This window comes from Sabethes cyaneus, chromosome 1 (genome assembly GCF_943734655.1).
Source record: "Sabethes cyaneus chromosome 1, idSabCyanKW18_F2, whole genome shotgun sequence".
Taxonomy (NCBI): Eukaryota; Metazoa; Arthropoda; class Insecta; order Diptera; family Culicidae; genus Sabethes; species Sabethes cyaneus.
In genome coordinates this window covers 66,967,435-67,111,613 of record NC_071353.1, presented here as the reverse complement: position 1 = coordinate 67,111,613, position 144,179 = coordinate 66,967,435, and the positions used below count along the sequence as shown (strand labels likewise).

General features: G+C 40.3%; 1 protein-coding gene across 3 annotated transcripts; it reads left to right on the top strand.

The window, feature by feature from the left end:
- Positions 1-29,330: 29,330 nt before the first annotated feature.
- Positions 29,331-125,365, top strand: LOC128745412 ((E3-independent) E2 ubiquitin-conjugating enzyme UBE2O). 3 transcript variants are annotated; one of them, XR_008412535.1, is made up of 9 exons: positions 29,331-29,716; positions 43,835-43,948; positions 44,101-44,240; positions 56,763-58,143; positions 58,839-59,831; positions 87,759-88,458; positions 88,517-88,732; positions 117,871-118,120; positions 124,660-125,365. XR_008412535.1 is itself a non-coding variant. In XM_053842500.1 (8 exons), exons 1-8 carry the CDS (start codon positions 29,444-29,446, stop codon positions 118,047-118,049), a joined length of 3,720 nt encoding a protein of 1,239 aa, XP_053698475.1. In that variant the 5' UTR covers positions 29,331-29,443; the 3' UTR covers positions 118,050-118,497. The 3 variants fall into 3 exon arrangements, 2 of the variants coding, with proteins under 2 accessions (XP_053698475.1, XP_053698464.1); XM_053842500.1 differs by lacking the exon at positions 124,660-125,365 and having other exon boundaries at positions 88,035-88,458; positions 117,871-118,497; XM_053842489.1 differs by lacking the exon at positions 124,660-125,365 and having other exon boundaries at positions 117,871-118,497.
- Positions 125,366-144,179: the final 18,814 nt, after the last annotated feature.

Below are 144,179 nucleotides of genomic sequence, written 5' to 3'. Positions count from 1 at the left end.
GTCCAATGGGAGCCGTGTTAGTAGCGCAGATCAAGGCAGAGCTCCTCCGGAAGAAGGCCGAAACCCGCAACGGGCAGAGTTACCGGTCTGCAAGAGGATCAACACTGCAATTGAAGAAACCGTAATTGATTAGTATGAATTCCTAAATTGGTCGTCATTGGCAAACTTACCATTTGGTATTGAAAGCACCGAGCGACTGTATGGACATGTTTGAAATCCGATAGTCTGTACTGATTATACGAAGAGAATGGAACAGAGTCCAATGGGAGCCGTGTTAGTAGCGCAGATCAAGGCAGAGCTCCTCCGGAAGAAGGCCGAAACCCGCAACGGGCAGAGTTACCGGTCTGCAAGAGGATCAACACTGCAATTGAAGAAACCGTAATTGATTAGTATGAATTCCTAAATTGGTCGTCATTGGCAAACTTACCATTTGGTATTGAAAGCACCGAGCGACTGTATGGACATGTTTGAAATCCGATAGTCTGTACTGATTATACGAAGAGAATGGAACAGAGTCCAATGGGAGCCGTGTTAGTAGCGCAGATCAAGGCAGAGCTCCACCGGAAGAAGGCCGAAACCCGCAACGGGCAGAGTTACCGGTCTGCAAGAGGATCAACACTGCAATTGAAGAAACCGTAATTGATTAGTATGAATTCCTAAATTGGTCGTCATTGGCAAACTTACCATTTGGTATTGAAAGCACCGAGCGACTGTATGGACATGTTTGAAATCCGATAGTCTGTACTGATTATACGAAGAGAATGGAACAGAGTCCAATGGGAGCCGTGTTAGTAGCGCAGATCAAGGCAGAGCTCCACCGGAAGAAGGCCGAAACCCGCAACGGGCAGAGTTACCGGTCTGCAAGAGGATCAACACTGCAATTGAAGAAACCGTAATTGATTAGTATGAATTCCTAAATTGGTCGTCATTGGCAAACTTACCATTTGGTACTGAAAGCACCGAGCGACTGCATGGACATGTTTGAAATCCGATAGTCTGTACTGATTATACGAAGAGAATGGAACAGAGTCCAATGGGAGCCGTGTTAGTAGCGCAGATCAAGGCAGAGCTCCACCGGAAGAAGGCCGAAACCCGCAACGGGCAGAGTTACCGGTCTGCAAGAGGATCAACACTGCAATTGAAGAAACCGTAATTGATTAGTATGAATTCCTAAATTGGTCGTCATTGGCAAACTTACCATTTGGTATTGAAAGCACCGAGCGACTGTATGGACATGTTTGAAATCCGATAGTCTGTACTGATTATACGAAGAGAATGGAACAGAGTCCAATGGGAGCCGTGTTAGTAGCGCAGATCAAGACAGAGCTCCACCGGAAGAAGGCCGAAACCCGCAACGGGCAGAGTTACCGGTCTGCAAGAGGATCAACACTGCAATTGAAGAAACCGTAATTGATTAGTATGAATTCCTAAATTGGTCGTCATTGGCAAACTTACCATTTGGTACTGAAAGCACCGAGCGACTGCATGGACATGTTTGAAATCCGATAGTCTGTACTGATTATACGAAGAGAATGGAACAGAGTCCAATGGGAGCCGTGTTAGTAGCGCAGATCAAGGCAGAGCTCCACCGGAAGAAGGCCGAAACCCGCAACGGGCAGAGTTATCGGTCTGCAAGAGGATCAACACTGCAATTGAAGAAACCGTAATTGATTAGTATGAATTCCTAAATTGGTCGTCATTGGCAAACTTACCATTTGGTATTGAAAGCACCGAGCGACTGTATGGACATGTTTGAAATCCGATAGTCTGTACTGATTATACGAAGAGAATGGAACAGAGTCCAATGGGAGCCGTGTTAGTAGCGCAGATCAAGGCAGAGCTCCACCGGAAGAAGGCCGAAACCCGCAACGGGCAGAGTTACCGGTCTGCAAGAGGATCAACACTGCAATTGAAGAAACCGTAATTGATTAGTATGAATTCCTAAATTGGTCGTCATTGGCAAACTTACCATTTGGTATTGAAAGCACCGAGCGACTGTATGGACATGTTTGAAATCCGATAGTCTGTACTGATTATACGAAGAGAATGGAACAGAGTCCAATGGGAGCCGTGTTAGTAGCGCAGATCAAGGCAGAGCTCCACCGGAAGAAGGCCGAAACCCGCAACGGGCAGAGTTACCGGTCTGCAAGAGGATCAACACTGCAATTGAAGAAACCGTAATTGATTAGTATGAATTCCTAAATTGGTCGTCATTGGCAAACTTACCATTTGGTATTGAAAGCACCGAGCGACTGTATGGACATGTTTGAAATCCGATAGTCTGTACTGATTATACGAAGAGAATGGAACAGAGTCCAATGGGAGCCGTGTTAGTAGCGCAGATCAAGGCAGAGCTCCACCGGAAGAAGGCCGAAACCCGCAACGGGCAGAGTTACCGGTCTGCAAGAGGATCAACACTGCAATTGAAGAAACCGTAATTGATTAGTATGAATTCCTAAATTGGTCGTCATTGGCAAACTTACCATTTGGTACTGAAAGCACCGAGCGACTGCATGGACATGTTTGAAATCCGATAGTCTGTACTGATTATACGAAGAGAATGGAACAGAGTCCAATGGGAGCCGTGTTAGTAGCGCAGATCAAGGCAGAGCTCCACCGGAAGAAGGCCGAAACCCGCAACGGGCAGAGTTACCGGTCTGCAAGAGGATCAACACTGCAATTGAAGAAACCGTAATTGATTAGTATGAATTCCTAAATTGGTCGTCATTGGCAAACTTACCATTTGGTATTGAAAGCACCGAGCGACTGTATGGACATGTTTGAAATCCGATAGTCTGTACTGATTATACGAAGAGAATGGAACAGAGTCCAATGGGAGCCGTGTTAGTAGCGCAGATCAAGACAGAGCTCCACCGGAAGAAGGCCGAAACCCGCAACGGGCAGAGTTACCGGTCTGCAAGAGGATCAACACTGCAATTGAAGAAACCGTAATTGATTAGTATGAATTCCTAAATTGGTCGTCATTGGCAAACTTACCATTTGGTACTGAAAGCACCGAGCGACTGCATGGACATGTTTGAAATCCGATAGTCTGTACTGATTATACGAAGAGAATGGAACAGAGTCCAATGGGAGCCGTGTTAGTAGCGCAGATCAAGGCAGAGCTCCACCGGAAGAAGGCCGAAACCCGCAACGGGCAGAGTTATCGGTCTGCAAGAGGATCAACACTGCAATTGAAGAAACCGTAATTGATTAGTATGAATTCCTAAATTGGTCGTCATTGGCAAACTTACCATTTGGTATTGAAAGCACCGAGCGACTGTATGGACATGTTTGAAATCCGATAGTCTGTACTGATTATACGAAGAGAATGGAACAGAGTCCAATGGGAGCCGTGTTAGTAGCGCAGATCAAGGCAGAGCTCCTCCGGAAGAAGGCCGAAACCCGCAACGGGCAGAGTTACCGGTCTGCAAGAGGATCAACACTGCAATTGAAGAAACCGTAATTGATTAGTATGAATTCCTAAATTGGTCGTCATTGGCAAACTTACCATTTGGTATTGAAAGCACCGAGCGACTGTATGGACATGTTTGAAATCCGATAGTCTGTACTGATTATACGAAGAGAATGGAACAGAGTCCAATGGGAGCCGTGTTAGTAGCGCAGATCAAGGCAGAGCTCCTCCGGAAGAAGGCCGAAACCCGCAACGGGCAGAGTTACCGGTCTGCAAGAGGATCAACACTGCAATTGAAGAAACCGTAATTGATTAGTATGAATTCCTAAATTGGTCGTCATTGGCAAACTTACCATTTGGTATTGAAAGCACCGAGCGACTGTATGGACATGTTTGAAATCCGATAGTCTGTACTGATTATACGAAGAGAATGGAACAGAGTCCAATGGGAGCCGTGTTAGTAGCGCAGATCAAGGCAGAGCTCCTCCGGAAGAAGGCCGAAACCCGCAACGGGCAGAGTTACCGGTCTGCAAGAGGATCAACACTGCAATTGAAGAAACCGTAATTGATTAGTATGAATTCCTAAATTGGTCGTCATTGGCAAACTTACCATTTGGTATTGAAAGCACCGAGCGACTGTATGGACATGTTTGAAATCCGATAGTCTGTACTGATTATACGAAGAGAATGGAACAGAGTCCAATGGGAGCCGTGTTAGTAGCGCAGATCAAGGCAGAGCTCCACCGGAAGAAGGCCGAAACCCGCAACGGGCAGAGTTACCGGTCTGCAAGAGGATCAACACTGCAATTGAAGAAACCGTAATTGATTAGTATGAATTCCTAAATTGGTCGTCATTGGCAAACTTACCATTTGGTACTGAAAGCACCGAGCGACTGCATGGACATGTTTGAAATCCGATAGTCTGTACTGATTATACGAAGAGAATGGAACAGAGTCCAATGGGAGCCGTGTTAGTAGCGCAGATCAAGGCAGAGCTCCACCGGAAGAAGGCCGAAACCCGCAACGGGCAGAGTTATCGGTCTGCAAGAGGATCAACACTGCAATTGAAGAAACCGTAATTGATTAGTATGAATTCCTAAATTGGTCGTCATTGGCAAACTTACCATTTGGTACTGAAAGCACCGAGTGACTGCATGGACATGTTTGAAATCCGATAGTCTGTACTGATTATACGAAGAGAATGGAACAGGATCAGTTACAGAACTCCAATGGGAGCTGTGTTAGTCAGGCTTGTTATTTCCTCACTCATTGTGCAAAAAGTGCAACTTTTTTTGTTCAACACAATGAGCAGAACTGCTTTCAGAAATGAGAAGTAAATCCACACAATGAGAAACAGACTAAACACAATGAGAAAAACTGACGTGCAGAAAAATTTCTTAATGCGCTCTTTAAATGAGCAACTTTCGGTTTTGCTCCCGGTCCTCTCGGTAGCTACAGCAGTAAACGTGGAAACAAAACAACCGGTGCGCGTACAGCAACTATAGACTCAGAGGCGTCAAGACAATCAAAAGTCGTTATATTTTGAATCTTAGCGGAGAATTGCCTTTGTTTATAATGGGACTTTCCTGTTGGTACGCGTCAAGAAGCAAATGTATGGGAATTCAAATGTTGCCATATCTAAATAACATTTTTCGCACTGTTGCCGTTGTGACATGCCTAACCATATGATGCAGTTGCGTTCACGGGTAGCCAAACTCAATTGAATATACTAATGGATTAATATTTTTCTGATGGCAATGACCGCTACTGACAATCGTCGTTTTGACGTAGGACTACGTCTTACGGCAAGTTTTGAGATAGGGTGTCATTCCAAAAAATTGAAAAATGCGAGCGTCACGAAAAATGAAAGGTTTTGAGCGCTAATAGCTCAGCGGTTTTCCGATCGATTTTCAATATTCTTACACCAATCGATCGAAAAATCTTCTAAGAATTGACCCAAAAGAAGAAAAGTATGGATTCTTGATGTTGAACTATTGAAAAATTGAAAATAATGAACCTATGTTTTACCAGAATTCTCGCTTCATGATTGGTTGGAAGATTCTTTACGATCATCTAAACCTATACCAATTTGATATCTGTGCTTGGGAAGTAAGCCAAAACAAGTGACAGTTTCCTCATTTCAACAAGATTTCTTAACACGGCGGTTCAACCTAGACCATTTTGATGTCCTTGCTTGGGAAGTGCGCCAGAGAGAGTAACAAAGCCCCCTCGTACCAACAGATTTCTTACGAACGCGATTAAACCTAGTCCAATTTGATGTCTATGTTAGGGAAGTGTGGCAGAAAAAATGACAGAAGTTCGTTATCCCAACAGATCGCAAATTCTTTACTGCGAGACGATTAAACCTCGGCGAACTTGATATCTGTGTTGGAAAAATGTGCTACAGCTGTAGTGTTCGGTTATAATACGACTCTGTATGAATACGCATACTTGCCGTTTCATTAGAAGTGTAGTGCAAAGATGTTCTATTGATAAAATAGGATTGAATTGGTAAAATCCCTTCAACGTGGGAAACCATGGATAAAAACAATCTTTAATTTCAGTAAGGTAGCAGGAAAGCAATAGTTTGTGTTCTTGATTTTGTTAAATTATTTTCAAATGCACAATCTTTTGAGAATTGAACGTATGCATCGTTACTACTTTGATAAACGTTACATACAACACATGTAGCATGTATACATGTTTCATATAGCATGTATACATGAAGAATCGAATGATTACAAGCATGAATGCATGCCACTATCACTACAAAGAGACTTACGTAGTCCTGCGTCACCTATATATGCGGTCGTGTCTTGTACACAACCCCTCTGATTTTTTCTCAACTACCCATGTTAAAACTACCCGTAGTTGTCATACGTCAGCGCATCGCATCAACGTATTCAAAGTGTATTAACAGTCTCCTCAATGAGTAGCACAGTGTGCGGTTGCTCATACAACTGCGTTCAGCAAGAAAGAGCACAGTTAAAATGAAACGGAGCAGAATAAATCGCGTTGAAGACTGAGCACAGTTTGAATTTTTCTCTTCTCTTTTTTTCTTCTGAGGAGGTGCCATCCCTGTTAGTAGTAGAGCTCGTTGTTGGCAGATCGTGGCAGAGCTCCACCGAAGGAAGGCCGAAGCCCGCAACGGGCAAAGATGCCACGACTGCAGGACAAAGAAATGTGTTGATTTGTAGGCAGTATTGGTGTAAAAATTTTCTTAGACGGAGGATTGTGCGGATGGCTCCGAATCTGAATAAAGTGGTAAAATGCACAATTAGTGATGATACATATAATTAATATTTTATTAGAAAACTCACCGCAAGCTACCGTAAGTACCGATAGAATCGGACGATGGTATGAGAAATAGCAGCAGTACCTTCTACATTCCGCACGAATATTTCGTGTGAATGTAAGGTCAAGGCAGGTTCCACCGAGAGTGGTAGATTGAGTAGGATCCGTAGCCAAATCAAGTCGGAGAAACCGGTTCATAAAATAAATGAGTTCGGTATTCTCCTCCTTCCCAACATCGACATTGAAATCACCGGTGACGACAATGGGTGTTTCAAGGTCCCTGTACGACATCAGGTTCCGCAACAAGAAGAATTCCTTCTGCTTGATCGTTGTGTCTGTAGAAAATTACAATGCATTGAGATATCAAAGGAAAATTTAGAAAAATTTAGAAAATTATTATCAATTACCTGGGGATATGTATACCGAAAGCAAGAGCGTGATAGTCCCCATTATCTGGACCGTGACAGCACAAATATCACCATACGCGTCTGCCAATCCAAGTTCCGGATCATGGCTTGCACTGATCCTTTCGATGGAACACGGAACGGCTACAGTAGGCGAATCATTACGTTGATAAATTGCCACACCTGCAGCTCTCCTACGGGCCCGTTTCGACTGGGAAATGCAGATATATCCCGCAATTTCGACCGAAGTCCCGTCATCCTGCCAGGTCTCGCTTAGCGCCAAGAAATCACCGGTCGTCAACACATGATCGGTAGCTATATCCAGTGCGTGAGCACCCAGACTTTGGACATTCACTGACACCAACACAATGCCAGCATTTTTTCCCGCTGCGAATTCCAGCAATTCGTCAGCAATTGTGCTCAAACGGTAATTAGATAGACGGTTCATTTCTGTTCGAAGTTCCTTCATCTTCGGGGAATCGCTTCCCTTGGCGTGATGAAACTTGAACTCGTTCTTGGCGTTGGTTAGGTAGAGGCCATCGATTGACGATACCCTGGTAAGCCCAACGTATACCAGCTGCTGCTCTTGCCCTTTATCGTAGTGGTATACGATTTGCGGAAAAGTTCCGCCTTGGGATTTATGCACTGTTAGTGCGCATGCACTGACTACCGGGAATTAAACCCGTTTACATTTCATATTCCCTAGAGTAATGTTCGCTGACCGCCTTGTGATCGGTGTCCAAGTTTGCTGCAAAATGCCTGGCTTGGAATAGACCAATGGTCTGGATTTTACTCTTAACATCGCTCCGATCGCATCGTTCTCGAACTTGAACCAGAGGCGATTTATTTGCTGGTGTGGATCGTCCTCGTTCCTTTCTACGTACATCAGATCACCGATGGCGCCGTTCACAATGCCATCATCTACCTCGACATTCGTGGTAATCATATAGGGCATTCCAACAGTCAGACGCAACAGATAGGGCAGGCCACCTGCTTCAACAACGCTCAGTTTATGAAGCTTAGTTATAGCACTTGTCAGCTGCTCGTCATTCCGATACCCACTGAACACGTCTTCAGCTATACAGTCTATTCCTTCGGTTTCCCTCAGTACTTCGCTGTTGTACTGGTCTACGTCAAGGTTGCGGTGGAATAGTCGGATAGCATTGGGTACATTTTCATTGCACCATTGTGCCGTGCGAAATCGACTTTCGATCAGCTTCGTTTCATCATCTGAAATTTAAGTTATCTATATTAATTCAATTTTAAGGATACAATATAAGTATTACCTGACAATCGATCGCCGTTGCCAATTTTTGTCAGTACAGTGGAAAACTGTTCGTCACTCTGCCTCATGACTCTGACAAGGGGATAAAACTGCAGTGATTGCCAGAGAACAGCGCCATGCATAGAATTTGCAGGTGGTTTCCAAACATGTCTTGCATTCACTGGCGGAAGCTGACGAAAATCTCCGACCAGGATCATGTCTATTCCACCGAAAGCATCGTCATATTCTCCTCTGATGTCTTGCAACCGTGCGTGGATTGAGTCCAGCACATTAGCACCGATCATGCTCACCTCGTCGACGATAATTGCCTGGACGTGCGCGAATGCATTCCGATACAGTTGGAGAGTTTCAAAGCTCAGCTTCGAGTTGTTCCTGCGTGACAAAGTTAGGCGGAAAGCAGAATGCACCGTTGTCCCTCCAATCGCTACAGCTGCCTTTCCAGTCGACGCACAAGCAACGTAAGCGTTGTTTTGAGCATTGTGTGCTTGACTGAAACGGTTGTAGGTTTCCATCAAGATGCGCAACGTAAAAGTTTTACCACTACCAGCCGGACCAGTAAAGAAGATCTGCAACTGTTTTCGGGTGTCATTGAAGCTGTGCATCTCGTGAATGACGTGGAGAATCAACGCTCGTTGCTCGGGATTGGTGGCTCGTACCATTTCGCAATAGGCTTGCTTACTCATTACGTTGGATCTCTGTTTAACCACCGCAGTCAACGTATGAATCGGCAAGTTTTGGATATCGTCGTCGTTGGGCTCCATGGTGATTGCTCGGACACATTCGTCGCGCTTGTCGTTAGCGGCATCTTGTTCTTGATCCACATTGGTACCGCACATACGAAGGTATTCATCGACCGTATGCTCGAGATTGAGCTCGCAGTCGTATTCTTTCCGCTTTCGCAACAAGATGCTTTCATGCTCGTCGTACAATTGAATGAATTTGTTGCAGTCGAGCACATCACACATCTCACTCCGAAATGGAAGAAATAGCAGTACCATCTCACGCTTGTAGTCAGGCAACTCAGTCATGGCGTGCAGTGGTTCGACGGTTGTACGTGTTAGCCGTGTGCGGAACCTTTGTATAGTAAGCTGCAAAATCAGCCAGGCAGACATTCTCTAGCCCTTCACGTGCTTCGTACTTCTGGATGACATTGGTTGTCCAGATATCACTGGAATCATCCGAAATGCCTTCCTCGTCCATTTGCTTTGTACGTTTTCGAGTTTTGGTTCGCTCGTGTGGCCACATGGTAGGAATGAAGTCCACTTTTCTGCTGGCTTCGGACATCGGCTGACGAAGAAGGTACCAGGCTGCCTCCTGTGCAGACATTTCGACGGAGTTAAGCATCTTGATGCTAATCTTCTTCAGCAATGACCTGTAGTCTTGATCCGGGAACTCCTCTTGCAGCTTTACTAAATCTCGGTGCAGACTGCTGATGCCACGATTCGCCTTGTTGACATACTCGACGACGTACGCGGCACAGGAAAACTCCTCAAGGATGAACTGGAGATCCATGTTTGAGCGCAGGATGTTGGCAATCCATGGGTTGAAGGGATTCGTCCATAACTCCGTCATAGACCGTTTGAGCAGAACGGTGGGTCGGTTTATCGACGCGCGAATGACCTGGAGGTAATACTCGAGCGTACATTCGCATTCATCGAGAAATTGCTCAAACGAGTCAAACGTTCTCGTCTCTAGCACACTGTGAATCTCGACGGATCGTTTCTTGAGCTGTCCGCGGCGTCCATCATCAGCCGGGAGTGGGAGCAAAACTCTAGTTTGATCCATGGGCCAATAAGGGATATTGAATCTGCAGCTTTTCTCACCCCGTTTGTAGCACGTGAAGGTGTGTTTGTGCACCTGGTTTCCGTAGCTGTCTGGCAAGTTGGCTGCTTCAACTGAACAAAGGCTGTCGATCAGACGAACAGTTACGGGCATGTCCTCCGAAACCGCCTCACAGGGATCGTTTGCCAGCCATAACAGTATATGCGCGTGGGGACTGCCGCGATGTTGAAATTCGATGCGCTTGAAATATTCCACCACGCGGTATTGTCCGAACGGGCTGAATCGCGATGACTCTAGAAGCCGCATAATAACGTCAACAAGTTTGTTAAAATAAATGCAGCAAGTAACCGGATCCTCGTTCACCAGTGTCGCTCGCTGTAGGGCAGATAATTGCTGCATTATATCGTCAGTAACATCTCCACCTGCGAAGTGGTGCAATATTTGCAGAAGGTGCGGCCATTTGGTTTCACTGGCGCTCAACGTTAGGAATAACGTTGGTTTTCCAAGCTGCCGGATCATCGCAAATAGATCATGCTTCCGTTGCTGCCAATATTGCACAGAATTTGGGATCGACTTTAGAAACGACAAATTTCGATCAACGCACTGTTCCAGAAACTCCCTGTCGCTTAGCATGGCCCGAGTGATGTTTGCTGTTGCCATGCACCGAAATGTGCATTGGAGTCCCTCGGAAACACGCAGACGGAGAATTTTCATTGCTACGTACAGTAAATGTTTTGGCGTGGCTGCACGTCGATCACGGCGCCGCAATTCACTTGTTGCCATCATGAACGGCGTCACTCGCACTTCTGGGTTGAACGTTCTCGGGTGTCCCAAATAAATGTCCGGGAACGAGAGCTCCTCGGCGTGCTCATCGTAAATGATGGACAGAGGCACTCTGTTCTGTCCCGGGGCTATTTCCAAACATTTATCCTCGTTCCAAAGAAGCGTCTGCTGCTGCCCTATCAGCAGTTCGACGTCGTTTCCGCTCTCGATCGCCTCAATGGCCTCATCTGTATAAGATGTTCCAGGCAGAGAATCACGATCGATGGCACGTAAATGTTCATCATTGTACGTTATACCATATCGACGGTACAGAGGGGTCGTCTCCAAATATTGCAGCCAAGCCTTCACAGTTTCCTTCTTTACATATCCAGACAGGTAACTGGATTTGTGGATGATATGTTTCTTAATGGAAACATTCAAAGCCCTGTCGTCATCCAAATCACGAGGAAGCTCTTTCACCATCGAGTCCACATCTACAGGCACATCTATCACCTGACCGATGATACCGTAGCTGCCTGAAATTGTACATTCGGTTTTCGGAATATGCCACATTACAAAATACAAAGATTCATATCTTACCTGCTGCGAAACGCAGCCGCCGGATTTGCATAAATGGTAAACGCGGCGAAATTAAGCGCTCTGTAATCGGATCAAGTGGTGGAAGAGGTGGATTTGACGGATACGCTGGGTAGCTAAAACCGTTAGATACGGCTAGCGTTGGCACTTTGCCATTTTTCAAACTTTTTCGGCACGTAGCACAAGCCGATAACCCAGTAGCGCTACCCAGTACCTCGGTTTCATAAGCAGACAGCGGCTTAATATCATTGATGAACCACAACCTGTCGCAAACGCCACAAGGGACACCAAAACGGTTATTAACAAACCGCTTGGTGAACTCCCTTGAAGCTCCGTCCAGGTTGGATTCAAATGATTCTATAAAATTTATATTGATTACTAATTTGAAAAATCCACCTGAAATGTACTACCTACCTGGGCTGGAACGCTCAGAAAACGGTGAGCCATCACGGTCACTACCGACAAGCTGCACCGCCATGACCTGATCTGGAATCGACTGTTGGGTGAAGGGCGAATAGTCGATGTTACGCATCCGATCGAACGCATCCAGCACCGGAACAACGTCTGGAACAACGTCACGCACTGGACGAAATTCTATAACACGCAATGTATGACAGATAGGTATGTAGTTTTGACAGATAACCTTTATTTTAAGTGCTAAGCGGTCGCATTATATTTAATTGTTCACATCAATGCGAAGAATCTCGATTTAAAGTCATTATAATTAACGATACACCTAAGATTGGCATCTCAAATGATAGCGATTCATTTAATTTTATTTTAAAACCACATACATATATAGTTTCTTATGTGACAAATAAACATTTATGCTAAACCAGACAAGTCAACATTAGCATTCTATGAAGACGCTACCAACAATTACAAAATTAGTGAGAATGCACTACACTTGCGCGAGCACTTATTATTTGACGTTTTCGTTATTTCACGATGGTAATGTACAAAATTTCGATAAAGGCATGAATAATTTCTTTAAACAGTATGATATACTATCACAGTATTAACACTGACGAACTGACGTGACACTTAGAAGAAAATCCTTTAAAAACCATCGTCCTGCACATTTTGCTTGCACACTAGCACCCTCTGTTATGCATGTTGCGGAGTAGCTTGCATTTGCAGGGTTTTATGCTGCAGGGTTTTGTACATTTGAATGGTTTTATACTGAAAACTCAAAGCAACACTTGCACGCCGCGGTGTGGCCATGTTGCGAAACATGCTTTTTTGAAAAATGAGTGGTTTTTGGTTGGACGATGGAATTATCGCGAGTGTCTCGTCTGTTTATCTGTGGTATTAATATCGGATTTGAATTTCAGTCGTGTCGGCCTCATTCATTGTGTCGACCATATTACCTATGATGAGTTTGTACGGATTTGGGCTATCGTTGACATAAGTATGAAATGCATGAAAAATCAAATCAACAACAGCTACTTCATAAAGTAAACCATAACGCACACTCGACAAAAATTTGACATAAGCAGGGGGCAGCGCCGACCCTGTTTGCAACCGGAATGATATTAATAATATCAAACTCCAAACACACGCATATCACCCTCCGGCACATCGCCATTTTTCTGTGACTCAAATCTAACCGTCAAAAGCACTGGGCGGAAAAGCGCTTCATAGAAATTCGATAAAGCTGCCCAGGTATGGTTCGATCACTTAGACTCAATTTTGATTCATTTGACACTACCGTCTCAGCCGAGCAAAATTTGACAAAGTTATGTATGAGACATTTGTAGAACTCGTTATTATTTACAATTTTGCAGAATAAAGTGTTGCTAAAATTTTTGTAGTTACGGCGCTACAATGCTAGTACCTCTTTAGTAACTAAATGAACGTTCATTTAGTTACTAGTGAGATACTAGCATTGTAGCACCGTAACTACAAAAGATAGTGCAAAATTGTAGATCTAGTTATTATCTACAAATGTCCCATACATCAATTTGTCAAATTTTGCTCGGTGAGGACGCTACTGTCAAATGAATATAAATTGAGTCAAAGTGATCGAACCAACCCATAAGCGGCCATTGTTGTTTGGGGCCTATCAGAATGGGGGTACTGTCAAATCATATCTGAGAGTGTATTAGTGACGTCTCAGCTCAACACAAACCGCTTCAGCTCTGGCTCCAGCAAATGTCAGCTTAAATTGCTGTCGTCACCACGGATTTTTCGATTGACGGTAATTTGCCGGTGTACGGGCTGTACGTGAACAAGCACGATTAATATATCTCCATAGCGGCGACTTAATTTTCAATGCATCAACAACTGCTTTAAAATTATCAGGGAGATTTGTTTTGTTGCATGCTGATTTGATTGCCGGAGAAAGGTTATCGGAGAAAGCATGCTGATTATTCATACCGATCTCAAGAGCCATGCCAATTATAATTGTTATCAATGAACTGTTATTAACACTATCTAAAGATTCCATATACTTCTACATTACATTGATGCATACATATTTAAGTTTCATTAGTTTTGTCGTGTCACTTTCACTTCCGTATGTATGCTGCTTATGAACAACAAAGCGATTCTAGCACCACCATATTCAAAATCTGAGCCGAGGTAAGGGTAAATTGCAAGCAATTAAGACGTAAGTAGCGCGACATTTTCAAGAAGTATAATAGAATTAACATAATAAGTATAATAGAATAGATATTAGTTTCTACTCTAAGGTAGCATTAATTCATTACAATACAATAATAAACAAAGCTAAAATAACATGTTAGGCTTCAATAGATTCAATGGAAATTTTATCATAATAAACTTTTAGGTATTAACCCGTGTTGGACATCGACAAATATTTGCAGTTAATAACCATCGAACGGTCAATACCGTGGACCCCCGTTCGTTTGACCATTTTTAATCTGAACACTTTTTAATTTGAACCCTGTTGGTTTGCACGACGTGCAAATTAAAAATGGTTCAAATGTCATTCTCAACATGACATCATTTGTTCGATTCGATTGTACTGACCTAGCGTGTTTAATCGGTTTCACATTTCGTTTTCCTAACGATTAAGAGAGAAATCCGATCGGAAAATGCAATATTCACACTTGCAACTGCCAACTAAAACAAACCACCAAAACAATAACAAAGATCAGGGCGGCCAGTTCACACAGGTTTCAGCATATTTCGGGTTACCAGTTGTTCAAATTAAAAAGTAACCCCGTTAGTTTGCATGAGGAATCGTTCAAACGAACGGGGGTCCACTGTATGCAATATCCAAAATTTGGTCCTATCAATCAAACGATGGCAGGTTAAAATAAAAATTGCTGTGCTATAAACTACAATATCCACGGTAAAATTAAAACAATACTTTTGCGCAACGCTGGCTAGTATGGATGTTAACCTTTATTACAATAGCTTTAATACACCAGCGCATAAAGTAAATTTGCTAAGTTTGATTGAAGACAATAAATTAGAGAAAAATGAATATTGCTGTACAATTGTAGGTTTACAGCATACAAACGCTACCAAATTTCATTTTTAATTAATATAATTTGCGTACCTCGTGTTGAAGGCCCTTCTCCAGCGTCCCAAGCAGCCGCTGGCGCCGCGTTACGCTCCTCTTTTTTCTTGGCCCGATAACACCGAGCACGCTCGGCATCGGTCCTCGGTTGTTTTGCCGAATTTTCGGATTCCTTTGCGCGCTTTCGGAAATCGCGCACATATTTCACCGCCATATACTGAGACATAATTTTTAGTATTTTACACTCTAATAATAGTAGTCACTAATATATGTATGAACGGGAATTTGGAGAAAGTTTAATCTCAATTCCTTTTGGACTATGATATCTGTGTCAGGGAATGAATCGAGGACCAAGGGTACACCGTATCAGATTTCAAAATGTAATGTAATTCAATACATTTTATTCTCTATTCTATGGTCAAAGTCAACCGATTTTGGAGCTATATCCATGAATTGATTGAAACTATTTTATTAAAACGAAAACAAGTCAGTAACTAAATCAAACAGTAAATAAATTTGTATGATCTGTTTCTACGTTGAATAGTGCTTTTCCTCTAGTAATCGGTAGACGGTACGCGCGAGTTTTCAAAGCTGAAAATTTTGCGCAACTTTTCTGCGGCTTACAAAAGAACACTCTTAATAAAGTATTTACAACCTGCAGACGTTTTGGAAGTCGCACATAGCGATGTCCGTTAATCGTTCAATTAATTCATCTAATGGAATAACACAAGGAATATTCGAATAATTTTTAATCGAAAACTGTCAGCATAAATAGTTGAATTAATCGATTAGTGCAGACAACGCTCACCAATTAATCGGTAATCGAATAATTGAAAATTTCAGACATCACTAGTCGCAGAAAATGTTGCCTGTGACCAGAAAACTTATTACCGTCATTGGTTGGTCGTCCGCAATGGCGAAAAATTCAACTTTTCCCTCGTCGACTGTGTTAATTATGGTATTAACTGGGCAAGAAAATATAATAAACTCTTCAATCGTTGTGTGGCCCTTAAAAGAACCGATTGTTTGATTATCATAACTCCTGCTTGCAATAAACTTGCACTAACGCATTTAACGTAATTCTCTGTTCGGTAAATTGGAGTACCGATAACCGCTAACCAGGCACGGCTTGTTGCAACGGACCAACCGGAAAGCCTCAGCAGCTATGAGATCAACGAAACCGTTCGTGTATGGTCCTGAATCACGAGAAATACCACTCCAAGTGACCAGCTGCAAGTGACGTGGGATGCTTCTGGTCGTTTTGTTGTCGCGAGCAGCATATTTCCTGCCAATTCCAGGACTTCAGCAGCCAACTATGCCATCACGGCAACGAAATGAACCACCAGCAACAAGCGAACAGCAGCGCGAGGCGATCGGTTAAAATTATTGCAAAGAAGCGAATAATCAGATCAATCTAAGTTAAATAGAATTTAAATCTGTGAGAGAAAATTCCTTAAATCTTCATGAACAAATATTTCGTTCTTAAAAGAACGGTTTTTCAACGTGATATGCCGGAAATTTAAGCCTTCTTTTCCCGTCTTCTTGGGCAGCAACAAAACAGTTTGAATGTTTGAAAAGACACTTCTCATAGCAGCGGTGACACGGGACAGCAATTTGTCCAACTCTTCGTTGTTGCGGAGGGCCAGCTGCAAGTGACGATAATTCTGATCGTTTCGTTGTCGCGAACAGCATATGTCCTCCCAATTCCAGAACTCCTGTCGCCAGATAGTCCATCACAGCAGCGAAATGAGTGCTTCAGCTCCAACACACGGTCAGCCGCCAATAAACACGTGCACGAGTCGTACGTGACTTCCGTTTGCCTGGCAAACGATGTTAGCACTAGCTTAGCTAGCGTTTGAATAATGCTGTTCGCCGGCTTACCACGTATTATGTACCAGAGCAAGCGACAAGCAACGCCCATTTTTCTTGGTTCTTTATTCTATCATCTACGTGTAATAAAAAATCGAGCATTTCAATTTCAGTCTGAAGGGCGAAGGTGATCGGTTAAAATTATTGCAAAGAAGCGAATAATCAGATCAATCTAAGTTAAATAGAATTTAAATCTATGAGAGAAAATTCCTCAAATCTTCATGAACAAATATTTCGTTCTTAAAAGAACGGTTTTTCAACGTGATATGCCGGAAATTTAAGCCTTCTTTTCCCGTCTTCTTGGGCAGCAACAAAACAATTTGAATGTTTGAAAAGACACTTCTCATAGCAGCGGTGACACGGGACAGCAATTTGTTCAACTCTTCGTTGTTGCGGATGGCCAGCTGCAAGTGACGATAATTCTGATCGTTTCGTTGTCGCGAGCAGCATTTGTCCTCCCAATTCCAGAACTCCTGTTGCCAGATATTCCATCACGGCAGCGATCATTGAGTGCTCCAGCTCCAACACCTCGCTTGGTGAATTTGCATGCCTTGGTTGCCTTATCCGTGGAAAGCAGCAACAGCTGAAGCTCAACAATTTTCGATCGGATTCTATAGGGCGTAAATTAAATACAATCATAAGGAAGCTTAACCCATAGCTTATCTATACCTATAAAGAAGGATTCCTGTCTGTCTGTCTGTCTGTCTGTCTGTCTGTCCTGTGTTCCTTATAGAATCAAAAACTACTGAACCAATCGGCGTGAAAATTTGCATGTAGAGGTTTTTGGGGCCAGGAAAGGTTTTAGTGATGGTTAGAGACCCCTCCCCCCACTAAGAGGGGGGGCTCCCATACAAATGAAACACAAATTTCTGCATAACTCGAGAACTAATCAAGCAAATAGAACCAAATTTGGCATGTGGGTGTTTTCGGTGACAAGAATTTATTCTAGGGTAATTTGAGACCCCTCCCCTCTTTATAAGGGGAATTATAACTCCTCTCCCCTTTAAGAGGGGGGGTTTCCATACAAATTTCCTCATAACTCGAGAACTAATCAAGCAAATGGAACCAAATTTGGCATGTGAAAGTTTTCGAGGGCAAGAAAATTTTCTATGTTGAATTAGGACCCCTCCTCACTTTAAGAGGGGGGGCTCCTGTACAAATGAAATACCAATTTCCTCATAACTCGAGAACTAATCAAGCAAATGGAACCAAATTTGGCATGTGGGTGTTTTTGGAGAAAAATTTTTTTTCTATGATGAATTGGGACCCCTCCCCACTTTAAGTGGGGGGGGCTCCTATACAAACGAAATACAAATTTCCTTATAACTCGAGAGCTAATCCAGCAAATGGAACCAAATTTGGCATGTAGGTGTTTTTGGAGGCAAGAATTTTTTCTATGATGAATAAGAACCTCTCCCCACTTTAGGAGGGGGGGCTCCTATACAAATGAAATACAAATTTCCTCATAACTCGAGAACTAATCAAGCAAATAGAACCAAATTTGGCATGTGGGTGTTTTCGGTGACAAGAATTTATTCTATGGTAAATTGAGACCCCTCCCTCTTTATAAGGGGAATTGTAACTCCTCTCCCCTTTAAGAGGGGGGGCTTCCATACAAATTTCCTCATAACTCGAGAACTAATCAAGCAAATGGAACCAAATTTGGCATGTGAAGGTTTTCGAGGGCAGGAAAATTTTCTACGGTGAATTAGGACCCCTCCCCACTCTAAGAGGGGGGGCTCCTGTACAAATGAAATACAAATTTCCTCATAACTCGAGAACTAATCAAGCAAATAGAACCAAATTTGGCATGTGGGTGTTTTCGGTGACAAGACCCCTCCCTCTTTATAAGGGGAATTGTAACTCCTCTCCCCTTTAAGAGGGGGGGCTTCCATACAAATTTCCTCATAACTCGAGAACTAATCAAGCAAATGGAACCAAATTTGGCATGTGAAGGTTTTCGAGGGCAGGAAAATTTTCTACGGTGAATTAGGACCCCTCCCCACTCTAAGAGGGGGGGCTCCTGTACAAATGAAATACAAATTTCCTCCTAACTCGAGAACTAATCAAGCAAATAGAACAACATTTGGCATGTGGGTGTTTTTTTGGTGACAAGAATTTATTCTATGGTGAATTGAGACCCCTCCCCTCTTTATAAGAGGAATTATAACTCCTCTCCCCTTTAAGAGGGGGGGCTTCCATACAAATTTCCTCATAACTCGAGAACTAATCAAGCAAATGCAACCAAATTTGGCATGTGAAGGTTTTCGAGAGCAAGAAAATTTTCTATGGTGAATTAGGACCCCTTCCCACTTTAAGAGGAGGGGCTCCTGTACAAATGAAATACAAATTTCCTCATAACTCGAGAACTAATCAAGCGAATTGAACCAAATTTGGCATATGTGTGTTTTGGAGACAATTTTTTTTTCAATGATGCATTGGGACCCCTCCCCACTTTAGGAGGGGGGGTCCTATACAAACGAAATACAAATTTTCTCATAACTCGAGAACTAATCCAGCAAATGGAACCAAATTTGGCGTGTAGGTGTTTTTGGAGGCAAGAATTTTTTCTGTGATGAATTAGGACCTCTTCCCACATTAGGAAGGGGGGCTCCAATACAAATGAAATACAAATTTCCCCATAACTCGAGAACTAATCAAGCAAATAGGACCAAATTCGGCATGTGGAGGTTTTTGGAGGCAAAAATATTTTCTACGGTGAATTAGGATCCTTCCACACTTCAAGAGGGGGGGCTTCTACACAAATGAAATACAAATTTCCTCATAATTCGAGAACTAATCAAGCAAATGGAACCATATTTGGCATGTGGGTGTTTTTGGAGGCAACCATTTTTCCCATTATGAATTAGGACTTCTTACCTTTTTAGGAGGGGAGGGGGCTCCCATTCAAATGAAATACAAATTTGCTCATAACTTTAGAACTAATCAAGCAAATGGAACCAAATTTGGCATGTGAGAGTTTTAGATGGCAGAATTTTTTTTCTGTGGTGTATTACGACCCCTTTCCCTTTTAAGAGGGTGGGCTCCCATACAAATGAAATACAAATTTCCTTATAATTTGAGTACTAATCAAGTAAATGGAACCAAATTTAGCATGTAGGAGATTTTTGAGTCTTGAATTTATTTTATGATAGTTAGAGACCTCTCACCCCTGTGGTAGGGGGATATGGACTCTCATACAAATAAAACAGAAATTTTTGCGAAACTCAAAAACTAATCCAACTCGAGAAATTCGAGACTCTTCCATAAAACATTAATCAATAACAAGACCACAAAAACTATCTATAGTAACACTAGATCATTCAGGACGAGCCGGTCGCGAGTGTTGCCGGTGACCCGCCGTCGGAAGCGCCGCCCACTGGGGGGCTTGCAAAACTCGAGATAGTGACAAAGATCATCCGAGATTCATGATTTATGTACAACACAGGTTAATTTGTGGCAATACGAAGTTTGTCGGGTCAGCTAGTATCGTATATATTTCTGTCATCCGTGCTAGGGAAGCACTGACGAGGGAAGGCAAAAATATGAAAATAATTCAAATTTTCAAAAACAACAATTTTTCAAATTCATTTTCAAAAACAAAATCAATAGTTTTCTATATTTTCAATCGATTTCCCGATCAATTGGTGTAAATATCTTGAAAATCTATTGAAAATTGACTGAATTATAAGCCGAAGCGTGAAAACGCGTTTGTACTTTGATGACGTCATTTCCAACAACCAATCACGAAGCGAGAATTCTGGTGAAACATAGGTTCATTATTTTCAATTTTTTAATAGTTCAACATCAAGAATCCACACTTTTCTTTATTTGGGTCAATTCTTAGAAGATTTTCCAATCAATTGGTGTAAGAATATTGGAAATCGATTCCCGCATAATCAAAAACTATTGGCAAAACGGCAGGTATTATAAATGTACTATATGACTAATAGTGATTGTTCGTCATATAGTTTCATATCATTTGCTACCATTCGAAGTCATGGTTGTTTAACCATTGAGGTACGATATTGTATATAGTTAGTACTAAATAAATAGTAAGAACGAAATACCGACTATGTTTCCTATTGTTACCATTTGTTGTATAGTATGCTGAATGCAAAAACAGCCATTTTGTTTTACAATTTTCAAGTGAGATGTTGTGCGTCGTCAACTCCTCCGATAAACAATATTAAAAATGTAGGTAAAACATACTAAATATGATTTTATTTAATTCATATCATATAGTATTTCTTCTTATTATAGATAATTTCTAAAAGACCCAGAGTACACATCGATACACAAAAATGTGTACACAAGAAGGGTTACTCTGGCCACGTATTCTTCTTCATGGGCTACAGCCGTCGGGGTCAGCCGTATCAGAAACTCGTCTCCACTTCATTCAGTCCTGAGCTACTCGTCGCCGACACTCATTACGGGTCGCTTCAATATTGTCGTCGAAACATCTTTCACGTTGGGACATTATTCGTGGTTGGCGAAGTGAACATATATTGCCGCAGTGTTGTTCGGCATCCTCACAAATTTTTTGTACAATTTATGAGAAAATAAATGAATCCTATTTTATTACAAAACAATTTTTATACCATTAAATAGAATAAGCCAACGATTTCCGGTACAATCATTTAACTATGCCAGAACCATTAGTGCAATGTTACATGCACCATTAGAGACCATATAATTATCATTGTCCCTGTCATTCAATGTGAATCTTTTTTTTCCGAAATACCATAATAATACTATATATGTAGCAGTTTTAGTACAATTTCTTCGACTGTATGTCCACCATACCAAGTATAGTATCGCGAAAAAATTGTTCGCGAAAATCAGCATTTTTGTATGGTAACCAAACCTAACGACTAGTTCGTACAATGGTTATTTCTCAGTTTACCATTTGGCACATAGTCAAAACCATTGCTGGGTATAGTCTGCATATGGTTATATGATTATACAGCAAATGGTTAGAAAACTATACGGAAAATCATTGGCGTATGGTCACAAACTATACAGACACCACGCGTAGAACAAAAAGCATCAAATTTCAGGGACCAGCTTCATTTGCAGTGAGTGAATCTCGTCCCTTGCATATCTCACGGATCTCACGTATCCATGTGGTTCTCAAACACTATCTGTTTCTTTTACTCTGCCAGAAATATAGAAATTCACTCGCGCATAAAACTCAGCAACCCGATTACCTATATTTTTTAGTCAATTCATTTGTGCAAAGTCAACATTCAATATAGTTATTTACGAATTGACTACGTAAGTAATTAACAATAAATTTTGTATAGTCCTTTAATGTGGTTTTTTGTTCCCTATTTTTTAGCCACTGTGCATAAAATAATGCTGCGTAACGCATCGCAGCAGCGAATCTCAGTTTTCATTTGATATTCTTTCCCTTGCCGATTTTCATGACTTGAAATTGCATGAAAAGCGACGCATTTCAAAATCTTTAGAAGCCACAACAAACCCAAGAAGCCTCTTTCGAACCACGTGAAGGTCTGGAACGTTAACGATCACGACAGCAGTCCATATTTGAAGCTCGATATTAATTGCATTGGTGGAAAGTGGAAACATAATCGCCGTACCCAGCTAGTTGCTACTCCGGACGCTGTGCCTCGACCTGCAGCTTCTGTTACGACGGTGATCCTAGCAACAGCTGTATTGACTGCAATTCCCGAAACAGAACCTCTATCAAGCTCTATCAACAATTTGCTAACAAACGTGATAAAAATGAGCGAGCTTAGACAGGTGATTCAGTCCGAAAAAGTCCTCGGTCGGCCGATGCTGTGTATGTTTCCCGGAATGAAGTAAAGCATTAAAAAGCTCGGACTGAAGAGATGGATATCATGGATATATGTACTACTTAGTTTTAAATATATTACCTATCACTAATTATATTAAATTATATTTAGAACTAGCTGACCCGACAAACTTCGTATTGCCACAAATTAAACTGCATTGTACATAAATCGTGAATCTCGAATGGTCTCTGTCACAATCTCGAGTTTTGCGAGTTTCTGGGGAGTTCATGGGTGTTTTTTATAAACGAATCTTCCTCACAGTAAAGTAGAAAACAACTCCCCCCATTGCTTAGCCTGATAAAATAAAGCGGATAGCATTTAAATTCGCCTTCATTACAAACCATTTCGCCAAATACCATTTTGCGGAACACCAATTCTCGGTTGACCATAACACGGAATATAGACTTTCGCAGAATACCATTTCGCGAAAAACCTGACGCGGGTTATACCATTTCACAGAAAATCTTTTCGTAGAAAGTACCATTTCGCAGGGGTGAGCCAACTGAAGGAAAGTAATAGAGGTCAGTAGATCTAGGAAAATAAATAAACCTAGGTAGAGGTGACTCGCGGCTGTGGCCGTCTCGCGCTAAATCATCTAATGTTACTATTGATAGTTCTTGGCGGTCTTGATATTGACTAATGTTTTATGAGAGTCTAAAATTTCTCGAGTTCGATTAGGTTACGCAAAAATTTCTGTTTAATTTGTATGGGAGTGCTTATCCCCCTACCACAGGGGTGATGGGTCTCAAACCATCATAAGAAAAATTCCTGCCTCTAAAACCCCCCACATGCCAAATTTGGTTCCATTTGCTTGATTAGTTCTCGAGTTATGAGGATATTTGTATTTCATTTGTATGGGAGCCCCCCCCCCACTATTGAAGGGGGGTCTCAATTCACCATAGAAAAAAAATCTATATCTATAAAACTACAAGGTATACCGCTCTAAGGGTTGTACGAAAGGGTGACGTAGGACTGTGTCATATAATACTCATTACATTGATAACATTGATTTTAACCTTCCTAATGCATTAGAAAAAAGTTACATATTATGCATTTGGGTCGAAAACGACCCAAGTTTTGGAATTGCTCTCTTTCATCCATTTTCAATCCGAATTTCGTTTTCTTTACCTCGTTTGAAAGCTATGGCCAAAAACTGGCACCCAGGATATGTTAGGGGTATTTGTTGACTAATGGCCACTTCTGCGTCGATTCCGGAACACCCACTACCAGGTCCCGGGTGACATTTTTATATTTTGAGATAATTCATTGTGCGGCACATCAAATCGCATTGGCCTGATAAAATAAGATTAATGGAAGTCAGTGGGGACATTTTGGGTCCAAACGGCCATTTCCCTATTGATTCCGGAACATCCGGTACCCGGTTTTTGACGACAATTTTGAATTTTATGATGATTTATCTTGCGACACGTCAAATTACATCAGCTTGATAACATAAGACTATTGAAAGTATAATAAAGACATTTTGAAGGCAAATGGCCACATCAGCTTTGGTCCCGGAACATTCGGTACCCGATTTTTGTGGCCATTTTTGTATTTTAGGATAACTCATCTTGCGACACATCAAATCACATCGGCTTAATTAAATAAGACTAATGGAAGTAAAATAAGGGCATTTAGAAGCCAAATGGCCACTTTACCATCGGTTCCGGAACATTCGGTACCTGGTTTCGCGGGACATTTTTGGATTTTGGAATAATTCATCTTGCGGCAGATCAAATCTCTACGCTTTGATCAAATAAGACAGTTATAAGAGGTTTGAGGACAATTTGAAGACAAATGGCCATTTCATTAACGGTTCCGGAACATCGGGTGCACGGTTTATGAGGACATTTGTGGATAGGATAATTCGTCATGCGGCACATCAAATCACATTGGCTTGACAAAATACAATGGAAATATAAAGTACAATAGAAAAATTTTGGGGCCAAAATTACCATTTCACCATCGGTTCTCGACTATCCGGTACCCGGTTTTTGGGGACCTTTTTGTTTACAAGTTTACAATCACATTACTTGGCAGCCATATTAGAAATTTCAAACTGGTTGTCAAAGTTTGACAATGAGATTCCCCTTTTGATGAATCTCAGGCACACACACATATGCATATATAATATAAATACATTATCTGAATATGTATGATGTTTACCACGCGTACTGCAGCGACACTGGCATTCTATATATATTGATTATACTGTTTGAATGTTTGAAAGTTTGAAACTTGCAAAGCCGGTGGCCGGTCAATCCGGCAAAAAGACCGGTTTTCCGACATATGAAGCCGGATTTGTTAGATTTTCTGATAAATTTATTAGCAATCCTGAGCAATGGATCATTGAAGACAGTTTTGCAGTGACAATACCTTGCTTCTGGCGGTGGTAATATACATTAAATTGTCCACTAGTGTCAGAAGCAAGTAGTTGTCACTCTAAAACTAGCTATTTACCATAATCCATTCAACGTATGTTGTGGTTGCGACTGTGGTGTCCTGCCGTTTGCTATCTCCACAACTGATTGCTCATCCCATATCCTATTTACGCGAGAAACTGTCATTCGACTCCCACTGTCTCTCTATGCCGGTAACATGCAATCGGCGACTGTCATTGACGCACATTACAAATTCCAGGCAAATCCTCTAATAAGCTGCCACAACCCACCCCCCGCCACCACGCATTTTTTGAAGGCTGGACCGACCGGCCGGTTTTTGTAATTTTCAGACTTGGCAATCCTAATATGGACAGACAGACAGAAATCCATTTTTATAGGTATAGATAACAATCCAGTCCCAGTGCCATTTCATTGATTTAAATTAAAATTGTTTTATTATTTATATTTTTTATCTTGATTGATTCTGCGAAAGAACGATAAACATCGCCTTTATTTTATTAACTTTTTATAAATGAATGCAAATAGTTTTTATTTTAATTTTTTGTGCAACATGAAAACGCATCATCTAAGTTTTGGGTGCTTGAAGAAAAGAAACTTTGCGACAAATTACGCCATTGGGGAATTCTTTTTGGATAAATTTTTAGTATACTTGCTGGTGATAACATGTCGGGTAGTAGTAATCGGTGTGCCACTGCGTATACCTAGCCCTCCAGCACGTGCAAGTGTATTGAATATATCTCTTTGCTCGACATCATTAGCATTAGTGGTAGTGATCATCTGCAAATCCTTATATAAACTACTAGCTGACCCGACAAACTTCGTATTGCCACAAATTAACCTGTGTTCTACATAAATCATGAATCTCGGATGATCTTTGTCACTATCTCGAGTTTTGCAAGCCCCCCAGTGGGCGGCGCTTCCGACGGCGGGTCACCGGCAACACTCGCGACCGGCTCGTCCTGAATGATCTAGTGTTACTATAGATAGTTTTTGTAGTCTTGTTATTGATTAATGTTTTATGGAAGAGTCTCGAATTTCTCGAGTTGGATTAGTTTTTGAGTTTCGCAAAAATTTCTGTTTTATTTGTATGAGAGTCCATATCCCCCTACCACAGGGGTGAGAGGTCTCTAACTATCATAAAATAAATTCAAGACTCAAAAATCTCCTACATGCTAAATTTGGTTCCATTTGCTTGATTAGTACTCAAATTATAAGGAAATTTGTATTTCATTTGTATGGGAGCCCACCCTCTTAAAAGGGAAAGGGGCAAGGGGTCGGTCACTCGGCACAGCCGTTTTTATGTTAGGCGACTTGAAACGAACCGAACTGTGCCGGTGCTGTACCGAAAGTGCCGAACTGGAAGATTTGTTAAATTCGTTAAAATCTGATAGATCTGGCAACCGTGCGAGATGATTTTGACAACTGGCAGTGCTCCCATTTCATATGTAAAATTAACCCGGAGGTGTGTAAAGCCCTATAAATGTTATTTTTATAAGGCTTTAGAGGTGTGCCGTTTGCTATCTCTGCAGTGCCGGGGCACTATGTGCTGAGTGTCCGACCCCTTGGAAAGGGGTCATAATACACCACAGAAAAAAAACAGAAAATTCTGCCATCTAAAACTCTCACATGCCAAATTTGGTTCCATTTGCTTGATTAGTTCTAAAGTTATGAGCAAATTTGTATTTCGTTTGAATGGGAGCCCCCCCCCCCCTCCTAAAAAGGTAAGAAGTCCTAATTCATAATGGGAAAAATGGTTGCCTCCAAAAACACCCACATGCCAAATATGGTTCCATTTGCTTGATTAGTTCTCGAATTATGAGGAAATTTGTATTTCATTTGTGTAGAAGTCCCCCCTCTTGAAGTGTGGAAGGATCCTAATTCACCGTAGAAAATATTTTTGCCTCCAAAAACCTCCACATGCCGAATTTGGTTCTATTTGCTTGATTAGTTCTCGAGTTATGGGGAAATTTGTATTTCATTTGTATTGGAGCCCCCCCTCCTAATGTGGGAAGAGGTCCTAATTCATCACAGAAAAAATTCTTGCCTCCAAAAACACCTACACGCAAATTTGGTTCCATTTGCTGGATTAGTTCTCGAGTTATGAGGAAATTTGTATTTCGTTTGTATAGGACCCCCCCTCCTAAAGTGGGGAGGGGTCCCAATTCATCATTGAAAAAAAAATGTCTCCAAAAACACACATATGCCAAATTTGGTTCAATTCGCTTGATTAGTTCTCGAGTTATGAGGAAATTTGTATTTCATTTGTACAGGAGCCCCTCCTCTTAAAGTGGGGAGGGGTCCTAATTCAACATAGAAAATTTTCTTGCCCTCGAAAACTTTCACATGCCAAATTTGGTTCCATTTGCTTGATTAGTTCTCGAGTTATGAGGAAATTTGTATGGAAACCCCCCCTCTGAAAGGGGAGAGGAGTTATAATTCCCCTTATAAAGAGGGGAGGGGTCTCAAATTACCCTAGAATAAATTCTTGTCACCGAAAACACCCACATGCCAAATTTGGTTCTATTTGCTTGATTAGTTCTCGAGTTATGCAGAAATTTGTGTTTCATTTGTATGGGAGCCCCCCCTCTTAGTGGGGGGAGGGGTCTCTAACCATCACTAAAACCTTTCCTGGCCCCAAAAACCTCTACATGCAAATTTTCACGCCGATTGGTTCAGTAGTTTTTGATTCTATAAGGAACACAGGACAGACAGACAGACAGACAGAAATCCTTCTTTATAGGTATAGACTAATGGTTATCCACCCATGAATTCAATTGATCTTGCATATGACCTCACACGCACTATCGATTGGAAACGCTATGCGGCCGTAATCTCACAAAACATCGAATCACGCGAAGAACTTCTTCCGGAGGTTGAATACAATTTTATCACTGGCTTGATCCTCGACGCCGCGACACAAGCTCAGAAGAAACCGATACCTGGGAAAACACTCAATCGACTGTAATCTACCTGGCAGTCTGGTGGCACAAAGAGTGCTCAAAACTGTACGCATCCTTGTCATAAGAAGACTTTCGAAAATACGGTTCGATAGATCTGCTCTGGAAGTACGAGGTAGGTACTTGAGAAACAGATGAAGAGCTTGATGAAACTGAAAAAACGATGATATTGGCGCCGGCTTGCGAACGGATTATCGAGAGACTGCGGTGAGCACCCGTTGGAACACCGCTAGTCGCATTCGAAATCGTAACAATACGAACGAAGGTGCGAAGTATTCTGAGCGATGGATTGTTGATTTTGTCAAGAATCCGGTCCTACCGATTTAATGGCTTCCGTTTTATGTAAACTGCTCTGCACCTACCATTGGACATGTCTTTACTAAAGCTCGTTGCCGTAGTTTGGGATCCGCCGCCAATAATTTTTTGAAGATCTCCAACGAAGATTGGTACCAAATCCATTGTATCGCCAAGTTCTGTCACAAAAATAACAGTAATTTCCGTTGCTATTGCCCATAGCTTTGTGTTGGCAAGGGAATGTTGTTGTTTCACATGGTTACCAAAATGTTTGTTTCGCGTTGCTATAATGACCTGTTGATGAACTAAATAGTGAGATTAATGAGTACTAGTGAAGGGACCATGAGTGACTTTCTCACGTCCCTTCTGGTACCTGGAAAAATCGTTCGCGTGTTGTCTGTATAGTTTGTGGTATGGTATTTGACTATGCGGGTTGGAAAACCGCTGAGCTATTAGCGCTCAAAACCTTTAATTTTTCGTGACGCTCGCATTTTTCGATTTTTTGGAATGACACCCTATCTCAAAACTTGCCGTAAGACGTAGTCCTACGTCAAAATAGAACTGAAACGCTCTGTTGGGGCTGCCGATATTTTAAATTTGTTTCATTTTAAAACTTCCATATATAGTAAAACAGTGTTGTACATGCCCTTACATGACAGTCGTCCAAACTTTGATTTTATATTCGCTATGTAAGCACAAATCGATCTCTTGTACTCTCATGGAACTGCCATATGGAAAGTTTGTGAAATTTGGTGCAAAGTTTTGTCTATCCTTTTCACTCTTTAACAAACCTGTGCACAGACTTCACAAATAGAACAAACTTGGGAAGGTGGCAGCACCGTTTCGCGCACATAGCGAATGGACTTTACATATCTGGCATCTCTGCTGTGCTGTGACTGTGTCTGTGGTGTGGTGCTGGTGACTGGTGAGTGATTCGGTGAGGTGATTCTGTTTTGCAACCTGATAGTTTAGTTTTACATCGTCAAATCGTTACATACAGAGTGTGTTTATTCGGTATTTCGGATTTTTATAGAGATAATTTTTTGCTTTTTGTGTACGATGTATATAAACCAATGATGGCATCAAACAATTTCGCGAAATTAAACAAAAGCTTACGAAACGTTTCTGCGATTCAAAATCAGGATGATAATGCATATGAAAATCAATACTTTTATGAAGACGAAATTTTTTGCGTTGATAACCGGGGCCGTGTTAAATTCGGCCTAGTGCTGGAAAATTTCGAGGTTAGCGAAGAGGAAGGATTTGAGGAAGATACGTTGAAACGAGGCGAAATACGTGCTTGTTGGCATCCTGATGGTCTCGAAGAGATTATTGAACAAAATAAGGTAAAACTATTGCAACAACAAATTACAAGTAGCTACTTGTCAAGAATCGAAAAATGTAATTAGAAAAAATAAGCAAAACTTATAATGAGTGAAATTATATACTGTTAGTTTGGAATGTATCAAATTCATACAAAAATTACAATAAACACATAAATAGGTATGAAAATCGTGAAGACTCGTAAAAAATATGTTATAAAATTTTGTAAGATTATATTTTCTTAAGTATTTTAATTTGACCAAGTTTCTCTTGTAGCGCTTTTTTATAACCGAGATTAAGTTTAGCTTCCTGTGACTTCAAATATCTATATGTGGAATAGAATAAGAATAGAAGCATACTGATAAAAAATACCAAAATTTTATATTGACTATTTATGATTCTTCGGTTTTTAACTGCACGGCTTTCGATACTGACCATTTCATTTCTGTTCACGCGAAATATTTTTGCTTGCGTTTCAAAAACCGTTTAAAGATAGCAATGCATTGTCAGTGTACAAATTTCTATTCTAAGAATTGTATACAATTAGGTATGTACATTTTGAAAAATTAATTGCTATCAAGAGATCATTACAACTATCATTTGAGACATGAGTATGTTATTTATTTATTTGTATGTACAGTCGATATTTGTATAACGCGGGTAATTGGGACCGCGTTATAAGAAGCGCGTTATACAAGTACACGTAGCATATGGAAATTGAGTTAATTGGGGCTATACCTGAATTTTACGAAATTTTGAATCAACACGACCATGGTTCCTTTGGGAAAGATGTCAAGTATATATTTTTCCATCTTACAGATGCTTGGTGAGACAGAAAAAATCGCCCCTTGGTCTTCCAGAGCTTCCGGAACATCCGGTAAATTTTCATTTCTGTGAAGTCTTCTCATAGCTTCCAAATTCTTTTTAAAGTCCCTATGGCTTATACGATTCTCCGACAAATACGGAACATCCGTAAAAGTGGTCAACGAGCGAAAATTGTTCTCTGAGTTCGGAATTATGTTCATTCAACCTCGAATTGAACAATGTGAAATAGGAATATAAATTCAGCGGTTTATGACTCAACCTGGCCATTATGAAATGCATCAAAAGATCCGATATTAAATGATTAAATTTGATGATCAAGGGCATCGAACTGCTTATCGCGTTGACGAAGCAACAAAGTTTTCGTAGCCTGTTCGCTCTTACAAGAAGCCCCATTCTGAATTGTCCAGGACAAAAGCAATAACACTTCTCTCTCACTTTTTCTCAGGCAAAAACCATAAAAATATTAGATACCGTCAACGCGGATTTCGGAATGGCCATGGCTAACTACGATGGTTAGATTTCTATTAAAATTCTCCCAGAAGAGCACAATACCTAGTGAAGAGCTTATACAAAGGTTAATATATTTGCCATTAGATTTATAAGTATAGTAAATGTTACCTGTATGTCAGTAATGTATGTCAGTTTACTATACCACATCTATCAAATTACACTAGCAAAATTGGTAATTTCAACAAACTTGCGATATAACCTCGTTTATTTGCCAGCGAACATTTGCAGTATTCGCATCATTTCTGTTTCTAAATCCGAAATGGTTTATATCAAACCTTTTTCAAATTGTAACGCGGACTTCAACATGAATTTTCACTTATTGTCCACTTTGACGGCAAAGCCTAATTTTCCAGGGAACGTTTTGGCGGCCACGTCGAGTCGTGAGCGGCCTATTTAGTTGAGGATTGCTGATATTCCATTTCATTTTGATCTGTTACAAATTAAAAACCTTTTTCATTTCCAGTTACCAATTTCAGGTAAGCTTTGGATTTTCTCCCGGTAAACCATCCAATGGTCAAATTGAATCACAAATAGTCGAAATATACTTCTAGTGTAGTCAAATTACACTCAAAATATTGACGATATGTTCTGAATTTTCCGGAGGACCTTATGGCTTTCTAAGGTCGTTTATTTATTACTTTTTTTTTTAATTCGTATCAATTACCCGACTTTAGTTACTTCAAAAATATTTCACCAATTTTAACCAACTTTACCAATACGAGAATTTCAACGGATATTCCGGACCCACCAGCAGGCCAACCCGTAACTTTGTGGTTTCCGTATATCACTTAGAGAGTCAACTGTTATGTGCCCTACAACTTCTTAAAAGACACCACGGTCGTATCTGTTCAAAATCGCTCAAAATTCGAGTTTAGCCCCAATTAACTGAATATCCATATGCTACGTGTATTTGTTATACGCGGAAAACCGCGTTATAGAAATATCATGGAACCCGCGCTATAGAAATCCGCATTCTACAAATTAGCATTGGGCGATACTGCGAGAAGTATCGATATTCGAATATCGATACAAATTTTCAAAAAGTATCGATCCGACTGAAATATCGGGCGGCAAGCATCGATACCAGTGGTATCGATATTGGTATCGATACACTGGCAGGGTACACGCAACCCCAAAGAAAACCATAGTTTTGTTTAAGTTTATTAAGCTAAATAAGCTTAATTTTTAGAAAATTATATGCGTGTGCTTTTGCTGCTGTTGATTCTCTTTCCTACTCATACGAAATCTCGTTAGGAACGAAATAATAGCTGATGTCGCACTGGTCAGGCCTGCGGTTTTAAACTCTTTTGACCGGAAACTGCAACGAATTGCTCAGGATTGCTAATACATTTATTAGAAAATCTAGCGGAATGATGGAAATAAAAAATAAATTTTAAAAATCGAACAAAAAATACAAATCCGTTTTCTTAAGTCGGTAAACCGATTTTTTGCCAAATTGACCGGTCACCGGCTTTGCAAGTGAAAAACCGGCCGGGCCGGCCAGAAATCGACCACTCAGCAACCTTACAGACAAAAATGCTAGAAATGGAACTTATGAATATTAAACGAGGTAACCATATCGGTCGAACTAAAAAATCAGAACATTTTCTGCCCAAACATGCGAATTAAGATTTATATTCGACAAACCAACTAATTTAACCCCCTTCCACTTCTGTTTACGCTACAGAAGGTACAAGCCATACAAAACTGGACAAATATGATGACCGTGAGAATGTACCTCTACAACCATACAGATAACCAAATTAAATACTTTTCTCTACAAGTGTTTTGGAGACTTCAGATCAGCGATGACCAAACTGCCCCTTTTAGAAATGATTCGTGCGACTTGCGGATTGTATTGAGGTGGAGGAGAATTGTAAATTATTTTTTTAATGGCTGAGGGTATATCTAATTTAACCGAGGTGCCTCGTGCTCGTACGCGCTGTGGAGCCAAATGCTTTCTAGTATGAACGCTATGGCGAAGTTAGCTAATCTTAACTATCATGGAAATTGCACCGAAAACATCGAAACATTAAAATAAATGTAGAACGTAACACTTGCTGAGACAGATGAAAGTTAAACATTGCTGAAATTTGTTTGCTATATCAAGAACTCGCAAGTCAGTTTCAACCTGGTGTCGATGGTGCATTCGTACAACATGCCAGCCGGCAGGTGTACGATGGGAATCTTTCAAAGTAGTGCCTGCAGCTCGTGGTTTATACGTCTGGACCGCTCTCTGCTCCCAGTTACCAACACCTTGCGTTCAAATACGGCAAATGCACTTATATTTTGCGTACGGTTTATGCTCCTTGATCGAAATCACTTACGAAGGGAAAAGTAGACCAGATATAGCTAGAATGCGTCGTTGAATCTGCTTACTCGTATTATTAATGGCGGTTGCCAGAGATCCCTAATTTATGAATTCATCAACCCCTTCCAGTTCATCTCCGTCAAAAGTCACTCCATGCACTCAGGGTTTCTTCACTTTACAACGCGGTTGACGGCCTAGCGTATCCAACGACATCCATCTTCGAGTGCCAAGACAGCTAGCTCCATTGAGGAAAGCAAAGCTTCACTCAGCAAGTGCGAGTAGTTCTCAGCAACTTGCGAGTTGTCTAATTGATCGCATTTGAAATTAATTTTAAAATCGGAGCAGGAATTGCACTTGAAATTTTACTTAAAGTTGAACTTGAAATTAAATTTGATATTGAACTTGAAATGGGAACTGAAATTTAACTTAGAATTAAGCATGGCATTATGCTTAAAATAGAACTTCAAATTGATATTGTGCTTTGCAGCTGTACCTGGATTAATCCAGATTATTTTCTCTAATGCCAATGTATATGACAAAACAAAACAGCAACATTGCAGTTGTTACTCTTTCTCACTCACAACATTCGCATTGTCGCAGTTTTTGTGCCAGTCGCACTTTTAGACTGCGGTGTTCAGTAAGGTGCAAAATGCGGGATATTGATGATCAAATGATATTGGACTTCAGTTTGCATCAATTTCAACTTAAATTTGAACTGGAATTAAGACTTTAAATTGAACTTAAAATTAAACTAAAAGTGGAACTTGAATTTGGATTTCAAATTACACTTAAAATTGAACGTTAAACTTAAGTTTGGGCCAATTCAGACTACAATATATAAATTGGACTTGAAATTACACATGAAATAGAACTTATAATGAGACATGAAATTGAACTTGAAATAGGACACAATAGAGAACTTAAAATTTTACTTGTAACTAACCTTGAATTGGATGTAAAATTTGACTAGAAATTATGCTTACAACTTTGCCAGAAATTGGAGTTAAATCGGACTTAAAATGGAACTTCGAATTGAACTTGAAATAGGATTTGAAATTGAATTTGATTTTTTACATCGCCCAAGAAATCCGACTTGAAATTGGATTTCAAATTGAAAATGAAGTTTTACTTAAAATTTGATTTAAGACTGGAACTAGGAATGTATCTATTTTTGCAGAGTTAGTTTATTTATCGAAAAAAATTAGCCGCCGTACTTTTAATTAGGTACACCTCTTATTTTAATTTCTATAAGTTCGAGGAGGTGAACGAGTTTGTATACTTCGGGTCGTTGATGACGTCGGATAACAACTGCAGCAGAGAAATGCACCTCACCATTCTTGTCGGAAGTCGTACTTACTACGGATTCTACAAGACCATAAAATCTGGCAAGCTTCATCCTTGTACCAAATGTACCATGTACAAAGCGCAAATAAGACCGATAGTCTAAGGGCACGAAACGTGGTCAATGCTCGACGGAGACTTGAACGCACTGCAGCGGCCATGGCCACTTTTGGACGTTGTGTGCTTAGGATCATCTTTGGTGGTGTATGGGAGTACGGTGTATGGAGGAAAAACATGAATCACAAGCTGGCGCAGCTTTTCGGCGAACCCAGTATTCAGAAAGTTGCTGAGACTGGAAGGGTACAATGGGCGGGACATGTTGTGAGAATGCCGGAAAACAATTCCGTAAAAATGATGTTTGCCTCGAATTCGGTTGGTACAAGGTGCAAAGGTACGCAGCGTGCTCGACGGTTAGACCAAATGGACTCCATTTAATGGAGCAAGTCCTGGAAAGTGTGGGACATTCGAGAAATTGGAGGCGAACAGCCATAGACCGAGTTTGTTATGCAGGTGAAATCCTAACGGACATCGCATTAGTATAAGTAAGGTTATTAATTAGGATAAGTATTTTAGTTTCTCTAGCTTTTACTATAAAGGTATCGATACAAATATCGGCGTTTTAGCATCGATACTGACCGGTATCGGGACACTCAGTATCGATCCAAAATATCGATGTATCGGCCCAAAAGTATCGATTTTTTCGATACAGATACAGTATCGCCCAATGCTACTACAAATCCGCGTTATACAAATCTCTACTGTATAATTATTGACTTAAGAAGTCGCTCTTTTAATTGTCTACTTATTGTACTATCAAAGCATAAAAATTATTCACATTTTCATAAAAAAAATAAATTTTAGCGAATTAGTTTTCAGAATATTTCTACTTCATTTCACTATTAAAAGTATTAAAAGCGTTTAGGTATTAAATGAGTTCAAGATGTCTGATATTTATTTGTTAACTCAACATTGAGTAGGATAAGATTTCAGTCTTTTCAATTAATTATTAAACTTATTTTAATACACAGCAGTTTATTTCAAACAACATGATTGTTGTTCTAGACCTTAACCCCTCAAATGTCTTCATCATTTTAGCTTCCGAAAATTTGCTAAAATGTGTGTAACTTTTTTATCTTTCAAAATTTTTTCACAAAATTTAAGAATTTTCCGGTACCTAAATCTCTTATACTTTCATAATATCTACATGGTTCCGGAAGTATTCGGGGATTCCTTGGGGGACCGCGATATGGCGTTTTTAGAAATGTTATTAAACATGTTGATTTTTTTTTAACAAATCATTGACTGTGCTCATATCTGTTACTTTATTGCAGTTACAAGTCATGAGTGGTTTTGGGGGGTCACTGGGAATTCGGAACCGGTTCCCATAGAGGAACATATCAGCATCAATAAATGTTAACATAGCAACAATCGACTAATAGGTTGGCGATGGAACAGTAACTACTCTGCTAGGTTACGTGTTACGGAAGCTTTAATAAACGTTCACTATGAAAAGCCAGAGCATATGAAATCCGAGCAGAAGGGCAGTTTTTTTCGGCAGATCTAAATCGGGTAAAAAACGTGACAAAACCGAGAAATAACAAAAATTCGGGGGTACTCTACTTAGACAAAATCGGAATAAATCGGAGAGTGACAAAATCGAGTTGCCACTGTATATTTAGCATCCTATTAGCTTTTTTTTCCTTATCTGTTGCGAACGCAACAAAAAGACAGTTTTCCGGTTCTTTAATAACGTAACTTTATTTATTAACAGCCACTGATGACGCTATTAAAAAATCCCTATCGTATAACATAAGAAATAATTAGTTGTTATAAAGGTGCAATAATTTTAAGTTTTGGTACGTTTGAATTCATTATAATAGAACAATGAAATAATGACTTTTCATAGAACTTACGTTTAGTGTCTTTTTCCAGCTTCCTTATTCGTAATTAGCTCAATTCTGCTTTATTAGCTAAATCTATCCTGACCGTACTTATTCATTCACAGACCGTACTGTAGGCTTATTTTCTCTATGCAACAACGATTGTTTCAATCAACGTATCGTTTGCACCACAAACCATTTATACTAGTTTTAGAGGCAAGGCAAATATAAATTGAAACACTTTTAAAGCAAGTTTTAGTTTTAGATTCGATTTTTAGATAGATCACAAAAATGCTATCAGTTGTTTACTTTATCCGAGTGACGTTTGTCCATTCAGTTTTCTCCCACCGGTTCACTGGCGCTAGCAACGGATTACGGTACCAAAGTAATCTTGACGAAGGTGCACCGCAACAGAATGTTGCGACACTCCCTCCAGTACTTCGAGGTCATTGATCCGACGTACTTACACCTGCACCGACGTCCAACACTATGAGTTTAACCGCAGGCCTCTCAGAAACTTCGACAGCGCGTCGAACTTGTCTTTGGAGTGAATCGCAAGACTTACTCCTCCTTTTAACCAGCTATTCCCCGGCAGCTTCTCGTCCACTATGGCAACTCCTTCGATAGTTGGTTTATCCAAGGCGAACCACTTTGTCCTCTGAGTCAGCATTGGCAAGTATTCTCCTCTCCAGCGCTTCCAAAACCTGTTTCCATAGACCTGCACCATTTTCCAAGTCCACTTCAATGCATATTTACTATCGCCAAACGCGATCGGGGGTTTAGAGCCGTTTGAAGATCCGAGAAGGCAATAATTCGGAGTGTGCGACGAGAACAACTCATCAACTAGGGGCGATTTAGTCAATAGTCGTGCGTTTGTAGTTAGTTTAATCTCGGCTAACTTATTCCTTAGTAGTTTATCGGTCGGGGAACGTGTGAGTTCTGCTCGCTCATCATCTTTTGAAAGAAGCGGTTTGGCCGAACGCACTATTCCAACACTGTTAGTGTGTAACGTGTTAGTTTTCATTGTGTTATGCAGCTCTATGCCGCATTGCTCATTGCTGTGGTGGGCTGTGAAGTTTGGTATTGGCAGCAGAGATTGTGAGCAAGGCCCGAAAATTGTCCATCCTAGGCGAGTTCTAGAAGCAATTGGCTCATGTATTGCACCTTCTCTGCTATACAACGGATGCCCTAAGTGGCAATTATCTATCCCTATAAGCAATCTGGGCCGAACATCGCGGTACGAACTCACTGACAAGTTTTTCAAATGATTATACCGGCTTACTAATTTATCCATCACAAGAGACTGTCGTGGTAAAGCGAGACTTTCAACAGTATGAACCTTTGGAATCCAGTAAGATTTCGTGTCGTGTATTCCAGAAATCTCCAACGGAAGTCTTACTGATTCTACTTCCTGTCGCTGATGGTCAGCTGTCCATCCTAAGCATAGAGGATATGATTCTCCACTAAGATCTAACTCTTTCAAAAGACCATGTTCCATCAGTGTGACTGAAGAGCCCTCATCCAAAAAGGCGTAGGTACGAACAGAGCTCTTGCGCCCGTGAATCAGCACCGGAATGTATCTGAACAATGCTCCACCAACGTTACTTACATGAGCATTGCAGCTTCCATAAGGGGATTCAGTGTCTGCCTGTGACGTTGAAGGTTGAGAATTTAGGTATCGTGGGTATCTTGAATCATCGTGCAACAACTTGTGATGCATATAAGTGCAGCCATTTCTTCCACAAGCTTCCCTCACCACACATGCTCCGAAATGCTTTGAGAGACATTTTCGACACAACTTATTAGTCTTAACCGCTGTCCACCGGGCCCCGATATCCATGTTTCGAAATCTTGTGCATGAACTGGGATTACGACATTCTTCGTCGCATATTAAGCACTTTTTCCTCGATGTTGCACCAGAAGCCATTGACGAGCACGAGGCCGAACTGGATTCACGGTGTACGTACGCTTCCCCTTCCCTACTTCGCCTATCTGATCTACCATTATTATTATTATAATCTCCGAATGATGAAGGAACCGTTACCACACATGCGGCTTCAACCAGCGTTCCAAGCCAGCTACTAAAGTCCGAAAGAGTAACCGTGTTTAGCGTTTGCCGATGCCTTGCCCAGTCGAGCTTGATAGTCGGCGGCAATCTTTCCACAAGCTCTTGGAGGAGCGCGACGTTACATAGATGTTCATTTAATCCGCAAGCAACAATAGTCGCACACATATTCTGCACTGCAACACCGAAATCGATCAAAGTTTCAAGTTTCTCCGTCTTCGGTGCTAACATTTCTCGTATCTTCGATACTAATGAATGGATGATCACTTCTGGTCGGCCAAATAATGTGCGCAGTGTTTTAATAACACCTTCGAGACCGGATGGGAATAGCAATCGACTTCGTACCGCTTCAAGAGCTTTTCCTTTCAAGCTGTGCTGAAGCCGAAGTGAATTCTCTTCGTCACTGAAGCCACACATTCTAGTGGAACTCTCGTAAGTGGCAATAAATAGCGGCCACTCATCCGGATTACCAGAGAAAATCGGAAGTTCTTGTGCTACTGCTTGCCTCGCAGCAAGTTGACTTTTGCTGAGCTCATGAAGAGAGCTCACAAACTGTTCACCCGACCGTTGGTTTTCGGAGAAAGGGATTGCACGGAAGTTTAAGCCGTCACTAAGAGAAGATTTGCTCATGCCAATTTCCATCACCTGCAATCGCTCTTCCAACCGCTTTATTTCTAGATGCTGCTTTTTCGCCATATCCTGCAGCTGCTTTTCCACCCGTGTAATTGCCGAACAAACACCATCTGCGACACGAGTTTCAGTTCTTAACGATGTTGAATTAGCATTAGGAAGTACAATGGCGGGAACATTCAACTCCTCCCGTATCTGCTGCTCTTTTATCTCCAGATTTAAAAGATACTGACGGTGTAAATCACTTATTGCATTTTCCATTTCAAGGTCCTTCTTACGCAGCAACTCTTCATACGTATGCTTTTGTTGTTCGAACCTAGCTTGCATTTGGTCCATCAACCTTTGAAACTGTCGAAGTTGTTCGTTTTGCTGTTCCTGATCAGCAACCGACTTTTTTCCTGCTCCACCCTGTACAGATGCCACACGGGATGATGCGCCCTGAGATGCACGCTTCGTTTCACACGACGAGCAACTCCAGTCTACATCTTGGATTCCTTCGTCGACACCCACACACTTAAAATGGAACCACCGACTGCATTCATCACAACTCACCATTGAACTATTATCCGGGTCTTTGCACAGACCACAACTCACACCCGGTTGGGGTCCTTTTGCACTATCCTTCGGCATCTTAAAGTTTCCCCGATTGCGATTAAACGGATTTTTTAAAATGTTGCGAACGCAACAAAAAGACAGTTTTCCGGTTCTTTAATAACGTAACTTTATTTATTAACAGCCACTGATGACGCTATTAAAAAATCCCTATCGTATAACATAAGAAATAATTAGTTGTTATAAAGGTGCAATAATTTTAAGTTTTGGTACGTTTGAATTCATTATAATAGAACAATGAAATAATGACTTTTCATAGAACTTACGTTTAGTGTCTTTTTCCAGCTTCCTTATTCGTAATTAGCTCAATTCTGCTTTATTAGCTAAATCTATCCTGACCGTACTTATTCATTCACAGACCGTACTGTAGGCTTATTTTCTCTATGCAACAACGATTGTTTCAATCAACGTATCGTTTGCACCACAAACCATTTATACTAGTTTTAGAGGCAAGGCAAATATAAATTGAAACACTTTTAAAGCAAGTTTTAGTTTTAGATTCGATTTTTAGATAGATCACAAAAATGCTATCAGTTGTTTACTTTATCCGAGTGACGTTTGTCCATTCAGTTTTCTCCCACCGGTTCACTGGCGCTAGCAACGGATTACGGTACCAAAGTAATCTTGACGAAGGTGCACCGCAACAGAATGTTGCGACAAGTATTGCGACAAGTATTTCCAATATGGCGACCAAATCGAAGATGACCGCAAATTTTTTTTTCTTCATTTAAAAGGATTGTATAACAATTCCCCGAAACCCGTCTCCCCGAAAGATATTTCCCCGAATGTATCAATTCCCCGAAAACTCTTCCCGATAGATATTTCCCCGAATGTAATAATTTCCCGAAATATATTTCCCCGAATGTACTAATTTCCCGAAAGATATTTCCCCGAATGTACTAATTCCCCGAAAAATATTTCCCCGAATGTACCAATTCTCCGAAAAACATTTTCCCGAAGGTATCATTTCCCCGAAAACCTGATTTCCACGAGTAAAATTCATGTTACATTGCATTGCAAGCCTGTTGTCAAGTGTATGTCTGGTCTTACCCAATTTTTTTCCAGTATCTTCAAAGTAGAAATATATGTAAGATTATACAACATACGGGGATATATTTTCCCCGAATGAAGTTTTTCTGAAAAATGCTTTTTCGAATACAGGTACTAGATTCCCAAAATACAATTTATAAAAACCAATTTCTCGAATGCCGCTTCCCCGGAAAGCATGTTTTTAAAAATAAGTCATTACTTCTCCTGCGCAGCATTATAGAATATGTGATGCAGTTTTATGCTGCAAATTTGATAAGTTTAAAATTTGAAAACTGGGGTTGAGTACCACAGAAGGTTGTAAATCAAAAAGTAGAAAAACACATAAAGCTGAAACAATTGAAACGTCAATGAATTTTGACGGAACATGTAACATACTATTTAACATCTCAAAACAACACCAGTTTTCACATATTCTTGCTCATAAAATAACTGCTGCTCGTGCGGAATCAACTGAAAATTACTACGACTGGGTATGCGGAAATTCACAAATTTGTGCGTGCGAAAGTCTGCTACATCCAACGGTGGATTGGCTATCATTTTTCTTGGTGAATAGATGGATCATTCTTCGTGAACAGACGCAGAACCTTGACCTTCTTAGGTCCCTTGGTATGATTTCCAACGTAAAAATCGTTTTCGGATCATGTAGGTAAGGTCAGTGCCGTAGCGTGCGGTTGTCAGACTAGCCACCGCTAAGGGCGCTAGGTCTTAAGGGTGCAAAAAGCAAGGCTCCAATAATAATTACAACCCTTTTTTACCATACTTTCACCATACTCGAAACACTATGTAAAGGTCAATTAAAGGTACCCAGGTAACCAATAAGCATTTCCAATGCAATTTAAATGCAAGCCAATAAGCATTTAAGTTGCCTTAAATGCTACTTAAATGCTATTTTGGCAAAATATGCGGCTACTTTACTGCTAGCCTTCTTATAGTGCTGACAATTTCTGATTTTTCTAGATATTGGTTCTTTCTTGCCAATAGCTTTCTGGTAAATAGTACTTACTGAGAAGCAGTTCTCTGGAATTTGATACTTGGAATTCGTTTTCTGGAATTTAGTACTTCCTGAGCATTGGTTTACTGGAGAATGATTCTTTCTGGAGAATATTCTTCGGTATTTTATTTTCTGGTGTTTAGTTTTCTAGAGAAAGTCGGACAACCATTCGTTGAGTCCGTGAGGTGCCGCAATTACGTGCGACGCCTAATTTCATACGCTTGGTCTAAAGGTGGCGGTTTCTTAGCGGAACATACAGAACATTTCCGACGAAAATGTTTGAACGTATACTCTCAAGCATTCAAACATTGTTGAAGGAAATGTGCATGTTTTGTTCAGAGATATTGTTGACTTTAATACCATTTGCACGGAACTAGGAGTCAAAATTAGCCGAACGGAATTTGCGCGCCTCGCATCAGTAATGCCTAATATTCTGATCTCTGATGTGCTTAGCTTCAACGCCTATATAATTTGTGAACTCGAAATATAAAACGTTACTTTTCGGGGAAATGGTACATTCGGGCAAACGGTTTTCGGGGAAGTAGTATTCTCGGGGAAATGGTTTTCGGGGAAGTATTATATTCGGGGAAATGGTATTCGGAGAAGTAGTACATTCGGGGAAATGGTTTTCGGGAAAGTGGTACATTCGGGAAAACAGTTCATTCGGGGAAATAGCCTTCGGGAAAATATCCTTCGGGGAACTGGATTTCGGGGAAACGGTTTTCGGGAAAATGTTGTACAACCCAACGTAGGCCCTAAGTTATTACGAATATACATGTACCACAAGACTGACAGGCAGAGAAGCGGATAAACAAAAGGAAGGAGAAGATCAAGATAAGTACATTCATTGCTATTGCTTATACAATTGTAGCGGATCTGCATAGAGTCAAGTTCTGTCATCTCTTCTTCCTACTCATTAATCACGCTACTCATCATCAACGCATTATAGCGCTAGCGTTGTCCGCATGGACTCTTTTATCATTATCACAACCACCTTCTCTCAGCCTTGGACAGACTTGACTCTAACTGCCCCACCTCGTGCTGCAAACAGAAACAGAAATTTAGGGAATATTTGAAGACCTCGCGTTAGTAGTAACCCCGCTTCAGCGAGAATTACCCCCCTGTGTTTTGCTCTAAAATATTAGCAATTAGGTAGATAACTTATTTTTATTTTATAATCGAAAAACGAGATTTTCGACCAATTGAATCAGAAAAATAGCGGGAAAAGGTCGGGATTTCTTAAAATTGAGTGGCTATCCTGCATTTTCCTAGTTATAAGTAACGAAAAATGTCACACGTTTCACCTGTTTGACACCCTACTGTGTTTACCTATACTATCTGAAAATTAATCTTTTGCGAACACCGTACGTAAGTTTTCCCGCCTGCTGTCGAAAATATTTAAATTGATCCGTTGAATTTAAAATATGAAAACCAAGTACCGTTAGATGTCGGAAAGCAAGGTTAAATCCGACGGTGCAACATTTATTGAGTGACACGACGATAAATAATTTCGACATAGGCTGAGATTTACTCAGAGCTGTTTATAGTGAAATCAATACTATTAATATCAAATTCTAAATCTGTGTCTGCACACTTAAATTTTTTTTACCGAACTCTAAGCAGCCGAACGTTCGCTAAAATTCGATGGCGCCAATCGACGTTTACGGATCATTAGTAATGTTTGGCATCATAAAAATTTTTTACCGAACGTTCTGCTGCTCAGAGTTCGGTAAAATTTACGATAATTTACCGAACTCGGTACTTTTTTTAAGTGTGTGTATCTGGATCCGCTTCTTAACTCTTTGATCCACTCAAACCTAAACAAAACGTTTTTGCGCAATCTGTAACTAATGCCATATTTGTTACTAACGTAATCTTTGTTAACTAAATAATAAGTATTTATTAACCATATTTTTTTGCTTTCAGGTTGGATTGGCCGACCGAACTCTCATGCCAGGAGATGTTGTGCGAAAGATAATTCCAGGAAAAGATACTCAACGTGGCTACTGTCATGAAATATTTGTTAGAGCTGATGTTAAGGTAATTAGCATTGAAGCTCTATTGAATTTTTACATTCGGATTTATACACAAGTTGAATTTATGATCAATGCGCAAATCATCATAGAGTTAGTTTATTAAAGACTCACTTTCTTGATTTTAATAAAAAGATTTTTTCTTTTATTATATTTCAGATTGTTGGAACAAAATATGTAGTTAAAAATGTTTCTTCCGATAGATTGCGTCCGTTAATGTCAATGCCAAAGGACAATGCTGTTTGTCTTGATTCTTGGGTCGGAAGCACGAAAAATATCAATGAAAAATTAGTACTAAAGTAAGTTACGAAACGTTATGATGCTTTCAAACTTCGATGAAATTTAGGGGTAGTTTGTTAAGTAAATATTATTACTATATTAGTGTTAATTTTTGGGATATCACGCGAAGGAAATAATTAAAACAGTATGTTTGATTTTAAAAACACTTTAATCAACGTCTTATCTCTCGAACATTCTGATGAGTAATGAAATATAAAATACGAAAATATGAGTATATTCTTTTAAGGGAAACATGAGTATATCGAAGAGAGAGGGAGAGCATGAGTATATACGAATATGATACACGGTAACCGACAAGTGTTGCCAATTTCAATACTCCTCCTCAATGCTTGGCTGTTTCAGGTTTCACGTTGACATCCATTTTGGACAGACCCATGATAGCTGCAAGTTTCGTAGTCTTAACTGTACCAAGCGGTTTGGTGAGCAGGTCTGCCGCCATATTTTCTGTAGAACAATATGCTAAACGTAACACTCCTTGATCACACAACTCTTTAATGTAACACTGTTTTGTTTTAATGTGTTTTGAGCGGCGCGTTTTACGTTCTGAACCGACAAATTGTATACAACTTTGATTGTCTTCAAAAACACATGTTGCTTCTTTTTGAACTTCTCCAAAATCTTCTAACACTTTACGTAGCCAAACTGCTTCTTGGCTGGCTTCTCCCAGAGCGACGTATTTTGACTCCATGGATGACAGAGTCACACAATGTTGTAGACGACTTCCCCCGGATACTGCTCCTCCGGCATAGATAAACACAGATCCGGTAGTAGATCGACGTGTTTCAGGATCACCAGCGCAGTCAGCATCTGAGTATCCGAATAGCTCTCCTTTGTCGCTATCGTATTCGAGTTTTACACCCTTTCTCGCGTTTAAATATCGAAGCACTCTCTTGGCAGCTACCCAATCATTTTCAGTTGGTGAACAAACTTTCCTACCAAGAATTGAAACACTAACGGAAATATCGGAACGGGCGCACACGGCAATATACAAGAGGGCACCGACCAAACTTCTATAAGTCGTGCTATTGGGAAACGAATTACTTGAGTCATTCATAGATACGAATCCAGTGCCCATTGGACTCTTCGCAGGTTTAGCATCCTGTTGTCCAAAACGTGTCACTATCTTCTCAATGTATCTCGTGAGCGAAATGCTATACTTTTCATTTTCCCGAACGATTTCCATGCCGAGGAAATAAGATGGTTCTCCAAGATCTGTGATGTCGAATTTTGATTTCAAACCATTGCAGATTCGATCTAACTGTGACACATTGCTACAACCAACCAATCAGAATGTCATCCACGTAGATCAGTAAATATATTCGAACGGTTCCTACGAACTGCGTGTACAGACACTGATCTGCTGCACTTTGGGTGAAACACAATTCTAGTAATACACTGTAAAGAAGCTGGTTCCAGCACCTGGTCGATTGCTTCAGGCCATAAATGCTGCGACGTAGTCTACACACCAAATTTTCTTTTCTTTTTTCAGCAAATCCTGGAGGTTGTTTCATGTAAATTTACTCCTTCAAATGGCCATATAAGTATGCTGTCTTCACGTCCAAGTGTCGTAGCTTCACACGCTGCCGAAATGCTACAGCCAAGAAAATTCTTAAAGCTGTTTGTTTAGTCACGGGGGCAAATACCTCATCATAGTCGTCACCATACTGTTGATTAAAACCTTGAGCGACCAGACGCGCTTTATATTTTGCAATCTCTCCCGTCATGTTTCGTTTAACTTTGTAAATCCATTTACAACCCACCGGCTTTCTGTTCACTGGAAGCTCTACCAGTTCCCACGTACCGTTTTGCGCGTGTCACTTTAGTTCTTCGTTCATAGCATTACACCACTCTTCGTTTTCACTTCCGGAAAATGTTTCCTTCAAACTTCTGGGTTCGTTCACAGTAATATAAGCGATATAATTTCTTCCAATAGTCTTCTAGGCGCGATTCCTTTCGTTACACGATTCGAACGACGATGTATCTCTTCATCAGGATATCCTTCAAAATCGTTTTCTGAAGCACTGTTGAACTCGTTACTATCTTCAGTATCTTCGGTGTCTGACTCATCAACATCCACTTGTTTAGTGTCTTCAGTAACATCGATTTCATCCAAACGTACTATAGGCACAAATGCGTTAGGTACCCTCGCTAATATTTCGCTGCTCGATACGATTTTGTTCTTCGTCTCACACAGAAGTTCAATGAATTTAGCGTCTCTGCTGATAGTGATTCTGTTTGTAGTAGTATCCAAGAAACGCCATGCCTTTCTTCCTTCAGCATAACCCATAAAAATCAGTTTTCTAGCTTTCACGTCAAGCTTACACCGTTTTTCATCTGGGATGTACATACGCTTCTGTTCCGAAAACACGAACAAAAGAATAGTCAGGTTTCCTATTCCACCAGTGCTGAAAAAGCGTTTCATTTACTACGGATGACGGTGTGATATTCTGTATATAGTTTGCAGTGGCGACAGCTGCCCCAGTATCGCTTGTCCAAATGAGATTCTGAAAGAAGGCAACGCATCATTTCTCCAAGTGTTCGATTCTTACGTTCGGATCTTCCATTCTGCTGTGGTCTGTACGGAGCGCTTTGCTGTAAAATTATCTCATTATCTTTCAATAACTTCAGGAGAGTTTTACTGGAATATTCTCCTCTATCAGAACGTATCACTTTTGGAGCTCGTTCAAATTGATTCTTGAACATCATCATATATTCCATGATCATTTCTGCACATTGGGATTTCTCTTTCAACAAATAAACTACGCGGTACCGACTGTAGTCATCCAACATAGTCATAAAGTAACGACTACCTCTAGGTGTCGCCACTTCCATAGGACCACATAGATCCGTATGTATAAGATCGCCCACTTCGTGTGATTTTGATTCAAATAATGGAAACGGTGCCCGAGACATTTTTCCTTCACAGCATACACCGCAAACGGATGTGACTCCGCAATTTTGTAACTTCAAACCAGTACCAAGTTCGTCTCTAACAATCTTACTTACAGCGGCCTCATCCCGATGGCCCAAGCGTCGATACCAAGTATGTATGCAATTTTCATTATGGCCTCCCACAGTTAGCAACGTTTTCTGTGTAGACGGCTTCAAATGGTACAAGTTAACACTCCGTTTCCCAATCAGCGCAATCTTACCATTTTTATCAATGGTGCATCCATTTTGATCAGAGGTAACAATGCATCCCTCATCGGGCTTACTTACCGATAGTAGGTTTCCTGCCAACGATGTAACATAATATACCTGCTTTAACTTAACAGACACGACCTTGCCATCCCCATTGGATGAAGAAAATTTAGTCGATCCGACACCTGCAGCCGTAATGTTGCTCCCATCAGCCAAACCGATACTCATCTCAGTTGCGTCGACATGATCCAGAAGTGTTTCATCGCTGGTCATGTGCGACGTGGCACCTGAATCCAGATACCACAGTGCATCTCTTCGACCAACAAACACAGCATCAGCAGCCAGACAAACTTCCTCATCACTTTCAACAACAATATTCGCTTTCTGATTTGGCTTCACTTTTTCTTGTTTCATTTCTTCTTCTTTATATTTTGTTTTTCTGGCTTGCACAAGCTTCCGACAATCTCTGCGATAGTGCCCCTCTTTCCCGCAGTAATGACACTTTTTCGCTTTTTTGTCACTTTTGGCTCTATCGTTTGTTTTAAAAACCTTTTCACTACCGATATCAGGGCCGGTTTTCGCTACACGTTTACACCACTCATCGACCAACTTGCCTTGTATAAACTCTAAGGTCAAGTCCTCTTCCGGGCGACTTTCCAACGCCGTTATGAACCCATCGTACGAATCACTCAAACTCGAAAGTATTATGGCCACCAACCAACACTCTTTCAATGGATCACCCATATTATTGAGACGATTAGCCAACCGAGTAATTTCAGCCAGGTGTTCAGCCATATTTCCTTCTTCTGAAAGCTGCATCCTCATTAATTTTCGTAGTACATGCACTTTCGTTGCTAGAGTCGACCGTGTATGGTGCTTCTTTAGAGCCACCCACATTTCACTTGCGGTTGTCGCTTTAATAACACGGCACAACTGACTGTCCTTGATGGACAAACCAATAATTGCACGAGCTTTGCCATCCTTACTAATCCAAGCGGCAACCTGAAGTACCAGGTTTTGGCACGTCGATCACATCACTCAAACTTTCACGAATTAGCAACAGGTCGATACGAAATTTTCACACCTCGTAATTGAAGTCGTTCAATTTTTCCACAGCGAGATTCATGTTCGCCATTTGCCGTACACTGCACTACCGAGTTACACAAAAGCCATGCGCTTTTGATCGTCTCACTTTTCCATGGAAAAACACTTCGTTCAGGTTTTAAATTTCACTACCCGCAGTTACTACGCACTCGCGATACTGCACCGATAACCTTTTGGGATATCACGCGAAGCAAATAATTAAAACAGTATGTTTTGATTTTAAAAACACTTTAATCAACGTCTTATCTCTCGAACATGCTGATGAGTAATGAAATATAAAATACGAAACTATGAGTATATCCTTTTAAGGGAAACATGAGTATATTGAAGAGAGAGGGAGAGCACCCCAGTAACAATTTGGGTTTTATTATACTCTTATGATGGTATTTAAGACCAAAATTGGTCTTGAACACTGTAATAAGAGTACAATAAAACTCACATTGTTGCTTGGGCATGAGTATATACGAATATGATACACGGTAACCGAGAAGTGTTGCCAATTTCAATATTGGTAAGCCTCGAGGACTCGGGACCACTGTTACGAGCTTATGTTTTTACGTTCGTAATGTAAACCGGTGGAAAATGCGAAGTTAAATGAAAAATAAAAACATGATTAAATTCCACTATTTCTTGCGCAACATGTGGAAAGGGCCATGTGCAAATGAGAGTTTCGCTTCGTGTCTCCTCTCTTGTGGTTATCACAGCGACATAAATGTATTTCAATGCATTTTTCTTAACCAATACAGTAGGATTTCGAATTTGGCAACAAATGCGTGTCGCCTATATGGCCAAAATCGTGGCCCTTTTCCGATATGAAAAAAACTAATTAATATGCTTTAGAAATTGACTAAATAGATTAAATATCATTAATCAACGAATGCAACTATTTTATATTTAAAATTAAATTAAAAATATTAACATGCGTATTTCTTTTAACATGCATCATGTAACTTTTAAAATGCGAGTCCGCCAAAAGCTATCTGTCCGCAAATAAGTGCAAATAAGTCTTTGACACCCTGCGGTAAGACGTAGTCCTACGGCAAAAAAATATTGTTCGAAACCACATAACTATTTTTCATGAACATACTGAGGGCATAATTTTTTCGTCATTTAGGCTGTGAACCATTTCGCGAAATTTTTAACTTTTTGGTTAAAATTTGACAGTACGATGGTTTTTCGAAAATAACCCTGCTCGGGAGCATGGTTAGTTTTTACCACGGGAATGACACTTCCAATACCAACCTGTACAAAAAAACGTAGCCAACATAGAGCGGGCCCAAGTTGACAGCTTCATAGATGGGCTCAAGCTGACAACCAAGTCAGATGTGTAAATTTTTGAATTTTGTTAGTTTTAGTTTGATTTTAGCCAAGGTTTTAGCATCACATAGCCAACGCCAGGCAGACAATTGATGCGAAATACATGAAACTGTGAAATTGGTTAGTTAAATTCGTTTTTTGAAATCGCTTTGCGTTTGCCGCCTTTTTCATGTGAGTAACGAAAATGTGACGTCATATCAGCCCCCTGGTTTTAACCAAGTTCTGAGAGCCAATGAAATATGCTACAGGTGAGGAAAGAACTTCGATGTGTTTCACTGATTTTTCCTTGATTTTTTTTACCATTTTTTTATGGATGTTGAACATATAACAAATTTCTTTATTCAACCCGAAATTAAATGAGATAAATTTTATCTATCAAATAGGAGCAAATGAATCCAATTCCAACCTGGACTGAATAAATAAATTCGCTGTTATAGAAACATATCTTCATCCTCACCTTATACATATATGCTCTCATTGAGTAAAACAACTATCAATCTGTCAAATATGAAATGGTTCGCATTCTCAACTGATTTAACCTTACTTACTTACTTATGTGTCCATGTCCGCCGGTCCGGCAGAACAAAGGGATGAAATTAGAGATCTCCACTGCTGACGGTTACCCGCCATGGCTTTTACCTGTCGCCAGGACAGGTTCTCGTCTACAGCCCGGATGTCGTTGGCTAAGCTCCGTCTCCATGAGCCTCTGGGTCTGCCTCTTCTACGCTGTCCTTGTGGATTCCAGTCGAGTGCTGCTCTGCAAACCTCGTTCGCTCCTTTCCTCAAGGTGTGTCCGATCCACTTCCACCTACGCTCACGAATTTCTGTGGCTATCGGCCGTTGATGACACCGACGATGGAGTTCCTCATTGGAAATCCAATTATCAGGCCACCAGGCACGAATAATATATCGCAGGCACCGATTAATGAATACCTGCAGTTTTTGCGTTGTCTCCGCTGAGACGCACCACGTTTCGCAGGCATACAGCAGTACGGATTTAACGTTTGAATTAAAGATTCGGGTTTTCGTACGTAGAGTGATCTGGTTTGAGCGCCAAATGTTTCGCAGACCTGCAAAGGCACCTCTGGCCTTCCTGATCCGTGTGGCTATATCAGTCTTGGTACCACCATCGGGCGTTGTTTGGCTACCAAGATATTGAAAGACGGCTACCTGCTCAACTTGTTGTCCCGCTACTGTAAAGTTGGTGGAATTGTCAGTGTTCACTACCATAGACTTAGTTTTCGCTACATTGACTGTGAGACCTGCTGCCTGGGAGCTCTCGGAGAGGTCGTCTAACTTGCTCTGCATATCGTTTCGGCGTTGTGCGAGCAAGACAATGTCGTCGGCTAGGTCGAGGTCATTTAGCTGCTCCATCGTTAGAGGATTCCAAGGCAATCCTCGATTTGGTCTACTGTCAATTGCTCCAACTAATATCTCATCCATAACGATGAGAAACAGAAGCGGTGATAAAATGCAGCCCTGTCTCACGCCAGCAGTAACCCTTATGGGGTCGGACAAGACGCCGTCGTGCAAAACCTTGCACGAGAACGCCTCGTACTGAGCCTCGACGAGATGGACTAGCTTATCTGGAACTCCTCTACGCCTAAGTGCGCCCCAGATGTTTTCGTGATTGAGTCGGTCGAACGCCTTTTCGAAGTCAACGAACACCAGCAGAAGAGAGTCCTGGAATTCGTTGATCTGCTCCAATATAATGCGGAGCGTTGTGATATGGTCTACACATGATCGGCCAGCACGGAATCCAGCTTGCTGCCGCCGGAGAGTAGTGTCGATCTTCTGGATCCGGTTGAGGATTACCTTACAGAGTACTTTGAGAGTAATACAGAGCAACGTGATGCCACGCCAGTTATCGCATTCCGTTAGGTCTCCTTTCTTAGGGACTTTGACCAATATGCCCTGCATCCAGTCCACCGGAAAAGTTGCGGTTTCCCAAATATTGCTGAAAAGCTGATGCATCATCTGGGCTGACAAAGATGGGTCAACTTTGAGCATTTCGGCTGAAATACGATCTATCCCTGGCGCTCTATTGGATTTCATACTCTTGATGGCTGCTACAATTTCATCCAGCGATGGCGCCTCCGAGTTCACGCGATTTATTCGACGAACTGTAGGCGTCGTACGCTGCTGGTTTTGTTGGTCTCTGACATTTGAAACTCGGAAGAGTTGTTCAAAATGTTCAGTCCATCGCTTAAGCTGTTCTGTACGGTCAGTCAATAGCTGACCAGCTCTGTCCTTTAGCGGCATCTTTGTATTCATCCTGGCACCACTAAGGCGGCGAGAAATATCGTACAACAAACGGATATCACCATTGGCGGCGGCGGTTTCTCCTTGTTCGGCTAGGGAGTTAGTCCAGGCTCTCTTGTCCCGCCTACAAGCACGTTTAACAGCCCTCTCCAGTTTGGCGTATCGTTGACGGGCAGCTGTCTTAGCCGATCTGGTCCGCGCTCGCTCAATGCCAGCTTTCGCCTCTCTCCGCTCGTCGATCTTCCTCCAAGTTTCATTCGAAATCCACTCCCTCCGCCATCTGCGCGCTTTGCCGAGGGTTTCATCACTGGTCGTGATGAAGGCGTTCTTGATGCCGGTCCATTGCTCTTCGACGGTTCCACCAGATGGCAACTCCGAGGCTCGAGATTCAAGTTGTTCAACAAAGGCCCTTTTCACCTCAGGATTCTCCAATCGGCGGACGTCGTAGCGGCGCCCAACTTTCTCCTCCCGTCGTTGGACACGTGCGACGCGCAGACGTATCTCAGCGATAACAAGATGATGGTCGGATGCAATGTCAGCGCTGCGTTTGTTGCGTACATCAAGAAGGCTCCTTCTCCATTTCCGGCTGATGCAGATGTGGTCGATTTGGTTTTCTGTTCGGCCGTCGCGGGAAACCCACGTGACTTTATGTACTGGTCTATGGGGGAAGAGCGATCCACCAATGACCATGTCGTTATTACCACAGAATTCTGTAAACAGCTCCCCGTTTTCGCTCATCTCTCCTAGGCCATGGCGTCCCATGACGCGTTCAAGGTCCGCGTTGTTTGAGCCAATCTTCGCGTTGAAGTCGCCCATGTGAATTTGGATGTCCCCCTTCGGGATTTTCTCAACCACGCTGTTCAGCTGGCTGTAAAAGCTCTCTTTCTCCTGCAGGTCGGCAGCATCTGTTGGCGCATAGCACTGGATTGCCGTAAGGTTCCTAACCCGTGTTCTAAATCTGGCAACGATTATTCGCTCATTTATTGGTTCCCACTTCATCAGGGCCGCACGTGCCCCTGGGCTCAGTAGGAATCCAACCCCTCTTTCTCGAGTAGCATTTTCACCTCGTATGCCAGAGTAGAGCAAGACTTGCCAGGATGATGTCCTGTGTTCGCCAGTACCCGGCCAGCGGACCTCGCTCAGCCCCAGGATTTCAAGCTTCAGGCGGCTAGCTTCCCTTGCAAGTTGAGCCAGCTTGCCCTGCTGGGCAAGGGTCAGTATATTCCATGTTCCGATTCGTGTCCGTGTTTTCATGCTAAAGGTCGTTGCCAATAATCCGGAGAGATTTCTTCTTTCATTTTCATTAACTTTTTGTGTGTTCTGGTACAGTAGGCTGTTAACCTAAGGTCCTTATCCCGCTGATGGGGCTGCCATCTTAATGTGGGCGGGAGCCACTGTGCCCCCTTTCCTGTTAGCATACGACAACCGAAGTTGCGTACCCCAGCCGGCACCTCGTGGAGGTAGGAATAGGAGTTAATGAACAGAGGTTATGGAATGCACATGTTCACCCTTTGCCAGCCACTGATACTTAACCTTGATTTTAACCACTCGAGGAAAAACAACCATCGAACTGTCAAATTTTAACTAAAAAGTTAAAAATTTCGCGAAATGGTTCACAGCCTTATGGGGACATAAACCACTAAAATTTTTGAAAAACTCATTATTTTTTATTTCAGATTTTAATTTTACAGTATTTCCCGCTTATTTTGATACTAATTTTGTAATTATCCGACCACGGGAAGTGGCCGAAAAACGATCGTACACATAAGCATTCCAGTGCGGCGTGGAATAACCTTGACGGAATAAAAGCCGCTCCTCAAAAACCACGATTTTCAAACTTTATGTACCTTTTTCTCAGAAACTACATAACGTATTGGAACAAACTTTGTTTTGTTTTGTTGATAGGAGCTTGGCGAAGACTTTTATAACTTTTGAGTTTTGTAAACGAAATACAGCTTGAGAAAAACGAAAAAGTAGAAGAAAAGATGGCTAAAAAAATAAAATTTTGTCTTCTTTTTCTTTTTTCTCAAGTTATATTTCTTTTACAAAACTCAAAAGTTATAAAAGTCTTTGTCGAGCTCTCACCAACAAAACAAAAAAAAGTTTGTACCAATAAGTTGTGTAGTTTCTGAGAAAATGGTACATAAAGCTTGAAAATCGTGGTTTTTGAGGAGCGGCGTTTTATTCCGTCGAGATTGTTCCACTCCGCACTGGAATGCTTATGTGTATGATCGTTTTTCGGCCACTTCCCGTGGTCGGATCATTACAAAATTAGTATCAAAATAAGCGGAAAAGACTGCAGAATCAAAATCTGAAATAAAAAAACAATAGAATTTTCAAAAGTTTTGGTGGTTTATCTCCCCTTAATTGTGGCTGTGATGGAATTAATAAGAATAAGAATAATAATAATAATAAGAATAAAAAAAATCCTGCCTTCAAAACTCCCCACATGCCAAATTTGGTTCCATTTGCTTGATTAGTTCTCTAGTTATGAGGAAATTTGTATTTCATTTGTATGAGAGCCCCCCCCCCTCTAATAGGGGTAAGGGTCATAATTCCCCTCCTAAAACGGTAAGGGGTCTCAATTCACCATAGAAAAAAAAATCCCTTTAAAAACACCCACATACCAAATTTGGTTCTATTTGCTTGATTAGTTCTAGAGTTATGAAGAAATTTGTATTTCATTTGTATGGAAGCCCCCCCTCCCAAAAAGGAAAGGGGTCTTAATTCATCATAGTAAAAATTATTGCCTCCAAAAACCTTCACATGCCAAATTGGGTTCCATTTGCTTAATTAGTTCTCGAGTTATGAGGAAATTTGTATTTCATTTGTATTGGAACCCCCCCCCCCCTCTCCTAAAAAGGGGAGGGGTCTTAATTCATTATAGAAAAAATTCTTGCCTCCAAAAACCCCCACATGCCAAATTTGGTTCCATTCGATTGATTAGTTCTCGAATTATGAGGAAATTTGTATTTCATTTGTGAAACCCTCTTAGTGGGGGGAGAGGTCTCTTACCATCATAAAGAGCTTCTCCGGTCTCAAAAACTCATACATGAACATTTTCATGCCGATCGGTTTGGTAGTTTTCGATTCTATAAGGAACATACGGACAGACAGAAATCCATTTTTATAGGTATAGATGTGTATGGGAGCCTCCCTTCTTAGTGGGGGTAGGGGTCTCTAACTATCGTAAGAATCTTCCTTGGTCCCAAAAACCTCTACATGCAAATTTTCACGCCGATCAGTTCTGTAGTTTTTAATTCTATAAGGAATATACGGACAGACAGACAGACAGAAATCCATTTTTATAGGTATAGACTAGCTGGCCCGACAAACTTCGTATTGCCACAAATTGAACTATGTTGTACATAAATCGTGAATTTCGGATGATCTTTGTCACAATCTCGAAAGTTTTTGAGGAGTTCAACCTTAGATGATTCATTTTGGCAGTTACGTAACTATGAAAGCATCCCAGGTAATTAATAAGCATCACCAATGCTATTCAAATGCAAGCCAATAAGTATTTAACTCGCCTTAAATGCTACTTAAATGCTATTTTGGCATAATATACAGCTATTTTACTGCTAACCTTTTTATAGTGCTGACAATGCTAATTTACAGCCAATTATCGACACGAAGTGTGCTGAAGTGACCCCCAGTGGCCGGCGCTTCCGACGGTGGGTCGCCGACAACACTCGCGGCCGTCTCGCCCTGAATGATCTAGTGTTACTATAGATAGTTTTTGTGGTCTTATTGTTGACTAATATTTTATAGAAGAGTCTCGAATTTCTCGAGTTTGATTAGTTTTTGAGTTACGTAAAAAATTCAATTTTATTTGTATGAGAGTCCTTATCCCCCTACCACAGGGGTGAGAGGTCTCTAACCATCATGAAATAAATTCAAGACTCCAAAATCCCTCACATGCCAAATTTGGTTCCATTTGCTTGATTAGTTCTCGAAATAAGAGGAAATTTGTATTTCATTTGCATGGAAGCCCCGCCTCTTAAAGGGGAGAGGGGTCATGATTCCCTTCCTAAAGAGCTCAATTCACCATAGAAAAATTTCTTGCAACCACATGCCAAATTTTGTTTCAATTGCTTGATTAGTTCTCTAGTTATGCAGAAATTTGTATTTCATTGGTATGGGAGCCCCCCCTCTTAGGGTAGAGGGGTCTCTAACTATCATAAAAACCTTCCCCAGCTCCAAAAATGCCTACATGCAAATTCGCCGATCGGTTTAGTAGTTTTCGGTTCTATAAGGAACATACCGACAGACAGACAGTCAGACAGACAGAAATCCATTTTTATAGGTATAGATTATAACGTTAGACCGCATTAGACATCAAAATATCGAAAATGACTAATGTAACATGGGGCAATAATGCTTCCACCGCCAGTACACTGAGCATTTGTACATAGGTAGAGACTGAATATATACATTAAAACTGGCGTTTGCGTGGCCTGAGCTGAAGAGGCTTGTGTAGGGCTGCAAGAGAAGCGAAGAGCATTGGACGTGAGTGCTTGGCGTTTGGTATTATGCAGTATTGACGGTTTTATCGCAGTGGGCGGTCTTGTCCCGTCTACCCTTACATACATTACTCAACTTTAGGATAATAATGCTTGTATTTATATAGAACGTAGAACTGGTGGTCTAAATTTAAATAAGCATACTTTGTATTTGTTTTGTATGTTTTTTAGATCACAGTGCGGGTCACTCGTGGAAATTCGTCCAGATATCGAATATTGTACACTTAAAGACAGTGATACTCGGTCCCGAAGTGGTTATTTTGCCGGTACTATGTTTTATCCAGGGCAAACCCTAATTGGTCCAATTAACGATTTGGAAAATGCGAAATGGATTAACACTTCTGCAGAAATGAAATTGAGTAGAAAGCACAAAATGATGGATCGAAAATTCACTGTTCAATCGGTGGAAATCGAAGGTATTTGGGTTCATTGGCAATGCAAGGCATCATGTGATGATGTTGAAACTGAAATGAAAGAAGGCGGTATACAGCAGCCGCCAGACTATGTGACTGGGGAAAATTTGAAAAAAATAAAAAAATTAAACTTGTTCGAATCGTGTATGCTACAAATTAACGATAAAAACTATTTAAAAATCCAGTCAGGTGATTCTTTTTGTAAGAAAAGCCAATGGAGAAAGGAAGTTAATTCAAAATTTCTTAAAATCATCAATAAAGATGGAATAATACGGGGATCTGGGCTAGACAACGTTTTCTGTGATATTGAAAATCATGAAACTACCGGTAATAGTACGGTTGAGAGTATCTCACGAGATAAGCTAGAGTCAAATAATGCAAAGTTGTGCCTCACTGCCCATAAGGAAATATCTCTGTCCAGTAAATCGCGACGTAATATGATAAGGTGTGGTAATGGAAAATCAACATCAGCTTCTGCTACTTGTAAACTAGCTGAAAGTGATGAATGGCAAACGGATTTAGAAGATGAAGAAGACGATGACGTCGATGATGGTGAGCCAACTGTTTCCGATGGTGGAGGTAGTACTATATCCTCATCTTGTTCAAGTACAACCACGTCGAAAAGTAGCCCTAAAAAGTCACCACTTCTAGCGAAAAAAATACGAAAATTAAAAAAAAGATCCTCATTTGCTAATACAAGTGCGGATAAACCACCTTCGGTTGGCGATGAGCTGATAACAGAAACCTTAGTCGTGTATAGTACTGCAACGGTTGTGTGGCAAGATGGCACAATTGAATTCGACATTCCGTCCACAGATCTATGTCCAATCCACCATCTCGATGATCATGAATTTTTCCCCGGAGATTTCGTGCTCTCTGGAAACACGGATATATCACATAACCCTTTATTCCGAGATTACGGTGTCATCCAGAATGTGGATCATCATGGTCGCACGGCGAAAGTAAAGTGGTTCAGTACATACACATGCCTTAATGAACCACAACCAATATATAATGGTGAATCGGAGGTTAGCGTATATGACTTGAAAGATCATCCAGACTTTCAGTACCGACCAGGTACTATTGTCATCCGAGTGGCGAACTTTATAGGTGATGATTCTAAATGCAGTGCCGGACAGGTAAGTTTTAATCCACATTTCCCTAAATAGGAGTTTTTAATTATTCAAGGATTTTCAAAATATCAAATACCGTCATGCGGAACTTCTTTTGACAATTTATTAGATTTAGTTTTGACTAAGAGATAACATCTATAATAATAACTAGGAAGATTTCCGTTATTTTTATTTTTTTTTAAATGGACGTATGTGTAACATTTAGGTAAATTACTAGTTGAGAAATTCTGTGCCTAGAGCAATCATAATTTTACTAGCTCGATGATGCTACTTTTGATATGGGGATATTGGTAGCTAGGCTTGACAAGTAGTCATTTTGACTTCTACCTTTTGTCCAATGCTGGAAGGTGCATGAGTCGAACCAAGCTATAATCTGAGATTATAACCGGATTCGAACCCACAACACCCGCCAGGGACCCGTGGGTAATATTGCTAAAAGTATACTTTGTCTATGACCTCGCATCCTCGCATGACGGTACATTTTCGAAACATCGGAAATCTTTAATTTTTTATGCTATTGATATAAACGTAAATATAAAACATAATTTTGAATGTTTTAATTGTTTAATATTAAATCAGTAGGTTTGGTAATTAATTAAGTAAAAAAATCTTTGCAATTACGAATTTTAGCGGATAATCCAATTCAATAGCTATATCCAATTTGTTCCTATTGAGACCTTGTATAACTAAAATATTTTCAGGTTATTGATAACTACCCAAACGGAATGGTGAAAGTTTGGTGGGTTGATGGTCACGTCAGCATGTGTTGGCCGCAGGACATCTTTGAAGTTGGACAGTATGATTCAGATAACAACTTTTGGGGAAACGAATCCGACAACAACTCATGGGAAACTGAAGATGAAATATCAGAGCTTGGAGGTTTGTCTCCCCAGCGAGTGTCAAAACCAAAACTCGCAGCTAACTTGGAACGAGCGCGAGTAGCTATGGCTCGTTTAGAAGAGCTTTTTATAATTAATCCTCATCTTCAAAACCAAGAAATAATGAAAAAACTTCTGATGGTATATAAAAAGTGTCGTTATTTAGACAGACTGATGGATACTTCATTTTTCCATGAAGATCATTTCATGGGTTTGGTAGAACGAGTTCGCAAATCAAATAATCAAACAACGGCGGAACGAGCATTGGATCAGAAAATCAGACTGTTTAATCAGACTGGATCAAAAACAGTAACTCCTACAGCGGATAGTCCAGATACGGATCAACGACTCCCATCGAATAGTAATCAGAGTCTCTCATCCAGTGGCGGAACTAGTATCGGAACATCCTCAAAAAAATGTATTACACCATTTGATCAATCATATATGAGTATTTCGCCATCTTTCAAGTTCTCTATAGGAAACAATATTTCGACATCTTCAGATATTTCTAGTATAGAAGAAAATGCTACAGTGATGACAATTTCAAAACCATCTATAACAGGCAACGGCGTTGCAGACTCTGGAAATTTTTCAATTAAAAATGTTAAAAAATATTGCCAGCAGAACAATACTGTTGAGAATGATAATAATTTGTTACTAAACGCAGAGCTTGATAAAGTGAACGATCTTTACATGAACATTTGTGAAGATATGAATAATACTAACTCAGTTTTCAGTTTTCCGACACAAACAGATAATGTTTCTGCGAAACTCTGTTCACTTATTAAAGCACAACTAGTGAAAGCATTACAAGAGGTACGTACAGTGTTTTTGTATTTATAGAAGCACTTTCGTTTTATTAGTTAACTTTGAAGTAGGTACTTGAATGAGAAACAAACTATGAATTAATGCAAAAAATTGCTTATCCAACATTGATTGATAAGGTATTCAGTTATCGTTTTTCGCAGTCATTTGATTGGATTTTTCTCACTGTAGTAATATTGCATTTATGTCATATGATGTATGATACGGGGGCTCTCATGAGACTGCCACAAGTAACCAAAAGTTTGCATAATGGTGTCTAAATAGGGTTATTTTGCCCTATGAATATAATAGATCTATAGCTTGCCAAGCACCTTCACTTTTAAGTAATTAACCGAATTTTGACGTTGCCTTGAGTTCGCTGCTTAGAATTCTAAGCAGTTTCAAAAGAAACTTGAAAAACTTAAAAAAGTTAGGTTTTATTTTTATCTTTCTACCTTCCCTCACCTGCCACCACTTCTACTCCCACCTACCTTCTACTAACTGAGCTTCTATAATTCGTTTCATCCGATTAAACATAATACCATACAAAAAGTTAAAGCCTTGCCTGATCCATTGCATCCATTCTGACGTATGCAAGTGGGTTGAATTTTGCTGTTCCTAAGTTGTTTTTGAGTGTAAGTTGGTTTTAGAACTTGCAGCAGCTTTATGCGGCGCGGGTCAACTAATGAAAACTCAGGTTACGTTACGTGGTAGTGAGTTACCTCATGTTATTGATATGCTATACACAACACAAATGCACATAGTTTGCAAATAAAAATCTGCATTGCATTTTTATTGTTATTCGTAACTAAAACTAAACGAAGATTTGATTTATTTGAGTGATGTTTTAAGTTCTGCTAGTCTGAAGTTGAGAAATTTGAACAAGAGAAATGAATACATAATCATTTCGCGGCTTAAAGCTTACATGTCGAACCAGTTAGCAACTGTAGCTCTGTAGTCCTTATAGCTTTTGAAGTATCCATGATGCAAAGCCATAGCGTAACATTGAGGCGCCCTAGGCGGAAACCCAATTTGGCGCCCCTCGTTTCCTAAATCAGTGTTTTCTCCAGATTTATCATTTTTCGTATTCGCCTCTCATCCAATACTTCGCTACACTTAACGTATATATTGGCTTTCTTCATACGAAATGACGTCCATCTGAGCCAAATATCTTCCAGTAAGATATTATTTTTGTAGATGAATCCAAATTTAACATCTTTGGCTCGGATGGTCATTGTTTTGTATGGAGAAAGCCAAACGAAGAATTAAATGTAAAACATCTGAAAGCAACTGTTGAACACGGCGGGGTGGAGTGATGGCAAGGGGGTGGATCTATGCTAAAGGTGTTGGCAGTTTAGTCTTCATCGATGGCATAATGGATCAAAATGTCTATTTGGACATTTTAAAGCAAAATTTGAAGCCAAGTGCCAGCAAAATGGGATTTAGTCAGCGGTTCAAGTTTTATCAAAACAATAACCCTGTTAGGTGGATTTCGAAAGCTAAATTTTGTAGCGGTTGTCTTTGACTCGCTCAAACTAGAAATGATTGTATATATCTAGAAGTGTTAATTTATAAATCTTTTATCACTCACGGATTTAGTTTCCTTAATAACGTATTTCACGTATTACTCGTCTGCGAATATGCTCGCCTTAATTTCTCTCCGTACTATAAACATGATAATATAATATTTCATTTGATTATTTTTCCCTGACTGTACTTACTGTACTTTATCGATGAAAGCCTATTGGTAGTTAATATATAAACTTCGATATCAGAAATGTTAAATAACAATTTATCTTTAATAGAAAGGCACGTTTTTCACTCTTTAACAATCGTCAATGTACCAATTATTCAATCAATCTGCCTACTACAAAATGGTTTCCCTTCTGCTGATCTGTCAATACGATCAAGATGACCAATGTTGCGGTACGACAGGTTGAATCGACGAGCAGTGTTCTCAACACTCCCCGGCCCGTAAACCTTGTCCAGGAACTTCGTTTCGGTCAGGTTTACCAGATGACGCAGTTTCAATAACAGCTAGCTTTGCTGTGGGTCGCCTATACAGCCCACCTGCTGTTTTCACCACGGCCTGTCGGATTCTCCCGTCTGTGCCTGTAATCATCTGCTGGATTCGGCCGCGTACCCAGCCATTCGGGTTCTGGTCGTCAGTAATGAATACTAAACCGCCCTGTTGAAGGGGCTTGCTATCCTCCAACCACTTGGTTTTCATGTTTAACGAAGGTAAATATTCGCTGAGCTAGCGCTTCCAAAGCTCATCAGCTATGTATTGCGACCGTTTGTATGTATTCCTGAGCGCTTCGGCAGAACATGTTGGAGGACTACTGACAACTTCCTCTTCGGCTGCTCCAATCTGCAGGAAGTGACTCGGCGTCAAGGCCTCCCCGTTCGACGATTCTTGTGGTACATAGGCCAAAGGCCTGCGGTTTACGATTTCCTCAGCTTCAACGATAACAGTCAGCAGTATCTTGTCGTTCATTCGGTGCTTTACGCTCAGCGTTGCCATTGCCACCTTGACCGCTCGTACCATGCGCTCCCAAATGCCCCCCATGTGAGGGGCAGAAGGAGGATTAAACGACCAACAGGTTCGAGCATTTGTAAATACGTTTGCGCATGTCGTATCGATTTGCCGAATTTGTTTCTGGAGTTCTTTGCTGGCGGCTTTCAAATTAGTGCCGTTATCCGAAAATATGGTAATCGGAGCTCCTCTTCGTAAAACAAATCTGCGTATCGCCATGATACAGGAGTCGGTGTCGAGCCTGTGCGCCACCTCCAAGTGTATAGCCCGAACAGACAGGCACGTAAATAAAACGATCCACCTTTTCTCGATACGACGGTTAACCGGTACTTCCACCGGTCCAAAATAATCAACGCCAACATGGCTGAATGTTTTCAAGAACGGTGTCAACCGCTTTACGGGAAGCGGAGCCATTTCTGGAATCTGCGGTCTGCAATTGCGTATTTTACACAGTTGGCAATCCTTCACTGTTGACGCTAAATAGGCTCGTAATTTGGGAATGTAGAATCGACGTCGGATTTCGTTAAAAACGGTTTCTCTATTTGCGTGACCATATTTGCAATGGTAGTGAAACAACAGCTGTCTTGTAATTTCACAGTTTCTCGGGAGTATGATGGGAAATCTGGTATCGTAGGGAATAAACTCAGCCATTTTCGTCCTTCCATCCATCCGTAGAACATATTGTTTGTCTAGAAATGGAGACGCTCGGTAAATGACACTATTCTTCTCGATCGGTTTCCGCATTTCCATAGGCAAATTAAGGTTTTTCGTTAGTATCGCCAGCTCACAAGAAAAGTGTTCACGTTGCACAATTTTCCATAGAATGGTCTCAGCGAGCTCATATTCCTCCTGTTTAAGTGGAACGATGACGGATTTTGACGAACGGATAACCAAACTCAATATTCTGCCCGGTAATTGCGGAACAACTTCAATAGGCAAGCCAGCAACCTTGCGCCGGCAGTTTGATACAAGATCATAGCAGATAGTCCGTAGCAGTATTGTCCATTTTGATATGCGTGTGACGTCAATCAGCGGCTGATGGTCCATCGCCGTGTGAAACATGTAACAACCTCGCACCTCTTCATTCGTATTCGGCGGTGGCAAGGTTTGCTTCGGCCAGAGCTCCTCAGGAAGTTGAAGAAATTGAGGTCCATTTAGCCATGGTCCAGCCAAATTAAACGATTCCTTGTCCCATTTAGTGAGAATATCCGCTATGTTTGCTTTAGTTGGAACCCAGCGCCATTCGTCGATTTTTGTTTCTACCAGAATTTCGCCGATTCGGAATGCAACAAAGGGTTTGTATCGCCGTTGCTCGGAACGGATCCAACACAGGACATTTCGAGAATCTGTCCAGAGTCCCCGCTTTTTGACCTTCAGTCCATGATTAGCTTCAACAGTGTTAATCAGTCTCGCGCCTATAACTGCCGCCTGCAGTTCCATGCGCGGAATCGATAGCTGCTTCAATGGTGCTACTTTGGTTTTTGCCATTATTAATGCGCAGTGGGGTCCGTTTGAGGTATCGATGCGAAAATACGACACAGCTCCGTATGCCTGCTCACTGGCGTCGACAAACACATAATGTTGGAGGGTGTCATAAGCGGTTGCATCAGCACCTTTCAGGTAACAACGAGGAATTTTCACGTTCTCGAGATATGGAAACGTTGCTCTCCACTCGGACCAGTTTGCAAAACAGCTGTCGTTCATTAGTTGATCCCACTCGCATCCTGTACACCACAAATCTCGTAACAGAATTTTCCCCTGGATGGTGAAAGGTGCCAATAGTCCAACTGGATCAAAGAGGCTCATTATGCAGCGGAGAGCCATCCTCTTGGTGGGACGCTTATCACCCGTAAGGTACGGTTGAAGGTCCACATGTACACTCGTTGAGAAAGTGAAATAATCCTGATGGGGATTCCATATAATTCCCAGAACTCGTTCGGTCGCTTTTTCGTTCATCTGCAGCGGGATTTGATTTTTAACAGCATTTTCTCCCAGGGCATGCAAGAATGTTGTTGAGTTTGATATCCAATTACGGATGTCGAATCCGGCCTGGGCATGCACAAATCGCACCTGTTGAGCTCGTTCCACCGCCTCTTCCACCGTATCAGTGCTGTCGAAATAATCATCGACGTAATGCCGACATATTATAGCTTTAGCAGCGTCTGGGAACTCTTCTGCATGTTGGGAAGCGTTTAAGTTCTTAATATATTGAACCGATGCAGGAGAACAGGCGGCACCAAATGTTGCGACGTTCATGAGAAAAATGTCCGGTTCTGCTGAAGGGTCAGTCCGGAAAAGGAATCGCTGCGCATGTTTGTCAGCTTGCCTAATGCGCAGCTGATGAAACATTTCCCTGATGTCCGCTCCAAAGGCTATCGCTCGCACCCGAAATTGCTGAATTATAGCTGGTAACGAAGTTAGCATGTCCGGGCCGGTGAGCAGCATGGAATTTAGCGATACGCCATTTACCTGAGCAGCGGCGTCCCATACCAGCCGCACTTTGTTAGGCTTTTTGGGATGAAGAACTATACTGAGCGGTAAATAACACACCTTTTGTGGGTCTGCTGATGCTAATTCCTGAACCGTAGCCTTATGCGCGTAGTTTTTCGCCTGATATTCATCTATTAATTTACGTACAGTCTGCTCAAGCGTAGGATTTTTTCTAAGACGGCGTTCCAGGCTGCATAACCGTCTATACGCCATCGCGTAGCTATCCGGAAATTGGAAGGTGTCTGACTTCCATAATAGTCCTGTCTCAAAGTGTCCATTGATTCGCACTGTTGTGCCCTCCAGCAGCTCTTTCGCTCGTCGTTCGTTTTTAGACTCTGGAAGTTGGTTAACGGTAATTCCTGCTTCTTCTACTGCAAAGTATTCACGCATTTGATCATGGAGCTCCTCATTAGTGACAACCTAGAAACCCATTAGTAGACGATATTCCTCTTGGCCCGTAAATAGTCCATCCAAGCTGTGACCTGACCGCTATTGGTTCATTGGTGATTCTAGAGGCTCCAGCAGCGGACGTTATTTAGTCCTATGAGAATTTTTGGCTCGTTTCCAATTTGATTTTCTGCATAAAGTCCATTTAAGTGTTCATAACGATTAACGATATCCGCAAAATCGATTCGTTGTTTTGGCAAGTAGAGTTTTTTCACCGTTCGAGCCTCACTCAGTCATTTTCTCTGCCTCGTTGCTTCCCGAGATTTGCAATGAGACACATTCTGACCCCAGCTCTTGCCCGGGTGATGTTCCCTGTCCACTGCAACGTTAATGGTTGTGGTTTACCCGTCATTCCGAGCTCGGTAATAATCTGTTCCTCCACAAGGGTCATAGACGATCCCTCATCCAAGTATGCGAGAGTAGCCACTGTCTTTCGCTTATGGTACAGTGTGACCGAAACTATTCTGAATATTACCCAGTAAACCATTTGGTTTGTATATCTCGATTGCAACTGAGGTATACGAAATCATATCTGAACGAAAAAGTTATATTTCACGCCATATAAGAGCATATATGTACCAAAGTGGAGGCGATATACGTGCGAAAATTTTGACAACTATTTGTAATTCTATTTTGTGCAGTTTTTATAACACGCAACTAAATACTACTGAATATATGATATAGATATAATCAAATATTGCAGTTGTCTATCCTGCTTTATAATTCACAGTCATGAATTGTATATGAAGACACGCACGACTGCAAAACAACTTATTGTTCACTTCGATTTGACATACTCTAATCATTATACAACTCCAATATGAAATTGACATGAAAACGATTTAATGTGAACTTTCTATTACGATTTTGTGTTATCTGGGTATTGAACGTAGTTCAGTACCGTGAGCATGATGATGTGCTGCTGGCAACGTAACATGGTTTGGAATATTCGGCTGAAACGCCATACGATGAACCAGTGAATGATGACTTTCGCGACACCTACCAACGTTGCAGGTAATTTTGAATTTGCACCAACCTTCGTGCTCATTTAGACACCGTTCACATAATTTATATTGTTCCTTCAGCTTTATACGCTCCGCCAGGTTCATACGACGAAAAGCATCACAATTACGAACTCGATGTCCATTTTTCAAGCAGATGCAGCACTGGGGTCCCCTTCTTCGTTTTCTTGATGTGCATGGACAAATCCCTTGTCTTTAGGCCTATCAGGTTTTCGCAGTCCTCGTGCTTTCGTGTCAACAACAAGAAGAACCTCGCTTGGCTCTGACATTATTTTTGTGGTAAAATCTGCAAAGGCCCTGAGAGTAACGCGGCTTTCACAGCTTTTAAACTGCACCCGTTCACGCTTGGTATTATATGGTAATCTGTCTATTAATTCTTGTATTAGAATTGGACTGGTAAGGTAATCCCGAAGATTTGTAGCGTCTAGGTGATCACATAATTCTTGTACCGCTAGCCCAAACGGTATAAACGTTTCTAAATGGTCTTGCTCAGGTGCCTTCGTTGTCCTGACGTTATTTAGCAGCGAATGAATTAGCTGCTCGGGCCTGCCGTAAAGCATTTGCAAAATATGTATCACTTGTGACACGGAGCTTGGTAGTAACAAACGACTGCGCACAGAATCTAACGCAGGTCCTTTGAGGCATTCCTGAAGACGAACAAGATTTTCTATATTAGTGAATCCACATGCCGCTGTAGAGTTCACGTAGCTGCTATAAAATAGTGGCCACTCTTCGACTCGTCCGCTGAACGTTGGTAACTTTTTAGACAATACCTGTCGCGCTGCTCGTTGTGCACGTGTAGGTCCCGCGGAATCAACGGTCGAAACGGATGCACCATCTTCATCGCATGTGTCGTAGCCAGTGGGAGGAGCGGAGTGGAGGAGTAACTGCCTAGGAGGGTAGCCTTCCTTGTCGGGACAAGTTCTTCTTTTCACGGATAACACGAATCGACTTTTGTATACTTTAATCTCACATATTTAAAACACCGCGACTATATACAACTATGTACAATTTAATACAAAGCGACGTGCACGAATTGGCATCTACATGCCTGCTGACTATACGGCATCTGAATGCCTACTGACTTTCAACTTACTTTGCTGCTGCTGTTCAGAGTGGTTTTATAACTTTTAGTCACAATGTCAGTATTGTTGGCAGAGGAAATAAAGGCTTAATTGTCGACAGCAATTGCGCGCGAACTGATGCGCTTGGGTTAGCAGTAACTCACCGTTGGCTTACAGCGAGTCGACGCTTAGTACTGGTTGGAGTATTCCAACATACTGCCCCCCTTGGAAGCCGTAGGGTTTCAAAGTTATCCCCTTCTGCAGTATGGACCAAGGGCGTCGAGGACGGGAGCACGAATTCGACTCCGTCAACTGCTATGCAGCCGGCGTCGATAAAACATGTCCGCGAACGACTCCGCTCGTCTCGCGATCCAGGAGTATCTTCCGTCTAGAGTGCCACCGGACATCGTAGAGCTGGTCTTGCAGAGGCAGTTCAACATTTGCTTAAGCTGAGTCCCCTGAGGTCGATGAAAGTGATGTCCCGGTTAGAATACTCGTTTCACGAAGCGACGTGATCGAAGTTTTGCTGAGATGTGCAGCGATGCGAGATGAAATTCGATTCTGGATACAAGTTCGAAGCGATGACCTAGTCAGGTGGTGTCTGCAGGCTGCGGTGCAAGTCGGAAACGATGACGTACGGAGATAGAATGTTCAAGCCGAGCAGAACAAAACGATGAAAAGCTGTTGTGTAGAGCTGTAACGTAAGCTGAGTTAACATCTTACCGCGTTGCATACAAGAAACTACTTAGCTTTAGTGGGAGGTGGGGCAGCAGTTCGGTCGCCACGGTTGAACGGAACGAGCTGCCCCTCATGCTTTGTTGCTGGGTCCTGCTTGTCACGTATGGCGTGTGACTTACTGGAGAGGAATTGGCACAAGAGACGCTTTGGCGCTTCGCATTGTGAAGTTGATTGTGATTGTATGTTCGATGCGCAGCTTGAGATGGCGGAAGCATGTTCCGCGAAGGCTGGTTGCTGGTCCTCGTAGACAGAACGATGAGCTACTGATTGATCGATGCGCAGGTTGAGATGGCGGAAGCTGGTTCCGCGAAGGCTGGCTGCTGGTTCTCGTAGACAGAACGTTGAGCTACTGATTGGTCGATGCGCAGGTTGAGGAGGCGGAAGCAGGTTCCGCGAAGGTTTACTATTGTTTTTCGTAGGTTGAACGAAGTGCTGCTGGTGAGATGTTGAATAGCTGTGCAGAATCGACTGCTTGAAGCAGGACTGAAATGGCTACCGCGTAAACTGGTTGCATTGGAAATTACATAGATGGCTACTTATCTCGAGTTGGTGGTGGGATGGCGGTTCAGTCGCCACAGTTGACCAAACGTGCCATCCCTGTTTGCTTGGGTTGCAGGAACCGCCTGGCCACGTTTGGCTTGTGGCTCGATGAAACTGGAGATGACTGAAGCAGCAAGAAACATCGTCGAGATTTGTTGTTTGAAACACTGTGCTGATTGTAACAAGGCACCGGAATACTTGATTGCTGGATGCGTTGAGTTGCTTCATTTAACCACACGTTTGAAGACACTACAGTTGCTAATGCCTTAATTTCTTCACGTACGGAAAGTAGCGTTGGACTGATAGGCGAATCGATCCCGTGAACTCTTCTCCATCTGTAACCTTTCTCCTATATAGCGGTTGAGCATGATGAAGCGTGCAACTTAAACACTTGTCTCTGCTGAAGCACATTGGATTGTCAAGTGTGAAGTCGCGGTTAGTAAAGTGGGCGGAGCAGAATTCGTGGTCAGCTTCTATTTCGACGTGCGTTTGTTCTCAGGACGAATTGGAATGACTTCGCCGAGCGAAGTAAATGGGTTTGAATGTATTGTTCACTGTATTGTAACGGAGATGGTCAAGCAGTGAATAGTAAGAATAACGAGCTTTCACCAAGTCGTAACGAAGGACGTACAACGCAAATCTTCTCATTTCACGTAGAGCAACGATCGGACTGATGGTAAGCTTAGTACATCTTACTCAGTCACTTAATTGGTGGAGATTCAATCATCCACTGGTAAGCTTAGTACATCTTACGCGGATGAGCTTGCTACTGAGTGTGTAGATGCGGCACACACCCAGAAAACGATATAGAATTGAGATCAACACTAGCACGTACGGTAGTCGCTTAATTTACACTAAACGTGACTAGTTTAGCTTTACAGATTGTGAGTCGTTTATCCACCGAGGGTAAGCTTAGTACATCTTACGTATCGGTGAACAAGCTATTTTGCGGGTAGCTGCGGAGTACACACAGCTCGCTTACAATACAATCGTTGAGAATGGTGGATGAGTGCATCCACTTGCGCCATTTTTAGTCACTAATTTTACGATTTCAGTGTGCGATTCGTCCAGCAAATGTTCATTTACTTGCGTAATTGCGTGACGTCCGACCAGTCTCGAACTAACTTTAGAGTCGTTCACCCACCGGTGATAAAGCTTAGTACATCTTATCATATGGGTGAACTTGCTGTTGCGCGCGTAGTTGCTGCGCACACACAGGTCGTAGAATGGCAGCTGGTAACGCTGCTCGTCTAATTGCGGTGGTCGTCGAACGTGGCAGGCAAACTGGTCGATGACAATGCGATGATGAGCACAATGGATGAGTGCATCCAAAGTCGACAATGGTGGATGAGTGCATCCACATGCGAGAATGGTGGAAGAGTGCATCCACATGCGAGAATGGTGGAAGAGTGCATCCACATGCGAGAATGGTGGAAGAGTGCATCCACTGATGAGAATGGTGGATGAGTACATCCACTGTCGAGTAGGTTGATGATTTACCCGTTAATACAGCGCTTCGCACGCATCGTCACTTTCACGGCTCAAACCAGAATTTATTCCAACAGATTTACACGCAGATTGTTCGCCGGCACTTAAAGCCGTTGGGATTGAAGTCCCGGTTAGTAAACGACTTCTGCGCTTCGTCAGTTCCACGACATCGGTGGTGGAATTTGTTCCGTCAGATTTTAACATAGTTTGTTCCAAGCCGCTTTGGGTCGTTGGGATTGAAGTCCCGGTTAGAATGACGACACACACAGAACGTCTTTATCTCGCTGTGAGTGTTACCCGCTTCGGACGCGTTGATTTACCTCAGTAGCGGCGGTTACTCCAAACAAATGCAGCCGGTCCCCGGAGTTCGACGGTTTCCGGCTGCGCTGGCACGATGCTGTTGGTCCGCGGAGTTCGACGCGGATCCGGTTCGAAGGACCATTATGTCGTAGCCAGTGGAAGGAGCGGAGTGGAGGAGTAACTGCCTAGGAGGGTAGCCTTCCTTGTCGGGGCAAGTTCTTCTATTCACGGATAACACGACTTAACGTTGTCTACTTTATAAAATTCTTTAAATATGTCGAAGAAGTCGACTCGTTCTGGCAATGCATTCGACGTGCCTGCACCAGGAATGGTAGAGGAAATAGGAGATAATCCCGTTACCGGAGCCGTGAAGAGCACTGCAGGTGGTACGCCGTCCGTCGTCGTTGTTTCCCCTCCTAACTCTGTAAAGCAGGTAAATGCTGACGTTGCCAATAGTAATAAAAATCCTCTACAAACTAAGACGACTACGAAAGGCACTGTCAATTATGGCAAAAACGCCGCCGGTACCGCGATCGAAGTCAGGCGCAATCCAGTCCGTGACGTTCGTAGAAATCGGGATTGCCAGTGTCAGTTGTGTGAAGAGCGTGATAACGAAGAAATGGTGCAGTGTGATGGTTGCGACCGATGGTATCACTTTGTCTGTGTGCACGTTTCGGAAGACATCGCAAATGTCAGCTGGGTCTGTCCGAACTGTAAGGAGGCAAGCGTCCCTCCCACTGATACTATCAATGCGTCGAACGAGCAGCTGAGACCAAATCCACCCCCAAAGAAGACGTTATCAGTACACTCGAAGAGCAAGGCTAGCTCTAGGAACAGTGAAGCTAAAAGGATTAAGGCACTCGAACTAAAGAAGCTTGAGGAGGAGCTCGAGTTGGAGAAGCGGTTTCTCCAAAAGAAATACCAGTTATTGAAGGCTCATGGCAGTGAGACTTCTACGGAAGCTGGCGACGTCGAAGACAACGTATCCAAGGTCGAGCAGTGGTTAACAGACACCGAACGTCACGGTGAAGATTCCGGATTAGTAGAAGATGAGACAAATGGGCAAATACCAAATGCAACGGGAAAACCCGAGGAGCACCACGCTTCGGATGTCATCCATCAACAGCAAAATCCATCGATCCTTCGTAATAACCAACTCGCTAACCATCAACGGAGTGGTTTGTTTTCACAGCCTGTGCTACGGGCCGGGCAACCGAACGTTCAACCGTTTAATCAAGGTAGTCAGTACAATCGTACCCTGCACGGTTCCCATTCCCTGAGTGTTGTGCAAACGCGATTTACTGAAGCCGGTCCGCAGATACAGCAGACGGAAATTCAACAGTCGGAGAGTTACACTCCACGTGCCAACGATGTGGCAACGGTCAGACCAGCGATGATACTGAATGGTTGCAATCAGCAATGTTATCAAAATGTTCGAGAAACAAGATCCGGAGCGAGGGTTTCGCATGCACCTGCAATTAATACAGCCTCATCGAATAGCCACGCCAGGACGTCTTTCGTCCCTTCGATGAATCTAGGCACGTTGGAGGAAGGAAACCATTTCATTCCAGGTCAGCGTTCGACTCCGCTTCGATCGGGACGTCCGGAATCGGACCTTCAAACTACAACCCACCAGGAAACAGTTTGTATTCTAAACCGGAGTCAAATTGCAGCTCGTCAGGCGGTGTCCAAGGATCTCCCCGAGTTCAATGGAACATTAGAAGAGTGGCCTTTAATCTATTCCATGTTTAACTCATCTACGCAGATGTGCGGATTCACGGACGTGGAAAATATGCTAAGGCTGCGCAAATGCCTAAAGGGGAAAGCGTTGGAAGCGGTAAGGTGCGAGCTACTCCATCCGTCGAACGTAGTAGACGTATTGTGTACACTGAAAATGCTCTACGGTCGTCCGGAGGCCATCGTACAGTCAATCGTTAAGAAGATCAGAAGTATGGCTCCACCGAACATGGAGAAGCTTGAGACGGTGGTAAGCTTTGCACTAGCAGTGAAGAATATGGTTGCTACAATCAAAGCATGTGGAATCGACGACTTTATCTACAATTCGTCTCTTCGATGCGAGCTAGTGGAGCGGTTGCCGTCATCACTAAGATTAGACTGGGCGAGGTATACGCGAAACGCAACGAACCAAAATCTCGCTACTTTTAGCAGCTGGTTGTATACAGTAGCGGAAGATGCAAGCGCAGTCGTGGGGGATATCGGAAGGGATCAACGAACTCGGAGTTTCAAGAAAGATGGGTTTCTGAACTTCCATTCTGAGTCAACATCGAAAACTTCAAAACCAATCGAGGCACCCGGAAAGCATGGACTGTCTCTCTCAAAGCATTCGGTCAAGGAACAGTGCATAGTGTGCAAGGGAGATTGTCCGATGGTAGCAAAATGCAGCACTTTCGCAGGATTAAGTTACGACTCAAAATGGGCGACAGTGAAGGAATGCAAGCTTTGTCGAAAGTGCCTTCGAAAGCACAACGGTTCCTGCAAGCGACAGAAGAAGTGCGGTACGGATGAATGCACTTTCTTACATCATCCACTACTCCACAATCCGGAGAAGAATCAGAATCCGAGATCATCGACATCGTATCCTTCAACGACAACGCCCTCTCAAATGAGTGCATCAGATCCGAGCTGCAATGTTCACCAGGGTCAGTCCGCTGTTTTATTCCGCATTGTACCAGTCATCCTTTATGGACCAAAAAATACTGTACAGACTTACGCGTTCATCGATGATGGATCCGAGCTAACGTTAATGGATCAAGAGCCAGTGTCGTAGCCAGTGGAAGGAGCGGAGTGGAGGAGTAACTGCCTAGGAGGGTAGCCTTCCTTTTCACGGATAACACGACTTGACCTTTGTATTCTTTATTCTCACATATTTAAAATACCGCGACTATATACAACTATGTACACTTTAATATAGAGTGACGTGCACGATTGGGCATCTACATGCCTGCTGACTATACGGCATCTGAATGCCTACTGACTCTCAACTTACTTTGCTGCTGCTGTTCAGAGTGGTTTTATAACCTTTAGTCACAATGTCAGTATTGTTGGCAGAGGAAATAAAGGCTTAATTGTCGACAGCAATTGCGCGCGAACTGATGCGCTTGGGTTAGCAGTAACTCACCGTTGGCTTACAGCGAGTCGACGCTTAGTACTGGTTGGAGTATTCCAACAGCATGTATCTTTTATAGGATTTCTATGCTCCATATTTTGCGGACGTGGCGGTATTGCGGTTTTTCGTGCTGCTGTAATCGGTATTCCTGGATTCCTTTTTGGCGTACCCGGCTCAATGGGTAATATTTGCAGATTCTCACGGTCTTTATGGTTTTCCTGAATTCTGTTATCGGCAAGCCATTCGTGCACTCTATCGAGGTTACCCTGTCCGTGCCTCTCTCCACCAACTGCTCCCTCTTATGCATCCAGCTCGTTTGCCAGTATATCAAACCGTTCCTTTTGATATTTCTCCCGCAGCGCTCTTTGTTGATGCTGGAAAGCAACCTCCTCCGCTAAACGTTGTCGCAGCAGCTCTTCCTCTTGGGGCTTGGGCAAGCATTTGCTTTTGCAGTTTTTTCTCCTGCTGCAGTCTTTTCTGTGCTATCGTTCTCTCCATTTCGAGTTGTTTTTCACGGATTAGTCGGTCTTCTTCCAGCTGCCGTTCTTTCATACGCAATTCTTCCTCCAAGCGGCGAATCTCCAATTGTAATCTAGAAGCGGATCGTTTACTGGTACTCGACATAACAGATTTAGCATCATCTCCGGCTACGGATGGCGCAATCTTCTCGGCTTTATTATGGCGATCTGTTGTAGTAGATTCATCCTTGCAAGCATCCCCAGAGATCAGTGGATTGGTGGAATTCGGTGTTAAAGGTAGTCCAGAGTTCGGTAAAGCCGGAACGATATTCTTACCGGACTTTTTCCCTTTCTTTCCCTTTTTAACCGCACATTTCTCGCACCTGAACTCGCGGTTCGCCACTCCGGGGGACTCACCTACACAGCCGTAGTGCCACCACGACTCACATTCATCACAACAGACCATTTCGTCGTTGTCCGGATGGTCACATTTTCCGCATGCTCCCATTTCGAAAGTGAGGTTAAATCCTTTGAGAATGTTAGGTGAATTTCGGAAGCTAAATTTTGTAGCGGTTGATTTTGTATATATTTAGAAATGTTAATTTATAAAGCTTTTATCACTCACGGATTTAGTTTCCTTAATAACGTATTTCACCTATTAGGGTAGTCGATCCAATAGTTGTGGTAGTACCAATAGTTGCGCTACTATTCATTATTAATGCATATTTTCGTCACCGTAGCATTTTAGATAAAACAATTACATTCATTATATAAAACAGGTTTTTATAAGTATTGGTAGTTAGACTACACCATTTAAAATTAAAGCATTATTTGCTAAAATGCCAATTTTCCAAAATCTAACGCGCAGTTGGAGCGCACAACTATAGGCGCTCATCTATAGTTTTGCTATGATGTTTTTTCACTTAGCAACCTAGCAATGTATATGAAATAACACAATTAAAGGAACATCAAACTTAATTAAGGAAACATTAGCGCAACTGTTGGTACAATATAATTGAATCGAAAAATTCATTTTTTCTTTATAAAGCTTCTCGTACAAAGAAAGCAATTGTCTTGCCTTGTGACAAATACCTTGTATTTGATAAATTTATATCCCACAAGCATTAATTGAAGCATATAGCTCAATAAACAAGCAAAATGAAGTTATATTGTGCTTAGTGGCGCAACTAATGGATCATCTACCCTACTCGTCTGCGAATATGCTCGCCTTAATTTCTCTCCGTACTATAAACATGATAATATAATATTTCATTTGATTAGTTTTCCCTGACTTACTGTACTTTATCGATGAAAGCCTATTGGTAGTTAATATATAAACTTCGATATCAGAAATGTTAAATAACAATTTATCTTTAATAGAAAGGCACGTTTTTCACTCTACAACAATCGTCAATGTACCAATCTGCCTGTATTCAATCTGCCTACTACAAAATGGTTTCCCTTCTGCTGATCTGTCAATACGATCAAGATGGCCAATGTTGCGGTACGACAGGTTGAATCGACGAGCAGTGTTCTCAACAGACCCAAAAGCACAAAGCACTTAAGGTACGCACATGGCTACTTTACAACTGCTCAAAAGTTATCGATATACCCCACCACAATCTCTAGACATCACTCCCAATGGAAACCATTGGGAATATTTCGACAAAAGAGTTAGAAACCATCAGATTTCTAACAAAAACGATCTTGGAAAGCACTTGATGGATGAATGAGACAAAATTCCCACCGAATACACGAAAAAACTAATAGACAGCATTCCAAGCCGACTAAAGCCAGTTACAATGGGCAAGGGATACCATACTAAATACTAATCCTTGAAATTAGGCCACATCTGCGAAATCAACACTATTAACGCGAGTCCTGTACCAATATGAATTTGAGTGGATTTTTGCATGCGCTAGTTTTTTTTCTTATAAAAACCATTTTTCCTTAACCAGATATCATAAAAGCAAAGTCATGGGATTAAACGTCCTTTCTAAGACTTGACCCTTCTTTATCGACAGACTTTGCAGCCGGCTACTAGAGTACAGGACAGTTACGGTGATAGTGCAAAAATCGTACTAACTATCAAGTACTACAGCAGCATCGCCTAGCCGAGATTCAAACATACGACGACTGGCTTGTTAGACCAGCATCCAGATATCATACTTTAATATTAACATACCGGAAAGACCGCAATCGTCACCGTGCCCGGTTCTCTGTCTCTGATTGACAATGAACTTGAGCATCTGTGGGTTAACATTCACTGCATCAAGTGGGTAGTATGCTTTGGTGTAGCTTATATTCCTCCTGATATGTCGAAAAGTCATTCCGTCGTCGAGAAGCTTAGTAGTTCTATCTCCTCTGTATCTTTATTACTAAATGTGCATGACATACATCTGACTTTTGGTGACTTCAATCTTACGGACCTCCGCTGGCGTGCTACTACTTCCGGTTTTGCCGATCTAGAGCCCATAGATTCAACATCTGTTAGTCATACTCTTATCGACAATATGTCGGTGAACATGAAACAGTTGAACCTTAAAAGGAATAGCATGAATTGAATACTTGATTTGTGCTTTGTAGACGAAGATGTGGTAACATTGTGTAAGCCTGAAGAACCTCCTGAAGCGCTTATTTCGGTTGATCCTTTGCATTCACCGCTTTTAATGCTTCTACTCATGGCTCTTTCATGTCACCAGTGCACTGTGCGGTAAATGTTGATGATGCTTTGTGATTTTTGCCTTTCTACTATATAAATATATAGTATAAAGGTATAGAAATCACTCGGAAAACCGGAAATGGAAAGAAGGTCCTGCGGGCCGAATGTCATATACCATTCGACTCAGTTTCGAAAACTGAGCATTTTCTGTGTGTGTGTATGTATGTGTGTGTGTGTGTATGTGTGTGTGTGTGTGTGTATGTGACGCTTTTCAATCTCACTCACTTTTCTCGGAGATGGCTGTACCGATTTTTATGATCTTAGTGTCAAATGAAAGGTCTAGGTGTGCCATTGGTCGCTATTGAATTTCATATTGATCGGACTTTTAGTTCAAAAGTTATGTATAAAAATATGAAAAATATGGGGCTTTATTATCTCATAGGTCCTTCAACCGATTTGAACCAAATTGATTGCATATGAAAGAGAAGCCCTGCAAACCCTTAACTTCCGAATTTCATGACAATTGGGCTTATAGTTTGAAAGTTACATAAAGAAATGTGAAAAAATTGTATTTAAAACATATTTTTGTAACATATAAGCATTAATTCAATGTAAAGCATCACACGATTTATTATCATTTGAAAATTACTGTTGAGATCTATCAAACGAGACCGAGTTATTGAAAATCGGACAGTCCATTCAAAAGTTATCCAAACTTTAACACTTAAGCACCGTATATTAAACCGTTAAAACGTGTAAAATCAAAACATTTCAATCAAATGTTGATTGTATTCAATGTGTGTGATGTATGTGTGTATGTATGTATGTGTGTATGTATGTATGTGTGTGTGGATGCATGTATGTATGTATGTATGTATGTATGTGTGTATGTACGTATGTATGTATGTATGTATGTATGTATGTATGTATGTATGTATGCATTTGTGTATGTATTTATGTATGTATGTATGTATGTATGCATTTGTGTATGTATGTGTATATGTATCTATGTGTGTATATGTATGTATGTGCGTATATGTAAGTGTGTATGTATGATGTATGTATGTACAATTTGCAGTTTTGTAATTTGCATTGATATACAGGAAAAGTGATGAAGAGCACTTCCAGCTCAACTAACAAAACGGTTTGATTCGACTATTTTTGATTGAAATGAAATTTTGCTGATATGTTGGATACTAAAATTAAAACTCATATTCTACAAATTATTTTTTTGCCCCTCGATTTTTCAAGCCAATTTCCAAGGGGGGGGGGGGTAACAAAAACATTTGAAATTATTTGCAATGGCCTTATTGAAAATACACTTAATTTTCGACAGTTTTTTCTTTGATGTCATTTTGAACAAATAAGTAGGTTTTGAGATATGAATTTTTAAAAACATAATAACCTCATTTCTAAATACGCCCTTTTGAACAGTTACGCTTGATGAACAAAAACTAAGTTTCATAGAAAATGAATCCTTACGTGGCATCCAACACCTCAGCTAAATTTCTTTTCAATTAAAAATAGTCGAAACAAAAATGGCTCTTTTTACAGCGCTTTTAGGCAGGAATTGCTCTAATACATTTGAATCGTAATTTTCTTCTCTCACTGTTAGGGTGTTTTTCTAATTCCCGTCGTAATAAGTAAACCCATTCTAATTTTCATCATTTGTTGGATGGATTTAATTAATACTCCAAAAGTTCTTGTGCTGATTTGACTAAAAAACACTTAACTTCCTATCAGTGAACTTTGAAATCACTGAAAAGCGACTATTAAAGCATATTATTGAAATTACGCAAATGACTTTATTGCTAAAATTCGTCGTACCGTTTTAAAATCCGTCCATCAAAATTTTTCATCGTCCAAACTAAAAATCACAACAATGTTTACGAAGCTAACGCGCAAGTATTTGTGTAGGACGGCATGACAAATGTTATTCTACAAAATTTCTGCAGGTCAGGCAAGTTTTCCTGGCTGTAGAATAACGACAATGCCTTGCGTGAGTTACTTTCATTTATGAATGACGGAAATTAAAACGATTAGTCGACATTGTCTTCTTCGTCGCATGAAAAAACGTAGGAAATTTGGCTGGTAGGACTTCTTTAATGGTAAAAAGCATTTAGATAGATCTCAGCTCACTTTGATTGATCGCGTATGATAGACAACTAATTAAAATATTATGGAATAACTAGTTTTGCGTTGTGTGTCATAAAAATGCTGATATTTTTAATAATTTGTGTTGGATAGGACGGGAATAGGCAATTAAGACGATGTAGCAACATACCCTACCTGCAATCGGAAATGTTTGTGGCACTTTGGTTTTTGAATTATTGATTTACTACATATATTCATTCTGGAGTCTAATAAGGAAAATACGATAGTTGCTCGCAGTAAATTGAAGTTTAAAATATGGCTAACTGAATTATAAATATATATTCAGAAATTACTAAATAAAAAATGATCTAGTAGAAAGGCCAGGTCACGCCGCTAGGTGGATTAATTCGGGTTTTTAATGATACCCTCACACAACTCTTCTCGAGATTTGTTCCGAACCGTCGACCACGAGTGTCACCAACTTGGTCTAATAGTCGTCTTCAATATTTGAAGCAAAACCGTGACAGAGCCCTAAGGCAATATTCCAATAATCGCAACTCGTTCACCAAACAAAGATTCAAAAACGCAAGCTTCAGTTATAAATCTTATCTTCGAACGCTCTACGGTCGGTATATACTGCGAACAGAAAGTGCGTTAAAAAACCACCCCAAACGTTTTTGGTCGTTTGTCAATGAGAAACGGAAAGAACGTAGTCTGCCGTTACCCATGTTTTTGGACACTGACTCTTCGAGTTCTACCCAAAAAATCTGCAACCTGTTTACCAAACGCTTCAGCAGTGTGTTTGACGATGTGATGCCTAGCAAACAACAAATTGAAGACGCGCTAAGAGATGTCTCCACTGGAACCATGCCTATGAGAAGCTGTGTATTTCATGATGCAGATATAGTATTATTGCTGGTTTTAGAAAAACGAAGCCTTCAACCTCGCCTGGACCTGACGGAATTCCTGCAATTATTTTAATAAAGTGCGCCGATGTTCTCTGCGCGCTTTTAAGAACAGTATTCAATCTGTCCTATACACAAGCAGTTTTCCCAGAATGCTGGAAGAAATCAGTGTTGTTCCCGGTACTGAAAACGGGTGATAAATGCAATATTCCTAACTACCATGGAGTAACCTCTTTATGTCCCGCATCTAAACTTTTTTAAGCAATTTAGCACCATTGTTGTGTATCATATTTTTTAACGACGTTTGCCAAGTGTTACCGAGAGATTGCAAACTTTTATATGCTGACAATCTTAAAATCTTCTGGACAATCAGTGCTCTCACAGACTGTCAGTTGTTGCAAAAAAGTTGTCAACCCTTTTTTACGACTGGTGCCAACGCAATTTTATGACTATCAGTGTGGCGAAATGTTCTGCAATCACGTTAACGAAGAAAAAGAACCCAATTCTATGTAGTAATAGAATAGGAAACGAAGAAATACAAAGATCAAATGTTGTACGTGACCTCGGGTTTTTAATGACTCAGAACTAAGCTTCCGGAAGCATTTTAGTCATATCGTTGCTAAATCTCGACGGAACCTCGGGTTCATCTTCCGTATCTCTGTTGAATTCCGCGACCCATACTGCCTGCGCGCCTTGTATTTCAGCTTAGTTCGATCGGTGTTGGAAAGAGCAGCTATCGTTTGGAGTCCATTTCGTAGCATTTGGATCCACAGAATTGAAAAAGTTCAATCGAGATTCATCAGATACGCTTTAAGATTTCTTCCTTGGCGAAATCCAAATGAGCTACCGCTGTACGAAGCAAGATGCAGACTTCTGGGAATGGATACCCTCCAAAAGCGAAGAAATGTCTTTGTCGGCAAACTGTTGCTGGGGGAAATCGACGTGCCGTGGATTCTCTCCAGAACCAGAATAAACATAAATGCAGTTCCACGACGCCGGGATTTCACGAGACTTCAGCAGTAGAGAACGTATTATGCATAAAATGAATTCGATCGAAGTGTTTTTTATTCAACCAGTGTTACCATTTATTTGAGTGCTAGCGTTTTTCGTGACCGTGTAACAAATTATTACGTGATATCCTAGTTTATAAGTGTTCATGTAGACTGTCTGTCCGATGAATGTATACAAAATAAATAACAATAACAACATTTGACAGTATGATTTTACCTAAATAACATGTCCCTAAAACTTCTGTTAAACTTTCAAATGTAGAAAGACGAATTTTGAATATTGGTGATACAAATACGAGTTTGTATCACTATAAGTTCGCATATGTACGATGTTATTTTCTCTTCTGCCATCTCCAGAAATATTGAAAATTGTATAAAATTCCACTGTCCTTCAAAAGCCATTTCGATGCTCGTCTAAACGATGCATTTTTATCGGATCTCTTTACAAAAGCTAGAGTTGAAGTTAGGAAGCAAAAGTGCTTCTAGTATCCTTTGTATTTGTGTAAAAGAGGACACCACAATAGATCAGAATAATGGTCGCGGCGGTATGTCCCCAACACGGAAAAAATCCTTTATATTTATCAAATTTATATCTATAAGAAACGCAAAATCACGCAAAAGTGCTGCAAGTGACCCTCCCCTGTTTTCGATTCTAAACGGTATACAGTTCGAAAGTTACACCAAGTCAAAGTACAAAAGTGTTACAAGTTTGTCCGGATGGTGATACAGGTATACCTCGATAGTACGTATATCTTTGCTTCGTTTAGCGTACCTATTACCGAAATGTACGTACTATCGAATCACAATTTTATGCTTTGAAGCATTGTTGTATTATGCTTAATATTGCATGAAATTTGCATACACAAATGTTATTTACAAGCATTTACAAATTTCGTTTTGCTCATCGATTGACATTGCGGGCAAACAACTATTTACACTATTATTTAATTGGACATCGGCATCGTCCTGATTAGTAATTTGTAATTTATTATCACTAATTCGACGAAAACCTGTCAGCTACATCGCTTTTACTCAAGTCAAGGAAAGTACACTATTGAATAAATATATATTTTAGTGATATTGATTTAATATAACAGTTAATTTTTAATTTTTTAAATCATAGATTATCAAAGATTAAATCAAAGATTTGTGAAGCTTGGAATGAAACAAATAAAATGTTGCTGGCAAATGTACGTACCATGGTGTATCTAGACATGGTGAAACGGTATGCTAAAAAGCAAAAGCAGTCATTTAAAAAAAGCTTCAAAAACCTGTGACGTAGGCATCTCGTTTGTAAAAGCTTACAGTCTAAAACACGTGCATCGAAGATAGCTTTGCAATTTGGACGAAGTAAATCAGTTATCACCTTTGATAGAAGTAAACAATACATTTTCGAACAGGCTAGTATTAAAAAGTGAAACGCATGGAATATATATTTATATTATATTATAATTATCAATTTATTATTAACCGGTTCTCTTCGAATGATTAACGGACATCACTAGCTGAGCTCCTCTGTTCCTGGTTACAGTGGGGTTGGTGAAGAAAACTGTTTTCGTTGGCCGGCCGTAATCTACCGACTTTCGCCAGATGTACCATAGATGCCAGATGGAAATCTCTTCAAGCAGGGCCGTAACTCTTGATTCAAATCCTCCGCTACTCTCCGTGACTGGTGTAAAAAAATTTATGTAACTGGCAGCTTTCTGTCAAATTATGAATAAATTACAAATTACTCTCCGCTTCCAGTTTGTACTCCGCCAAATATCATCCGCAGCAACGTCCGCTCGAGCACGAAAAGGGCGCGTGTATCCTCCGTGGGCATCGTCACAGCTTCGAGTTCAGCTTAAAGAACTACCGGTTTGATGAGAGTTTTGTACACTGTCACCTTCGTATGGCGGGGTGTGCTTCTTGATCGTAGCGTTTTGCGAAGTGCAAACTAGTCCCAATTTCCCGCTTGGGTCTCCATACTAGTGTTGTTGTTCGCGATCACCACTTCTACGGTACGGTAACTTCCTTAAACAAAAATAGAATTAGCTCAGAAGCCTTCAAGGTTACTCTCCCACAACTTACCGACAATACTCGTTGTGCGAACATAATTCTAATGCTAATCGTTGCTGAATATCAAATAACAGGTAAAACAATTTCCAGTAGGCACACTTACAGTTTCCGATAACTTCCTTAAACAAAAACAGAGTTAGTTCAGAAGCGTTCGAAGTTACTCTCCTGCAACTTACCGACAATACCCATAGTGCGAACATAATGCTAATGCCAATGATAATGCTAATGAATCGTTGCTGAATATAAAAAACAGGTAAAACAGATTCCAATAGGTACACGTACAGTTTCCGGTAATTTCCCTAAATAAGAAACTAATTAATTTGTGGGCCTTTAAATTCATTTTCCCACTACTCACCGGTAAGATAGAATACTTATCAAATAAATATCGATTCATTTTTAATATTATAATATTATAGTTGTTTAAGGAGGCAGAGTACCTGAAAAATGAAGATTAACTGACTTTATTGCCAAAAATATCTCCTTTACTCACATGATTACTGAGAACTTAATTTTTTGTATTTCCTAGCCGTGCAACTTTTACTGAGAATTCGTTTTCGCTGAATCTTTTTGGAAGGTCCTTCATCGTTTGCTTTCTCTTCTGGTTTCAATAAGCCCTGTTTTATGAGATTTCCGTATCGCATTCGCACAATGGTGCGTATTTTGACGAATTTTTGTATAATGGTTTTATCGAAGTTAGGGTGTTGTTCCGCAATTCGACGTTCAACAGTGGCTAATACTTCTGTTTTGAATTTGAATCCGGATGTCCCTTGGCAAAGAATGAAAATTTTTTCCATTGCTTTGCCAATGGATTCAAACTCAGGAGACGGAACGGTGAGGCCACCATACGAAAGCCGTGCTAAGAACGATGGTATATTTCCCTTATTCAACATACTAATGTTTGCCGTTTTATCACCAAGTTCCGGGTGTGAACTACGGAGCTTGTAAGCTATCCACCCCAAGATATAGATAAAACCGTCTTGTTCCTGGCCTGACATTAGCGATTCTGGTAGCTGATCGTCATTGCTATCGTTCGGTACAATCACTGCATTTGGAACCAACGAGGAATCAACTAATGCAAACTCATCAACGTAGTTCTTAGTTCTTCAGGAACACTAGGAACTACGTTGGCTTTTATAAACAGTTGCGCCGTTATAAATTCATCCCGCTCTTCACATTTCTGATCCTGATCTATAGTGTTCGAGTTCCGGTGAGTAATTCCTGGATTTTTACCCAGAATAATCAGACGTAATCGGTATAAAACTTGTAGCGGAGCAGGCCTATCATCCAACCCTCCTCTGGTTCTAATCTGCGATATTAGATTCTCGAGCAAGTCTTGATTTAGCTTAGAAAACAACATTTATTTACATTTAAATTGCAAACATGCATAACTATCACATTATCATCTGTAAGATAATGATGTGCAGAACGGAAATATTTACCTTATATGTTGAAACAAACTTTATTGCATATTTCTTTTCCATGTCAGTAAACAGGCCTTTGAGCGATACAATGGACATTAAAATAGACTTTTGAAACACTGCCAGCGATTTGCATATCACTCCGCCTTTTCTGATTCCTCGAGATTCGAACATTAATTCCCACATGTTATCGAGAGTTTCCAATTGTTGTCCAGTTGCTTTATATGATTGTTTTAACTCTATTTTGTCAAAAGCCTTACGGAGAAATGAGGCATCAATGATTTTATGATTTTTAGGAGCAGTTTTTTAATTGAAATAAAATTTCTGTTTACGAAAATATATTCTTTGCTCTGTGCACAGAGCGGCAAGATAAATGCAGTAAATGCATATCAAAAAACAGAACTTTCATTTTGCGCCAAAAAACTGTTTTTGAAGTTTGAAAACTTAATGAAAACGCATCTCACCTTAAATGAATTGAAAACGTCGAGCCTCTATCATGTCTTCCGTGTCCTGGAATCGCTCTCTCAAAGCAGCTGCTGTAGTATGCGAAAGTAGTTTTGCTGCCTTCGATACGTTCTGCTTCTCAGCTGGAGACAGCTCCAGATGCCCATTATTGAGAGCAAAGATTGGCGTTAGTTCGCAGTTTGCTCGTTCATCAATAAGGGTACGTAAAAGCCTAGTATTTAACGTACGATTTTTCCAAACAATTCCTTCGCCCACAAACCAATTTCTAACTAACTTGAGATTATGTGGAGCGTCTCCGAAAACGTAGATTTTTTCTTGAGTTACTGGGTGGTCGAAGTGCGTATGTTCAATCGTAATTCCCATTCTATTGCGCAGGGAAATATTGTCCGGCCCGTTATCCGATGTAATACCAACAACATTGTAGCGAATGTTATGTAGTTCTTTTATAATATTGTTCAAAATATCTTCCGTTATCGGTTGGTCAAAGGCTACAAAAATCACTTGCTTCCATTTACTGAATAAGCCACGCACCATTACGATCTGAGCATGAGTGTAAGGGCCAACGATTTCGTCTGCCTGTTGATCGTATTCCATAATTTTTCGTAAGCTCATCTCATCGAATGTAATAATGCAAGCTAACTCCTGAGGTTGTAGTCCTTGACCAACTATATCCATAGCTCGTAATACATCTCGCAATAAACCGTTCTTCAAATCTATCCGTCTTGCATAGTCCTGAAGCGTAGAAATACCCGGTAAAGGATACTTTAATTCGTTTCTCAAGTGCACATAACAACGTTTACTTAAAACGCGAATAGCAAATGCTTTCGATATTTCCTCAGAAGTCCAGTGAACACGTTGCTTCCTTCCAAGGATAACATCCACTTGATTCTCCGATAGTACTTCTCTTAAGGACAGTTTCATTTGTTTAACAAATTGTGTATGATCCATATGTTGCAGTTCACAAATTCGTATCTGCTTCTCCATATTATAGAGTTGTTTTCTAAAGGCTTTTCCTTCAGAAACATGTTGGCTAGCCAGATTGGAGTTCGCAAGTTTCAAATCTGTGATGAATTGTTGTTGTTGCTGAATTTGAAGTTTTGCCAAACTAAGCTCATTTGTCAACTTCTCTTCAGTGCTTCGTTTTTTATCCAACTGCAATTTCAAACTTTGGTTTACTTCTTTAAGTTCGATTATTTGCTGTGCCTGATTCCTGATAGTGCGATATGCTAATTCGAGCTCAGATTCCGCGGAATTTGACTGCAATGCTCGTATTACCAGCGGACTATTTTCGGGCTTATTAGCTTCATTGATTGCTGCGCAATCCACGTCTTCAAAACATTTTAGGCTTGATTCTATAAATGTTGGAAAAGATAATATGACAACAGCGGTATATGCATTTGAATAAATAATATTTTTATTGTTTCTACATATTAATCGACATATACATTATAAGTATACGGCCGGTGAAAAAACGAAAACTTATCATCATATAAGTCGCGTCATTTGCATCATATGTCCATGCATTTCACAAGCGCTTGTTAATAATACATAATATATAAATTATTGTTAATTTTACTTGTATCAATACAAACATTTATTACCAATTATCTCTACTTTACTGTCTACCTCTAACATATTTTAACGTAATCTATTGGAAATTAGTAGGACAGCTTAAAAGTTCGATCCTCCCAGCGGACGAAGCCACTACACAGTTCAGTTCTAGTGCATATTACAGTAGCCAAACTACGAAAGCCGCATAGATCGCGAAAAAATTGTAAAATGTCAAAGAGCAGTGGCTCTTCTTTTCACTGCTTGTCTGACATACTTGAATTAAAAATGAACTTGGATTACATTTGCAATACCAATTCGAATAATGGTTGGGCTTAATAGGCTTATCCAGCATATGCAAGCGAACATGCATATGCAGATGAACGGACAGCGGTCTAACAGGTAGGAACGAGTAATTATAAAACATAGAGTCCTATAAAAGTGCTAACTCGTAAAGGCTGCGGACGTATGCACTTTTTGTATGTAAAACGTTTACAAACCGTGGGACGTATCCTCAGCCATCTCAATGTCTCCTAAAAGTGTTTCTTGTACTTGATCTACTGTTGTATCTTGAATACTGATATTACCCGGTATTGCTGGAAAGGGTGTTAATTAAAGTTTACTCCTCTTAAAATAGTTTTTATACTACCATTTGCATTCAATGTTCGGCGCATTTTAGCACCAATTAGTTCGTGTCGCAGTTTATAGCTAATATCATAACTGTTCTCGTTGAAATGACACGAACAAATTCCCTGATTCTTCTGCGGGATCCAACGATCTTCACGACCGCAAAATCTTATCCAGTACCTCAGCCGTTCTGTGTTTCGTGGAAAATGATGATACGTGACGTCTGGGTTACGGGACAGTTTGTTGCCGCATCCCACTACCGCGCAGAAACAAGGCATCTAAAAAGTATGCATTAGACTCGCTTGGGAATATTAGTACAATATTACGTACTTACCTTGGTTTTAATTTTTCCAAAACGAAAAAAAATGCTTCAACATGCGGCAAGCGATATCTGTTTACAGTTGTCAATATAGCTGCAAAGCTGCTCGTTGCTTTGGTTATTGTTTATTCTCAAAGCAACGAAAAAAAGCTGCAAACTTCCTACGTCACAGAGCAACGTTTCGTCTCCTGCCCTGCACAACAAAAGCATATGCTCCACTTCGCCTACTATTTCACATTAGCGTTTCACCATATCTAGATACACCCAAGGTTAGTCAAGAGAGGTTTTCTGATGTTCAAATTTGTTTTTCACCCCCGCTGGGTTGCCCTTGACGATCACCGAAATTTTCAAAGCGGAAACTGTTGAATGTATAAACAACGTCGATGGTTGCTAACCAGTCTTTCCGCGAACTCCTGTTCTACAAACTGTGAAAACTAGATCACCTATTTTAACTCACCTTGGATACACCATGGTACGTACTATCGAGGTAAAATGTACGTATTATGGAGGGTACGTATGTACTATCGAGGGTACGTACTATCGAGGTATACCTATACTGCAGTAGCGTAGCTTACTTAAAGGTTAGCTTTATGATTATATTTTGTTCATTGTGTATATTTCAGATAAATCAGCGATTTGGTCAGGTGGATTTGTTCAAAGAAATCGTTATTGAAGAAATGCTCCTAACAACTACACCATTTGGATCATGTCCGCTCTCTTCTACTCCTTCCCAACCGGAAACAAACGTTGATAACCTGAGTCCAAGTCGAAACGAACACGACACAATAGACGGGTCTAATACTACACCAGACTACAACTACGAATTTAATTTTGTTGAAAATTTTCATGTTCTGGAAACAGCGCCCAGTACTCACAAGTACCATCTTACCGTATTTCAGACTAGTAATGCTCAAAGCTTCTACAAAGCTGTCCAGCGGGAACATAAGTTGTTGAGAACTGCCCTACCATCTGGTGTATGGGTGCGAACGTTTGAGGATCGTTTGGATTTGCTTAGTGTAATGATTGAAGGTCCAAAGAAAACTCCTTACGAAGGTGGTCTGTTCTTATTTGATATTCAACTTGGACAGGATTATCCTAGCGCGCCTCCGTTGTGTCATTACATAAGCTATTGTTCGGACCGATTAAATCCAAACCTGTATGAAGATGGTAAAGTGTGTGTGTCGCTGTTGGGAACCTGGTCCGGTAGGGGAACTGAAATGTGGGGACCAAACAGCACGCTTCTACAAGTAATCGTTTCTATACAAGGTTTAATTTTGGTGGACGAACCATATTTCAACGAAGCTGGATATGATAAGCAGAAAGGTATAAGAAAACTAAAAAATGATTTTTAGAGTCAATTATGACAATTCTTGCTTTTCAGGATCCCAACAGGGAAAAGAAAACTCGCGCATGTATAACGAAATGGTGATATTGAAGTTGGTTCAATCGATGTCAAAAATGATTGCGAATCCACCAGAGATTTTTAGCGCGCAAATAATAGCACATTTTCGCGAACATGGTTTAGCTATGCACAATAGAATCAAAAGTTGGATGGACGTGTCGATCGAAGCTAACCGAAATGTGAACGTTAATAGCGGTAAGTACAACTTGAAGGTCGCAGATACAAGAAGCATTTACATCAACCAGTTAAAAATAAGTCCTTTCCTTAATACTCAACGTCTTCAGCATTTCGAGGGGAAATGTAATGTGTAAATGGTTCTTTCTGGCAGGATGGCGCCAGACTCAATTCACATTCATTTGACAGTATCGTCTCAGCCAAGCAGAATTTGAAAAAGTTATATTTGGGACGGTTTGAAGAACTAGTTATTATCTACAATTTTTCTGAATAAAGCTGAGTTGTATCTTATGTATTTACGCTGCTACAATGCTAGTAGCTCATAAGTAGCCAAGTGAACGTTCATTTAGCTACTAATGAGCTTCTTTTCCATGTGTGGACTCATCACTGCGACCAGTATAGTTAATCTATTGTGATATCGCCCGGGTGTTTGCTGTATGACCTGCATTGCATTTCTTTTTGCTATAATCGCTATTGAGTGAGCGATATGCTAATTAAATTTTATGCGTGCTTGTGTGTATTGGGGTTTACCCTTCCTTCAAAGCTTGATCTACTTTACCCACTTATTCCTCGCTGCCAGTACTACCCCATGTTATATAGCCGTCCCTGGCGAGGACTCATCCGTACCTCTGACCAGTACACTTAACTATAGGAGGGACATTTGTACTGTCAAGAGGCTTCAGAAGGTAAATTTAGAATTCAGCATTAAGGAAGGGTAAATGAGGGGCCTAAGAATCAACCCATGCTAAAGTCACTTGACATCGAATGGTTTGATTCTACTAAGATTCGAACCCACGACCACTCGCTTGTCCAAGCAGACTCGGTAACCTTGTGGCTACGGAGCCCCCCACCACTAATGAGCTACTAGCATTGTAGCACCGTTACTACAAAAGATACAGCAAAACTTTATTTAGCATTGTAAATAACAACTAGTTCTACAAATGTCCCATATATAACTTTGTCACATTTTGCTTGGCTGAGGCGGTACTGTCAAATGAATGTGAATTGAGTCAAAGTGATCGTGCCATCCCTGCTTTCTGAACTTTCTTTGACTTAAATAAAATGTCTTCATGTCTTCAGTCATTTTGTGAATGACTAAATTTTTTTTCCAACGTTAAGGACCATTACCACTCACGCCTAATTTTTGAAGAGAGCGTATGTGTATGGCGTATGACATTCACAAAAATTGCATACAGTAGAGATTTGTATAACGCGGATTTGTAGAACGCGGATTTCTATAGCGCGGGTACCACGATATTTCTATAACGCGGTTTTCTGCGTGTAACAAATACACGTAGCATATGGGTATTGAGTTAATTGGGGCCTACCTCGAATTTTGAGCGATTTTGAACAGATACGACCGTGGTGTCCTTTAAGAAGTTGTAGAGCATATAACAGTGGACTCTCTAAGTGATACACGGAAACCACAAAATTACGGGTTGGCCTGCTGGAGGTTCCAGAATATCCGATGAAATTTTCGTATTGGTAAAGTTGGTTACAATTGGTAAAATATTTTTGAAGTAACTAGGGTCGGGTAATTGGTAAAAAAACTAAATTAGGAAGCCTTAAGGATGGTCTAGTCTACTAGAAGTATATTTCGTCTATTTGTGTCTCAATTTGGCCATTGGATGATTCACCGGGAGAAAATTCAAAGCTTACCTAAAATTGGTCACTGGAAATTCAAATGTTTTTAATTTGTAACAAATCAAAATGAAATGGAATATCAGCAATCCTCAACTAAATAAGCCGCTCACGACTCGACATGGCCGCCAAAACGTTCACTGAAAAATTAGGATTTGCCGTCAAAGTGAACAATAAGTGAAAATTCATGTTGAAGTCCGTGTTACAATTTGAAAAAGCTTTGAAATAAAACATTTCGGATTCAGAAACACAAATGATGCAAATACTGCAAATGTTTGCTGACAAATAAACGAGGTTATTTCATAAGTTTGTTGAAATTACCAATTTCGTTAGTGTAATTTGATAAATGTGGTGTAGTAAACTGAACTACCGTGTAAATGTTACATTCACTATACTTACACACCTAACAAAAAACACCGAGTTCGGCAAATATGCGCTAAACTGAAAGCGGAGGCTAGGAGAATTGGGTCTAAAATAAACGCGTCCAAATACATGAATGACAGAAGCTCAAAAGAAACGAACGTGCCTTTTTCGCGGACGGTAATCGTTGACGGCGACGAACCAAAAGTGGTAGATGAGTGCTCCCCAATTACGGACAGCACAAATACGAACAAAGCAGCAGCAGTAGAAAGAACAATACTCACTACCTTATCCAGCGGGCTAGAAGACAAATAGTATCAGCTTCCAATGGAAAGCGAAATGGGATAAATTTTCGGCAGAATAAAACAACGCGTGACCGTACTTGACCATCTAAATTATACAGCTAAACTATCTCGGACAACAAAATTCTATTAATACGGACGTTACATTGTTCTAAATTTCTTTCATTTAACAAAGCTACGGAGAATCCAGTAATAAATTCCGTCGCACCTGATCTCAGATACAACAAGCGGCGTATTCAAGCAGGACATCAAACCTGCTTTGCCCTGCGCAAAACGCTACGATCAAAAGGCATAAACCGCCGTACGAACCAGACAATGTACAATCCCCTACTAGACTGATAGTTTTTATGGATTTGACAACACTGATGCAGGATATACGCGCCTTTGCGGACGACATTTGGAGGAGTACAACCTGAAAGCGAAGAGCAATGGAGGTGCATGAATCACGGGTAACAGATACTGCTAGGGGAGATTAACAATGTGCATTTGGCGAAAATCGGTAAGCCACGGTGAACCGGACATGCCGTAAGAAAAATAGTTCTTCACAACAACCCCACCGCCCAGGCAACAATGTGAGTTTTATTGTATTCTTATGGCGGTCTTCATGACCAATTTTGGTCTTAAATTTCATCATAAGGGTGTAATAAAACTCATTGTTACTTGGGCGGCACCCAGGCCAGAACAGAAGGACTCAACGTGCGAGATGGCGACTTTAGAGACGCGTGGGAAATGGGCGACGAGTAACCCAAGATTGAGTTGAATGGAGCTTCAAACAGCACAAAACACCCCGGCTCTAAGCTGTTGATGACGACGACGAGGATCGTAAACCTGTCCCGTAAATTTTCCTGTGATCTAAACAGCTGGTTGTGAAATTTCAAGCTTGAAAATCTAGAACAAATTTTCGTCGGGGGGGTGGGGGGTGGGGAATTTGAACCCCTATTCCCCCCCCCCTCCGTCGCTACGCCCATGTTCCAAATGCAAGAGAAACGCACCTCTTTACCCATTTGAACCTTCCTCTTGTAAGAGACTGCCCCCATGCGCTGATTATTTTATGTCAAAAATCATGTGTTTGACAAACGACGTTTGATGAAGAACTATCCAGGCGGTCCGGGGTTATGCCACCCCTCCCCTCCCTGTCGGCTTACTCCCACTCAGCTCACCCTTCTGTCACGTAGCTAATTATGCAGTGGATTGTTCTATAAATGTTCCTGTAACGGAAACGAAATAAAGATTTTTTTTTGTATATCCCTCCTCGGTTGAACTCCCTCTTTTCTGACAGTCACTTGCACAACTGCAATCGGTCTAAATGCAAGAGAAACGCTACTCCTTTTACTTATTCGAACCTCCACTCCTTTGTCAATCCCCACTTGTGTGCCAAGTATGGTGGAGCAGGATCAAGGTGTTCTGCAGTTCTGACGTCTCCTCCTGTAAAGTGGTGATTCCCTTATGTCAAAGAACATATGTGCCAAGTTTAGTGAAGGACGGTCAAGGCGTTCTGGAGTTATGGCGGAACATACAAACAAACATATTCACGCTCACTTTTATACGTACACTAGCTGATCCGATAAACTTCGTATTGCCACAAATTATACTGTGTTGTACATAAATCGTGAATCTCGGATGACCTTTGTCAAAATCTCGAGTTTTGCAAGTTTCTGAGTAGGTCAACTTTAGATGATTCATTTTGGCAGTTACGTAACTATGAAAGCATGGGTAGTTTAATATGCAAAATTGCATTTTTTTCGCACAGTAAAGTAGAAAACAACTCCCGTATTGGTTAGCCAGATATAATAAAGCGGATAGCAATATTCGCCGTGATTGTATAACTTTTCGCCGAACACCATTTCGTGAAAAACCTTACGCGGAATGTACCATTTCACGGAAAACCTTTTTGCGGAATGTACTATTTCGCAGGGGTGATCATCAAAAATCATGTGTTTGACAAACGACGTTTGATGAAGAACTATCCAGGCGGTCCGGGGTTATGCCACCCCTCCCCTCCCTGTCGGCTTACTCCCACTCAGCTCACCCTTCTGTCACGTAGCTAATTATGCAGTGGATTGTTCTATAAATGTTCCTGTAACGGAAACGAAACAAAGATTTTTTTTTGTATATCCCTCCTCGGTTGAACTCCCTCTTTTCTGACAGTCACTTGCACAACTGCAATCGGTCTAAATGCAAGAGAAACGCTACTCCTTTTACTTATTCGGACCTCCACTCCTTTGTCAATCCCCACTTGTGTGCCAAGTATGGTGGAGCAGGATCAAGGTGTTCTGCAGTTCTGACGTCTCCTCCTGTAAAGTGGTGATTCCCTTATGTCAAAGAACATATGTGCCAAGTTTAGTGAAGGACGGTCAAGGCGTTCTGGAGTTATGGCGGAACATACAAACAAACATATTCACGCTCACTTTTATACGTACACTAGCTGATCCGATAAACTTCGTATTGCCACAAATTATACTGTGTTGTACATAAATCGTGAATCTCGGATGACCTTTGTCAAAATCTCGAGTTTTGCAAGTTTCTGAGTAGGTCAACTTTAGATGATTCATTTTGGCAGTTACGTAACTATGAAAGCATGGGTAGTTTAATATGCAAAATTGCATTTTTTTCGCACAGTAAAGTAGAAAACAACTCCCGTATTGGTTAGCCAGATATAATAAAGCGGATAGCAATATTCGCCGTGATTGTATAACTTTTCGCCGAACACCATTTCGTGAAAAACCTTACGCGGAATGTACCATTTCACGGAAAACCTTTTTGCGGAATGTACTATTTCGCAGGGGTGATCCTCTTCTTACTCACTGTCGCTCGTTTGGGCCCAAATGAAAGAAAGTAATAGAGGTCAGTATACCTAGGAAAACAAATAAATCTAGACAGTGTAGATTTCCGAGGGGCGGCTGTTCCCCGCAGTGGCCGGCGGGTCGCCGGCAACACTCGCGTCTTGCGCCCCTCTCGCCCTGAATCGTATACTGTTACTATAGATAGTTTTTGGTGTTCTTGTTATTGACTACTGTTTTATGGAAGTCTAAAATTTCTGGAGTTTTTCAGTTACGCAAAAATTTCTGTTCTATTTGTATGAAAGTCCTTATCCCTCTACCACAGGTGTGGGGGATCACAAACCATCATAAAATTAATTCATGCCTCCAATTTGATACATATAACATATTGAAGCGCTCTTCAACATGAAAGACTATTTACATATATTTATTTATTTACTACTTAATGGGGCTTTCAACCTGTGGTTGGTTCGCCCCAATATTTGCATATATATCCCATTCAAATGAAATACAAATTTTCTCATATCTCGAGAACTAATCAAGCAAATGGAACAAAATTTGGCATGTGGGTGTTTCTGGTGACAAGAACTCTTTCTATGGTAAATTGAGACCCCTCTCCTCTTTAGAAGGGGAATTATGACTCCTCTCCCCTTTAAGAGGGGGGGCTTCCATACAAATGATATACAAATTTCCTCATAACTCGAGAACCAATTAAGCAAATGGAACCAAATTTGGCATGTGAAGGTTTTTGGAGGCAAGAATTTTCGCTATGGTGAGTTAGGCCCCTCCCCACTTTAGGAGGGGGAAGGGGGGAGGCTCCTAAATTTCCTCATACCTCGAGAACTAATCAATCAAATGGAACCATATTTGGCATGTGGGTGTTTTCGGAGACAAGAATTTTTTCTATGATGAACTAGGACCCCTCCCCACTTTCCTCATAACTCCAGAACTAATCAAGCAAATAGAACCAAATGTAGCATGGGAGTGTTTTTGCAGGCAAATATTTTTTCTATGGTGAATTGAGACCCCTCCCCTCTTTAGGAGGAGAATTATGACCCATCTTCCTTTTAAATTTCTTTTTAACTCGAGAAACAAATGGAACCAAATTTGGCATGTGAAGGTTTTTGGAGGCAAGAATTTTTTCTATGGCGAATTAGGACCCCTTCCCACTTTAGGAGGGAGGGGGGGCTCCTATACAAATGAAATACAAATTTCCTCATAACTCGAGAACTAATCAATCAATTGGAACCATATTTGGCATGTTGGTGTTTTTGGAGGTAAGAATTTTTTATATGATGAATTAGGACCCCTCCCCACTTTAGGAGGGAGGGGGGCTCCTATACGAATGAAAAACATTTTTTCATAACTCGAGAACTAATCAATCAAATGGATCAAATGAATGGTGTTTTCGGAGACAAGAATTTTTCTATGGTGAATTAGGACCCCATACCTTTTTAGAAGGGGTGGCTCCCATGCAAATGAAATACAAATTTTTTCATAACTAGAGAACTCATCAAACAAATGAAATTAACTAATGTTTGTTTGAGCGTCTTAGTAGAATACCTGAAACAATAAAAAAGAAGAAAAACAAAAAGTTATTTATATCCTTTAATTCTACCACTGTGTCACAGTAGTAGAATTAAAGGATATAAATAACTTTTTGTTTTTCTTCTTTTTTATTGTTTCAAACTAATGAAACTAAACTTGGCTTGTGGGTGTTTTGGGAGGCAAATTCTTTTTTATGGTGCATTGAGACCTCTCCCCTCTTCAGGAGGTAAATTATGACCCCTCCCCTCTATAAAAGGGGACGCTCCCATGCAAATGAAATATGTACAAACTTCCTCATAACTAGAGAACTAATCAACCAAATGGAACCAAATTTGGCATGTGGGGGGTTTTGGAGGCAGGAATTTTTTTATGATGGCCTTAGTTGCCGCACCCCTGTGGTAGGGGGATAAGGACTCTCATACAAATAAAACAGAAATTTTTGCGTAACTTAAAAACTAATCGAACTCGATAAATTTTAGACTCTTCCATAAAATATTAATCAAAAACAAGATCACCAAAAACTATCAATTGGGTTTATTTATTTTCCTAGGGCTACTGACCTCTATTACTTTCTTTCAGTTGAGTCCGAACGAGCGACTGCCAGTAAGGAGAGAATAACCCCTGCGAAATGCTACTTTCCACGAAAACATTTTCCGTGAAATGATACATCCCGCGTAAGGTTTTTCGCGAAATGGTATTCCGCGAAACTCTATATTCCGCGTTATGGTCAACCGAGAAGTGGTGTTCCGCAAAACGGTATGCGGCGAAATGTTATATAATCATGGTGAATATTTTAATGCTATCCGCTTTATTTTATCAGGCTAAGCAATGGGGGAATTGTTTTCTACTTTTCTGTGAGGAAAATTTGTATATTAAACTACCTATGAACTCCTCAGAAACTTGCAAAACTCGAGATTGTGACAAAGGTCATCCGAGATTCACGATTTATGAATAACACAGTTTAATTTGTGGCAATACGAAGTTTGTCGGGTCAGCTAGTCTTATATATAAAAATGGATTTCTGTCTGTCTGTCGGGCTGTTCCTTATAGAAAACTACTCGAACTATTTTCACGCCGATTGGTTCGAAAAATACTGAACCAATCGGCGTGAAAATTTGCATGTAGAAGTTTTTGGGGCCAGGGAATGTTCTTATGATGGTTAGAGACTCCTCCCTCCACTAAGATGGGGGGTTCCCATACAAATGAAACGCCAATTTCTGCATAATTCGAGAACTAATCAAGCAAATGGAACAAAATTTGGCATGTGGGTGTTTTTGGTGACAATAATTTTTTCTATGGTAAATTGAGACCCCTTCCCTCTTTAGAAGGGGAATTATGACTCCTCTCCCCTTTAAGAGGGGGGGGGGGGTTCCATACAAATGATATACATATTTCCTCATAACTCGAGAACTAATCAAGCAAATGGAACCAAATTTGGCATGTGAAGGTTTTTGGAGGCAAGAATTTCTTCTATGGTGAATTAGGACCCCTCCCCACTTTAGGAAGGGGGGGCTCCTATACAAATGAAATACAAATTTCCTCATAACTCGAGAACTAATCAATCCAATAGAACCAAATTTAGCATGTGGGTGTTTTTGCAGGCAAATATTTTTTCTATGGTGAATTGAGACCTCTCCCCTCTTTAGGAGAATTATGACCCCTCTTCCCTTTAAGAGGGGGGGCTTCCATACAAATGAAATACCAATTTCTTCTTAACTCGAGAACTAATCAAGCAAATGGAACCAAATTTGGCATGTGAAGGTTTTTGGAGGCAAGAATTTTTTCTATGATGAATTAGGACCCCTTCCCACTTTAGGAGAGGGGGCGGGCTCCAATACAAATGAAATACAAATTTCCTCATAATTCGAGAACTAATCAATCAATGTTGGTGTTTTTGGAGGCAAAATTTTTTTCTATGATTAATTAGGACCTATCCCCACTTTAGGAGGGGGGGCGGGGTTCCTATACAAATGGAAAACTAATCAATCAAATGGAACCAAATTTGGCATGTGATGGTTTTGGGAGGCAAGATTTTTTCTATGGTGAATTAGGACTCCTCCCCACTTTAGGAGGTGGGGTTTCTATACACATGAAAAACAAGTTTCCTCATAACTTTAGAACTAATCAAGCAAATGGAACCAAACTTGGCATGTGGGTGTTTTGGGAGGAAAATTCTTTTGCTATGGTGCATTGAGACCTCTCCCCTCTTCAGGAGGTAAATTATGACCCCTCCCCCCAATAAAAGGGGACGCTCCCATACAAATGAAATATGTACAAATATCCTAATAACTAGAGAACTAATCAACCAAATGGAACCAAATTTGGCATGTGGGGGTTTTCGAGGCAGGAATTTTTTTTAAGATGGCTTTAGTCGCCTCACCCCTGTGGTAGGGGGATAAGGACTCTCATACAAATAAAACAGAAATTTTCGCGTAACTTAAAAACTAATCGAACTCGAGAAAATTTAGATTCTTCCATAAAGCATTAGTAATACAAGATCACCAAAAACTATTAATTGGGTTTATTTATTTTCCTAGGTCTACTGACCTCTATCTTTCAGTTGGGTCCCAACGACCGACAGCGAGTAAGGAGAGAATAATCCCTGCGAAATAGTACTTTCCACGAAAACATTTTCCGTGAAATGGTGCATCCCGCGTAAGGTTTTTCACGAAATGGTATTCCACGAAACTCTATATTTGCTAAACTCGAGATTGTGACAAAGGTCATCCGAGATTCACGATTTATATACAAAACAGTTTAATTTGTGGCAATACGAAGTTTGTCGGGTCAGCTAGTAGATTTATATAAACGGTGTTATTAAGGGGAAACCGAAAGTGGCTCAAAGATGGCTGGATAAATGGCTACCATTCGAAGCACGTATTGTTTTGCGCCTTAAAAATGCATCTGTATTGGCAGAGCACGCTTTCGCCACGTAATCAGTGCTTCCAGCGCTGTTATAATGTCCTAAAACTTGTAATTCAATTTATCGATCTGCTGTGTATCAATAAACGCTCAGCAAAACATAATTGCTAATGGAAAATAAATTTAACTGAACATATCGATCATTACGTGTTCATAAAAGCGACTAATGTATAATTTGGAATTAGTTAATAGATATTTGGTTACGCACATATTTCGTTGAACTAACGATTTCCGAAAAAGCAGCAACACAGTATCAAACTTTCGTCACATCAATGAGCTTTTAAAGAGCTTTCAACTTTCGCCGCATCGATGAGCTTAGAGTGAAATAAACAAACAAAACGCAAACGCAGGAATCAAAAACGCAATCCGATGCAAGCGGATTAATTAAACATCCTAGTGATCCTACGCATTATTCAGTTGCTGCTGTTAATTTTGATTGAATCGGAATGCCTTGATAAAGAAAACAAACCCTTTTTCGGTATGTGTGTAGTCAGTGCGGTTGGCTGCGGATCAGCTGTTTATGTTTGCAAGCTCCGCCATTTGACATATATTACCAATACTAATGCAATATTCAAATAAACGTTTAGGTTTTTAACGAACACATGAGATGTGCAGTACAGTGTTTGTCGCACTAACACAATAACGTTAGCCACTTTCGGTTCCGCCTTAACGGTATTGGATTTGTACATTAACGTTTTCTTGTCTTTATTTGTTTTCTATGAGTTGCTGCCTAGCTTTTAACTTCACTTTTTGCACTAACGTAAGAACTGACGACACTATTAACACAAGGCATAACACTTATCGTTCTTACAAACATAAAAAGTATATTTACCTTTTACCGACCGGTTTCGGGCAACTAGCCCATCGACGGGGTAATGCCCAACTGATTGCGTTGAAGAGAGAGTTATATTTTTAAGCCTGTTAATTTGAAGAGAGGTGACACGATGGGAGCCTCATCTTCGTTCATCAATTGATCAGCTATTGTGATGAACATCGACTCCCACGCATTTAGTTGTGAGGCCTTCCTGATTCCCTTAATCACTTTTGCGTTTTCCCAGTCGATTTCATGCTGAAAGTTTGCTGTATGTACTGCCACACTGGAATCGTTGGTTCGGTTGTTTTCCACTGCCTTTTTGTGCTCTTTTAAGCGTACCTTGAATTTTCGTCGAGTCTGCCCAATATATACCGCCGGGCAGTCTTTGCATGGTATTTGATAGATTCCGGACATTTCGTTTGTAGGAATCTTATCTTTCGCGTTGCATAGAAGCTCACGTAGTGTGTGGTTGCTTTTGTGCACGATGTGAAAACCATGTCTACTAAGAGCATTTTTGATCGGATTTGTGATTTTGGGGCAGAACGGCATACTGATCCTTTCAACATTGTTTCTCTCTGGTTGCAGTGTGGTAGCGTTTTGTCTATGTTGCTTTCGTTCATGTGTCCGTATAATTTTGTCAACAAACTCCTTACCGTATCCATTCAGGTTAGCCGCATCGTAGATTTTTGTCTTTTCTTCTATAAAATCTGTTCTTTCCATGGGAATGCTAACAAGTCGATGGGCCATAGAGTGGAATGCGGCTTGTTTTTGAGCTCCAAAATGGTTGGAGTCACAAGTGATGTAGCGATCTGTCGAAGTGGGTTTGCGGTATATACTAAATTTTAGCGTGTTGTCATTTTTTCTGTATACTAGTAGATCCAAGAACGGTAATTTGTTGTCCACTTCTCGCTCTATGGTAAATTTTATCGTGGGATTTAATAGTTCCAGCGTTTGCGGTATGTAACGCTCTTTCACTATTGCAAAAACATCATCAACATAACGTTTCCATATTCGCGGGAAAAACTTATGCTTTTCCAAATCTGCTTCGAAATCGCTCATGAAGGCTTCCGCTAAAATTGGAGACAACTTGGAACCCATACTAAGGCCGAAAGTCTGTTTGTAAAACTTTTCTCTAAATGAGAAAAAGTTCTGTTGCATGCATTCTTCCAATACCGCTATATAGGCGCTGATCTGATTCGGTGGAATGTGACTTCGCACCAAGTGATCATGCAAGCTTCGTATGGCGTCAGCTACTGGTACGCTAGGGAACAGAGCGGTCACATCGAATGATACCAGGACCTCACCTCGCCGCACAACTACATCTTTTAGCTGATTCACTAGTTCCACTGAATTTTTCACGTTTCTTCCATGAGTGATTGGGTGTCTTTTCATTTCTTCTACTAGCCAGGCAGCCATTTTTTCAGTGGGGGTGGAAATGTTGGAAGAGATGGGTCGCATTGCTATGGGATTTTTGTGTATTTTTGGTAGGCAATACAGTGAAGCAACTTTAGGATTCGAAACAAGAAGACGCTTTTCTAATCTTTCTTCTCCCATTAGATGAGCAATTCGCTGGCGGATGCTGTTTGCTCCATCGATCATTGCATTAAGGGGGTCTTTGGGCTTACCGTTTTTATACAGACATTCTTCGTACGGGCCAGCTTTGATCATATCAAAGACCCGCAAATCGTAATCTGCCTTGTCCATGATAACAACAGCATTCCCTTTATCTGCACGAGAGTATATCACATTGTGGGCTTTTAGTTTTCTCACTGCGCACCATTCATCAAAGGCGGATCGACTTTGATTTTGTTTTCCAGCTGTGCGCAGAAGGCATTTTTGTATATCAAAACGTACCGCAGATTTCAACGCATAATCCTTGAATTGCATAGCATTTGAACGAAAGCAACATAGACAAAACGCTACCACACTGCAACCAGAGAGAAACAATGTTGAAAGGATCAGTATGCCGTTCTGCCCCAAAATCACAAATCCGATCAAAAATGCTCTTAGTAGACATGGTTTTCACATCGTGCACAAAAGCAACCACACACTACGTGAGCTTCTATGCAACGCGAAAGATAAGATTCCTACAAACGAAATGTCCGGAATCTATCAAATACCATGCAAAGACTGCCCGGCGGTATATATTGGGCAGACTCGACGAAAATTCAAGGTACGCTTAAAAGAGCACAAAAAGGCAGTGGAAAACAACCGAACCAACGATTCCAGTGTGGCAGTACATACAGCAAACTTTCAGCATGAAATCGACTGGGAAAACGCAAAAGTGATTAAGGGAATCAGGAAGGCCTCACAACTAAATGCGTGGGAGTCGATGTTCATCACAACAGCTGATCAATTGATGAACGAAGATGAGGCTCCCATCGTGTCACCTCTCTTCAAATTAACAGGCTTAAAAATATAACTCTCTCTTCAACGCAATCAGTTGGGCATTACCCCGTCGATGGGCTAGTTGCCCGAAACCGGTCGGTAAAAGGTAAATATACTTTTTATGTTTGTAAGAACGATAAGTGTTATGCCTTGTGTTAATAGTGCTGCCTAGCTATTTGATTTGTAGTTTGTACCTTGACTTGTAGTTCGTTGTAGAATTGTTGTATGTTGTGTCTATTTTTGGTGTATTACTTTGCAAATCTTGGGGTAAAACTGCCTTTTTCCACTCGTCGCCAATTTCTAGTTGTCTCAAAAGTCGCAAATTATCTTCGACCTGGTCGAGCCACCTTGCAAGTTGAGCCTCTCTGTTCCTGATGTCGGTGGGCTTGTTGAAGACAACTGTTTTCGTCACACTGTCATCCGGCATCCTTGCGACGTGTCCGGCCCACCGAAGCTTGACTTTCGCCAGATGTACGATGGGAATCTCTCCAAACAATGCCTGTAGCTCGTGATTCTCATGTCTCTACTAATGTGTATCACACAAAGGGTTGGTGATAAAGATAACTAAAATACGTCTGTATCCTTCGAAGTGTAACAAGAGATAACTTTATTAATATCGTTACATAATGATTAACCCGATGGTAACTCATTTAATCGATCGCGTTTTGTACCCGAACCTAACAGTGTCGTTAAAAGGTATTTGGACACGACATCTACTACTCTTCGCTCTCAGTTTGTATTCCGCCGTATATCGTCCGCAGTGCCTTTCACTTGAACACGGCAAAGGCGCGTGTGTCCTCCGTGAGCAGCTTCACGACTCCAAGTACATAAAGCACTACTGCGATCCCAAATACACGAACTCATCTACCACTTCTAGTTCGTTGCCGTCAACGGTTACTGTCCGTTGGAGGCAGGCGTTTGTTTCCTTGGAGGCTTTTCCTTTCATGTATGTGATCTTCGGTGCATTTATTTTTAACCTGATCTTCCTAGATCGCTGCTTTCAGTCTGGCGTAGATTGCCTTCTCCGTCGCAAGGTTCTTGGCTATGATATCAACCTAAAAATAAAAAATAAGAAAACTTATCCAATTTAATTCTACTATGTGTATTTTATTCAATGACAGATACGTATTTCGCCTACGACTTGCAGGCTTCCTCAGTGTCTGTTTTCGAACTTTTCGAACTTCGAAAGTTCGAAAACAGACACTGAGGAAGCCTGCAAGTCGTAGGCGAAATACTTATCTGTCATTGAATAAAATACACATAGTAGAATTAAATTGGATAAGTTTTCTTATTTTTTATTTTTAGGTTTCGTATTCTACTAAGACGCTCCAAAAACTTCAGTATGATATCAAATTCATCTCGTCACCTTGTCTCAACCCTCGCCGCGTCGCTTAGGAACTCGAGTGTGTCCCCGAGATGCGCACGAAACACATCACTCGATCCAATGTAGCTCTGATAAGTCGCGTCAGTTTATCTGGAAAACCGTGTTTGTGCATTATGTGCCTGTATCGTATGCTGCTTTGAAATCAAGATTTGATGCGTGGGCACGTTGTACTCCCAACTTTTTTGCCGTGTTATAGAAATCTGGTCCGAAGTTGCGCGAGCCCCAGTAACGATCATCAGTAACGATTTTTAATGATAGTTCCCATCCGGAACTAAAAAACCCGAATTAATCCATTAATCCATCAATGTTTTTTTTTATTTCTCAGGAACATCTATAATTAAGTTGACTATATTTTTAAATATCAGTTACTTATTCCTCAAAATCCTTATTTAACAGTAAAATTCATAAAAACCTACTGCGTGCAATATTTTCTTTTCTAGCGTGCGTAAATAGTTGTGTCATTTAATTTACTTAATCAACACCTTATTTAGTTCTATTTTAGTTGAGAGATTTCTAGAAATATATGTAAAGACAAAGGATAATTATAAATTAACTGTTGAACGGGTAAGGCTTCAAAGCCGCATACGAATTTCGTTTTGAATTGACAATATGAAAAATGTGTTCAGAACCGATTTCTTATTATATTTATTTTGATATTAAGGTACAAACACAGGTAATTAATTTTCATGATGATCATGATTATCGCTGAGTGTGTACATACGCATACAATGCATACACCACTAAAGCACTTTTTCTTCCCGATTTTGAAAAGCCCTACCGTAATTTCTACAACTTGTTTCTGAAAAAAGAAACAGTCTATACAGAAAATATACTCCGCTTTTGTTGAAAAATATCTTGTATCTTCCAATAAACCTCTCAAAGAAAAACAGTAGTGAAAATTAAAAAGCTTGCTGTACACCGCGATTGTGTTGTTTACATATACACTTTCTACTACTACTTGAGCGGAATTATCATTAAACCAGCGATGCTAACTTTAGAGCCAATACTTTTGTGACAGTTTTTATCAAATCGCTGTTTTTTCGAATTACTCTCCATTTGAGTAATTACAATCTAATATTTTACTACTGCAAAATCAAAATTGATTTAAAAACCCATCCAAACAACAATCATTAAACCGTTATTTTTTGATCCAAAATAAATGTGGATGTATAAAAGCCATAAACTTGACTCCAATGTTGGATTGGTTTCTCCCACCCCGGTGGCAACTTTGACGTTTGCGAACAAAATAGGTGAAGCCAACATAGCTGGATCACTTGATCACTTTTATACGTATCGGATCACTAGTGTGCGTGTAAAAGAACGATTCACACGATATTTCTGCAGAGCCACACGTGATTGAAAAAAATGAAAATAAAATTAAAAAGTTAAATATCTAAAAAAGCGTATTTTTCAAAAATTTTATTTTTTGACATGTTAAAGGTAACAATATACACTACTTTTTCTGAAAGTTTCATTGCTGGCGAATAAAGGGCAAATAATTTATAATATTTTGAAAATTTCATGCATTTTTAATTTTCACCAAAAATATTTTTTACAGTGTATAACTTTTTCTAAAGATGATACTTATTATAATTCTCATCTTTAGAAAAAGTTATACACTGTAAAAAATTATTTTTGGTGAAAATAAAAAAACATCAAATTTTCAAAATATTATTACTTATTTGCCCTTCATTCGCTAGCAATGACATTTTTAGAAAAAGTAGTGTATATTGTTACCTTTAACATGTCGAAAAATATTTTTTTTTTAAAATGCGCTTTTTAGATATTTAACTTTTTAGATTTATTTTCATTTTTTTTTCAACAAAAAAAATTTTTTTGCGGTGCACATATTTTTTTTAGAAAGGCAATTTTATTATGTACAACTTTGCTGAAGACACTATTTCGATCAAATAAACCATTTTCCAATATAAAATTTTATGTTATGTTTTTCAATATTTAGGTATTAAAAATGTTTTTTTATTACTGGTCAATCTCCCCAAAGTCCTAAAGTCCCTAAAATTCCTTTTTTGCAATTGTTTTACTGATGATTACGATGATGATGATGATGATGATGATGATGATGATGATGATGATGATTTTTAAGTAAAAAAACTGTTTCCGTCATCGCAGGATTTATTTTTATTTTGTTCGCTGATAAAAGGGATATAAGAAAGGAATTTTGTTGCTTTAGGGAGGTGAATCAATACTTGTCTAGTTGGAATCATCATGTAGTATGTAAAAGATTTAGGAATTCTCCTTGACAGCAAACTATGTTTCGCTCAGCACGTTGCAATTACAACTGCCAAAGCATATGCGTTACTAGGCTTCATCAAAAGAAATACGCAGCAGTTCGATGATGTCTACTGTCTGAAGTCACTCTACTACGCGATAGTACGTAGTATTTTGGAGTACGGAGCAATAGTATGTGCACCTTACCATGCTGTCCAGATCAACCGGATTGAACGAATCCAGCGACTCTTCATTCGGTACGCCTTCCGAACGCTACCCTGGGATGATTCAATTCGATTGCCTCCGTATGAACATCGATGCGCTCTTATACGGCTACCCACGCTGGCGAATAGGAGAAGCTTGCTGCAACGTTTATTTGTCTTTGATCTTCTTGGAAACAATATTGACTGCCCGGAGCTGCTGGAGCGGCTTCAAATCAACGTACCACCCAGGCTTACCCGTCGATCGGACTTTTTTCGGCTTCCAATGCATCGCACTCTATTTGGCCAGAACAATCCTATTGACGTATGTTGTCGTGAATTCAATGTAGTGTCTGACTCTTATGATTTTAATATTAGTAGAATGACTTTTAAATTTAGAATAAGTATGTATTAGAATTAGGAACTGTCTGTGCGATACCATCGAAGACTAGTAAATAAAAAAAAAAACTGTAACATTAAGGTTAAAAATAAATCATTGAAAAAAAAAAATTTTTTTACCCGGATAATCGAGTCTAAAACCCGGATAATCGAATCCCCGGTTAATCGAATCCCCGGATAATCGAGTCGGGCCTGTACTTCGTGCGGTCTTTCAAATGCAGCCAGCCGTTATCGTTGTTCAAAAATGGAAAAGTATTGATAACTCACAGAAGTTTTCTGTTGGTGGTTTTTGAAAAACACACATTTAAAATTGATTTAGTCTTGTTTTTTCCACTGGAAATTGACTTTTTTGTAAAATATATCCTTCAAAATATATCATTCTAAAATGAGGATTTCACGCACAAGTTTGACTTGTCAACCCGAAAATGAAACCAAACGCAAAAGGGAGAAGAAGAACAGCCAAAGCATGAGAAAAAGAGGACCGTCTCCGCAACTCTCTCTCTCTCAGGGTTTTCTCGCAAGAGTAAGCTACACAGAAAGAAATTAGGGGTAGGGTAGGGTAGTAGGGTATACTATATTAGAACGTAAAAATGAAAGGACGCACCAATAAATATTGGCTAAAACGATTTCTGTTTAGCCCTAGCGTTGTTATAGTCAAAATTACTATACGTTACTTTCGGCGTTAAAGAAAAATAACAGATTCGTAGTAAAAATTTCTAGACATTACCATGAGAGGTTGTAAAATTGTCTGAGAACATGTTGCTAATTCAAGAATCATAGTAAATTTAATTAGCTTTTTCATGGTACTTTCAATAGCAAACGTCTTCAGAAAAATGGTGCGAGTTACCATCGTTCTCGTTTCAATGCAACGATGCTTTTGTATGAGTATGTTGAAGCATTTTCAACTGACGTTTTTGAAATTTTGACGACGCGGTATAGCGTAGGCGGAAAGCTAAGGATAAGGCTTTACTACGAGAGGTAAATAAACGCCTTAAGCAAGCAGAGATGATGATTGTAAAGAAATTATGAAATAAGCTTTACGAAAGCGATGTGAGAAAAGTTGATAAAATTTACCGGGATCGCACGTACACCGGTTAGTATGAGTGCAATCTACCAATAATTCAAGTGAAAAAAGCGAAGCCTTGGGCTTAACCGTCCTTCTAAGACTTGACCCTTTTTCATCGACAGGCTTCACACAAGAATCTTACTGACTCTATCTATCAGCACCACCTAGCTTTGCAGGTAATATCCACGTAAATCCAACTGCTTAGTTGGTTTCGAGCTATAATGCTGGCTTAACAAGCCAGTCGTCGTAATTTCGAATCTCGTCTAGGCGGTGCTGCTAGATAGAGTCAGTCTTGTACTCTAATAGCTGGCTGTGAAGTCCGTCGATAAATAAGGGTCAAGTCTTAGAAAAGACGTTTAAGCCCAAGGCTTTTCGCCTAGCTGAGATTCGAAAATACGACGACTTGCTTGTTAGGACATCATTGTACCTCGAAACCAACTAAGTGGTTGAATTCACGTGAATGTTACATGCAAAGTGCGGTGGATGAGAATTACCTATGTTTTCACGTAAACTCGTAAACTTCACGTAAAATCAAAACTGGAGCTGTTGTGACGGAATCTAACGAACATCTCCCGCACAGCGATATATAGAAGTTAAACTGTTATAGAATTCATTTGTCTTCAATTCGATACCAATCTCATTATCTTCAATACAGGTTCACTTCAATTGTTATCACTATCCTTTATTATCAGCTCTTATTATTGTAATCAAATTCGCATATAGTATAAACAGAGCAGAAATTTGTCATCAGTTAGTTATAATAAATCGATCAACTTGCAGGGAAGCTAGTCGCCTGAAGCTTGAAATCCTGGGGCTGAGCGAGGTTCGCTGGCCGGGTGCTGGCGAACACAGGACATCATCCTGGTAAGTCTTGCTCTACTCTGGTATACGACGTGAAAATGCTACTCGAGAAAGAGGAGTTGGATTCCTACTGAGCCCAGGAGCACATGCGGCCCTGATGAAGTGGAAACCGATAAATGAGCGAATAATCGTTGCCAGATTCAGAACACGGATTAGGAACCTTACTGCAATCCAGTGCTATGCGCCACCAGATGCTGCCGACCTGCAGGAGAAAGCGAGTTTTTACAGCCAGCTGAACAGCGTGGTTGAGAAAATTCTGAAGGGGGATATCCAAATCCACATCGGCGACTTCAACGCGAAGATTGGCTCAAACAACGCGGATCTTAAACGCGTCATGGGACGCCATGGCCTACGAGAGATGAGCGAAAACGGAGAGCTGTTAACAGAATTCTGTGGTAATAACAACATGGTCATTGGTGGATCGCTCTTCCCCCATAGACCAGTACAAAAAGTCACGTGGGTTTCCCGCGACGGCCGAACAGAAAACCAAATCGACCACATGTGCATCAGCCGGAAATGGCGAAAGAGCCTTCTTGATGTACGCATCAAACGCAGCGCTGATATTGCATCCGACCATCATATTGTTATTGCTGAGATACGTCTGCGCGTCGCCTTTGTCGAACAACTGGAATCTCGAGCCTAAGAGCTGCCACCTGGTGGAACCGTCGAAGAGCAATGGACCGGCATCAAGAACGCCTTCATCACGACTAGTAATGAAACCCTCGGCAAAGCGCGCAGCGGGCGGAGTGAGTGGATTTCGGATGAAACTTGGAGGAAGATCGACGAGCGGAGAGAGACGAAAGCCGGCATTGAGCGAGCGCGAACCAGATCGGCTAAGACAGATGCCCGTCAACGATACACCGAACTGGAGAGGGCTGTTAAATGTGCTTGTAGGCGGGACAAGAGAGCCTGGACTAACTCCCTAGCCAATCAAGGAGAAACCGCCGTCGCCAATGGTGATATCCATTTGTTGTACGAAATTTCTCGCCGCCTTAGTGGTGCCAGGATGAATACAAAGATGCCGCTAAAGGACAGAGCTGGTCAGCTATTGACTGACCGTACAGAACAGCTTAAGCGATGGACTGAACATTTTGAACAACTCTTCCGAGTTTCAAATGTCAGAGACCAACAAAACCAGCAGCGTACGACGCCTACAGTTTGTCTAATTAATCGCGTCAACTCGGAGGCGCCATCGCTGGATGAAATTGTAGCAGCCATCAAGAGTATGAAATCCAATAGAGCGCCAGAGATAGACTGTATTTCAGTCGAAATGCTCAAAGTTGACCCATCTTTGTCAGCCCAGACGATGCATCAGCTTTTCAGCAATATATGGTAAACCGCAAGTTTTCCGGTGGACTGGATGCAGGGCATATTGGTCAAAGTCCCTAAGAAAGGAGACCTAACTGAATGCGGTAACTGGCGTGGCATCACGTTGCTCTGTATTACTCTCAAAGTACTCTGTAAGGTAATCCTCAACCGGATCCAGGAGAAGATCGATACTACTCTCCGGTGGCAGCAAGCTGGATTCCGTGCTGGCCGATCATGTGTAGACCATATCACAACGCTCCGCATTATATTGGAGCAGATCAACGAATTCCAGGACTTTCTTCTGCTGGTGTTCGTTGACTTCGAAAAGGCGTTCGACCGACTCAACCATGAAAACATCTGGGGCGTGCTTAGGCGTAGAGGAGTTCCAGATAAGCTAATCCGTCTCATCGAGGCTCAGTACGAAGCGTTCTCGTGCAAGGTTTTGCACGACGGCGTCTTGTCCGACCCCATAAGGGTTACTGCTGGCGTGAGACACGGCTGCATTTTATCACCGTTTCTGTTTCTCATCATTAGGGATGAGATATTAGTTGGAGCAATTGACAGTAGACCAAATCGAGGATTGCCTTGGAATCCTCTAACGATGGGGCTGCTAAATGACCTCGACCTAGCCGACGACATTGTCTTGCTCGCACAACGCCGAAACGATATGCAGAGTAAGTTAGATGACCTCTCCGAGAGCTTCCAGGCAACAGGTCTCACAGTCAATGTAGCGAAAACTAAGTCTATGGTACTGAAAACTGACAATTCCACCAACTTCTCAGTAGCGGGACAACAAGTTGAGCAGGTAGTCGCCTTTCAATATCTTGGTACCCAGGCAACGCCCGATGGTGGTACCAAGACTGATATAGCCACATGGATTAGGAAGGCCAGGGGTGTCTTTGCAGGTCTGCGAAACATTTGGCGCTCAAACCAGATCACTCTACGTACGAAAACCCGAATCTTTAATTCAAACGTTAAATCCGTACTGATGTATGCCTGCGAAACGTGGTGCGACAGCCACAGCCACAGAAATTCGTGAACGTAGGTGGAAGTGGATCGGACACACCTAGAGGAAAAGAGCGAACGAGGTTTGCAGAGAAGCACTCGACGGAATCCACAAGGACAGCGTAGAAGAGGCAGACTCAGAGGCTCATGGCGAAGGAGCTTAGCCAACGACATCCGGGCTGTAGACGAGAACCTGTCCTGGCGACAGGTGAAACCCATGGCGGGCAACCGTCAGCAGTGGAGATCTCTGATTTCATCCCTTTGTTCTGCCGGACCGGCGCACATGGACACATAAGTAAGTAAGATCCGAACTGCGCGCATTTCGCTTGTTCACCATCGCTATAGGACCTCGCCCCATAAGGAGCTTCTTTTGAATACTATGAAAAAATAGTGGCTTGATCGCATCGTTTTTACGATGTTGTCTGTTAGAGAGTTAAGAAAGCGAGATGAGATCAAAGAGACAGTACAAAAGTAGCACCATAAACCTGCTGAGAATGGCAAAAATAATGATTTTTTCAGCGCTAGTCTGTTTTGTTGGATGAGCGATCCGATACGCGCAAAATTTGCTTGAAATTTTTATAAATTTATATGGGAAAATCCATTTATTAGCATTTTCAATTCTATACACCAGTATACATATATGCTTAAATCAACCACTTTTCTTCGCTTTTCTGCTTTTCGTGTCCGATCTGAATAACAGCTAGTGATGAAAATGACAAATGAAATGTTTCTTACGTATCTTGAATTTCAATGCAAATTGCAAAATCATGCAAATTGTACACACATACATAGCCACATACACACATACATACACACACGTATCCATACATGCATACGCACTGTATAACTTGGTTTCGTTTGAAAGATGTGAACGGTAATTTTCAAATAATAATAAATACTCGGATGGTTGTCATTTAATTAATGCAAATCTGTACCTATAAAGAAGGATTTCTGTCTGTCTGTCTGTCTGTCCGTATGTTCCTTATAGAATCGAAAAGTACTGAACCAATCTGCATGAAAATATGCATGTAGAGGTTTTTTGGGGCCAAGAAAGGTTTTAGTGATGGTTAGAAACCCCTCCCCCCACTAAGAGGGGGGGCTCCCATACAAATGAAACACAAATTTCTGCATAACTCGACAACTAATCAAGCAAATAGAACAAAATTTGGCATGTGGGTGTTTTCGGTGACAAGAATTTATTCTATAGTAAATTGAGACCCCTCCCCTCTTTATAAGGGGAATTATAACTCCTCTCCTCTTTAAAAGGGGGGGCTTCCATACAAATTTCCTCATAACTCGAGAACTAATCAAGCAAATGGAACCAAATTTGGCATGTGAAGGTTTTCGTGGGCAAGAATATTTTCTATAGTAAATTAGGACCCCTCCCAACTTTAAGAGGGGGGGCTCCTGTACCAAAGAAACACAATTTTCCTCATAACTCGAGAAGTAATTAAGCAAATGGAACCAAATTTGGCATGTGGGTGTTTTTGGAGACAAAATTTTTTTCTATGATGAATTGGGACCCCTCCCCGTTTTAAGATGGGGGGATCCTATACACATGAAATACAAATTTCCTCATAACTGAAGAACCAATCAAGCAAATGGAACAAAATTTGGCATGTGAAAGTTTTCGAGGGCAAGAATATTTTCTATGGTAAATAAGGACCCCTCCCCACTTTGAGAGGGGGGGCTCCTATACAAACGAAATTCAAATTTCCTCATAACTCGAGAACTAATCAAGCAAATGGAACCAAATTTGACACGTGGGTGTTTTTGGAGACAAAAATTTTTTATATGATGAACTGGGACCCCTCCTCACTTTAGGAGGGGGGTTCCTATACAAATGAAATACAAATTTCCTCATAACTCGAGAGCTAATCAAGCAAATGGAACCAAATTTGGCGTGTGAAAGTTTTCGAGGGCAAGAATATTTTCTATGGTGAATTAGGACCCCTCCCAACTTTAAGAGGGGGGGGGGGGGCTCTATACAAACGAAATACAAATTTCCTCATAACTCGAGAACTAATCAAGCAAATGGAACCAAATTTGGCACGTGGGTGTTTTTGGAGACAAAAATTTTTTCTATGATGAATTGGGACCCCTACCCACTTTAGGAGGGGAGGCTCCTATACAAATGAAATTCAAATTTCCTCATAACTCGAGAACTAATCAAGCAAATAGCACCAAATTTGGCATGTGGAGGTTTCTGGAGGCAAAAATATTTTCTATGGTGAATTAGGACCCCTCCCAACTTTAAGAGGGGGTGCTTCTATACAAATGAAATACAAATTTCCTCATAATTCGAGAACTAATCAAGCAAATGGAACCATATTTGGCATGTAAGTGGTTTTGGACGCAAGATTTTTTTCTATGGTGAACCCCTCTCTTCTTTAGAAAGCGAGTTATGGCCCATCTCCCCTTTAAGAGGGTGGGCTTCCATACAAATGAAATGCAAATTTCCTCTTATCTCGAGAACTAATCAATCAAATGGAACCAAATTTGGCATGTGGGAGTTTTAGATGGCAGAATTTTTTTCTATGGTGAATTACGACCCCTTTCCCTTTTAAGAGGGGAGCTCCCATACAAATGAAATTCAAATTTCCTTATAACTTGAGAACTAATCAAGCAAATGGAACCAAATTTGGCATGTGGGAGATTTTGGAGTCTTGAATTTATTTTACGATAGTTAGCGACCTCTCACCCCTGTGGTAGGGGGATATGGACTCTCATAAAAATAAAACAGAAATTTTTGCGAAACTCAAAAACTAATCGAACTCGAGAAATTCGAGACTCTTCCATAAAACATTAGTCAATACAAGATCACAAAAACTATCTATAGTAACACTAGATCATTCAGGACGAGACGGTCGCGGGTGCTGCCGGTGACCCGTCGTCGGAAGCGCCGCCCACTGGGGAGCTTGCAAAACTCGAGATTGTGACAAAGATCATCCGAGATTCATGATTTATGTACAACACAGGTTAATTTGTGGCAATACGAAGTTTGTCGGGTCAGCTAGTATGTTATAAAAATATGTTTTAAACGCAGTAGAAAGGCCTGGTGGCCACTCTACTAGGTGGATTAATTCGGTTTTTTTCACATTTCTTTATGTAACTTTCAAATCACCAGGCCCATTATCATGAAAATTGGAGGTTATAGCTTCTAGAAGGTCTCCTTTCATTTACAATCCATTTTGTTCAAATCGGTTGACCGCTAAGAAAATGAAGTCTCTTATTTTTCATATTTTGATACATAACTTTTGAACTAAAAGTCCGATCAATATGAAATTTAATATCCTATGAGGTAACTAGACCTTTCATTTGATACTAAAATCATCAAAATCGGTTCAGCCAGCTCCGAGAAAAGTGAGTGAGATTGAAAAGCATGACACACACACACACACACACACACACACACACACACACACACACACACACACACACACACACACACACACACGCACACACACGCACACACACACGCACACACACGCGCACACACACACACACACACACACACACACACACACACACACACACATCGAGTAAAATATAATTGTGTCATTTGTGTTTCCATCAGTACATCTAATAAAAAAATAATTAGGGGAATGTCGTCGTGGTTGGGACACGTTTTGGCATTCGCCCATAACTTCCGTTTGAAACAGAATTTCGAAAATCTAAACACATCGTTACAAAGGTCTAAAAATAAGGTACATTTCTGGAAAATCTGGTATGAAATGGGGAAGGCAAACAAGAAAGCGACCAATATAGCTTTTGCCAGCCCAAGCTCCTATCTAGCGCCTCCACGGATTACATGAAAAATAATCCACCGCCTCCAATGATTACATGAAAAATAATAAAGTTATAGGCATTTACGTGAAGACAAAAAATGTTGTCATAGTCGGGCCATGTTGTACAGGTTGGGCCATCGCTACAAATCCAAGAAAACGTTCTGAAATTCTATATAGAGATATGAAAAAAATTAATTCCGTGAAAAACGGCCCATATAAGTACAAGTACTCTATTTTTAATTACATTTTTGCGAAATTTTGGCGATCTTGTAAAATCAATATTGTTATAATGAACTTTTCTGAAGTGTGCTACTACTATGAAAAAACAACAATCTAGATTTTTCAGATATTAATTTTGTTTTATTTCATCATATTTTACATTACTGACGTTCTCTAGCGAATACTGTGCTTTTCCACTAAAAATTATGGTGGCCCGACTTCTACAATAAGCGCTTTTGTCGTATTTTGCCTTACCCTACCCAAACACTTTATTGAAACGCGATTTTTCTATAGCCTTCGTATGGAGCATAGCATACATAATACGTTTTCAATATTTATTTCAATAATTGCATTTCATGAATCATTTCTTGAAGTTCACTGCGCCTGAAAAACTTCTTTTGTAAGATTCAATCACTGAATTCAGTACGCGTGTTTTGAATACACGATTGAAACTCACAATATTGTAAAAAGTAAGCTGTCACAGTAAGAAGTTTCACAATGCTCGAACATAGATATCTCGAGTTATTAAAACTGAAAAAATCGTGGTGGCCTGGCCATAACAGTGGCCCGACCGTCACAACATTACCCTCATTCAATTTTTCCTTCTGATATCCATGTGCATTATTTAAACTTGTTACGGCCAGAGTTTTCATTGTACAGTAGGATGTGTTTGATGAGCTAAAACGAAACAAATCATTAGTTTAACATATTAGGCTTTTCTGCTACCCAGCCTCCCAGATGGCTCCGAGGTATGACGCTGGCCTAATAAGCCAGTCGTCGTATGTTCGATTCTCGACTGGGAGAGGCTGTTAGAGTCAATAGGATCGTAGCAACTGGCCCTGTAATTGTCCTGCACTCTAACAACTGGCTGCGAAGTCTGTCGTATAAAAACAGAAGGTCAAGTTTCGATAACGGAATGTAGCACCTAGGCTTTGCTTTGCTTTTGCTACCAAGGCCGTGTGGCTCAACCGTCTGCTCAAAACCTCAGTTTTGAGGTCAGGCATCTGGGACCCACGCGGCATCGTAGCTTAGTTACTCAATAGAGTATTACCGGGTATGGCCGCGTGGGGGTGCTAGGTAGGAACTTGAGTTGGCAAAAGATATGTTGGACGCTTTCTCGTTTTCCTTTCCCATGAAATGACAAAGGATTTTATCTGAAGTTTTTGGAGCGTCTTAGCAGAATACGAAACCTGAAATTAAATAAAACCCGATTTAATCCACCTAGTGGTGAAAGGAACCTTTGTTATACGGTCTTACTTGCTATTTGAGATAGAAATCGACACGTCTTCGGAACATAATTCATCTATTGGTTATCGTTGCGTAGTGCGTTGGTTTACATAAAATTTTTGAAAATTGAAAAAGTTTACAAAATTTGAACAAAATAGGAACACTTTTAAATTTTGATAGATCCTTTTTTCATGAAATGGCTGAGTAAGGATAAGTAAGTTATTAATCTGAGTAAGTGCAAATAAAAGTAAGTTGTAAGAGGAAATCTTATCCTTTAGCATATACATAGTCTAGTAAAGGTCTAGTTTATAGGTTTTTGAACTATGCATAGTTTCCTGTAATGCCATTCTATTTGAATCACATCAATAGAGTTTTCTTGAATAATCTTCATCAATTTTTATTAACTCACGCTGTTGTATTTTATACAACACGTGTAGGTTTTTTAACGCCATATTGTTATAAAGTTACAAATCGTTGTTTAACTAACGTATATTCTTCAACAAACTTATTGTGAGCAAAATATCATAATTATTCAATGCATTAATAATTTAAATTGTTGGGAAAATTTATGCAGAAAAACTATCAGCAAATGTAAAATGTTTAAAATGTATCCGTCTGCTGGTAGTCGAGTAATTAGAAGTCAAAATTAGGGTATTCTTTATAATCAAAGTTCTACAGTTCCTAAACAAGCAAACATACAGGTATACTATTTTCAGCAAAGTTGTGTATTTTTACTATTTGTATAATTTTGTAGTACATGAAAAAGTCATACAACAATTACAAAAAGAGCAAAAATAGAAAAACTGATTTTACAAATTCATAAATAATAAATAAGATATTTCTATCTTCGCTAAAGAGATAGAAGGTTACTGTCTTTAGCAAAATTTCTTGAAATAATATGCTCTATAACTTTGCAGAACACATCAATGTGTTATATTGACACTGAAGAAAAATATTTTTTTTATTTTACTTTTAGGGGGATTAATAAAAATTTAAATTCCACCAGACGAAAGAGCTTTCAATTTCAAGAAACTCTTCCAAAGGTTCGATAAACCTAAAACCAAGTTTTCCCAGTCAAAACTCTAGTGCACACGTTTTCTTTGGTTTGGGGCTATTGTGCGCGCGAGTAACTGTGTTACAAAAGTTGGCGCGAGTGTTCGACGGTTAATATATTTTAACCGGTAAAACCAATTCTTATGAAATTTTGCATATATATTCGTAGTGTCAAAACCTCTCGTTTCATATTAAAATAATTGAAATTAGGTAAATTATCTTGGTTAAAATCATTATAAATTATTGTTAATTTTGGTGGGGTGTATACGGTTGCTCATAACTTTCAAATTAAACGTCCACTCAAAAAACCATTCAATAGTGATCTATTAGGATATATTATCTTTCGAATGAGACTAATAGCGCATAAATCGGTTTGGCCATCTCTAAGAAACAGGCGATAATTATTACCTTGTCAAAACAGGTTTTTTAAGGCTAACTTTTAAACTACTTGTTTGTTTTCAATTAAAAATTCCTGAACAATTTACCTTTAATAAGGGCTTTTATTTGATACTAAGATCGATGAAATCGGTCATGTAGTTTCGAAGAAACCCGTGTCACGTATTTTTCACATTTTTGCTTATAACTTTTAAACGAAACGTCGTATCACGAAGCAACTCAATAGTGATCTACTAGACAATAACACCTTTCAAACAAAAGTAATAGCGAACCATTCGGTTCAGCCATCTCTGAGAAACAGTCGATAGAAAAAATCATTACATACATACACACACACACACACACACACACAGACATTGCTCAAATCGTCGAACCCTATCGATTGGTATATGTGACTTGGCCCTCCGGGCCTCGGATCAATTTCGTGTTTTTCGACCAATTTTTAAACCTTTGTTATAGTATAACAAAGGTAAAAAGAAAAATTTCCAGTTAAATTCTTCTAGGTATGTATATTTATTCACGATAGATACGTATTTAATTTCGCCTACGACTTGCAGGCTTCATCAGTGTCTGTTTTCGAAGTTCGAAAAAATTGATTTTAAACTAATCTAAAAAATACAAAAATTGCAATATCCTAAAAAAGAGGGGTCAAACACAGATGATTTTATAAGCTTTCAGAAAAAAAATTTGAGGCAATTGCTTGAGCCGTTTTTGAGACATTTATGGTAACCTAGTTTCGAGAAAAACGGCGTTGAAGTTTTTATTCCCTGTGTACTCGTTCAAGACATGCGCAGTACAAATAGCTATAACTTAGTCAATTTTTGGAATTCATTCAAACGGCGTCAAACACATATGCTCAAAATGTTAACGTTTAGAAATAATCAAAAAAATTTTGATTTTTTTTAAATTGAAAAGGTACTATGCCCCCCTCAAAGCATTCTTCTAGTAAAAGCAAAGCAAAGCCTAGGTGCTACATTCCGTTATCGGAACTTGACCTTCTGTTTTTTATACGACAGACTTCGCAGCCAGCTGTTAGAGTGCAGGACAATTGCAGGGCCAGTTGCTACGATCCTATTGACTCTAACAGCCTCTCCAAGTCGAGATTCCAACATATGACGACTGGCTTATTAGGCCAGCGTCATACGTCGAAACCAACTGGGAGGCAATTTTTCTAGTACAAGTGTCTTTTGTTAGTTGAATTGTATATTTGTATTGTATTGTATTGATGAATAATGCATAATAATCATATTTTTTTACCTCACGTTTCAGAATCATCCGCTTCAACTTTGCCTGACAGTGCTAGTATTGTGGATAGTGTCAATGTATCTATCCTTGCAACCAGCTTACCGGACTTCCCATTGATTCCAGCTAGTCGTGGATTTTGTCTCACCTTAATTGGTTTACTAAAAAAATTCCAGGAGATATTAAATTCAATCAGCAGTGAATAATCTCGAGCTGTGCCCATTATCCCACCGCGCCTATACGCAGTATAAATAATCACTTTTATTTAATATTCACGGTATGTTTTGTATTATGTTGAATATTACTAGAATAATATGTATTTTTATATGATCTCATTACATTTATTTGGTGACGAGTTGTTTTTTTTTGTTTCGTTACCATTAAATAAGGCATTCCTAGAAGTTTAAGATACAAATTAATTTCAGAAGCGAAAAATCGCAGCAGTTGGTGCGTACATAAGATAATGCGGGAATTCCTTTCCAAAAGCTTCATACTACAAATAAAGATATATTTCCATGTATTCTAAATGCTCGGCTTATACTTATTCCATTGTATAATCAATTTAAGTTTCTTTTTGTTTATATCGAGCAATTTATACTATTAATGTAAAATGCTGTGCCTGTATGGAAATCAATTATATATTTAAACGTACACGATTAGACATGTAAAAGAAAAATATTAAAATATTCAAACAGATTTATTTTTAATATAAACAATTTTGCACTTTTTCAGAACTAGAGGCCAAAGACGCCATTTAAAAAATCAACTCAACAATACACAAATAAATTTTCCTCGTCAAAATTATGTTTAAAGCTCTTCATAAAATATCTCGTTCTCGATACTAATAGTATGAAAACAAGAGTTACGTTTTATTCGATGATTCGTTCAATTTATCCGAGTAGTGTTGAAAATTGGTTTCAACATGGTTTTATTAGATTGTTTCAAATTATAGCAGACTAGTAGCCAGAAAATATTCTCTGTATGGGCTTGCTAGGGAAAATCCTGGCTTAGCATAACCTAATAAGTTTTTTTAAAGAAATCAACAATGTAGCTGAGATTTTTTCAGTCGAAATTGCCAAAAATATTCGGGCTAAAATTAAAAAAAAAACAGATGTCATTTTCCACTAGTTGGGAAATTGCAGTTCACTCAGAGAAAGATAATTCGAATGAACTTTTAAATCGACTAAAAGGTTAAATTTTGTTTATGTTTTGACGTAGGACTACGTCTTTGTTTACTATACTGGGACTGGGTAGCACTTTGTGAAAACGAAAAAAGAAGTGTAACGTTTGAATGAAAAATTTCAAATGCTAATAACTACTAAACTACTGAACGAAACTGAACAATTTATATGTCGTTGGATAGATAAAATGACCAGCAATTTTTTAGGGGCTCCTATACAAATGAAACACAAATTTCCTCAAAACTCTATAATCTCGAGTTATGAGGAATTTGCTCATAACTCGAGAACAATTCGAGCAATAGAAACCAAAATTGGCTTGTGGGGGTGTTTGGAGGTAAGATGTTTTTCTATGGTGTACTGAGACCCCTTCTTCTTCTAAGAAGGGGGGCTCCCATACAAATGAAATACAAATTTCCTCATAACTCTAGAACTAATCAAGCAAATGGCATCAAATTTGGCGTGTGGGTTTTTTTGGAGGCATGAATTTATTTTGAATTGATTTATTTTATGATGCTTTGAGACCTTTCACCCTTGTGGTAGGAGGATAATTAATTACCATTTCAACCGTTATGATGCACACAAGTGATTTTTAAAAGAAATTTCTATGTCTCAAAGGTTGCAGGCGTTGTACTTATGAACCCCCGTCCACGTATTTTCAAAGCCACCATTGCATTAAATGAAGAATTGAATCTGAATATTTCGCTCTTCTCTTTTAAACATTCACTTGAACAATGGCAGTCACAGATTCTTATAAACATACTTATGCCAGAAATGCAGTTTACATTAGTCTTTGATCTGATGATCTGATATAGTCCTACGTCACCCTTTCGTACAACCCTTAGGGATGTATACCTTGTAGTTTTTTGCAAATTGAGTATGCTAACAGAATCAGTATTAAAGCTTTCCTTAAGTGAGTTTGAAAAAAGTAGAAAGGTCTGTGTCCTGTGGTATCACAAATTACTAAAAGTTGCGATAAAAGTGGATTTTTTGGTTTAATGATCCAACCAAATGATTACGAATAGAATTCTATTTGGCTTAATTTTTAAGCAATTAACCGTAGTTTCAAATCTGCATTTGATGATTAAACTTCGATGGGAATGCAAAACTTCAAAACAGAACTAAAAGGTTAACTTGGATCGATGTTTATGCTGTTCAGCTCTAAAAAAACTTCAAAAATCTTAAAATGAAAAAGGGCTATTTTCCACTACTCCCTTGTTTTGCGCCCATGCACTGTGGTTTTGTGTACTGATTATTTATGACATTATGGTTAGTATTTATTCATGACGATTCCCTTAACTAAAGCATTTGTTTCAGATATTAATGATAACCGATATTTAATTTACCTCGGGTTCAGAACTCGAGTAGAAGAGAGACGTCTCAGTGAGACTCTTTGTCCTAAAATTTTGTTTTTTCATGATAGCTGCCAACGAGCTCCTCAATCCATTTGAAATATACATCCTAGTTCTTCAATAACGAATTACGGTATGCTGATTTCTTGCCTTTAAAATACTTGACAAAGGTAGCAAGCGAAGTTCGCACGAGAATGGCTTTCAGCGATCAAACAAGCCATCCTTTTTACGTTTGTGATGGCGATAGTGAACAAAATGTAACAATAACCATTATGGTGCAAGTGAGCCGTCGCAAGGCCTGATTGGTGATACTGGCATTGAAGTTTCCATTAACTTGCTTTCCAGCACAATTTTGGCTTCACTTCCTTAGTAGCACCAAAATTTGTCGCACCATGCTGCTATTTTCTTTAGCGATGGCGAAAGCAGAGATGTCGATGGTATTGGTATAGAAACTACTTAGTCCATCGATAGCCCAAACTGGACTGAGTGTAAATTTACACTTTCGGTTGTAAAACTCCATTGCTTGATGGAAGCATCATTAAGCTGGAATCACACTGACCGTCAACGAACATCATCGGCAACGCATCGTAACGGAACGTCAGTGATGATCCCATGTATTTTCAATAAGCGCATTCACACGAGTGCCTTGATGTTCCGTGATGTGTCCGTTCCAGAAGCGTGTGAATGCGCACATTGAAAATGCATGCGATCATCACTGACGTTCCGTTACGATGCGTTGCCCTACGGGGTGAAGTGGCTGTCAAATTCATACATTTTCGATGTCCCACGCATAGGTACCAAACTGGTAATTTTGACAGGAACCAAAATATTTGCTGGGAATTCCCCTTTACCGAGGACCATTTGAAAGTTGCTCTCTTCACTCCTACATGAGAAAGAGATAGCAACACACCATGCCCTTGGTGATTCCAGCTTATGGCAAATCCCAGAGCGTGGATTTGTAGTTAAAATGTTTTTGGGGAAATATATAACGTCTTGTATTCTAGTAGATGGTTAAAAAAATTCCAATCGATTAATAACAATTAATAACAATTATAAGCGTGTAAAGCAACCATTTTTCGTTACATGTTCCCTTTTCTGTTCTTCTGCATCCTAATATAAACATTTAAGACATAGTCCTACGTTAAAAAAGCTTATGAGCAGTGAAACAAGTGGGACTGTGGGAGTGGTCGAAGCAGAAATCTTAGCGCTATACCCAGGTAACCAATAAGCATCTCTAATGCTATGCTAAGTTTCAATAAATCGTACACTCATTTTTCGGGGTTTTCAGGCTGTAGAGCCCACAGACAATTGATTTTATAAAAAAAATTTAACTCATATCCTACAAATTATTTTTTGCCCCTCGATTTTTCAAGCCAATTTCCAAGGAGGGGGGGGGGACCAAAAACTTTAAAAATGATTTGCAACGGTCTAATTACAAAAAATTCACCCTTCTTTGTCGACAAACTTCGCAGTCGGCTGTTAGAGTACTGGACAATTACGGGGATAATGCTACTAACGCTATCTAACGGGTGACAACAAGAATTTTGGAATTTACACTTAAGTACTTATTTTACACGGTTTAGTTTTTCGAGTATTAAGAACGGGGTAACTTAGAGACCATTCATTTATTTCTCAATACATTTGGGAGTAGCTCGACATTTCTCACGTAGATTGTAAATAGTTACTTAGCTGCACCGTTTTCGAATAATCGAAAAAACAAACCGTGTAAAAAAAGACTTGAGTGTATTTCTCAAAAGACAAAGATACTTGAAGAAGATCCGACTTACTGTAATTAAAGATACATTGTCCATTGTGCTGAAAAAAAATTAGTGAACATTTGAAAACGGTCCGTAATCGGCTGTTCGGCGAAGCTCCCGTTTGATGTCGGAACAGAAACGTTGTACGGCCATCATGTCAACTTTGCAAATGCATCTCTTGATTCTACAAATCAACTATTTACAATTCGTGGCTCTCCAGTTACTTTCGTACACCAAGGAGCTCAAAATCCCGAAGAAGTCTTTGATTAGGTGACACTGAGGCAGATTTATCAGGTTGTGGGTTTTGGGTATAAATGAGATCGAATGGGTATTCAGGAACGATTGTGTTTTTTTGGCGTAATGCGATGATGCTTTATCCGGCCAAAACACGTATTGTCCATCTGCACGATATTTTTGTAGAAACGGGTTCAAAATTTTCTTCACGCATTCGTTCTGGAATCATCTTGATTGATTGCTAAACCAGAGGGCTTGAACCATGGCTTCGAAACACCTCTCTCGGAAATGGCAATGTACAGCAACACGGAGAGTTCAGAGATGCAGTAGATCTATTCATGGAATAGTATCGATCATTTCCGGGAATGTACGTCTCCGAAAAAGGGAACTAGCTTTCGTCATCCAAAACAAAGCATTTTTCGGAATATTTTTATCAACCAGCAGCATTGCGATTTCAGCGTCGAAATCTGTTTCTCAATGTATTCCGGGGCTCTTGTCTTCTTTCGGCACTTTTCAATGTTTCGCAGATGTACTGGTGGGAACAATAGAACTTTTTTGCGGCATCCCGTTGGCTCAAGGAATCCTAGCTGTTGAAGGCACGTGAAAGAGAACGAAGTCCTTCTGTGTCCATAATTTTGGCTCGTCTTCCACTACCTTGCTTGCGAGTAATTATTGGGTATGTTAGGATATGGTAAATAGTCGAAACCGCAACATTTTCACGTTTAAAATGTGGTACCGTATACGGTTTCCCGAGATCTTTGTGCAATTTGTAGAAGTGTACAATGCGCTCGCGAAATGCTTCTTGTTTTGACGCCATTTCGAGCAAAACTTGACAAGTTTAAAGAAAACAAAAAATACTGTCAAAAAGAGGAGACAGAGAGCTAACATATACACGCCCTCATTTCTCTCTGAGCTTGTTTGTTCTTGTGCATAGGGGCCTCGAAAAATTCCAAAATTTTAGTTGTCACCCGTTGGAAGCACCGCCCAGCCGAGATGCGAACATACGACGACAAGCTTCTTACCTAACAAGCCAGTCGTCACATGTTCGAATTTTTTTGGTGAATAAACATAATATTAGTTAAATAATGGCAAATTTACTCGCGATGCAATAAAAAACTAACCTTTTAATGCGTTGAACTTATTCTAGGAAGTGCGCAAAGAATAACTCAGTCGGATAATTGGGATTGATATAACAAAGTTTTATAAAATGAGCTAAATTAGTATCTAAAGTAGTGATGGCCAAACTGCGGCCCGCGGGCCGCATGTGATCCTTTCAGACGATTCGTGCGGCCCGCGGACTGATTTGAAAGATGGTGGACTTAGGAGAAATTTTTTGATGACATATAGGAGTCCCTCAGTTTAATCGTAATGCCTCGCGCATGTTATGAATCTGAATGCTTTGGAGTTTAAATATCATGGTGATTCCTAGAAAATGGTTTTTGTTGTCACCTATTTTGCATTTTGTTATGCACAGGAATGGCTAGAGATTACTGCGGCCCGCGGCATTCATGGGCGATCTGATTTGGCCCGCACCATGCATATGCCTGGGCATCACTGATCTAAAGTAACGGGTTGGTAATATTAGTTTAGAAACGTCAAAAGTAAAAAGTTGGTTGTCTTTATGGTTCAACCCTCAAGCTCCTCCCTCTAACTGCGCTTAAACACTATTATATGGCTACCACTCGCAGTATTATATACGTCGAATCAAACTTTCGATCAAGGATGTCATTTTAAACACAACATCACGTTGGCTACACATTTATGCCGAATTCGTTGGTTTTAGGAATTCTATTCATCGTGTAAAACTAAAGCCCTATAATATGGCAATGAGGTAACACGGTGCACCAAGAGAACTGTCAAAATGCAAAGAGATTGTTGACACTTCGCCGCGTATACTTACATATACGCGATTTGTATTCATCGCGAAATTTTTTTTACATAGCAAAATCGTTTCGCGATGCACACAAACCACCACTAGCAACCCTGAAACTAATCGAACAAGATGATTTATACGATATTTTGTCTTGAAAACTTACCAGATTTTATAGATTCTGCATAGATTTTTGCAACGTTAGTGCTGGAACATAAATTTTCAAAACTCAACTTTAGCTCTCAAGATGAAAATAAAGCTTGTAGTCAACGTATTTATGTTTAAATTTTCGGGCTGCTGGTTCAATTATTGAGTGGCAATATTGCTGAAATTGTAAAATTTTTAAATGCCATACTTTATATTATAGGGCTTTATGCAAAACTGGTCAATTCATGAATTCATTATAATCTTTATCGGATTTGCAGGATCGGCAGTACAATCTGATGTATTTAATACCAAAAGGCCTATCTACGAGTTACATGGTGATTTAATGTAAAATCACACGTGAAAAAGGTTGCATTTTTGTTTCAATCAATAGCAAAATACCAAAGAAAAATTACAAAATAACGTTTGCTCAATTGTGCAAAATTAGATACGTTTTCAATGTTAACAGAAGGTCCTATAGCAGCCCAATTATTGTTATAATAATTTATGTCCTGAGCTGCCTACAATCGTAAATAAACCGTACGTAGCCCTAGAGAAGCATTAAAGTTTACAATTTCTTGAGATTATGAATAATAGTTATAAGCGTATAAGTCTATCTCTAACCGTTTAAAATTTTTTATATTTTGCTAAACGAAATTGACTGCAGAAGGGTTAATGGTATAAGATTGTAAGTTGTCATAGCATGGGAGAAGGAATGTTAGTGAGAAAGGTTACCTTAAATGCTAAAGTTCTCTGTTATCTACTGCTTAAATTAAACAATGACTTAGTAACAATAAAAACTAATAAAATGCACAATGACAAAGTCTGTGTTCTAACAACGATGCAACTGAGAACTATTTCGGCACAGACATTTAATTATTTTTAGTAGCGATTAACAAATAATAGCTTGTTTATTCAATCCGGGTTGAAACTAAATGAATTTTTTGTGTTCATTTGCTCGTAACTGATAGATAAAATTCTTCCAGTTCCAACCCGGACTGTGAATAAACAAATTCACTGTATGATAAATATAGAAAGTGTTTTATTGCAAGTATGTTTCCTAAACAATTACATTACCTTCTCTACTCCAGGTTATTCGTGATATCTATACTACACTTTTAAATGAATTTACGTGTAAACAGATTTGATTAAGCTAAAACTTCGGAATTTTTATGTTACGGGGACCGTATTTCATATAATGGTCAAATTGTTGCATGCAGTCTTGGCATATCACTGAGGCGCAACATCAATATGTAAGTGTATTACTTGCACTGCGGAGATCGATCCAGTCGCACCGGCGCGCAAAAAAAAAACACTTGCTAAAAGGGATTAGCAAGCATAGTGTATAGCTGGGTATGCGTGAAACAACGGTGAAATTAAGAATCACACACCCAACAAATACGCCACTCAAGAGCCCGTAAGTTCTCTCACCACAAATCGCACTGGCGTGACTTCTCTGCAGAGATTTCACTGGCATTTCGTTTTCGATGCAGCACAGCGTTCACATTCTGTCTATGCAGAAAAAACTCAGGGTGTCTGTATGGTGTGCAGTCAATTTGACCGCAAAATTCAAATTGCCATATCTCAGTCAAAACTTAGACAGGTAATTTAATAGACTGTTTGCGTATTTTTTGTACCCAGGTGCCACGACCGCGATAACGATTTCTTTATAAACAATTAATTAAGGACGATAAACAACTTGCAACCCGTTAACATTTTGCTAGATTTTTTTTTTTTCTAATTCAGGGTTCGCCGAAAGAAGCATGACGTTTTGCTGATTTTTGTAAGTTTAAAGTTTTATAACTTTTCTCGCGCGCATATAAAATACACTGGGATTTCGATTTTGGCACGGACCGATTTTGGCAACACGACGTATTTCGTTTCCAAAGATATGCTTAAACATCAATCAATTTCCGCATACATGTTCAAAATGACCCAAAATGATGGCATCAGTAAGTGCATGAAAAAATTGTAGATGTAGAATGTGTTGGAAGGTAATATTCTTATGGACGTAGCACGCTATGTCTGAAGGGTGCGATTATGCAACTTTGATGTACATAAAATTTTCTTTCACAACGTGTTAGTACACGTCTTCACGATTCAGAATATGCTAATTTTAAAAAAATCCATCGGGAAAAAATTGAAAGAAGTCTATTTGATTTGAGTCTAGGTTTTAGTTGTACCCGGTTGATACAGGTGTACGCACTTAGTAATTCCATGATAAAAAGTGCTCCGATTTTGTTCAAACTTTGTAGATTTGTTCTTTTCATGAACATTTTAGACACGTATTTTTAATTTGGTGCTTAGGGTGCCCCCGCTTGATTTGGGATGGTCCAAAAAATCAGCATCATAGTCATGACACCTTCTTTTGAACACGGAACACAATCTTTAAATATTTAAATTTTCGTGCTTGATTGAATAAAAATTGTTAAATATGGAGAATTTCACTTGAAATATCTTATCTTATCTTATTAATACCGTCACAGCCACAATAAAGGATTCCTGGAAATAATTTTAATTATTTCTAATCATAGAAATAGTTTAAATTATTTTCTTGTCTGTATTAACATTTGCAAGATATCAGAGATTTCTTACAAATGTTTAATCGGCCAGGCCAACTGTGAAGTATTGCCGCAAAGATGATTATACGAAATGAATCTTGTGTGAATAAGTTATTCACACATAGATGCATTTCTAAATCTACAGGGAATGAAGAAACGGGGACGTCTCGTACCAACCGTCTCTGAGTATTTATAGCTTTGTTTTCGTTGGGAGTATCTTTGCTAATAAAAGTTAAGTGATACTCCGGACCCTCTGGGATGAACTTATGGTATTTAGACCAAAAGTCCGGCTGCAATAGGCCAAGGTTATAGCGCCTTATTTCGCTTTCTGAAAATAGACGACAATCCCTTTCTGCAAGGAATAATATTCTAAATTGTTTTGATTATTTAGAATATTAATGAAATGATCAAATAAATAAATAAGAGGAAATTATTTACTCCCCCAGTCAGTGTTGAAAATTTATCCACTAGATAGGTTATTTCCGGATGGAACTAATTTAACTTTCTGTTGGACATGACATGAATTATTTTGATGCTGCTTCTGGTTAATTCTTGTACCAGCAGCTCCACCATTTTTTAGTGAGCTTCCATTGATTGTTGAATGATGGACAAGATAGCAGCTTTCAAATTCAGTTGTTTCACCGGCGACAGTTTCTTCTTGTTTCACATTTCCTCAAACTACATTCTTCTGCATCTTGTCTTGCACGGGCTTGGGATGCTGAACATATACACCTTTCGTTTTCTGCCCTTTTTATTCAATGCTACAACAACTACTTTTAAACCGGAAAATTCTCACGCCTAAACGCACTTTTTTCTGAATACCTTCGCAGCTAGTAACACTAAATTCACATTTTCAAAAAACAATACATGTAAACATTTAAATACAAAATCATTTTTGGTCTACGGAAAACGAAAAAAAATTGACATGAAAAATTTTCACGTCCTTTCGCGGTCGCGGTTTACTTCGATCTCTGGAGAATTTCACTTGAAATAACTCGAAAACTCCTCGTTAGCCAAGTGGCCAAACAGTATTAAAAAGAGTTGATTTTTGGCGAACTTCAACGTTTTTATCGTGTGATATTCCCTAAATTTGCTATATAAACAAATAACAAACGACACAGAACTTTGTAAAAAGAAAGGATGAGGCCTTCAAATTAAGTGAAACATTGACTTTTTGCTACATCAATCGATTTTATCTAAGATCTAAGATGGCCGCAAACATTATTTCCACTTAATTTGAAAGCACTATCTTTCTTCTTTATAAAACTATACTGTTTGTTATTTCTTTCATAACAAATTTAGGATATTTTACATTACGAAGATGTCAGGATTCGCTAAAATCAACTTTTTTGAAGACTGATGAGCAAGAGGTTCACTGTTTCCACTCCATTGAGGTCCACTATTTGGTGAGCGAGAGGTCCAGTTGTTAAAAGTGTAATTCTTAGCTTTTAGTCATTTCCAGTTAACCAAGCATAAAAATTTCAATATGTAAAGACCCCTTGCCCGTAGTGGTCTCGTTTTAACTCCCAATTGATACTCATTCTATATTTTATTGTCTGATTTCGGTATGTGTCTATTCAATCGTTTGAATAGAAACATTGCAGAAGAAATTTGGGTTTTGGACAGTCAAAGTCTGATCAATCGGGTTAGATCTATCGGATATAGGCGAAACCACTTACCAAACTGTATCTCCAAAACAAACAAATAAACGTGTCTAGATTTTTGACAAGTTTTATACAAAATTTAAAGCTTTTAAAAAATATAAAAGCAGGGATCTTATTGTTGTAGGTTTTTGTAATTATGCCATGGTTTGGATGGTTTGGGTTTCAGACCAATATTATTCATCCCTACGATAAAACTGAACCTTGTCGTGGTGTAGGGCTTTTTAACTAATCAGTAAATGAACAGCGGTCACGTTTACTTCTGAATGTGGGTATATATCAAAATACTTTTGTGATTTCAAGTGGGACTCGGGGTAAAAATTTACCAAATGTGATTGTTGCGTTGTTCAGAAAGTGCTTTTATTCCGTTTAAGAATAAGGCCAGTATGGGGATCTCTGACAATAGATGAAGTTTTCTGGGATTCATCCTTATTTATCACAACTGTCACAAATATCTCCGAAAAATGTCGGATTGATTGAGTTGGTCGGGGGCTTAGGGTTAGTAAGGGGATGTAAGCGGGATACCAGATCCGATTGGATGCCGAAGGACCACTCTGTAATGATTACGGGTAATAGCACTTCTTAGGTAGCAGATGGGAAAATTAGGTCAATTCGTATCGCGTGTTCGAGTTTCGGCTAGGCGGTGCTGCTAGATAGGGTAGGATTTTTGCACTGGCCCCGTGGCTGTCCTGAGCTCTGATGGCCGTCCGCGGGCTCTGTCGATGGGAAAGGGTCGAGTCTTAAAGAGACGTTTAAGCCCAGAGCTTTACAGCACTTTGGTCTCGAGGGTTGGAAGGCGGGCGAAGCTTCTGTCGACTACCGCGAACGTCCAGCTTGTGCTGCGCTCAATTTACTTTGTATCGTGGGAATGCACTGTGAATACTAAGGGGATGAAAGATTAAATTTGCCCTGATAAGTTGATAACCACTGATGCTCCGAAATTTGTCTTACCTATTGGTTCATTTGTGGTTGTTTGTGTTGGAAAACTGAAAGCGGGCGCGCGGTTGAAGACCGGTGTCAGGCGGGGCTGACGAATTCTCCATTTCTTCACTATACCACATATTGCAACTCGAGTGGTACAGAGAGTCCAAAGCACATTTACAAATTCGATCTATTATTTTTCTTCTCATCATCATCGTCATCATCATCATTATATTTAAAATATGACATTCCGGCCTTTGGCAGAGAGATCTTAGAGTCAGTTCGTGGAGTCCGCGCAGGGCCGAAACGCCTCCGCCTGCGGGTATAGGCGTGACGGCTATGCTTGGGGCTCTACCCGTGTTTTAGTGGGCGCCAGTGCCTGTCTCGTCAGGTAGAATTGATGTTTGAGGTCTCCCTGACACTTTGTTGACAACACAAAAGGGCCCAGCGCAGAGTTTTATACGCTATTAAGCGACCAGTTGGATAACCCGAAAAAAAGGAAAAAAAGGTTTTTGTAATTATGCCATGGTTTGGATGGTTTGGGTTTCAGACCAATATTATTCATAAAAGCTAATATAGATTACAATGCAACATTTTTATTAGATACTCATTAATGTACTTTTCGACTACTATCAAAATTGTTGTAATCGGTTGAGCGATACAAAAGTTAACTATTTAAGAGAAGGTGTCATGACACAGATGATGATTTTTAGCACTACTCTAAGTGCTCCACACACCCTATCCCAAGAGCATGTACCCTAAGCTTCAAACAAAAACTACAGGTCTAAAATTTTCATAAAAAGAACAAATCCTCAAAGTTTGAACAAAATCGCAGCACTTTTTATCATGGAATTACTAGGTTCGTACACCTGTACCCAGTTGATTATTGCTAAAATATTCAAATTGACTTTTTTAAATTTTTCCCCGATGGATTTTTTTAAAATTAGCATATTCTGAATCGTGAAGACCTGGACTAACACGTTGTGAAAGAAAATTTTATGTACATCAAAGTTGCATAATCGCACGCTTCAGACATAGCGTGCGTAGGTAGCACTACGTCTTACCTCAGGGTGTCAAAAACTTGCTTGCGCCGGTTTGATAACTTTCGTCGGATTTTTTGAGTATAAAATGGTTGCAATCGTAGAAAAATCATTTATTAACTATTTTTGACCCATTTTTATTAAATTTTGAAAAAAGGGCTTGCTTTTCCAAAAAGATGCTGAAATATTCAGTTTCCGCATACATGCTCGAAATGACGAAAAAATGATGCCCTCAGCATATTCTTGAAAAAAAGTTTGTGGTTATAGTGTTTCAAATAATATTTTTATTGCCGTAGGACTACGTCTCACTCGAATATCTCTCTGCGGACTAGTTATATTTAAACATAAAATGGTTACAATGGTAGAAAAATCGTTGATTATTGATATTTAGTCAATTTGTAACACATTTATATTCAATTTTTCATATCGAAAATGGATGTCGACTTCGGCATAGGCACAGGCGACACGCATTTGTTGTTTAATTCGAAATCCCACTGTATTGTCGGAACCTACCAAAAGGCGGTGGTGACCACCAGAGAGAGGGTCAAAGAAACACGAAGACTCTGATTTAATCCATCTAGTGTAAGAATATTTATTATGCCACATATGCCACAAATTTCATAAATAAAAATGTAGGGGAAAATAGTCAACAGTGAGTCAGAAAGAACAGTGAATCAATGGGAATAGTCTATCCATCCAAGATCCAATCATGATCTAAAATATTTTCCTGGCACGTGAAATTTCTGAATCTTCATCGCATAATGTATTTTGAGAAAAAATGGGTAATTTTTTAATATATATATATATATTTGATCTGGGTATGAAATGGAGAGAGTTACCTGGAAGGAGCGTCAAACATAGCTCTGGCTCTCTCAAGCTCCCACCTGGCGCCTCCACGCAGATCTAAGTCAAATGATGACGGTCGATGGCCTAACCCGGAAATGCTTCACGTACTTACTGAAGCAGCTAAGCTAGGAGGTGCGAACTAGAGCGCCTGTTCTCCAGGTGAGGGGCGGCTCACACAGCGTCTGTCTCGTAACGGGCGGCTGAATATGAAATGCTGTATCCCGCAAGCTATACCTAAGATGGCAGACCCATCAGCGGGATGTAGGTATCGCGACCCCGGTGAGGTAGTATACCGAAAACTCAATTACCACGAACAACGAACAAAGAAATTCAGGACGGAACAATCGGTATAGGACACGGCAAGGGACAAGGAAACGATTAAGGGATAACGATTGGAAACTTGGTACCTGGAATGTCCGAACTCTCCATGAACCCGCACGGGCTGGCTTGCTTGCTCGAGAGCTGCATCAACTCGGAGTGGAGATCGCTGCTATTCAGGAAGTTCGGTGGCCAAATTCCGGAGAAAGGGAGTTCCGTGCAGTAGACCCTATTGCAGGCACTTCTTTTAAGTACCACATCTACTACAGTGGCGGTAAGAAAGCTGAACATGGAGTCGGTTTCGTAGTGTTGGGAAAACAAAAGCAACGAGTTATCCGGTGGAGGCCCGTAGATGACCGTATATGCGTGTTGAGGATTAAGGGCAAATTCTTCAACTATAGCCTAATCAACTTATACGCACCGACAAATGATAAATCCGATGATGCTAAAGACGAGTTTTACGACAAGCTTGAGAGGACCTATGGAGAGTGCCCAAAACACGACGTGAAAATCATCATCGGAGATGCAAACGCGCAGATCGGGAGGGAGGAATTCTTCCGTCCAGTTATTGGAAGACATAGCCTGCATCTGTCGACCAATGATAACGGTCTGAGGCTCATAAATTTTGCCGCGGCCAGAGGGATGGCGATCTGTAGCACCTACTTTCCACGTTTGAATATTCGGAAACAAACCTGGAGGCATCCAAATGGAGCTCTCAGATCGATCATGTCTTGATTGACGGTCGACACTTTTCGGATGTTATCGATGTACGGTCTTTTCGTGGACCAAATATCGACTCTGACCACTATCTCGTAGTGAGTAAGATTCGCGCAAGGCTGTCGAACACGGCGAAAGCTCGCACTGAAAGGACGCTGCGTTTCAACATCCAGCTGTTAACGGCAGACGGCGTTGCAGTGGAGTACGCCAGGAAGCTTCACCAGCGAATCGCAGAACAGCAGGTAGAAGAAGTAGAAGATATAAATGGGCTGTGGAGGAACATCCATGGTGCCATCCAAACAACAGCGAGAGAGGTGGTAGGCACGACGCGTGGAAGACAGCGTAACAGCTGGTTTGATGCCGAATGCCAGAGAGTGACAGACGAAAAGAACCAGGCCAGGAGTCGCATGCTCACTACGGCAACGCGTCAAAACAGAGAGAGATACAGAGAGACTAGAGCTGCGGAAAAAAGAATCCATCGTCTAAAGAAACGCGAGTACGAGGAGCACGTGCTTGCCGGCGCAGAGGAGCGATACGCCAGCAACGACACACGGAGTTTCTATAAAACGGTGAGAAGCAGGAATTTTGCCATGCCTGTGATGTGCAATGATAGTGCTGGCAACCTGCTTACCGACAAAACGGCGGTAGCAGCCAGGTGGAAGGAGCACTTCCAGACACTATTGAATGGAGAGGTAAATGAGGAGATCAGCAGGGACAGGATAGAAATTGTAAGCGATGGTCAAGCTGTGGAGCCACCAACACAGGAGGAGGTTAAGAAGGCAATCAGTGAGCTGAAAAACGGTAAGGCTGCTGGGAAGGACGGTATCCCGGCTGAACTTCTAAAAGCGGGGAGCGAGCGGCTGTACGAAGCAATCCACCGGATCATTGTCAGGATCTGGGAGGAAGAACAAATGCCGGAGGAGTGGTTGGATGGCCTCATTTGCCCAATTTTCAAAAAGGGACATCGAATGGAGTGTAAAAACTATCGAGGAATTACATTGCTCAATTCTGCCTACAGGGTGCTTTCCCGTATCCTGTTCTGCAGACTGAGACCGTTAGCGGAGTCCTTCGTCGGCGAGTACCAAGCTGGTTTTCGTGAGGATCGCTCCACGACGGATCAGATGTTTACCCTGCGCCAGTTGCTAGACAAGTTCCGGGAGTACAACTTGCAGACACACCATCTGTTTGTGGACTTTAAAGCGGCGTACGATTCAGTTAAACGAAATGAGCTGTGGCAGATAATGCTAGAACATGGTTTTCCGACGAAACTAGTTACGCTGATTCGTGCGACGCTGGATGGATCCAAATCATGCGTTAGAATAGCGGGTGAGACCTCAGCTGCTTTCGTGACGTTGGATGGACTGAAGCAAGGGGACGCACTCTCTAACCTGCTATTCAACATTGCCTTGGAAGGTGCATTACGAAGAGCAAACGTCGAAAGGAATGGAACTATCATCACGAAATCTCACATGCTTCTTGGTTTTGCGGATGACGTCGATATCATCGGAATCAACCGTAGAGCAGTAGAAGAGGCCTTTAGGCCCTTTAAAAGGGAAGCTGCGAGATTGGGACTTACCATTAATACCGCCAAAACGAAGTACATGGTTGCTGGTAGGGAACGTGGGAGCTCAAGTGGTGTTGGTGCCGAGGTGGAGTTAGATGGGGAACGATATGAAGTAGTGGAGGAATTTATATACCTTGGTACACTCGTGACATGTGACAACGATGTAAGCCGCGAAGTGAAACGACGAGTTGCAGCCGCGAATCGGGCTTTCTACGGATTACGTAGCCAGCTGAAGTCCCGTAGTTTGCAAATTCGCACAAAACTGGCGCTCTACAGAACACTAATCCTCTCGGTGGCCCTTTACGGACACGAATCATGGATGCTAAAGGAAGCTGATCGGCGAGTGCTTGGGGTTTTTGAGCGTAAAATTCTGCGATCTATACTTGGTGGCAAAATGGAAAATGGAGTGTGGCGCAGACGCATGAATCACGAGCTGTACCAAGTATACAAATATGCTGATATAGTGACGGTAGTGCAATGTGGCAGGCTGCGGTGGGCTGGACACGTGGCCAGAATGCCCGATGAAAGAGTAGCCAAAACTATTTTCAGCAGAGAACCAGGAAGAGGCCGTAGACTCCGAGGCAGACCCCGCACCCGGTGGGTGTGTGCTGTCGAAGACGATGCACGTTCAGCTGGTGTTCGTGGGGATTGGAGAACGGCAGCCCAGGACCGACGGTACTGGAGGACTATAATTCGTTCGGCGCAGGATCGGTAACGGACCGTTGCCACTAAAGTAAAGTAATATATTTGATCTAAAATCATTTTTGGGAGGCCAAAGTAAAATTTTTTTGCAATCATTTCTTGGTGATTTTCAATAACAAATCGGATATTTAATTTTGATTAAAATTTACTACATAGTAAATTCACATAGTAATGAGAGATAATAATACAAAACAGGTATGGTTCGATCACTTTAACTAAGTTTTGAATTTTGATTCATTTGACAGTGCCGTTTCAACCAAGCGAAGTTTGACAAAGTTGTGTATGTGACATTTGTAAAACTAGTTTTTATCTACAATTTTGTTGAAGTTTTGCTGTTTCTTTTGTATTTACGGTGCTACTGTGCTAGTACCTTATTAATGACTAAATGAACGCTGACTTAGTTATAAATAATTTAGCTTATAATCAAAACCACTGACACTCTTTATCAAACAAGGTTAGGATATATCTTTCAAATGGTTTGGAGAGCTCGTTGGTAGCTATCATCAAACAATATATAATTTTTTTGGGAAAAAAGTGTCTCACTGTATATATCTTTTCTCTATACCTACATATCTATACCTATAAAATGGATTTCTGCCTGTCTATCTGTCGGGATGTTCCTTATAGAATCGAAAACTACTGCGTGAAAATTTGCATGTAGGGGTTTTGGGGCCAGGGAAGATTCTTATGATGGTTAGAGACCTCTCCCCTCACTAAGAGGGGGGGGGGGCTCCCGTACAAATGAATCACAAATTTCTGTATAACCCGTATATTCCATACCCGTTCTGTATATTCCATACAAATGAAATACAAATTTCCACATAACTCGATAACTAATCAAGCAAATGGAACCAAATTTTGCATGTGAAGGTTTTTGGAGGTAAGAATTTTTTCTATGGTGAATTAAGACCCCTCCATACTTTAGGGGGGGGGCTCCTATACAAATGAAATACAAATTTCCTCATAACTCGAGAACTAATCAATCAAATGGAATCATATTTGGCATGTGGGTGCTTTTGGAGGCAAGATTTTTTTCTATGATGAATTAGGACCCCTTACCTTTTTAGGAGGGGGTGCTCCCATACAAATGAAATACAAATTTCCTCATAACTCCAGAACTAATCAAGTAAATGGAACCAAATTTAGCATGTCATGTGGGTGTTTTTGTAGGCAAATTTTTCTCCATGGTGAATTGAGACCGTTCTCTTCATTAGGAGGTGAATTATGACTCCTCCCCCTTCAGTAGGGGTGGGGGCTCCTATACAAATGAAGTGCAAATTTCCTCATAACTAGAGAACTAATCAAGCAAATGGAACCAAATTTGACATGTGGGCGGTTTTGGAGGCATGATTTTTTTTTATGATGGTTTGAGACCCCTCACCGCTATGGTAGAGGGATAAGGACTCTCATACAAATAAAATAGAAATTTTTGCGTAACTCAAAAACTAATCGAACTCGAGAAATTTTAGACTCTTTCATAAAACATTAGTCAATAATAAGACCACCAGAAACTATCAATAGTAACATTAGATGATTCAGGGCGAGACGGACAGAGGTCGCGAGTGTTTCCGGCGACCTGCCGTTGGAAGCGTCGGCCACTGCGGGGGCAGCCCCTGTAGAGATCACCTCTATCTAGGTTTATTTATTTTGCTAGATCTACTGACCTCTATTTCTTCCACTCAGGTGGGTCACCCCTGCGAAATGATACTTTCTACGAAAAGATTTTCCGTGAAATGGTACATCCCGCGTGAGTTTTTTGCAAAATGGTATTCTGCGAAGCTCTATATTCCGCGCTATGGTCAACCGAGAATTGGTGTTCCGCAAAATGGTATTCGGCGAAATGGTTTGTAGTGATGGCGAATACTTAAATGCTATCCGCTTTATTTTATCAGGCTAAGTAATAGAGGAGTTCTTTTCTATTTTACTGTGAGGAAAATTTGGAAAACACCCATGAACTCCTCAGAAACTTGCAAATCTCGAAGTTGTGATAAAGGTCATCCGAGAATCAGGATTTATGTACAACACAGTTTAATTTGTGGCAATACGAAGTTTGTCGGGTCAGCTAGTATAAAATATAATTAAATTGTTCGATAACTATACCTTTATACTTGTACTATAATTGTTTACAGTTTGTAGGCCCAAAGTGTACATTGTTAATAATTGTACTTCAAACTGATTTTCAGAAAGAAATTCTTAGAAAATATGTGAATTTATTTAGTGAATTAGTGAAGACCCTGAAACGGAAATCAAATTTATGTGACTACTAAAATTGATTGGTATTGCATTCACATAGAAAATTTCTATTGAACTATTGTTTTATTTTTTATCAAAATCAATATATACAAATAATTGCAATTGCTAATGTTCTCCTGTTTCATTGAGTTACCAAAAAATTTCTCAGAAAGTGAAATCTTTGAAATAATTTCAATTTAAATCTCATAATCAAATAAGAACAACTCTCAAACCGTTCAATCTTCTACGCATACTTGGTATGATGATATATAGGTACAAGAATGACAACAAGCCAGTCGTCGTATATTCGAGCAATAGCTAGAGGAGACTGCTAGAAAGAAATTTTTGGAGTATTGAGATCTCGTAGTGTCAACACTAAGCCCAATGGAATCGGTATGGTATCTCGATAAAGTGAATTATGGTTTATAGGGTGCTAAAATGGTTCAAGATTGAATAAAAATTTCTGTACTAACTTCTGAACGAAACTTTTCCGAAAGGCATGTAATAGCCTATAATAACCAGAAAGCTAAGCCATCTCTAAGAAAAGATTTGGCACTCCTAAAATAATTGATTTTTGATGTAGGACTTCGTTTTTGTTTACTATACTGGGACTGGGTAGCACTTTGTGAAAACGAAAATAGAAGTGTAACGTTTGAATGAAAGATTTCAAATGCTAATAACTACTAAACTACTGAACGAAACTAAACAATTTATATATCGTTGGATAGATAAAATGACCAGCAAATTTATGGAGGGGTAGCGGTAAGAGAACAATTTTAAGGAGGGCGTAAGAGGGGGGGGGGGGGCTCCTATAAAAATGAAACTCAAATTTCCTCAAAACTCGAGAACTAATCTAGCAAATGGAACCAAATTTGGCATGTGGGGGTTTTTGGAGGCATGAACTTATTTTATGACGATTTGAGACCCCTCACCCCTGTGGTAGGAGGATAAGGACTCTCATACAAATAAAACAGAAATTTTTGCGAAGACGGGGTAAGACGCAATTAAACCTGCTAGCGTAAAAGGCGTTGGGAAGTTTGCTTTTTCTTGTATCACACATGAATAAGAATTTATTTACCTACCATTAAAAATTATACAATTGTTTTGTGTATTTTTCCACATTTTTTCGACAATTTTTGAACCGTCTAAATATCACGCGTCAATTTTCAGGCGGGGTAAGAAGGACCACCAAAAGGGCAACACGGACCATGACGGAATTAGACGAATCGTTTTTGTGCGTTTTTAGAGTTGCAAAACTAACTTCAATAATATTTATTGAACTGAAACAAGATTTTTCATGAAATAGCATAAGATAAAACTAGCTTGTAATTAACATAAAATGCCAGTTCTTGGATCATACTGAGTCCATAGAACCGCTCTTCCAGTTCTAGTAAACGCTGAACAAGTTTCTCTTTCCGAACATCATTAAAACCAGGACTTTAGATCCGAACCTCATTGTTGGCGTATCGTTACGTACTTTAATCTGGCGACGAAGAGTTCTTGGGAATTCCGAATGTGGTAAATGCTGTCCTGATGGACATACCTTTATCAATGGGAATTTGGCCTTATTCATTGATCCGCCCTCTACTGCGTCCGCGATGTTTTTCTAATATACTTTCGAGGCATCTTCGCAACCAAAAACGTACATCACAAAGGAAAATCTTCAAACATTATTAGTCCTACAACGCATGGCCTTTTGACGTAGGACTACGTCTTACGGCAAGTTTTGAGATAGGGTGTCATTCCAAAAAATCAAAAAATGCGAGCGTCACGAAAAATGAAAGGTTTTGAGCGCTAATAGCTCAGCGATTTTCCGATCGATTTTCAATATTCTTACACCAATCGATCGGAAAATCTTCTAAGAATTGACCCAAATGAAGAAAAGTATGGATTCTTGATGTTAAACTATTGAAAAATTGAAAATAATGAACATATGTTTTACCAAAATTCTCGCTTCGTGATTGGTTGGAAGATTCTGTGCGATGATCTAAACCTATACCAATTTGATATCTGTGCTTGGGAAGTAAGCCAAAACAAGTGACAAAGTTTCCTCATTTCAACAAGAATTCTTAGGCGACATCCATTTAGTACGTCACGCAAATTTTGACCAAAATCGACCCCCCCTCCCCCCCTTGTCACATTTCGTCACATATTCGTGACCCCCTCCTGAGGAAGTACGTCACGTCTCGGCAACCCCTCCCCCCATACTTCACTACAAAAAAAATTAAATATTCATTCCAACCTTTTTATTTAGAGCTATCAAATGGATTTCTGCAAATAAAAAAAGGAAAATTTTTGAGCTTATAAGTCATCGATTCACGGATTTTGAAGATGATCTCCAATTGCGGCGATCGGATCCGCTTCAAAAGTCGCACAGGTGTCGTCGATTAATGTTTCGCGCATATCCACGCTCTTCACATCCATCCACTCAAATTCGTCTGATCTAGTTGAAAGAATCAGGACTTCCTGCTGACGTCTTGCAGCAACACGCCTTGGAAGAACTTTTCTGACGGAATTTGTCATTTTGTGTATTCATTCAATCGTGCAATCATTCAACACTACCTTAGATACGAAATTTAATCCGCAAGTGGCATAAACTCTATCCTTCAGAGAGCTTTTGAGTGAGGTGCAATATAAATTATACCGAAAAACCTTAAAAGCGGCCATGGAACTTCGGTATGAGTTTTTGTTCATCCATTGAGTTCAGCACGAATATCAAGGGAAAACATTGTCATGGGCCTCTGGTAGCATCCCGTAGCCCTTCAAGAGTCTGTGCGACTGCTATTTGCGGTTGCAAAAATCTTTTAGGCAGGACGGTACTCAAGCAGCTCTTCAGCGGTGTACTGTATATTCTGTAAAGCCTTAATGGAGACTTCATACTACATAAAATAAATGAGTCCTGTTCACACATTTATGTTAAACAAAAGCTTTCATTCAAAGAATTTAACTATTGGTTTTGATCAGCATGTTTTGATTGGTTTTGGTTTTGATGCTGATGGTTCCATCAGCACGTTAATTTTATAGAAGCCTTCAATAGTTGTATCCTAAAATGAAGGCTAAATTATAATTTCACGAATAAATTTTCCATTCGATTTCTTTTCATGTGACGTCACATAACTTCATACCCCCCCTCCCCCCTACGTCACAAATCGTCACGATTAGGTTAACCCCCCCTCCCCCCTATAAGCGTGACGTACTTTATGGATGCCGCCTTAACACCGCGTTTAAACCTAGACCGTTTTGATGTCCTTGCTTGGGAAGTACGCCAGAAAGAGTGACAAAGCCCCCTCGTACCCACAGATTTCTTACGAAAGCGATTGAACCTAGTCCATTTTGATGTCTGTGTTAGGGAAGTGTGCCAGAAAAAATGACACAAATTTGTTGTCTCAACAAATCGCAAATTCTTTACTGCGAGACGATTAAACCTAGGTGAATTTGATATCTGTGTTGGAAAAATGTGCTACAGCTGTAGTGTTCGGTTATAATAGGACTCTGTACGAATACGTATGCTTGCCGTTTCATTAGAAGTGTAGTGAAAAGATGTGCTGTTGATAAAATAGGATTGAATTGGTAAAATCCCTTCAACGTGGGGAACCATAGGTAATAAAACCAATCTTTAACAGGGTGTCGACTCAAATTCAAAAATAAAATTCCCTGACTTTCCCTGATTTTCCCTGATGCTTCAAATATTTTTCCCTGACCCTCAAAACTCGAATATCAAGCTTATTTGGGCGTTTTTAACCCTTTAGCATAGCTTATGCGAGCTGCTGAAAACTAAAGCTAGTTTTCTTCATGTTTTAAGAACACATATCAAAGAGTCTTAACCTATTTCTTACCAGCGTTTCGAAAACGCCCTCTTCTATCGAGTCTAGGGACAGTTATGTTTGAGGTATCAGCTTGAATCCAAAGAAACAAAGATTGAGAAATAATCTAATCGACCTGTTTTTGCACAAAGCTTAGATGTTACATACAAAAAAAATTACAGCCGTGTAAACATAACAAATCTTGCTAATTTTCAGTCAGCTCAAACTAGTAACTTTGCCGCTGGAAGGTGGACACATGTCTGCGAGTTTTCAGTTAAACTAAAACAAAACTTTCCTGGAAGTTCCAGCTTGTTATCTTTGCTGCAAAAAGCATGGGATTAAAGAGATGATTCCCCAAAGATTTTTGGTACAAAAATGTGCGTTTTACTGGCTTCGAGGTACGGCAAAACTTTAGCTAGATATATTATTAGAAAATGTCCAAATGGCGAATATTTTAACCCTCAATGGAGGACAGTTAAGACTAAAGCTGTGTGTCATGATTTCGGATTGCAAATATCAAGGCTTGAAAGCAACATTGACTCGAAGGTAGTTCGGTGGCCGGCCGTTCGGTCCGATGACCGTATATGGGTGTTGAGAATTAAGGCAAATTCTTCAACTACGGCTTAATCAACGTATAGTCACCAACAAATCACAAATTCGATGGTACTAGGGACGAATTGAACCGCCCAGTTAGCTTCGAGGTACGATGCTGATCTAACAAGCCAGTTGTGTTCGAATCTCGGCTAGCCGGTTTTTGTTAGACAGAATCAGTAAGATCGTTGCACTGACCCCGTAATTTTCCTGTACTCTAACAGCCGGCTGCGAAGTCTGTCGATAAAGAAGGATAATGTCTAGTGACGGTTAATGCTCAAGACTTTGCTTTGCTTTTTACTAGGGACGAATTCTATGACAGGTTCGAAAGGATTTATGGGGTGCGCACGACTTGAAAATTCAAGACTCTAGCTCCCAGATCGATCGTGTTTAACTGTCAATACTTTTTGGAAGTCACAATATACAGTCTTTTCTTAGCGGCTTTGACCGCAATCTCGTAAGATCCACGCAAGGTTATCGGAATCGGCGAAGGCTCGCACTGAGAGGATGTTGCATTTCAACATCTAGCGGTTTACGGCATATGACGTTGCAGTGGAGTATACCAGAAAGCTTGATCAACGAATCGCAGAACAGCAGGACGAAAGGGAATAAGACGTAAGTAGGCTATGGACGATCCGCCATGGCGCCAACAACTACGAGGGAAGTGATAGGCACGAAGTGGGGAAGACAATCACCCTTATTCTGCGAGTCACGTGACTCACAATACGACAATTGTCACTCGCCGTGACTCGCCATGGCGAATTGAGTGCTGTCACCTAGGTAACCACCCCGTGTCACCTAAGTGACAAACCGTGTCACCTAGGCGACAATTGTCACCTCATTCGCGATGGCTCCAAATTAGTTACGTCACTCGCCTCGCCGAATAAGGATGAGTGTAACAGCTTGTTTGATGTCGAATGCCAGAAAATGACAGATGAGAAGAACCAGGCCAAGAGTTGCATGCTCACTGCGGATCACGTCAGAACAGAGAAACATGTAAGCTTTCTGCGTATTACGTAACCAGCTGAACCAGTCCCGAAGGTTGCCAACTCGCATAAACGCAAATTCTACAGAACGTTAATGCTCTCGGTAACCCTTAACGGACATGAATCATGGACACTGAAGGAAGATGATCAATGCTTGGGGCTTCTGAGTGTAAAATTCTGCAATTAGTGAAAACGCTGTAGATCGCGTGTAAATAACAGTATGTATCCCGCTTTGTGCTCTTGATGTCTGTACCGTGAAGTGCGTGAGGCCTGCCATTGCCGATTTCGAGCACTACTGCGAGTGAAGTCTGACAATTGTACGGCGCAAAACAAATAAAAAATTTACGGCAAACTGAAAGATAATCGAATCGCCACTAGACATGTAACAAGTTTTAATTCAACCGATCAATCTGCGTATATTTTACACGAAAATTGATTTGATTCCAAAGTTGATCAACAATATTACCGGGTAAACAAAATTTCCCTGATTGAATTTCGAAATTCCCTGATATTCCCTGATTTCCCTGATCCAAAAATGAATTCCCTGATATTCCCTGATTTTCCAGGTTTTTCCAGGAAATCGACACCCTGTTTAATTTCAGTAAGGTTGCAGGAAAGTAATAGTTTGTGTTCTTGAATTTGTTAAATTGTTTTCAAATGCACATAGAAATAACTCTGAAATCTTTTGAGAATTGAACGTATGCAATGTTACTACTTTGATAAATGTTACATACAACGCATGTAGCATGTATATATGTTGCATATAGCATGTATACATGAAGAATCGAATGATTACAAGCATGAATACATGCTACTATCACTACAAAGAGACTTACGTAGTCCTGCGTCACCTATATATGCGGTCGTGTCTTGTACACAACCCCTCTGATTTTTTACCCCGTGAAAAATGGCCTGTCTTACCCCTAGTTTACAATTTTGCATTTTTTGCTTAAGCCGTACTATTTTACATAGGGGTGAGACGTCTACAGTGAGACAATTTTTTTCCAAAAAATTTAAACTTTTTTTTGATGATAGCTACCAACGCGCTCTTCAATTTATTTGAAAGGTCTATCCTTCTAGTTACCTGAAAAAAAGTTTCAGTCGTTTTGGTTATAAGCTAAATTAGTTACAACCACAAACGTGGAGGTGTATTTTTGTCTCACTGTTAACCAATAGGTGGGAAGAGTGAGACAACGAGTATTTCAGAAACGAGTATTGAGAAACCAATTTAAAATCGATTTAAACCATATTTTTGGGTAATAAACGACATGTCTATTGTGTCTATAAAGCATACATTATTATGAGTATGATTTAAAATTCCGATTATTTTCACACATACATTTATGCTCATATAAAGGACAAATCCTGGACATCTGACTTCTAACTTACACTTCAGAATTCATTTACAGTCAATTCCTATGGATTGATTTGCAATTGAACACAAAAAAAAATTTCAAAAAAATTTGCATGGCAAAAGCTATGTCTCAGTGTCACCCACGACTCTGTGTCTCACCGTTGCCAATAGGAATGTTTTATGAAAAACAGTGAACTAGCGGAGTTAGCAAACAATTCGATTGTCATATTTTTTCAAATATTTACTCTTATTAGTATGTGATGCCATGTAGTAATTTTAATTTTAATTTAATACCGCCATCCGGGGTGAGATTGTGCCAAAAACCAAAAATGTTTATTTGTGAAAATTTATTATATCTATAGAAACTGGTGACCTAAATTCAAAATGATCGTGAACATAACATATTTATTCATAACTTAGAATGGAACACAGATAATATTAGCTAACTATTTAGCCTGAACAGGATTTCAAAATTCGCGACCAAAAATACTCGGAAATAATGCTT

What these genes read in the sequence shown, in the direction of transcription:
- LOC128745412 (XM_053842489.1), top strand. Translation starts at nt 29,444, where the DNA reads ATGATGGCATCAAACAATTTCGCGAAATTAAACAAAAGCTTACGAAAC. An exon ending in TTGTTAGAGCTGATGTTAAG is followed by an intron (nt 43,949 to 44,100) that starts GTAATTAGCATT and finishes ATTATATTTCAG; the next exon opens with ATTGTTGGAACAAAATATGT. An exon ending in TAGTGAAAGCATTACAAGAG is followed by an intron (nt 59,832 to 87,758) that starts GTACGTACAGTG and finishes TGTATATTTCAG; the next exon opens with ATAAATCAGCGATTTGGTCA.